This window comes from Mytilus californianus, unplaced genomic scaffold (assembly GCF_021869535.1).
Source record: "Mytilus californianus isolate M0D057914Y unplaced genomic scaffold, xbMytCali1.0.p SCAF_5, whole genome shotgun sequence".
NCBI lineage: Eukaryota > Metazoa > Mollusca > Bivalvia > Mytilida > Mytilidae > Mytilus > Mytilus californianus.
This window is the reverse complement of record NW_026262701.1, coordinates 77,465,180-77,572,359: the sequence shown is the minus strand read 5'-3', so window position 1 is coordinate 77,572,359 and position 107,180 is coordinate 77,465,180. Positions and strand designations below refer to the sequence as shown.

The 107,180-nt window shown below is 32.9% G+C and overlaps 2 protein-coding genes and 1 long non-coding RNA gene across 8 annotated transcripts; all 3 read right to left on the bottom strand.

The window, feature by feature from the left end:
* Positions 1–5,858: 5,858 nt before the first annotated feature.
* LOC127701487 (monocarboxylate transporter 12-like) lies at positions 5,859–25,138 on the bottom strand. Of its 5 annotated transcripts, none has more exons than XM_052205363.1 (9): positions 25,024–25,138; positions 20,760–20,820; positions 16,514–16,584; positions 15,445–15,757; positions 14,014–14,157; positions 12,380–13,558; positions 11,314–11,493; positions 9,436–9,561; positions 5,859–9,107 (listed from the first exon to the last, which is right to left on the bottom strand). In XM_052205363.1, the coding sequence occupies exons 4-9, from the start codon at positions 15,713–15,715 to the stop codon at positions 8,920–8,922; spliced, it is 2,088 nt and encodes a 695-aa protein (XP_052061323.1). In that variant the 5' UTR covers positions 15,716–15,757; positions 16,514–16,584; positions 20,760–20,820; positions 25,024–25,138; the 3' UTR covers positions 5,859–8,919. The 5 variants fall into 5 exon arrangements, with proteins under 5 accessions (XP_052061323.1, XP_052061325.1, XP_052061324.1 ...); XM_052205365.1 differs by lacking the exon at positions 25,024–25,138 and adding an exon at positions 22,835–22,983; XM_052205364.1 differs by lacking the exon at positions 20,760–20,820.
* A 14,232-nt stretch (positions 25,139–39,370) lies between these two features.
* On the bottom strand, positions 39,371–97,421 carry LOC127703085 (uncharacterized). Of its 2 annotated transcripts, XM_052207501.1 has the most exons (36): positions 97,254–97,421; positions 94,306–95,284; positions 93,349–93,867; positions 92,083–92,220; positions 91,459–91,746; positions 90,797–91,051; positions 89,590–89,824; positions 81,840–81,887; positions 81,119–81,473; positions 79,911–80,036; positions 78,676–78,786; positions 75,075–75,212; positions 73,544–73,636; positions 72,927–73,047; positions 70,927–71,040; positions 70,507–70,691; positions 69,154–70,164; positions 68,399–68,512; positions 67,749–67,822; positions 66,950–67,095; positions 66,425–66,534; positions 65,018–65,158; positions 63,106–63,264; positions 62,572–62,692; positions 61,920–61,998; positions 57,839–59,277; positions 50,563–55,758; positions 49,739–49,957; positions 49,319–49,393; positions 46,575–46,708; positions 45,655–45,809; positions 42,839–42,922; positions 42,215–42,344; positions 41,758–41,853; positions 41,539–41,606; positions 39,371–41,050 (listed from the first exon to the last, which is right to left on the bottom strand). In XM_052207501.1, exons 1-36 carry the CDS (start codon positions 97,419–97,421, stop codon positions 40,945–40,947), a joined length of 13,530 nt encoding a protein of 4,509 aa, XP_052063461.1. In that variant the 3' UTR covers positions 39,371–40,944. The 2 variants fall into 2 exon arrangements, with proteins under 2 accessions (XP_052063461.1, XP_052063462.1); XM_052207502.1 differs by lacking the exons at positions 89,590–89,824; positions 90,797–91,051; positions 91,459–91,746; ... (2 more) ...; positions 94,306–95,284; positions 97,254–97,421 and adding an exon at positions 84,932–85,087.
* Positions 48,239–49,166, bottom strand: LOC127703087 (uncharacterized). Its single transcript, XR_007982662.1, has 3 exons — positions 49,137–49,166; positions 48,897–48,956; positions 48,239–48,716 (listed from the first exon to the last, which is right to left on the bottom strand). It is a non-coding gene; the product is annotated as an uncharacterized LOC127703087 (long non-coding RNA).
* Positions 97,422–107,180: the final 9,759 nt, after the last annotated feature.

Genomic DNA, 107,180 nt, shown 5'->3' with positions numbered 1-107,180 from the left:
TTTAAGAGTGAAATACCCCTATAATTATTTGGGTCAAGTGGATCACCACCCTTAAATAAAGGGACTATATATGAGTGGATTTACAATCTGCGTTTAAATTAGCGGAACTTTTAAGTTCGGAATACTCATCAAAGTTACCAGGCTTATAATATGGTTTTGTCTACATAAGACTCGTCAGTGATAATCGAAACAAAACAATTGGAAGGTCAACATCAAAGACGAAGTTGAAGAGCATTAAGGATATAATTAGGAGAAATTAAGAAAATATACTTTAAGTCAAAAGAGCATTAGCTAAGGAACAAAATAAGGTAAAAATATTGATAGGTTATGGAGCTCCTTTTCGAGATATTTGAATTTTAAAAAATGGCGGGAAAAAGGCTGACTGGGACTTTTACCTTATATTTGCATTGGTATTATTTGGTTCTCAAATCGAAAGAAAAGAAATCTAGAATCTCCTTAAATTTTGGTAAATGGCCTTTTATGAACTATTGAAGTCTTATATGAAAAGAAAATTGTGTGTTATGGGGCAAAATATGTTGCCCTGTATCGTAGGAAAAAAACCAAGGAGTCCGAACATCTGACAAAAATTCCTAAACGTGACCTAAGTACATCCTTAAAAAAACCGAAAATTCCGAAAAATAGTGATACAATCGGCTATGGCAATCGTGTTTTGAATCATTTAATAGTTTATAAACTGTAAATCGACATATCTATGTATTTCGTGTCAACACGACATTGCTGAGTACAGGGTTGTTGGTACCATCGGGATAATCTAGTATGTAGTTTATTTCAAACTATGCAACAAATGACCAATTATGCTTAACGATAGTTTATGACGCACGACATCACTTTAACATCATGATTAAAGCTTTTGTATTGAAGAGGCCGTACTATATAACAATCTTCATTTCTCATAGATATGAACAATTTTTTTTTTAATTAGCATGGAATGGTTATTGTCGAGGGCAAAGTAATTAATCATCATCAAGCCTCCTCCATGAAAGTGTGTTCGATGATCCCGGTATAATTTTAGCTGTATTCACCATGTTTGGTTTTGTTTAAGAATGTTAATAAAACTTCAAAAATACAGCATCTCACTTATATTGTTGTTCTATTATTTGAAAGGTACCATGTCATGGTATATGTATTATTAAAACAAACATTAATTTTATCTCATGCATATAATATCTTGATTCTCCTACCAAATTTAGGAGAGTATTTTAATTTTCATGGATCAGTCTTGCTTGACTTATTTTTATTTTTGAATCATGCTTCGAACGCATGAAATTTATATAATGCGTTCATTTTTACAGCACTGGGTCATACAACAAACGTTTCTTTAATTTATCCGTTTATAAATTTATAAATTATTAAGAAACAACTAAGGTTTCAACTTTCTTTGTAAAAATTGACCAAAGATGAATTTATCTATTATGTTATGTCCTTTTTGGTCATATAGCTGTACAACTTATACATCATTTGGCTTTTAAATATTCATGTATGAGCGTTCCTGAACAAGGAAAATCTAGAAAAGCTCTTCTGAGGCATGACATTTATAAAGTGTTGTTTTAATTTTTAAATAATTTAATGGTATACTATAAGTCATTACAGCTAAAAACTATGCAGCCCCAATGTGTTAAAGACGAACCACTACATGATCATTAAATCAGTGACCTGTATTCATTACCTTCATTAGATTGACAAATCACCTGTGTTCCAACCTTTTTGGTTGTATAGCTCTTCAACTGATTAGGTTCTTATACATCCTTGGCTTTCAAATATTCGGCTTTGAGCGTTCCTGATGAAGGTAAATCCAGAAAAGCGCTTCGGACGCATGAAGTTTATAACGTAATGTTTTCATTTTTTTTCCAATATATTTTGTACTGCAGTCAACAACTTTGAAATTAAACTCTCTATCATTTAATTCCTAGTAAAAAAAAAGTCCGAGAAAAGCTAGCACTTATGAATTATACAAAATGAACAACAAACCATGCTCATACATTTCTTATTATCCCTTTCACAAATTCATCACACTATGTCGTTAACTTTTCACTTTCATCCTGTACATGTAACGAAAATTTATTTATTCGGTTTGATATATAAATGCAAATGAAGAAAATGTAATTTATAAAAGCTACATATTATACTGTTCAACGTTCAAAGATAATATCAGCTGTTACTTTACATTACATCCATATCATATTGTATTTTTTCACTTTATGTAACATACATACTAGTATATATGTAAAAAAAAATACTGTAAATCAATTTGCATGTTGTTGGGTTTTTTTTACATTTTCAGTCGAAATATGATATATTTGTTTAATTTGATGAAAAATTGGAATCTGTATAAAAGACTACGAAATACATTTATAGGTTATTTAAAAAACAATTAATTTTAATTTGCTAACCCTACTAATTGTATTGGCTATTGTGAATTGTTATGACGACAATTGATAAAAATGCTAAATAAATCATAGTCATCTCGCTTTTCCTTTATAAATGTTTCATCTCTGTTAAATTCACCTTTATTGTATGCAAATTCATCATTTCATTAATACATTTGCTTTCATTTGTTTGTAAGATTTTGGTGTCTATGTTTACGTAAACGATGTACACACAATTCAATCGTGTATCGATGAATGGTTTCGCAAACGATTTATTTGTGTCATAATCAGTCGTTTTATACCTTTAAATGGTAACGCTTATGTTATCGAAGATAGCTCAGTGATAAAGTTTATGCTGTCTCTTAGAAAGTGTTATGGACGACACCAGGATTTTGAAGACCAAATGGCAAATCAATAGTCGATTCCATATAATCTCGTTCGATTTTCAACTTTAAATGATTGAAACTTATCAACGAATTGTTCTTTTCCTGAGCAAAACGAAGGGTGTCATTAGTGGCGAAGGAACAGTAACTGCAAACCTGTATGGAGCACCTGGGCTTCTTTCCCTATTTTTGTAGGATTTGTGTTACTCATAGTTTCCATATGGTGTTTTGTGGACTGTTGTGTGTCTACTTGTCCTTTATTTTCCTTTGTACGTAATGTTATCTATCACTCATTTTGTTTTGGTTTTTAGGTTGTCCTCTTGATATCTTTTTACTTTTTTCGGTAATTTTGTAAAGTGTCGAAAATGATATCATACCTTTTCCTCTAGCTGTTGCACCAATTTCACATCAGTTTTATTACCAAATATTTCTCTTCGATATCACAGGATGTATCTAAAATGAGCTCCGAACGTAGCAATGTTCGTTATGATTCAACTTTTAGATGGTACCAATTCTGTCGACTTGTTATTCATCTAAGGTATCATTTCCAAACAGTGCTTTTGTAATGATCATAAAAAATAAAAACAACACGTTATCAATTTCATGCGTCCTAAGCGCTTTTCTGGATTTACTTTCATCGGTAACACTCACAGCCGAATATTTGAAAGCCAAGGATGTATAAGAACCGAAACATTTGAAGAGCTATATAACCAAAAAGGACATAAAAAATAGCAAAATCCATCTAAGGTCAACTTTGCCTGAGGGAGTTGGAACCTTTATAATTTCAAAATTTATGAACGGACTATTTTAGAAAGGTTTGTTATAAATCCTGTTGTATCGAAGTACTGACTACTGAACTGATGACACACCCAATAGTCCACCAGAAAAGCTATCGAACAAGTGCTTTAAAAATGAAAACAACACGTTAATAATTTCATGCGTCCGAAGCGCTTTCCTGGACGCTTTTCAAGAGTTATTGCATACATTTTTCAATCATTGCTTAAACGTTTTCACTTAAACCAAGCTTTTTAATTACCTCTCGAATATTTGAAAGCCAAGGATGTATAAGAACCGAAACATTTGAAGAGCTATATAACCAAAAAGGACATAAAAAATAGCAAAATCCATCTAAGGTCAACTTTGCCTGAGGGAGTTGGAACCTTTATAATTTCAAAATTTATGAACGGACTATTTTAGAAAGGTTTGTTATAAATCCTGTTGTATCGAAGTACTGACTACTGAACTGATGACACACCCAATAGTCCACCAGAAAAGCTATCGAACAAGTGCTTTAAAAATGAAAACAACACGTTAATAATTTCATGCGTCCGAAGCGCTTTCCTGGACGCTTTTCAAGAGTTATTGCATACATTTTTCAATCATTGCTTAAAACGTTTTCACTTAAACCAAGCTTTTTAATTACCTCTCGCAATCTGACCTTCGGAGATGTCAGCTATTCATTTTTAGTCTCTTAAGGTTATCAAGATTCCAATACATTTATGCATCAATGGATTTCCTTACGCCTTGTCCTCAACCGTTATGTTTTTCATAAATAAAAGCAGCTCTTCGAACAATGAAATTTCTGTTTTAGTTTAATCCGATGACTAAACAATTTTAAAATTCTCCGGCGGATTCAGCTTGATACGACAACAGAGGTCGAACCCTGAACAGTAGGGGCACGCAAGTATGGACACTATATTCAAACATGATACAGCTCTGAATTTGGATTGTAATTAGATATTTGACACATCATAGGCTTCTGAAACCGAATGAATTTGGTCAAAGAACTGAACATTTTTAAATTGGACTTTTACCTATTATGGTCCAATATCCAAAATCTTAGATTCAGCATATCAAAGAACCCCATGTATTCAATTTTTGTTGAAATCAAACAAAGTTCAATTGTGGACCCCAATTTGGACCAACTTGAAAACTGGACCCAAAATCTAAAATCTTACTGCATATTTAGATTTAGCATATCAAAGAACCCTTGAATTCAATTTTTTGTTAAAATCAAACACAGTTTAATTTTGACCCTTTGGACTGTAATGTAGACCAATTTGAAAAGTGGTCCCAAAAACAAAAATCTAAATACACAGTTAGATTCAGCATATCAAAGAACCCCAAGTATTCGGTTTTTTTTTTAAATCAAACAAAGTTTAATTTTTTTATGCTTTGGACCTTAATGTGGACCAATTTGAAGACAGGTCTCAAAAGATTAAAAATCTAAATACACAGCTAGATTCCGCATATCAAAGACAACCAATAATTCAATTTGATGAAATCAAACAAATTTTAATTTTGGACCTTTTAGACCATTATATGGACCAATTCAAAAACAGGGCCCAAAATCCAATTTCTAAATACACGGTAAGATTCAGCATATTAAAGAACCCCAAGAATTCAAGACTTTTAATTAAACCTCATTGAAATTGGTAGATATCGACCACGCGCAATTGGATTTTTTGTCTAGATCTGTTTGATTTCATATTGTAGGTTAAAAAGATGTTTATCATCGTTTTTACCTGTATAAGAATGATTGTTTGTGGATCGAATCAGTTAACCAAATAATTCATCCTTGTTTCACTTTGAATGTTAACATTCTTTTCCTTTTAAAAGCTGAATACATGTGTAACCCATCTCCAGCTAAGGGGTTTAATTGAAGGTCACACGAATACGGATTTAATGAGGTCAAATTATCCACTTGCAAGTAAATAATTCATCAGCAATGTTTCTTAGCGTATTTCGACAAAATTGAGCCAAACTGGCTGCTAAAAGCGAACTATTATTTCACTATTTCACTTTCATTAATGATTGAACAAAAAGAAAACTATGCTTTATTTTTTTCATATCTCCTAGCTAATCTTGCCCCTTTAAGAAGCAAACAATTCTATATCTTTTTCATCTGTCTCCTCATTGTAGCGAACAGGTTTTGCTCCATCAGAGGAAGGTATCAAATAGCTACTTTCATTTCAAGTCATTTTTGGAAAGAGCTATTTTTAAAATATAGAGTAATCACAGAAAGGATCTGTGCTTAACAGCAAAATTCATTATATATTGAGAAGCACTAATGCATAGATAAAGTCAGTTTAGAAAGATACATTTTATTAAAAGAACGTTTGAAAATATGCAAGATATCTTTCTCCTACATCTTTTATTACATCACTAAAATAAAATATATCGTAAAAGTCAACATTTTAAAACAAAAAAAAATGTTTTTCATATATTACAACTGACATTTAATATGATACCAAAGTTAATCTTGGTATGGTTTAATAGCTAAAACTAAATATTTCATAAATATACAAATGGTAGTCTAAATGTTCTATTATTTAATGCAAAAATTAAAAGTTTTCTTGTATAAGTCTATAAATAATGATAAATATGGATAAAAGTTCTTATGCAGTGTGTGTGTAAGCGATGCTTCCCTAAAACAGATATTTTTACGAAATCCTGTAATTGAAAACAAATACAGATAAAATCTTCAATAATATTTGAATAAAATATGAGAAATACCAACTCCTCAATATTGTGTACATCTTATGTATGTTCAGACAGCGCTATTGTTCTGTAAAACCATAATGGCAATTCCTCATTGTAGCCCAATGAATAAAATAATAATGACTAAAATGTCCTGTTGTCGAGTAAATAAAACGGGTGTAAAATCTTTCTTATTGGTCATTATAAACCCTTGAAATATTTTATGCATACCACGCAATAACACTGACCACATATATAGATGTATGCATCTATGAACTGACCAAAAATGTAAAAATGCAATAAATATAAGAATATCAAATATACACATACTAACAATAAATATATACCTTATTTGTAAATTTTACAATTCTTGATCAATTCAAAGGAAGAAACGTACTTCAAAATTGTCTCATTAAAAAGCAAGAAATGGATATCACCCGTAATGAAATGTAACAAAATTATTTTTATAAGATATTTAGTGAAAAAAGTGGTCCAACTAAAAAGTGATACATGGCAATGATGCAAGTATCTAATTCATAATATGATATACTAATGCACAGTCTAGAAAGAGTTCATAATATATTTGATAGTAACCAATATCCAGTCAATTTAATGACATGATAAACTTGAAATCAGAATTTGAAGACAGTGATTAATTTGTAGATCACAAACATACATTTTTTCAGATTATACTATCAATAAAATATACGGTACTTGTGTTTTACACAATTATCATTTATCTAAAAAAAATAACTAAAGATAGCAGGCTTATAATTAGGTATGTCTGACGCGCGTTACGCCTACACAAGACTAATCATATGCGGTCTATTCAAAATGGTTGGCAGCCCAAATCAAACAGTGGTGTTGAAGAGCCTTAAAAACCACAAATTTTGCAAAATACGGCTAACGCAGTCTATGCCTAGATAGGTAATCCTAAAAGCAGTTACACATTAATCGCTATACATACAGCTACTCACCTATTCAGTATTGGCTTTTGAATGTTTTGGTTTGAACGTTCGTGGTAAAGCCAGAAAAACACTTTGGACATACCAACATTAAAGTGTTGTTTCCGTTTTTCAGTAATGTTAACAATTTAACTTTTTACCAAACAGCAAAAAAAAGGTAGTTTTTAAATGAGTTACAATTTCCGAAACAAGCACTAGTAATTCAATGCAATGGTTATGATATTGTAGTGTTTTATGTGACTTACATTGAGATTTTAAAAGTCGAAAGAACCAAACTATGTCTATTGTACCTATTAAATAGCCTTTTATAGTTGAGGTTAAATAAATAAAGCCTTAACATGGTTGACTTAGAAAGTATAGATTTGTTTACGTTATCCATAACTATTGAATAATGCATGTTTTGTTATCAATTTTCTTCCATTATATACAGATTTTCATTTCACATTAGAATAAGCAAATGAACATGGTTTATATATAAAATTGAAAAGAAAAATTGTAATGAATTATCATTCATTATCAACTATGATGATGTAAATATATAGAAATAAACCATAATTTTTTGTCCTTATAAATAAAAAAGGAGCTTTGGAAAAGGAAACAATAAAACACATTTATACAAATGAAATCATCCTTTCAGACAAATATATATAACATATTATTCATATTCAACATTATATCTACATGCATAAAACTAATCTCACTCACATGTTATCCCTCCTATTATCATACAATATCTAAATAAAATAGATACATTCATACCTCAATTCTTGCACAAAATACAGGCATTTGTTTACAATCAAATATTTAAATTCATATTGCAGTTTTAGTTGAACGAAGGTAAACTGCTTATATGTATTCACATAAAGTGTTATTAGAATTTACAATAAACGAAGAGCATTATAAATCAAAAACTGATATATCTTGATAAGAATTCAAAATATACGATTTAAGAATATGAAATGGAATGAACTGATACAAACATTATGGTTCAAAATAATATTGGCATTACAATCATGATGTTGAAAGCTCATGTTAAATTATAAGCAACAAACATGAACATCATTTGGTATTTGTTGCATTGCACGGAAAAAAATTGCAAAATATGAAATAATGCTTACTAAAATTGCAACAAAGCATATAAATGCAGTATATTTTAGTCTGATATAATCTTTCTTATTCTGTAGTTTACAGCACCTTCTTGTATTTTGGAACATACACGTTTCTGTATTGTGAATGGAACCCCATTTATGAAACTGACTACATGTATTGCAAACGCCTTACAGATATAACGAGTTGTCTTCAATAACTATGGTGACCTACCCCCTTAATTGAACAATTGTATATAAGACAATCACTTCAATTCACAATATATAATATTCATCAGATGCCACTACTTTAATCATGCAAGAGAGGAAAAAACTTTCATGAAAAATTGAATATTGCAAATTAAGTCTTGTTGACGTAATTTGATTGAATGTATGATTGTAACACATGTAGTAAACGTGAACTTATATAAATATAGTTTTTAGAAAATAAAGCACGTATAAAAAAGACAAGCTATTCTCCATATAGACCACATTCTACTGAAAACTGGATTAATAAAGAAACAATAATAATTGAAAAATATCAGTAATAAAAACGTTCCTCGGGAGACAACTAACTAACGAATTTAGAACATGAAACTAAATGCATTGAAATTGTATTCTACACTGCCACTGGCTCATCTGCAGGATCGTCAGCTATGAAATTCATTTCTGTGTCGGTTGTGAATGCATTGTTACGTTTAACACAAGGTAAATGTAACGCTAAATGGAATAAAGTTCCTACTAAAAACATTCCACCTCCAAGAAAGAAAGATGCATCATAACTTCCACTTATTTGTTGTACATAGCCTGCAAAAATAATCATAATGATCAGGAACATTACAACCGACATGTTTTACCTTTTAAAAATGCAGTTATCATTGTTGTGGAAAAACAAGGGAATCTAAATCATAACTTTGCTTTATCGTGTTAAATATTACTCAGAGATAGGTAATAATTAAAAGACAATGTAAATATATATATATATATATATATAAATGTTTAATTTCTCATGCTGTTACAGGAAAGGGCAACGAAAGAAAACTTGCAATAATCATCGCAATTTCACGATCTACGCGAAAAACAGAGTGACGAGTGCTTTGTGATTGGACTAAGAAACTTGAAATATTCTACCAACCTGCCAAAGGAGGGCCGTATATACCAGCAATACCACGACATAATGTCAACAAACCAAAAGCATTGGTCAGCTTACTGAGCCCTAGCAGGTCACATAAGATTATTGATGTCAGTGAAATGTAGGCAGCTAAAAATAAAACATTAATATTTGTAGATTATTCATCCATCAAATAAAGATCATTTGTGTGTGTGTGTGTGTACTTTTGCACGTTGTTTATTTCAGTTTTTTATTCGTTTCATAATCTCATAGTAGAATCATCTATCTTACCCTATTGCCTCACCCCTAGGAATGATTGTATATATAAACACGAACAAGCTACCAGAAAAACACAAACGCGTTCCATACACCGACGTACTCTTAATAAAAATATATTTAAGGGTTTATCAAAAAAGAGTCTTCCAGTAGGAATCTGCATAGCAAATCTACACAACTGAATGTGGAACAACTGGTTGCATTAAAATAGGAGGTACACAATGGTACTAATATATATGGTTACATTGCTGAGAAAGTTTCAATAAATTGCTATAAAAAAGTAATATAACAAAAACAACAAACTCAAAGGAAAATTCATATCGGAAAGTCCCTTATTAAATGGCAAAAATCAAAAGCCCAAACACATCAAAACGAATGGAAAACAACTGTCATATTCCTGACTTGGTACAGGTATTTCCTTATGTAGAAAATGGTGGATTAAACCTGGTTTTATAGCTAGCTAAACCTCTCACTTTTATGATAGTCGCATACAATTCCATTATATTGACAACAATGTGTGAACAAAACAAATAGACATAATAGGTTAAAATGTCAAAAATAGAGGTACAGCAGTCCACATTGTGTTATAATCTTAATCACTATAAAAACAAACAATTATGTGAACAAAGAAAATCAAAATGGCATATAGACAAAGCACATAAGCAAAAATGAATACAAAAAAATGACCACAGCACAACACGTTGGCGGGATGCATTATAAGTACCGAGCCTCGCCAAAAGGATATTACCAAAAATGGACTTGACAGTAAAGGTTACTAATTTAAAAGAACACTATAACATATAAAATATTTTAGAAAAACGACGAGACGTTCTTTGACATAACCCTGGTTCATCAACTTTCAGCCCAGACACTTAAATTAAGACTTAAACAAAAACCGACAGGAAGAAATCAAAAAGTATTTCATCGCATAAAGACTTGCATAAGTCAAAATAGGAATAGACTAATTTAAGTCCGATTTCTGACTGATGTAAGTAAAATCCGTAAAATTAAAAGTTTTAATTTGGTGCATCCGAAGCACTTTTCTGGATTTCACACATCATCAGGAACACTCAAACCAAAGTATATGTAAGTATTTCAATAAGTGATGAACTATGTGACCAAAAGGGAAACAACAAGAATAGCCACATCCATCAATGGCAAACTTTGCATGAGGGAGTTTGAACCTTAGTATCTTAATAATTATAAAAAAGAAGATGTGGTATGACTGCCAATAAGACAACTCTCATAGCGACGGAGAATTTAAGATAAGTATGCTATAAATTATGTCAGTAGCGAAGTACCGACCCCTAAGCAGACGATACCCTCGGGGACTTGCAGTCCATCAGCAGCGGTATCGAAAAAGTGCTAGAAACAGGGAAAAACACATTTGGGTGCAACCGAGGCACTTTTCTGGATTTGTAATTTATAAGGATGTATAAGTACTTAAATACGTGAGAAGAAATATGGCAAACAGAAACTTAAAAAGAGTAGCTAGATCCATCTTTGGTCAACTTTGCCTGATGGAGTTTGATTGGAACATAAATTCTTTCAAGTGGTTCAGAAGCAGTTTTGGATACAGAAAATTCGGGTATCATCAGTTAAAGTATTAAATACAAAATAACTTACAAACACATAATCCATACACCACAGAGAATACAATTAACAGTTCATATGTTGTACATAATGGCTGCAGAAACAGACTGATTGTACTGATAACAAGGGCCACGTTGTTGATGACAAGTGCATCGACGTTCTTCATGTCAGCCAACAGCCCTGCTAAAACTCGACCAATAGTATTGGCAATACCTGAAAATAATGTTAAACCATATCTATGGAGTAAAAGGAAAAAATGTAGTTACTTGTAAAAATAAAGAATATTTACAGTAAAACATTCGTACTGTCGAAACAGAATAAATGACAAAATGGGGATAATTCAGTGGTTGTCGTTGGTCACTGTCTTATCGTATTTGTTTATCGTTTATTGTTTTGTACAAAAACAATGTCGTTAGTTTTTTAGTTTTAATTGTATTACATTTTGCCATTTCTGGCTGACCTTTTACAGCTTACTTTACGGTATAGGTTTTGCTCATTGATGAAGGTCGTGTGGTGACCTATAGTTGCTACCATCTACGTCATTTGGTCTCTGATGGATAATTGTATCATTGGCAATCAAACCCCATCTTCTTATTTTTATATTAATGTTACAAGATATTCTATAACAAAAATGTGTTAGCAAAATAAAAAAAATATCCATGTGCTATTTCTTACATATTGATAAAATGGTTGTGTTTGTCTTCAAATAATTTTAAAACTGAATGTTTGAGAGACTTTGTGTTAATGGATTTATATTTAATTTATATTGTGTGATGGTTATTATTTAATTCAATACATGTAAGTGCATGTTCATCATTCTTTTCTTTATATAACGTGACTTGAGTGGAATAAAATATATGTGCATGTCAATCTGTGCCTAAAAAAATCTATACCCGCTAACCCGAAAGCTCATTTCAAGTAAACACTCTTTATAAGTCTAACTACTATTTTAATTATTTTCGATTATGTAATTTACATACTCATCTTTTGGGCTTTGTTAGGAGTTGTCTTATTGTCATCATACCACATCTTTTTTTTATTAATTTGATAGTTACTGAGAACGGTTATAACTGGTAGCCGTTATATTCTGCATACTTACCGATAACTGAAAGTAGAAAAGCTGCGTCTGTACTGGTGACTCCTAAAAGTACAGCCCGGTCAACAAGGAATGTGAAAGGAACATAAAATCCTGACATGGCAAATAAGTTCCCTAGACACAACAAAGCAAAGTTTAAATCTAACAATAAAGAAAAGTCTAACATTTCTTTTAACGTGTCTACGACGGATTTTGGCAAACATGTACAGTTATCCCATACTGATGATTTTGGAACCTCTGACACACCTGGAATTGATGTAATACTGGTTACATAGCTATCCATATTGGGTTGAGAACGGAATTGTGGGATATGGACGATACTTCCGCTGTAAAATATGTCTTTTTTATACAATGGTCTAGCAAAGTCGTCTTTATGAGCAACAATATCTCGGTATGATCCTACCCTCATTTGTGAACCAGCAGGTGGGTGAAGTTTAGGCTTTTTCACCTCCTTTACTTTTGTATAGCCATTTTCTATCAATGGTTGAACTTCGTAAGCAGCAATTGCTATTCCATTGGATGGCCGATTTACTTTTATATCTGGTTGCGATTTATCTGTTTTATCGTCGACAGAAACTGTCACCTTCTTATCTGTATTAGAAGACTGCGATCTGATGGACGATCTGATGGACAAGTCTGTATTTGTTACAGACTCATTGGGAGTCACTATGATTTTCGGAGTGCCGGTGGGACTACCAGGATTGCTTTCTGGATTTCCCTTGACAAAATATTCACTTGGAACTGACCAAATGTCTGAATCCTCTTCGTTCAACTTATTTTCTCTCATAAGTTTTGCCTCCCTCAATTTGGCAAATGTTTTGAGGTCTTGAACACTAGACTCCGACTCCGTTGTGATTCTCCGGTTTCTTTGAGCTTTGACTTTAAAGTGATGACGCATTTCGTCCTTGTCATCTTCGGTTATCACCTTCTTCTTTTTCTTTTTTGGCTCTAACGGTCTCATTAACATTGCACAAACGAGACAATTCAGAATAATTCCAGCTTGTAAGAACAACAAGTTTCTCCAGTCAAATATTTTCAACAAGTAATCATTTAGTGGGGAGAAAATAAAAGTACCAATACCAGAGCCACAGACTGCAATACCTGTTGCCACAGCTCTCCTCTTCTCAAAATAGTAACCAACACTTACGATAGATGGTAAATATATCATACCAAAACCAAGACCTGAAAATGGCAAATCAAATAAGCATAATTAATCTTACAGACATCACATTTTGAACGACAGTTTAAGGCATTTGGCTAGTATTGAAATACAATAGCGAAAACAATTAAACAATAACCGGTACAATATAGTTGATCTGAAGGTGACAATTATAAATATGAATATAGATATCATATTCATGGTCAAAATGTGTCCATTGTCCTTTTCCAACTTTAAAACGGAGAATATAGTTCCATATTGAATAAGATCAAAACAATTTTTGAAGTATTACAATCTTTTACTTTGACAGTGAACTGCATGATATAGATTTATGTATTGAATAAAAAAATAATTGTTTCTGCATCTAAACAATCAAAAACACTTCTGTATTCAAATTAAAACAATCTTATAGTTATAATGACTGGCGGTAATCAGTATTCTGTAATGATGATAAATTAATAAAATAGCCAGTATTTACCTCCAAAAACCCCATAAAATAATATAAGTAAATCTAGGTTTGGAGCAAATGATCCCAACAGGAATCCTGCACATGCGACAATACTTCCTGTAAAAGCGACTGCTCGACATCCAAATTTATTGACAAGCCCGCTCACTATCGGTCCTGTAAAACAGAAAAGAAATTAGAGACTCCCAGAATTGTTTATCGCTCAATCTGCTTGAGCATTATTGACTATTGTATGCTACTGACATAATATTCATAGCAAATACCTCATAAGGACCTATGCGATACCATAGCTTCCTTTAATTCGGCAGTGTTTCTGCTAGAAATTAAGGACAGAAACTCGGTATTTTATAGAAAGGACTCTGATTTGCGGTTACCGAGCGTCACTGAGTGTTTTGTTGACGAAACGCGCGTCTGGTGTATAACATTTTAATCGTGGTATCAATGACGAGTTTATTTACTATTGTCACAAACTATATCTTTTCGTGTAACATGCTATCTTGGAAAATCGTTGACATCAGTTGAAAAATTACATGATATTTATTTACATTTTGCATATTGCCTTTTACTAGGCATCGAAAAGATGGATGGAGTAGGTACACTCTTAAGTACATTGTAACACCCAGTAAAGTTTTTAGATACAATGGAAAAGGCCGAAAAGCTTTCAAAAGAAAACGTAAAACCTACATTGCTTAAGTCAACTTTGTGAAAAAAAAAAGAATTTGTAATAGTTTTAAGTTAAAATATATAGTGTTTATAGAATGGACAAGATGTTGTTGTTTTTTCACGTTCACAGAAATTAATGTTCTTGGCTTCTCACGTCTGGTATTAAGACCCGTTCGTTTTCTGAGGAATTTCTAGATTCATAGTCATTTGAGTAATGTCTAGGTAAAATACGGACATACTTGAAATTAAGCTATGTCATTGGGTTCCTATTGTTTATGGCGTTGTACTAATAAACATAAGGTTTGAAAAATAATAACCAGAATGAATATATTCTGAAAGGGCGAATTACATAAAGGACAGTCAAGTGTGTGGAGATCTACATGTAATTTGCTTTTCACGTTATACATAGATATATTGCTTGCGTTGCTTACAACTAAATTATGGCCTCTGATTAATAGACACAAAAATGTTCACTACTGGATAAACTTTAATAACAAAATGTCTTCCTTTTTTTCATTAACCTCCTTGGCTTTGGTCTAAGATTTAGGCCTAAAATTAAGATTGACTCCATTTTTATATGAAAGACGACACGGTGCAACGGTGTTGTGCATTATGATTGAATTCCTTGGCATCACAAAACAAACTTTTGTGCATTTCAATTCACTATCAGACCGTGTTAAATATTCGGAACAGATGTACCATGAATGTATGGTCTTATATATTTGGAACAGATGTACCATGGATGTATGGTTTTATATCATAAGTAATAAATCCACTTACCTGCACACAGATAGACTCCACACAACAGGGACCCAACCAAAGCAACTTTACTGTTTGGTGCTCGGAAATATTCCGAAAATATTGGCAGCAGTACTCCAAAGGCATATCCAATACCGTCCACAATGATGTTACAAAACAAAGAAGCTAAGACTATCATCCAGCCCCATCCACCATCAGGGGGTGTCGGGATGAAATCTTCCAAATCCCCTTCATCGAGGGATTCCTCCGACTCCGTTCGCTTCACTTCAATAATTTTACCATTTTCCGTCATTTTTTCCTAAGGACTTATTCCTAGATTATAGATGAATGCCCACTGTAGAAACATTAGAAATATTTTCAGTAATATTTTATCTACGACATAAAACAATAAACAGTATTACACACCGAATAGTGTTGTTGTACCTATTTACTTTATTATATTACCATGCCAATGTGAAGGTTGCGAATAATTAAGTACAACCATCATTACGATCAAACGGTGCGTATATATATATATATATATATATATATATTCACTTGCAGTGCTTCTAGTTTTTAATCCGCTAGTAATTGAGGTTATAGCGTTGATAGTTTGAATTATTTCTACACCACGTTTAAGAATACCGTTTTTACATTTTCACCTGACTAAAAACTATCATTACTATAATGTACATCTTGAAATCCGTTCTCTCGGGAAAATTGAACGAGGAAAAAAATCACAACTGACTGAAAAAAATATTTTATTGATGTTGCTGCGGGAAACCAATCTATTATATTGGACATCTGTCGAAAATAGAAAATTATTTTTCAATATTGCCGTGAGAACAGTTTATGATAAGTAACTAAACGCGTTAGTTTATATGCTACCAATGATATTTTCAAATGAGGTGTACTAAGACGATATATCTGTGTTGATGGGCATAATAAAAAGCATTCCATCAGCGATAACATTTTAACACTATTAGCTTTAAACCAAATGTCCTTGAAGGACTAAAAATATATAAAATATAAATCTTATGTAAAATGCATTTACTATGTCACTGTCTTAGATACAAAACAATCTGTCACGTGATTTTATCATATCCCATACCTAAAATGAATCTTATTTTGGTTTGACGGTCTTCAAGTACCTTTCATTCTGAACGAATGACCGCAAAGCCTCTGAAATAGATAGCAAATGTTTACTGTCCGTGTTGTTTACGTAGTTCACCAGCAGTCAAGGCAAATACATTCATATTTTGACAGTTGGAAAGCATTAAAAGCTTCGTACACATATCAACAACAAGATAGAACGGTATACTGGTATATATTTGTTTATTCATTAGCAAACACTGACGTGTAAGAATCAAATACAATATCTTATCTCGGACTTTTGAGTTTTTGGCCTCTTTAGTCATTTGTCCTTGTGTACAAACGATGTAAAATAAAGAAACTACTCGGAAGATCTACTTGTATTAAACTAATACACTTGGACATTATCCTATTAATGTGAAGTGCTAGCTATCGAGTGGCACATTACTTCGTCGTTTAATATAATTTTGTAATAGTATGTGTCATTACTTTTATATAAATATTTTATATTCATAGTCACATATTTGGATAAGCTTTGGACTCCGCCTTCATAGTTAGCATAGTACTCTCAATCTAATCTACAATACAGGTGCAACCGATAAAATTCCCAATCGAAGAGATTGTTCTTTAGAAGTACTTTATCTGCAATATTTTATTTGAGGGGAAATGGAAACCCGAACATAAAAACAGCAACACCAAGTTCCCTAAAAGACAAAAACATTAAGATATTACAAAAGACAACTACTTCATTTGGGACTGACATATAAACATGTGACTGGGTCAATCTATATTTTCCCATCTCAACCCTGCATTTCAATGTCTATCAGTTGAATAGGGAAAGGTACATGGAAGAAATTATAACAAAAATAAGTTCAGAAAAAGCACTTAGCTCCATTATACCGATATAATAGACAACAGAACCAAAGCTACAAAAATAACACAAAAAAAACTAGGAGTACTGCAAGCAAAGCTCTCAAAATGATTCCACAGTAACTTGCAAAGTCCCATAATTTTCTAGGTGCACAATATAATTAATTTATATGGTTACGATGGTGAGAAAGTTTCAATAAGTTGTGATAGGGGGTTTAGGACGAGTCGTCGATACAAATTATGTAACCCCTAATAAAGCAACAGCAAAGTCCACACTAAGGTATGGTTCTAAAATGATTTTGATTAAAATAAAATAGAGGTGAACAATAGCATTATATGAATGGTTGAAATTGTGAGAAATATTTAAATAACTGTAACAAAGGTTTTAGGAGGAATGCAATACAAAAAATGGGTATGGGTAAACCCTTCCCTCCCCCCAACAAAATAAAGCAATGGCAAATTCAATGCTTTGGTAAGAGAAACCCCCAAAATGATTCAGATAAAAACAAAATAAGAGGTGCACATAAGCATTATATGGTTAAGATTGTGAGAAAATTTCAATAAATTGTAATAATGGGTTCAAGAGGAGACTCGGATTCAAATGTTTTCTATAGTGTGCAGATATGACAAAGTCCACGTCAAAGTGAACCCCAAAATTGTTCAGATGAAGAAATTAAATAAGAGGTACAAAAGTACATCATGTCAATACGATTCGGTAAATGTTTCGCAATATTCTGTCAAGCGGTTTGGGAGCAGTTCTGGATAACAAAACGGGACAGAAAGACGAACGAACGAACGAACGAACGAACGAATAGACGGACGTACTCCCCATCACTATATACAACCCGCTTTAGAAAGCGGAGGTATAGTAATATCTTATCAAAGAATGCTCACAGTTACTGAAAGCAATGTAACAGTACCATCAAGTCATCCTATACTCTAATATCGGTGGCAGAATAAAGGTATAATAAGAGTCTTTATCTGATCCCTCAAAATCTACTAATAGTATATAAATGTATGTAAGTTTTTCTGATGAATGAATAGTATGATTCTATTTTGGCACTTTAGAACAGAAATGTCAGTTATGATGTCATTATGACTTTTTTACACATGATTATTTTTGGCAAAATTAGACAAGGCCTTGCTATAAGAAAATTTGACCCACATTAACATCCTTGTCTTACCTAAAAATATATTTAACCCACAATAACGTCTTTGTATCAGATATCGTTTAGCAACAATTACAATCTTTTCGGGTACTACCTTCGCTCATGCATATCTGAATATTAATAACAAGGTCACAAAATGAGGTCATGTTGGCATTTTTTGCAGTATACAGCCCCAAAGAATGTGCAATAGTTCAAAAATATAAATACTGATATTTGAAAGATGCATTGTCTTGTGAACATCCAAAGGATGTAATTTGATAGATGTAAAATTCCTTTTGATTTTCGAAATAAAGAATTTTACATTCAACAGAATTTCGATATAGTAACAAAAGAATAAAAATTTCAATCTTGTTTCAAACCAAGAATTAGCGGGTTGGTATTAATCCCCAAAATACTATATAGACGCAATGATTGAAACTCAACTGTATAATTATGAATTTTAGCAAAGTCTTTTAAGCTCAAAAGAAAGGTGTTAGATCTATTATGATTATATGACCGTAAATGGTGAAAGGTGTAATCCCACTTTTATATATCTTATTTCTGCAGAATATTACTCCCACATTAAATCTCTATATCCATGACATGTTTGTTTCTAAACATTCAGAGGCAAATAAAATTTCAAACAATGACGCCCTGAGCAACTTGAATGGCATAATAAAGTTAAACCGCCATTAGAAGACAAGGAACGTATTAGTATAGGGTCACATTTATGTCCTACTAGGCGTCATTATTATAAGGTTGTTAGCTTTTTTAACAAATAATGCTGATTTCAGTTTAGCTGGACAGGATATGATCGCAAGGACTGATTAATTGCGAACAAACAAAAAAACCAAATGGCTATACTCCATAAGAGCCGTATTACAAGACTACAAATCTACCCTCAGTTATATATGAATACAATAAAGAGGATGTAGAGTATATCGAAACGTGATTTTTACAAAACAATCTACGGACACAAATATCGGATTTGTTAAAGAAGTTTTTCCGACCTTGCGAGACACAAATGGGTAGTAAAGGTCGTTTAACATCTCGTTATGGTAGCAATCTAAGTAGCAGTTGGAATATACTTGCAGCTGTAGCAATTATTCAGAGAACAGGTACCGGTTCATGATATATCAATATACGAACTGAAGTCCTGATTGTCTATTTAGATAATAGAAGTTTTGTTAATCAAAAAGGAATCTGCACATGATTACTCGATTAATTCGGAGGACATATTGTCGAGATCGAAGCGAAAGCAATGCCGCAATCGCATTAACAGGTGCGCATCTTCCCGATGAGGAATTAATGAGACTTTAGTTTAATCTGAAGAGGTACGTAAAATTCATATTCGTCTTAGAACATAGTGAAGCAGCCTAACACATGTATTATGAGTAATGTATAATTAAGCATGAATTGTGGGAAATGAACAATTTTTTTTATATAATTTTAAGATTGAGCTAAAAAAAAAAGTGAAAAACTCTACCTTTGAAAATAAGTAAGTACCGTCAACATTTAAACACGTAAACGGGTATATATGCATATCCTCTCAGATTAAGATTGAAGCAGACAAGCATAAAAAGATGACGTGCCATCGTCGACATTTAATAAATGCCAAGTTCGATCGAACAGGTACAAGGACTGGTATAAACAAATATTTCAGATTTGATAATCTTCGTGTTTTCTGATAATAGACAATTGATGACAATTAAATAAACTCATCATAGATACAATACAAGGATTAAAATTTTGTATGCTAGGCGCGTTTCGTCTACAAAAGTCTCTACAGTGACGCTCGAATCAATAAAAGGTAAAAGACCAAATAAGATACGAAGTAGAAGATCATTGAGGACCCAAAATTTTTGAAAGGTTTTGCCAAATACCTCTAAATTATCTATTCCTGGGGTAGAATATCATTAGGTTATCAATTCAAATAAGGTAATATTTACAAATTAAACATTACGATACAGATATGAATTAACAGACTCAATGATTGCAACGTCTGTCAAGCATAACGCTTAGTTTAATGTTTTGGGAGGTTCATCGTAGACCAGCTTAAATGTGTCCTTCACAAAAGTTGAATGCACTTTTCAGTTTGTGGACAATTACGCATAGTCATGGTTACTTTGATTTTCCACAGGTAAAAATAAGAAACCCGTGTAATTTCGAAGTCAAGAGAGATCTATGACTACAAATAAAACCTTCAACAACTTTTCACGTCGTCTGCTATATGAAAGAAAATCTTACCCTTATCTCTATGTCCTCAATTGAATGGTTCGAACAAGTGTTTCAAGTTGAATATCTATATCTGTAATAATAGTATATATATATATATATTAAATGTTCATGTAATCATGCATTTATAGATTTAATACAACTATGAGTTTTCAAATAAAGTTTGTCAGTTTATTTTCGACTTGTGAGTTTGAATGTCCCTTTGGTATCTTTCGCACTATTTGCTTCAGATTTGACGTTGAAGTATCCTTAACATAATTATTGAATCGCACGAGCATCTCATTGTATCCTTTCCTGGAAGATTTATAAGCATGAGGCATGGAAGGTCCAAAAGGTTAAGGAACTCAGTGGACCTGACATAATGGAGATGGTATAAGGTAAGATAACATTCAATAGTTGGACGACGACCATTTCGGACAAAATCCGTACAATTATTGTAAATGACAAAGTATTAACACAAAACATGCATGTTAATGAATTAACCGTTAAAAAAGGTCTTACTTATTCATTGACATGGAACTAATCTGTTGTAAAGTAACAGAAGACTAAGTTGTAACAATTCGTTGCCCAATTACGTGTCTAAATTTCATATACACTGACCCACATGTAGGTCATAATGGTCACTTGTCAAGATAGGTGTCGAAAAACGACACTGATTGACGTTAGAGTATCAGCTATCATTCCGAGGACCTAAATCTTTAATTGTACAAGCAGATAACTGTCACAATTGTCCTGAACTAAATCAAGTCTTAAGGTAAATGTGTACGTTGTAGCCAGATAAGATATGACAGTGATGTCCTTAAACCTGTAATGTATTGATGGAAGCCCCGAAGTATTTGTTTTCTTTAATCTCCTATGAGGAGCTATTCATGCCTATTATTTGAAAGCATAATAACATTATGTTATTAAAATCGAATACTTACAAATACTTAATTATGTCATTAAATGTACAGCGAAATATAAATTAATATAGTTTATCCTGTTAATATAGTACAGTGATTTATTTAACGACTTATTTCGGTAAAAATACTAGTATCTTTATGAGCATCTTCTTAGAAAGGAACTGTTTCACTAACTTGTGTGTGTCTTTTTGTACACAAGAAACGACCTTGAAAAATAAATTCTCTAAGACTCGAGCCTTGTTAATGGAATTTAGGGGTACAGTTTTTTTTTTATTTTGAATTTTTTTATTATATGCTTTTGTTGAGATATGAATTACTAATACTTCGGAATTCTATATTTCCAATTCGTTTAAAGCAAATAAGATGTGTCCAAATTTTCATGAATAAATATTGCAATCCCCCTTTTCAAATATCAAGATTTTTGAAAAGCAACACATGAATGTTAAATCTGAACAATGCATCTTTAACCAAAGACAACAGCCGGCTAATTATAATGCGTCTTTGTCTAATGATAATGCACGCTTTTCGTAAAACCCATAGGCCTATACACGTGCATTTTTACAATGTGTACGTACATGTAATTTTCGATTAATAGGACATTGACCCTAATACGAGACAATTTGTATCCTTGATGCATTATCAGCAAACCCTGAGTAAATATTTATATTATAGGTTATCTTAATATAGATAGAATACGTTTCGAACTAATCTATAGGTGTGAACGGCGTTCCGATATAGACGGAATTCACACATTTCCCAGTTTGAGATGTATCTATTCATTTCTATTTGGTTCGGAGGTCAAAGTTGTTGTCTTTCCTCGGTTAACAGTCAAATCAGAGAACCGCTCCGACCTGAGTGTCCTCCTTATCCCAAAAGGGATTAATAGATCCATGTGCCTCCCCTTGTTCTATTATGTACGCTCGTTTTTCCGTGCGTTTGCAGTGCTATATAGACGAGACCTGACCGAGTGAGTCAATGACCTAGCAGGATTAACTGTGGAGAATTTAGAATGAATCAAACTGGTCCATTTATTTTGGGAACGGCCCCATAGTGCTTTAGATTCTCAAAGGTGGCGCATTAACTCCAGAAATAGACAAGTATGCGTCTCTTAACCTTGACATATCATGAGAACATGTCAATCGATATGCTAACACTCTCTAATATAAAAAAAAAATAAGGGCCTACCTGACAACCACATGGTCATCCTAAATTAATACACATTAGTCTTATATTAAATCTTGGAATCTCATTCCAGGGCTCTGGTTAAAATCTCGTTGACTGAAAGTCAGCTGATTGCACTTACAAACGTGATGTTGTATTAGTCACATTGTAACATCATCAGGGCTATTGATTAAGTAAGTACGCGTAATAAATTGATCTAGATTAAATCATTATTGAATATTTTCATCTACCTCTTCATTATGTAATGAAACCAGGTATCACGCGATCATGGCTTGCATTCGCTTAAAAAATGAACCTACGTACATTAACTATACAAACAGGAAATATGCATCGTTACAGAAAAACAGGCGTTCAAACTATGTGGGACTACGAGGGTTGTTCCACGTTGTAATATTCAGAATCGTTGGCCATTGACAAATGAAACGTCAATCCTTTTTATAGTCAGGGCATCAATTACTCATGTTTTCTGTATTTAACGAAGTTTACTAATCATATTAATTTATTTTTTGTATTCAAACTAAATTCAAAAACTAATATTACGCACGAATTATTTAAAAGACTCCACAACGATTAAAGAGGTTTCTTAATAAGTTATTTATGATTACTTCACACTTAACTTTGATTATTCATGCTTACTCGTGTCATTCAATTATACAATAACGTAACGGTCGACACAAGATTTGCTGCATAAGGAAAATGTCTTTATGAATCTCAATAAATCATTTTTTTTCCCAACGAGAATACAACTAACTACATGTACTATAGTTTAACAACTCCGTTTCGTTTTATCCTTGAATTTCTCAAATTAAACATGTAATGAACAACAGTACTAAATTATTCAAACTTCTCTGAGAAACTAATAATAGAATGAAATTTTGCTTGACTGCATTTTTCGCAAATCTTGGCAGAACACCCATCTTATTCTGCAGTTGCCGTTTTATAAATAAAACATGATTGTCCTTTGTAAATAATCTAATTTAATTTCACGAAGAATTATCACACAAATGAGAAATGTGACAGTTTTGTAAATTTGTAAAGAAAATAACAGGTCACAAGTTCATCATCTCTCATCCGTCTCCAAATTAATTTGAATAGTAAATGCTTACCAATCAAACACAAGTTTTATCTCCTGACTGACCGCTATGGAAGTTTTAAGTCGTGTACTATTCAAGAATACTTTAAAAGTAAATAACCGATTATAACCCACGTACATAAACAAACATTTATGCTTCAAAACCGACAGACCACTGAAGATTAAAAATTCTACACACAATTACATGCTAGTGTCGCCACTAATAATACGTTTCTTCATTTAAAATCTCCCAAGACGGTGTACCCGTAAATCTGTTAAAGGATAGTTTACAATTGATGAACAGCGTTTCTATTTTATTAATTTTTGTAATTTCATACTCAGAATTTGCCATATGCGCCTTTTGGAATTGCATTAGTTGTAGTTAAATGAAATAAAATTCTCCTTGACATTATGATACAAAAGTACAGTTATATAATTACGGAAATACAGACTGGTTGCCAATCTATTAAAGTTGATGCCATATGTGGACCAAAAAATCAATATTGATAAATTAGTAAACAAAATCGAATGCAATCGATTGACGTTATGTAATCAGTACCCGGAATTTCTGCTGACAATCAATAATTGTCAGTATATTTGAAAAGGAAGTAATTTATGCATGTTTGACCAAATTGTATTGTTATAAGTGGACAACAATACATACGGTGTAATCACACAAATTCCAATATTAAAATTGTGTTTTGATATCGTAGCCAGGATACAAAATTAATAAAATATATCAAATGAATTAATGTTAATCTATACCATCGGATAAAAGATCATTGTTTATTTTAATAAATTATTTGCGAAAACCTCCATTGAAATGTCTTCCTGTTACCTTGTGATAGCACGTTAAAAATCCGTCTCAGCGTGTCAGTCTTGTAAAAAGCAGGGTTAATATTCATATTATTTTAATGCGTTCTCGTCCTAATATATATATATGCATTTAATTTGCCACTGGACGTTAAATCATCATCATCGATTGTGAATAATGGGGTTTTAGTGTAAATATGTGTTTATTTGACCTAAATTCAGCTAAGCAAAAAATATACCAAGAACACACGTTTAAATGAAATTTACAAAACATTTGCCCGGTTGAAAGAACACAATATATGCTTACCTTGACTAATTGATCTTCAATATTTAATGACAATGTGTAAAATCTCGGAATAAAGACATTCTTCGTACTCTGCATCAGCTGATCAAGATAAAAATAGAACAATTGATCTATATTCACACCGAGGCACTTCCGACGGGAAATTCCTTCTTATTCATACCGCCCTTGTTCAAAAGATCAATGCTTACTAAATGGTACGTAGGTCGTCGTTTCCTAAAAAAAAAAATGAAAAAAAAGCAAAGCTACACGTATACAAAAGAAGGATTTCGCTTTGTCAACCAATTGTAAAATGTACAAACTTAAGAGATGATCATTGACCCTTATTTGATCTTATTTCTAGCGAGGTAAATGGGTCAAGTTGGGAGTCAAGGCCTCAGTGCAGTTCAAAGATCGCGATGCAGCATAAACAAGTATAACAAAAAAACCGAACTCCAAGGTAAATTAAAAAAAGGGGGGAGGGGGGTAAGTCCTTAAAAAACTAGCAAACAGAACGAATGAAAAACAACTGACATAATCCTAACTAAGTGCAGACATTTCCGAAGAAAATGGTGGGTTAAACCTGGGTTTATAGCTAGCTTGCGAGTTGATTGTTCATGGTCGATTTAAGTGTGTCCAAAGAGTTTTCAGCGTTTTAAATAAAGATGTAAAAGTCAAATGTTAAACCCCAAAAACTTATAAGTTTTACAAAATATATTTTAGCTGATTTCTTCAAATCTACACAAACAGATTTTTAGTGATGACTCCGTCAGTTGTTTGGTTTTTTTTTTTAAATCGGGAGCTTTCTTAATTTGATTAATTGATATTTGTATACATAACGCCAAGTGGCAAATATTTTATGCACATTCAGGATGAGAACAAATTAAAAATAATGAAGTAAGTATACTGTACACAAGTTCTGCATCGGTTAGGATGAAGGGTAAATCATTCGGCTGCCACCGGAAATGCATGGAGGGCATGTTAAACAAGTTCACATAAATGTGCATACTAACCTACAGACCCTTGATTGAGTTGCTGGCACTGCTCCTACACGATGCATCGTATTTAATGTCCCCATTCCGACCGGACGTGACAGCGTATCTATACATCCCGTATAGCCAAACGGACGTCCCACTTGATCGAGGTTTTTACTTCAGAACGTGAGAAGTACAGGGATGACCAAACTTCTATATCCCAGTCAGTCCCGTGGGGGTAAATCCAGAGAGCAAATCCAGGAAGTAGGCCTGCAGAAAGGGACGATAGCAATGAAGTACGAAAAGTTCGAACTGTCACTTGGAAGAGGGGGTATTTTTGACAGGGAACGAAATGATACTGTATTGCAACGGGTCCAAGAACCTACTCATCAGGGAGTTGTTGCTACGGTTCTTGCGTGCTGAAAGCGTCACTAACCGTACAAGAATCGTCGGATTTAACCTCCCCATTCTCACTGATCAGGTCTGAGTGTAGAATACGTACATCCCGCAAAGTCAAACGAACCCTTTGGCATGGGTTTTAGAGCTGGACTGGAGAAGCTCAGCTGGTGACCATATTTCTAAATCCCAATCCACCCCGTGAGATCATTTTTACACAGGATAAAAAAAAATATGATTACAAGATATTCATTATTATGAAAGATTATTTTTTTTGCAGTCGTATAAAACTATTTACTAGTATTGCAAAGATTTTTTTTCAGACAGTTACATACATTTCTGTTGTTTATAGCTGTTACCGTGATTTCCATCTATCATGTTATGTTGTTTTTCTCTGTTTTCTTTTCTTTTTTGATTTGGTCATTTTATTGGCCACATAATGGTATAACATTCTTGTCTATGCAAAATTGGAATATGTGAATTAATACGATGAAATGATGGTACTTTTCCAAGGTACACATTACATCAATACAACTAATTGTTACTATGCTAGTTAAATGTTTCATTATCGTGATCAAATCATGACAACCATGAGGGTTGACTTAGGAATAGATCATCCAAGGACTTCTCCCGTCTGGCAGTCGCTAAAGTGGAGTGTCTGTTTGACTGTTCGGGATGCATAAATACGCAGCATTAAATCGATGCATTATGTATGGCTATTGCCACGTTCTGTGGACGCTAGACAAACTTTGAAACAACACTATGGGGGATCGTAGCCGGCCTGTTGCAAGGCATAATTTTTGGCCCTATTTCTAACATACCCTCATTTTCCAGTGGCAGTTCAAATTTCTTATCCTTCATCACGGTTTTCCTACCTTGCAGAACCTTCCATTAGAACATATTAAATACTTAATTTGTATTTTCCCTGTATATGCATTGAATGTATGTCTCTAGACGTCAATCAATCAAATAGGGAAAGCTACTGATCAAAATAAAAATAGCTGAATCATGATGGCCTCTAAAAATGTCTTGGTACAAATTTTGTGATATTCAAGTAAACATCATATGTTTTGTGACTTTATACGTTTAGGGGTTTTGTCAAGATACATGGATTGATTATAACTAGATGCAATAGTAAGTTTGTCTCATATGAGTTAAGGAACATGTCGACGAATAGATGATTCACTTTTGGTTCCCATAGGAATGCCGACAGTCTGCTGAAAAACATTTTCATCAAACGTAACAAATATGTGGCAATAAAATAATCAGTTTCAGTTTGTTTTTTTTCTCTTTATCTTTCGTTAATTTCTTTTTCTCTGTCAAAAATGTATTGAGGCAGTGGCTCACTGCCTCAATGGAGACCACGCTACCACTGATACGGCAAAAACTTCAGTAGCGAAAGTCTATCTTATACCTTTCATTCTATTGTTTCCAGTATTTTTTTTTTATTAAGAAGTGCTGTAAAAGAAAATACTGGCCGGTATGTGGTGTGGAACATGGCTTAAGCTGTCAATAGCTTAATTCAGACGAGGTCTTTGTCCTAGAGCGACACTGCAGTTGCCAATAATATTTACAAATTCAAATTCATGTCCGCATAACACTACATTCTACATGTGCATAAATCTTGCAACTATTTAATGATATATTGGATAAATATATTTGATGCATCCCTAACCAATTTTATCAACATTTATTTTTAAGAAAGGAAAAAAACATAAAGTCATGCCCGCACCTTTACAACCAAAATAATCTTAGATTATAACATCTACCTTGTTTCTAAAACCAATTGCCTTTATAAACCACCAAAAAATCATTAGAACATTTACGGGTGTAAAGCAAGTAGACTGAAATGTAGGTCATAATGATAATCTTTGGAGATGCATTTAAATCATTTAAATACCTAAATTGTACAAATGCACTCCCAGTTTCACTTTATATGAGGGTCTTGATTGGGTTTACAGAATAGAGAATAATGGATCAAAAGTACTGCGGAATAAAGGCCAAAAATTGAGGAATAGACAAAATTAGACAAAAACAAAAAAATAAAAAATAGAGAATAATGGGGTGTTGAAATATGAAGAATAAAGAATAATGAAATGAATAGAGAATAGAGAAAAATGTACACTAGAGTGATACAAAAACTGCAAGTTGTATTGGTGAAACAAAAATTCACTTTCCTAAATGGAAATAAAGTATGTAAATATTATACCAAAGGCAAGCTTGGACTTTACCTTGTTTAAGACGGTAATGTCAACACTTTTGTATTAAGTCCATAGAAGCAAATATCATGGTGTATGAGAAATCTTAAAAAGTTAACTGAACTTTTCAGACTGCTTTCCATTAGTTACAGTGCAGGTTATGACTGTAAATAAAATAAAACCTATACATCTTGAAGTTCAAGGTTATATCTATATTATAAAATATTTGAAAGAAATCCACATCATCATCTTCATAAATTTCCCAGAGCATCCGGACTTTACTTCAATCTACAAAACTAGAAATGAATGATTTGACTCTTAAAAAGGATGATGGTTGATTGCTGTTTGCTTAATGTCCAGTGTCAAATATTTCATGCATATTCTGAGCTAGAACAAATTAATAATAAATCCGAAAGACACAATTTCTGCAATTAGGGTCGAACGTGATGAGGGCGGGAAATTTAAAGTGCCACATACAAAATTAGGGTAGAAAAGGAAATTTAAACTTCCACTGTGACTTAGGATATGCACCATAGATACAGCTCACAGCTTGACACCAGTGTTAATTACTTTGGTAAATGAGTTTAGTTACTATAATGAAGAAATTCGTCCCCATTACGACCGGACGTGGCTGCGTATTTATACATACCAATACCCAGGGAATAAGCTTTAAAATTTCACTCCAGGGGCCCAAGTGACAAAATGTGAAAATTGTGTATTGACCATATGGGAATATTCTGTAAAAAGTTAGGGGCCCAGCCAAATTTCAGTAGCATTGGCTACTGGTCCCCTTTAAAGAGAGGCGAAAGATACCAAAGGGACATTCAAACTCATAATTCGAAAATAGCCTGACAACGCCATGGTAAAAAAAGAAAAAGACAAACAGACAAAAAACAGTACACAAAACATAACATAGAAAACTAAAGACTGAGCAACACGAACCCCACCAAAAACCGGGGTGATCTCAGGTGCTCCGGTAGGTTAAGCAGATCCTGCTCCACATGTGGCACCCGTCATGTTGCTCATGTTAGTACAAACCCGGTGATAAGTATAATTCGGTAGGTCACATTCGGGAAGAAGGGGACGGGATTGTAGTTTCGAACATTGGAACATATCCGTTGTCATCTGTGAAACAGATATTCCATAACGGTCAACCAACTCGTGATGGTGTCCGTGAAATTTACGAAGGGATGATTTCAACTTCAAGGAAATCATGATAGGAAATACAAGCCCTGGAATATCGTATCAACTGGGATATATGTACTCCGTATGCAGGCACTGTTGAAATGTTGCTACAGAGAAATGGAAGTTCACAATTGGGAAGCTGAAATCATCTCCTTTGTTGTAATGTTTTGTTTTCAACCGACCCTCATTGTCAATTTATAGATGTAAGTCAAGATATGCGTTCGATGGGATAAACGCGTTCAACATAGTCAAAACATTTTGATTTATTTTGTGAGAACATCATCTATATAACTGAAAGTGAAGTTAAAGCATACTACTAAATTATTTTCTTTCCTAAGAAGTTCCTGTATGATTTCAGCCTCGTATGAATAAAGAATCAAGTCGGCAAGCAGAGGAGCAAAGTTGGTTCCCATGGGAATGCCGATTGTTTTTGAAGTTTATTCCCTGCAACCATACTGACGTAGCTGTGTATTTATACATCGGATTCCGTAAAAAACCAAGCGGACGTCAATTTTTAGCTTTTAGTTTTACTGCCCGTTGGAAGAAGTCAAAGTAACCATATTTCTATACAGCACCCTGTTGATGCTCGGGTAAAATCTGTTTCCGAGTACAGTGTTTTAAGTCAGTTTAAGAAACTGGCAATATCTACATTAGATAAGTTACTGCTGTTACCTGCAACAGATTATTATTTTCCCCTCCTCAACATTTGGATTATCCCTCTTATGTTTCGGGATGTGTTCATACGACCTTTCTGAGACTACTATTATTAAAGCGGGAATTTGTATCTTTTTGTCAGAATGATTTCCAGTATAGACATGGTTATGATTTTCTAATTATGATATCAATATTACAATTAAATAAAAAATCAAGCCGTCTGGATTATTTATGCGTAATGAAATGTTATCGGTTACGGATATCCTCATTATCAGTTGCCGACAGCAGTGATTCTTTTCAATTTACTTTTAAAAGACATCATTCTGATTTCATTAACGGTTGATTTCTTCACTAAACGGTAAATTCTGTCGATATATGTTCCAGTGTTGCTCCCTTCATAGAAACACGCTTATAAAAAAAATTTAAAATCCAACGAACGAATTTCATATTACTAATTCTCAATCTAATTCTGATTCCTTAGATGTGGAGGTGTGAAAATGAAGACAATTCTCAATATTAACCATTTTTCTTTCTTCAACTTAGTCAGAAATCAGCCCCGATCAGAAAAACTCACTGAAACTATTTAGAAACCCAATAAGTTTGACTTTCAAAACATTTGTCATTCTTAACATTTTCTGGAATCTCAAGGTTCGTGATTTTTTTTTTAACTTGAAAAAAAATGGGACAGAAATTACTAAATAGATTAGCACTGGTGCATTATGATTGATTGATTGTTGTTTTCTTGGTGTCCAGTAGAATATATGTCATTCGTGTTAAGGACAATAACAAATTAACAATAGATTCGATAGGTAAGTTTGATCGGGATAAATGGCGGGAAATTTGAACTGCCACTGGAAAATGAGGGTAAAGTGAATAGGAACATAAATTTAGCTTTGCAACAGCTAGGCCACCTACGGACCCCTCAAAGAGTTTTGCAAGGATTCTTAACGTGTAGAGAGCGTGGCGAGGCATCGGAATTAACATCCTAATTCTGATCGGACGTGACTGCGAATTTATACACCCCGCACAGCCAAACGACCCCACTTTAATGAGCGTTGTACTGTCGGTCGGAAGAAGATCAAGGGATGACCATTTTTTTTAAAGCCACGTCAACCCTTTGGGTTTACATGTACATTTTGATATAAACTTAGACTTTCGTAAGCTCGTTTACACTTTTGCTCGCAGACAATTTTTTTTTTCAAATTGGAATCAATATTGTAAACTCTGGGTTACCATTTTCTTTGTCTACTTTCATTACCTTAATTATCGATAAAAAAAAATAAACGTTTTGAAAGTTCGTATTAATGACGCCCCCCCCCCCCCCCACACACACCCACCCTGGGAAATTTCAGTCCCTGCCTTTTACCAAGGTACAATACGGGCACATAGAAGAGCTAACAGAAAGAAAACATTTGAGTACAGGTTTTCTGTATCCCGATGAAGTGGGTTGGTATGTGGTTATACGTCTAATAAAACACAAGAAAAAAAAAAAGCCAAGCATGAAGCATGAAATTCATGTCATCTGAGTAATGAGTAAAGCTTTTTTGAAACTCTATTAAAAAACTTGAAAAAACTTGCAATCAAGAAAAACAAATTACATAGAAAGAAAAAAATTGATTGTTACAAACACTTTAAAAAAATCCAACATATCAGTACACGCTTACCGGAGAAATGCGAATGCCTACTAGAAATATATTGAAAACATTATATTTTACATTAAAATACAAGAACAGAAAACCAGAGATTTCATTAACAGCCAGAAAAAAATCTTTTCATTCATTAAAGCAAGAAAAAATATTAAAACGCTGGTATTCCACCTCTTTGAAGTAAAGGTATACTCCATTATACAGATCCCTTAGAAAAAGCAAATATATTAAACGAACAATTACATCTGAGACTAATACAATAATCCGCGAAACCGGTCCATCAATATATCCAACAATGGACGGCTTAAGAAATGACAGAGAAGGCATCTATGTATTATATTTTAAAAAATATAAATCTTAACTAGACTAAAGGCCCTAAAGAGCCTGTGTCGCTAACCTGAATATATGTGCATCTTCAACAATGGCCACTTTCCAACAATATATATTTATTGATTGATAGTTGGTTGCTTAATGTCCAGTGGCAAAAATTTCATGCATGTTTAGGACGAGAACAAAATTAATAATAAATACAATAGGTAGGTCATGTAATAGAGGCCGTCCGGGATGAAGGTCGGGAAAATTTGGACTGCCACTGGAAAATTAGGGTCTATTGGATAGGGACAGAAATTTTGCCTTTCAACAAGCCACCTACGGACCCCTCAAAGAGTTGTTGCAAGGATTCTTAACGTGCAAAGTACGTGGCATTCTCTGTACACGCTACTTCAGTTTTAACTTCCCCATTCGGACCAGACGTGGATGCGTACTTGTACATCCCACACAGCCAAACTGACGCCCCATTACTGCTTGGGTTTTACTGCCGGTCGGAAAAAGACCAACGTGACCATATTTCTATTCCTCAGTGTACATTGGAGGTAACACTGCATGTATATAGACTAGAGTATAAATCATGACTAAAATTCTATTTTTTTTTTTCATTGCTTCAAGTTTCTCTCTTTAGTTTTTGCCAAAAAATGAAAAATTTGGTAAAAAAATCCTCATTTAACAATAACTCTGATCTGTTTGAAGTGTCTCTTCAGCTACTATTGTTTTTGCCCAAATCGCATAAAATAGGAAAATATTAAGGACAATAACGTGTTGACTTACCATTTCGGTACATCTATATATTCTTGCTAATAACTTTTGAAATCAAACGTTTCTCTTGTTCTGTTACAGTTTTCAAAGGTTGTAGGCAAACTTAATAACAAAAAAGTTATTTAAGGGCAATAACTCATATAAAAGGAGTCGAATGACGATATCCGCTATTTGACTTACTAGTAGATCTTGACTTCCAGGTTATTTTTGCCATTTAGAGTTTCTATTATTGTCCTGAAGATAATAGGCACTCTTTAAAATAGGAAAAATCGTCATTTAAAGACTACAACTCTATAAGGAGTCGACTGACAATTTCGGTCTGAATGGATGGTAGGAAGATCTCATCATTCCGAAATTTTTGCATCTGTCAAGTTCTCTCTTGTTTGTTTTATTTGGCCCTATAGTTTCAGAAAAGATTTTTTTAAAGTTAACAGACGACAGACGCAAAGTGGTAGTAATATCTCACACTGGCCCAAACGGCCAGTTGAGCTAAAAAAGTAGCAACGGCCAGATAACATACCTGGCATAATACTGAAAGAAATCGTTAATACTAGACAAACATCACCCTGGGTGTTATAGATCAATCTCACAGGTATTTCCTGCAAATTACTGCAACACATACTTCAAACAACATCATGAAACACCTTGAATCAAACAACATACTATACGACTAACAACACGGATTCAGAGCATATAGATTCAGCAAATCACATTTCACTTATACACCAGCTGTCATCCAACAACGATAAAAACATATAAACACATTTAATCATCATGGAATTGGCAAAAACTTTTGGTACAGTTCACACAAGAGATTTGTATATAAGCACAGGTTTTATGATATATCAGAACAAGCTACAAATTGGAAACACTATTTTTTATGAAATCGAACATAGCTATACTAGAGAATCATTCCCAACAAAATACCAGCAATATCAGGTGTTCCTCAGGGCACTGTATTAGGTCCAAAACTATTTGTAATCTATATTAGCGCCTTACCCGTCTACATGAATCAGTCAAACCAAGCTCTTTGTTGACGACAGTATCATTTACCGACAGATAAAAACTCCAAGATCTAAAAGGAGCAATGAAATGAGAACAAGAGTGGTTAATGTAGTTCTTTCCGGACAAATGGAACGTACTCCGAATGACCACCAAAAAAAAACACCTATTCATTTCTGTTATAATATGTATGGTCACATTCTCGATTAACAATATCATGAAATTTAAAGTGCAACTAACACATTCCGAACATGACATCTGAAGTAAATAAAACTATTATTTATCAGAGGAAATCTTAAATAAACTCGGTGATAAAGACCAATATAAAATAAGGAGATGTGGTATGATTGCCAATGAGACAACTATCCACCAAAGTTCAAATAAAGTGTATGTAAGTAATTATAGGCAACCGTACGGCCTTCAACAATGAGAAAAAAAACATACAGTATAGTCGGCTATAAAACGCCCCGACATGAAAAATATGAAACAATTCATTTGAGAAAACTAACGGCCTAATTTATAACAAAATGATTTACGAAAAAACAAATATGACAGACATGAACCAACGACAACCACTGAACTACATGCTCCTTAATTGGGACAGGCACATGTGGCGGAGTTAAACTAGTTTGCTGGCGCCAAACCCTCCTCTAACCTGGGAGAGTGATGTAACAGTACAACATATGAACAAATTATAAAAATCAGTTGAAAAGGCCTTAACTTATCAGATCGACACAAAGCAGAATACATCTAACGAATACACAGACCGGACGTGGCAGCGTATTTATACATCACACTACAAAAAAGCCACTAAGTAAAGATCTGAGAGACTCGCAGTTACTGACAGTCTGACAGCTAGTTCAAAGCCATTAACAACTAATAAAAAAATCTTGTATCTTAGATTAAAATATCAATCAGTACACATCCAACATACACTGGATTTAGATTAAAGACGTTATTAACAGTCAAAGAAAAATATGACCTTGTGCAATGCCAAAATGTAAGTATCGACAGATTGTGCATATGTGTATAACGATAATATTTAGTATGGTTTTAATTTTACTGATATCAAAATCAATATCTATACTAATAAATACGATATTCAAAGATCTAATTACAGTGTTGAATAGGTTACCTTTTAGAATAAGTTTATTTAAAGGACTGATAAGTATCCCGTATCGTACCTAAATTTCCTGGCTCGGTAAACAGCATCCCCGTAAAAATTAGGATGTGCTATTTCGTTTGAAATACGTTTTCTACAGGTACAGCCAAACTTGCAAACTAAATCATTGTATCTATGGAAAAATTTAGAAAAGGTTTTAAGTAATTTGTGGTAACGAAATCTCTGACTTAATAATTTACCAGCAATACATAAATAACGCTCATTGAAATCCAAAACGTCACTACTGTCACGGGAATAGCGAACGAGTTGGGATATATAAACACCGTATGACGGTGCCAAAAAAAACATCACCGTCTAAAAAAGGAAAATTAACAATAGGGAAAGAAAAATCGTCTCTTTTGTCGTAAATTTTTGTGTAGAGTTTTTCGTGTAGAACCGAAATATCTAAATGTAGACAAGGACAGTTATTGCTGTTAATATTTGATTATTCAAAGTAAGTTCCTTTGGGTAACGTTCGGATGTATATTTAGAGAATACATGATTATTTAACGAAAAATCTACTATCTAAGGGGCACAATTGGTGCTCATAGGAATGCCTACAACCTGCCGAGAAACTTCATTGCCGAAACGCACTTAAATGTTGTCGAGGAGAAAATTTACAGCTTTAATCATCTCATCACCTCCAGCAAGCATACCAAGCCCTTGTTAGACTAAACTATTGCATCGTCTGGGATCCTTTTTACAACTGAAAACAGAAACTCCATATAAAAGGTCTAACAAGAATGCACATGCTGAAATGTCTCGCCTTCTTTACTAATCATTGATATTATGTTGATAGTTCTAAATATAAAGCTTTATTACAACTGTCACATAAACTTAACATTAACCAAGTAAACTAAACATTGACCAATGAACCATGAAAATGAGGTCAAGGTCAGATGAACCATGCTAGGAAGGCATGTACAGCTAACAATTCTTCCATATAACAAATATAGTTGACCTATTGCTTATAGTTTAAGAAAAACAGACCAAAACACAAAAACTTAACACTGAGCAATGAACCTTGAAAATGAGGTCAAGGTAAAAAAAAAAAACCTGCGTGACTGACAAATAGATCATAAAATATTTCCATACCCCAAATATAGTTCAACTATTGCATATAGTATTAGAAAAAAAGACCAAAACTCAAAAACTTAACTTTGACCACTGAACCATGAAAATGAGGTCAAGGTCAGATGACACCTGCCAGCTAGACATGTACACCTTACAATCATTCCATACACCAAATATAGTAGACCTATTGCATACAGTATAAGAAAAACAGACCAAAACACAAAAACTTAACTATAACCACTGAACCATGAAAATGAGGTCAAGGTCAGATGACACCTGCCAGTTGGACATGTACACCTTACAGTCCTTCCATACACTGAATATACTAGACCTATTGCTTATAGTATCTGAGATATGGACTTGACCACCAAAACTTAACCTTGTTCACTGATCCATGAAATGAGGTCGAGGTCAAGTGAAAATTGTCTGACGGACATGAGGACCTTGCAAGGTACGAACTTACCAAATATAGTTATCCTATTACTTATAATAAGAGAGAATTTAACATTACAAAAAATCTTAACTTTTTTTTCAAGTAGTCACTGAACCATGAAAATGAGGTCAAGGACATTGGACATGTGACTGACGGAAACTTCGTAACATGAGGCATCTATATACAAAGTATGAAGCATCCAGACCTTCCACCTTCTAAAATATAAAGCTTTTAAGAAGTTAGCTAACGCCGCCCCGTAGGATCACTATCCCTATGTCGAGCTTTCTGCGACAAAAGTCCCATGGACAAAAACGTGCAGCAAGATATTTTTGTTCTAAATACTCTTACACTGAAAGTGTTATAAAAGGCTTAAAACACTGCACTGCACTTCATTACAAGAAGCTGTCGTTTAAAAATGATCCAAATCACCAACCAGATGAAATTCCAGGATTTTGAAAAGGGGGAGGGGCCAAACTAGGCACCGTTAGAAGTTAGACATGTAAAAAGTCCATGCATTTAGCATATATGTAGCTCCATTAAAAGGGGGACCGGCCCCATCTGCCAACAACAGAATGGCCTTTCTCACATAACATATAATTTACGCAAACAGACACGGTCTAATCACGAACAAAACATAGACAAATCCAGTGCAGAACAGACATCTATAAGTTCTTTTTTGTACCAAACTATAAAAGATTGGAACAAATTACCTGAATTAATAGCCTGAAACACAACTACTGACTGTTTAAAGAGAAATTCACCGCGATACTTACCCATACCTACATGCATAATCCACAACTTCTTTTATCTTATACAAATAATAGGCAAAAACACAAAAAATTGGTAAAAATAGTCAAAATAATAGACAATATTTGCACTTTATTCCTATGATTGGCAGCCATGTAAGTTGACACGCGAGGTAAATTTGGACACATTTTTAAAACTAAACACCCCAAGGATGAGTGTGTCTGGGTTTTGTTTAATTTGGCCAGGTAGTTTCAGAGATTTTTTATAAAAAAAATAACAGGCTATGACAAAGACCACAAACACTAAAAGCTCACACTGGCCCAACCCCCTTTTTTAAAACTTTCAATGCAAAGAAAATCAAGTGCTACATTGTAGCAAAATGTCTCCCATGGTGCAACTAGCCTGGATCAAAAATGAATACTGTTCTATATGTAAGTTAAATTGCAAAGTAATCATGCAAATAATTTTGTGAGGATTTAGACCACTTATAACAATCAAATGCAAAAATCTATTACAAAAATATTTTAAATGGAAAATAGCCCTATGATTGGACATCATGATGAATCAACTTACATTTGACTTTGTTTGCAGACAGTATGTATGATTTCAAGGCATTTGGAGCAGGTCTGAAAATGTAACTTATCTCTAACTTTTTTCTTACTAAATGTTCAGAAAGATGAATCTAAACTTCTAGCTGTAATTATAACATGCATAGTCAACATGTTAATGAGATATGAATTTACCCTGCTTTGTACGAGACTGACACAAAGTCAGATTTTTAACATACTAGCCATTGGGTTAGTCTGCAGAAAAACTACTCCACTCCAAGTCGACCAGTCTTTGCTCTCATTTCCTAATGCAATACACAGTTAGGAGTTTGGTTTTGCATTTTGGGTCGGGTGAATTTTTCAGATATGTTTTTATGCAATAAAACTAATTTTTAGATAGCTGAAGAATAATATAGCCTTCAAAGTAGGTTTAAATGAACAGCAAGACTTGTTTTTTGCATGTTTTGTAGGCCATTTTCTGTTTTGACAGTCAGTGCGTATTTTCACATCCATACCTCCTATAGGTCCAGATATTATTGTAGTGTTTTCCAACATATAATTTACGCTTGAACTTATCATTTCAATTTTATTGAAATATGAGGTGAAATGCATATGATTTTTATTTAACCACTTGTAGATAAATATTAATGGTTTCAGAAAAGGTTATCACTCAAATGGATTGAAACTCTACTTTGGACCACATTTTGGGGACTTTTGTGGAGGAAGCCTGCCCCGTGAAATTTTGAACTCACAACCTCCGTGTTGACAGGCTATTGATACAGTAGTTGGACTACTAAGCCACCAGGCCCCTTATGAACATTGACCAATATACCATGAAAATTAGGTCCAGGTCAGACAAACCCTGCCAGACAACATGTACACCATGCAATCATTCCATACATCAAATATAGTTAACCTATTGCTTATAGAATGATATCAGAGAAACAAACATCACCATGAATACTTAACATTGACTAATGAACCATAAAAATGAGGTCAAGGTTAGATGAACCCTGCCAGACAGACATATCCTTTATTTTCTATTATGCACACTTTACAATCGTTCCTTTCACCAATTACTGTTGACCTATTGGTTATAGTATCTGACGAATAGACCAAATAAGAAAAAATAAAATCGTAGCTATAGAGAGTAAAGCCAAGTTTTTACAAAGGTTTAGGGTTAGGATTTGCTTTTTCTTGAGTGGAAGAAGAGTGTTGCCAGATCCCAACAGTAGGAGAACCATTATAAACAAATTAAGTCCATTTTTAAATACCATAATTTGTAAATTTTATTTTTAGTATTCAATTGCTAAAGGAGACCATTCATTGTTCGAAAACACAAAAAATATAAAACTATGTACAACAAATAAATATATGTGTGTATGTAAATGTATAAAATGTAAACAATGCTAACAACTGTAGATAGATAATAGCTATCAATCATGGAGGTTTATTTCACATTTAAGGACATCATTTCACAGTTTTACTTTTGAACATACAAACAAGGAAATATTCTTAAATTACCACACAATAGTTTGCATTTGAATCTCCTCAATCTTTTGCAACAAATAAGTATTGAAGACACTATATAATGACACTGAGAATTACAGATATTCTTGCATGTTTATGACATATTAGCTAAAATAACAGTAGTTTACCTTTTAATTTTTTTTATGGCACAAATATATATGTTATCAAAACAATGTGAATACTGGCCTGTTACAACACACAAAATATGTGTATGCAAACACCCTTAATGATCAACCATATGATTTATTTTTCAGTTTATAACACATGACGCTGTGAAATGATGTCCTTGTATCAATGAACAATGAAATATAGCACATCTCTGGTTGCTTTAAACGACTGTACATTTTTACACTTCATTGTAATTACATATTTACAATTAAAAATATATTCTGGTAATGATATACACGAAAATAACAATTGCTTTTTTTATTTATCAAACCTCATCCCATCAAGGTCTGTTTTTATTAGATCTTTGTAAATTCATTAATTCAAATTTAAATATAACTAAATACAGAAATGAAACCATGGTGTCTAGAACTTAAAGTAGACATAATACGCCAATTGCATCTTGTAGGTAGTTTCTATATATATATTGTCAGAATATGAATAACAAACAGTCTTTCATTTGAAATAAATCTTTGCAAATCGATTCAGGCGACTGCATAAAATAAGTGCATAGTAGTATAATATGTCATGTCACCAGTTTGGTTTGAAAACATGTTTTATATTATTTTGGAAACAATTTAAATAATCAAAGATGAAACACAATATTATTTCCCTTTTTAGAAATATCTGATCTCATTTGCATGCCTTTATTCAATCACTTTAAAATGCTCAGTCTTCAAATATCTTTCAAACCCCATGGTATCCTGAGTTCAAACATGGTGCTTTAAATAAATAGAGGCTATTTTAGCACTTGATTGGTACTGAATCTTAATTTCTAACAATTTAACATAGTTTTCAAAGAGTTGTATATCTTATGTATAGATTAAAGAAAGATTAATACCCATTTTCACAGTAAAATCAATTGAATATAGAATTTTATAATATCAATGATACAAAGAACACCTTGTGGAGATTTGTCAATAATTCTGTTCCAATACAGTATTATTAACACTCTAGATAATATCTCTGTTACAGAACAATATCACAGTAGGCTAGTATAGGATTTCCTTTTTTCATCATCATGGCACAACTTTTCTCTCACATCATCTACAAATCAAGTTTCCATTTACAGTCATTCTTGAATTTTATTTACACCGCTCTAGTCGTGGAGTTTCTTTTCCAGTGGTTGGCAAACAACTGTCTTAGTTGAGATATTTACGGCATTTCTTTGACCCACATGTACATGGAATTTTGACCTCTTCTATTGGGAATTTGTAGTCATAAGTGAGTTCCTCTCCTTTGTTTATTCTGTAAAATTAACAAAATTAACATCTCATTAAGAAGGGACAACATCTTTTTTTCCTGCTATTTGTTCATAAATAGAATGCTATCTAAAAATAAGGAGATGTGATTTGAATGCTATTAATCAGACAACTATCCACAAGAGACAAAATGACATGGATATAGGTCAAGGCAGGGCTTTTCTTTTAACATTACAGAATATATAACAGCCAAATATGAAAAGTCACTGTATCTCATGGTTTAGTTTTATTTTCATAGTTGCAACAGCTATTGAAGGGATATTCTTGTTTTCTACAAAAAAGATATTAATTCTGATATTGAAACGAATCCTGTGTTTTACAGTTTTTTATGCAATCTATGCAGTTGTCTTATGTACAGCTATATAATGATCTGAAAATAGTTGCATCCAACAATTAATATAGAAATTGACAAATTTTTATAACAGCTAAAATTACTAACAGACGATATATAAAACATAGTGCCTTTATACTTACTGTCTCATGGCAAAGATAACAATATGTTTCTTCCCTTCGACCTGGATCACTTTAGAATAACAGTTAGGCTGGAAAATAAACATAAATTATTATTTAACATATGTATTTTTAGCATAACACATTAGGACAAAATTTTATTTAGAGTAATTTTCTAATGAGCAAATTTTTTCGCTTGTCTTTATGTATTGTACTTTGAGATAACTGCGATATTTTAATTACCTCACATGAGTGATTTATGAATCTTGCTGCACTTCCATGTAACGTAGCATCAACAACATCGGCATCATCAATACGGAACATGTAACATCCAATACCCTGTAAACATAAACCAATATTATAGAACAACTTTTTCAACATGTTGAAATATTTAACAAGGAGACAACTGATTCTTTGACAGGAATTCAACATACACAATACCTCTTAGAGGTCCAAAAATTTATTTATGTATGTAGGAAATTTAAAAATTCATATCAAAACAACTATTTTTATTTTTTAATTTCTGCTGAGCTTCCCATAAATAAAATATAACTGCGTAATTCATGAAATCTCAATTTTTCCTGTTTTTGTCATTTGCCAATAACTAATAGGTAAAAGTAGAAAAACAATGCATCACCTGATTTTGGATGTTAATACTTCTTAACTAATAAATCAAGAAAAACACAATGAACAAACATACCTTCCCCTCATAATACTTTTCTCTCTTGTCCGTCAGTGAACCACGGATTACTTCCCCAGAGTATTCTATTATCATCTCACCAGCATCAATTTTTCTCTTGCAATATAAACCTCTGCCATGGATATGTGATCTAAAATTATGAAACACAAGTTAACACAGCTGAATACTCTTATTGTGATATTTGATAATATAACATAACAGTCAGAGAAGATGAATACTCTTGGAATTAAAAAAAAAACAAAACAACAAAAAACAAGAATGTGTCCATAGTACACGGATGCCCCACTTGCACTTTCATTTTTTATATTCAGTGGACCATGAAATTGGGGTCAAAACTTTAATTTGGCATTAAAATTAGAAAGATCATATCATAGGGAACATGTGTTTTAAGTTTCAAGTTGATTGGACTTCAACTTCATCAAAAACTACCTTGACCAAAAACTTTTAATGTGAAGCGGGACAGACGAACGGACACACAGACCGAAAAACATAATGCCCCTAGCTGGGGCATAAAAAGAAAATTAATAAAGATTAACCTTTTTGCAGAAACTGAATGGTACTTGAATGTAAAGATGTCCATTTATATTTGATAGAAATATTAGATTTATTTCACTTATAACTTACCTGTATACTCCAACAGCCTCTCTTGCATGTTCCTTCAGCTTACGGAACCTCATTGCCATTGGCAAGTCCATACTGGTAGCTCTCCTGAAATTACATTTTTCATTAACACCTTTTTAAAATGATTGATTGTTGTTAGACATCCAGTTGAAATATTTCTTGCATATTCAGGACAATCTTACAACTAAAAAAATGTCCTACTTCATAGTTCAAACTCACCCGTTTCTACATTTTAATATCATTAACCCAGTGTTCTCCCCAGACCGATATGACACTGGTGTCCCGCAGTGCCTTCAAAATATTTTCGTTGATCCCGCAGCGCCTTAATTGGCCGCTGTCCCTTAATACTTGATCACCCAGCGTGTTAATTTTCACATTTTAATTATAAATGTTGGTTAAAATTGTCAAGTTGCTGATCATCGCTGAGAGATCGGTCAATGTTGCACAATAACTGATAACTAGCAAAAGTCTCTGATTTACCTGTTCCAGCCTTATCAGACCATGTAATCAGGTTATAGCGTAAATGATCATCAAGAAGATAGATATTTTTAGTAGAAAATAAAAGTTTTTAAAAACTTCAGTCCAAAAATTGAAGAAATAGATCGCAAATACATTTTCATTGGCCGAGAAGAAGAATCTATTTAAACACGACCAATGAACATGATGAATACACATTACTAAAGAAATTTACGATGAAATTTATGAATGAGAGTATTTGTACGTCAAAAAAGTAAAATAAACTTTTATTAAAGATAACGAGGAGTGATTTATTTTATTAGAAAGTGAAAAATTGTTGCTTGCAAGTAAAATTCTTCTGTCAACTGTCACGTTCTAGAAATAAAATAATTTTTTAACATAGATCGTTAATTCGTCCATCGGGAAATATATTTACGGAATTGCTGCAGCATTTGTATAATGTCACTAGTAAAGAATTTCACTGGTCTTAACTTTGACGAATTTGTCAAGTTTTGTTTATATCTACCTGCAAAAGATACGTTTTGACAATTATACACACGGAAGCATAATGTCAAACTACGGACACTGGTCAGCTGGTTCATTACAATTTTTATGTTTTAAAAAGTTGTATACCAAACATCTTAAACATAATCAATTTTAATGCTGAATCAACATGTTCTTTGCAAAGAAGAAATGGGTTACAGTGGCGGATCCAAGGGGGGGTTTCAACCCCCCCCCCCCCCCCCCCCCCCCCTTTTTTTTGGACGTTCAATGCATTTGAATGGGGACATATAGTTGGAACCCCCCTTTTAAAAATGGCTGGATCCGCCCCTGGGTTAAGCGAAAGGCAGATGATGTTTTCAACCCTAAAGAGGATAAAGACTGAGGAACAGACTGTTCAACAAAATTACAAACTGTCTTGTTACTATATCTCTAGAAGGAACAGAGAGTACAGAAATAAATATTTCTGAAGCTGTTCAGCATTGGAAGGCCCAGAAGAAAATGAGGATTTTTCTTGAACTATATATATGTTTTGACTTATTTAATTGACTGTGATATAAATGCTTTTTGTGTTTAAAATGAATTTATTTCATACATATATTCTTACTCTTTATCATGTATATTAGTACTGTGCATTATTGCATATAATGATTTATGACCAATTGCTTCAGGTCACAATAGTTCACTCTAAAATAGAGTTACGCGCTCTTGAAATTTTGCGCCTTAAAAAATTTCTGGGGAGAACACTGCAACCTTATAATCAGGCTATTTTCATCTAGGTATGCCATTATCTGTATTATGCCAACAACTTCTCTCACTACGGCAAGATAATCAACAAGAATTTTCATAAAAATTCGTTAGGGTTCCGCAGAACCCAGTGTCTCGCCTACTTTTGCTGTTAATCGCAGGCTCAACAAAAATGAGACGAGGAAAAAATTTAATAAAAATATTCCTCTCGATACAATTTTTTTATTGTAAGCAGCTTCTGTCCAAGTTTGGTAAAAATCCAGGATAGTTTATGAATCTAATAAATATTTTTAAAAATTTAACTGCAGACTGTATGTAATGTTAACTGGAAGAAAAACTAAGTCCATTTATAAGTAAAATATGGATAAACAAGTACAAAATTTTAATAAAAATTTCCTTCTAGATACTAGCTTTTGATCATAAACAAGCATCTGGCCATGTTTGGTACAAATCCAGGATAGTTTGAGAAAGTTATTAAAATTTTAAAAACTTTAACCACAGAGTGAATGTAATGTTTCCTGGCAGAAAAAGTCCATTTATAAGTAAAATACGGAAAAACAGGATTTTTTTTTTTACAAAAATAACTTCTGGATACTATCTAATGATCATAAACAAGCTTCTGTCCAAGTTTGGTAGAAATCCAGGATAGTTTAAGAAAGTTATTAAAATTTCAAAAACTTTAACCACAGAGTGAATATTTGTGGACGGAATGTAGGATTGCTATGTCTCGCTTTTTCGACAAAAGTTGAAGGCTCGACAAAAATCAACTATATGTTTTCCTCTACCTTTAAAGTAATATTTGTTTAACAAAGTGGATATAATGAAGTCACATATAACATTTAACTGCTCTGGAATCAATGAATGATAAAAAGAAAATGCAACTTACTTCATGAACTAATAAATTACCCTGTCAAATTTCAATATAAACTCCTTTATCTTTAAATACATTCTTAGAACTTTATTAATTTCACAAGTTAATATTTCTTTGCAGTTTTAAATCATTTTATTCTTTTTACCATAAGTTGCAAGGTGTCAATACCCACAATATTTAAACCCATCATGTCGCCACCAAGATTTAGCGCTGCCAGTAGTTGAAAATTTAAAACTGAACAAACCTCTGTGATTTGAGATTCATTTCACTATTTGCATCTGTCAAATCCATTTCTGGTAGTCTTCTATACTGAGACATGAGGAAACTGAAGATATCAAATTCTTTACGTGATTGGTAGGCCTCTGATCTGATGGATCCTGTTGGGTTCTCTACAGGCTCCTGCAATATTAATTAGTCAAACAAGACATCAAACTCTTGTCAATAACAATGAGATATCAAAATGTTTTCTTGATCAGCAAACTATGACATACACCATGCAAGTCTTTTTAGTGTGTTATGGTTAACTGTTACTGCTGTCAATTTCCCACCATAATCGAAATACTGTGGATTCATTATTATTCTTGGGATACCAATTTTGGTGGATTTCGTGGGTAAAGGGAACCACAAATTTCAATGTTCAACAAAGTACAAATTTGCTATAGGCTTGTATGCAGTTCTGGCAAAACCATGAAATCAAATATACACAAAAATACAATTGTTCCTCAATCCAGGAAAATTGGTACCCATGAAAATAAATGAATCCACAGTATGACAAACAGATTTTCCTTTATACATCACTTGAATTTGATACTTAACCAAAACTTTGGCTCTTTAAAAGGATTATAAAAATTCTTCAAATTATCTTCAACTTCTTACAGTATCAAATTTTTCAACAACTTTGAACAATTTTTATTTGATCACTCAGACACAATACATACGTGTAACACTTATAACACAAGATTTACTCCAATAAGCTAGATTACCTCTGTTTTCTGTTTACATATTTGTATTTGTTTCTTTAGCACTGCCATAAAAAGATATGAAAAACCTGTCAGCAAGAACTTTTCATTTGTGTTCAACATAAGCAAAGAAAATCATTACATTGTATCAATGTCTACAGTCACTTACATATCTCTACTTTATTTTGCTTTAAAGAATTATTACCTCTTCATCCTCTGTGAGAGTATACTGTTGATATCTGAACTTATAGTTACGACATAACTGGGCTCCATATAACTGTTCTAACAGGTACAGTACAGCATTGTGGTTCACGCCAAACATATTTACCCCATGTACACCTGAAATAGGACATAATTGTTACAAAATTTGCCTTCTGTCAATATGTACAATATGATTGATGGATAACTTGTGGAGTTTACATCAGTTTTCTCTGCTTAATACTGTGTTTGTTAGGTGAACTCAATAATAGCACAGCAATGCAACCTGTACAGGCCATTATTCAAAACTGCTATGAGAATTCTAATGATTCACCAGCAATCTATTATCTGTAGCTCGTACTTTCTAAATTCATTTAAATATGAAGATACTCTCAGTCAATACTACCATACTATTAGATCTTAGAGTTCCCATCAATTTTTATCATATATTCCTTCAGATTGATATAACCTTTTCAGTTCATGTTAAAAATTGCTCTCCCTTTATTGTAAGGTGTTTAATTTCATCAAAATAATTGAATTATATCCGACATATCTGTGTCAGAAGTAAAGGACGTAACCAAATTAAATTTAATGCATGGTAGGCATTCTGGGTTTGGCTTATTGTATAAGGCTGTACAAGGACCTGTAGTTGTTAACATCTACATCATATGGTCTGATGGAGACTGGTGCCTTCTACAAGGACCTTTAGTTGTTAACATCTACATCATATGGTCTGATGGAGACTGGTGCCTTCTACAAGGACCTGTAGTTGTTAACATCTACATCATATGGTCTGATGGAGACTGGTGCCTTCTACAAGGACCTGTAGTTGTTAACATCTACATCATTTGGTCTGGTGGAGACTGGTGCCTTCTACAAGGACCTTTAGTTGTTTTAACATCTACATCATTTGGTCTGGTGGAGACTGGTGCCTTCTACAAGGACCTTTAGTTGTTAACATCTACATCATTTGGTCTGGTGGAGACTGGTGCCTTCTACAAGGACCTTTAGTTGTTAACATCTACATCATTTGGTCTGGTGGAGACTGGTGCCTTCTACAAGGACCTTTAGTTGTTTTAACATCTACATCATTTGGTCTGGTGGAGACTGGTGCCTTCTACAAGGACCTTTAGTTGTTAACATCTACATCATATGGTCTGATGGAGACTGGTGCCTTCTACAAGGACCGTTAGTTGTTTTAACTTCTACATCATTTGGTCTGGTGGAGACTGGTGCCTTCTACAAGGACCTGTAGTTGTTAACATCTACATCATTTGGTCTGACGGAGACTGGTGCCTTCTACAAGGACCTTTAGTTGTTAACATCTACATCATTTGGTCTGGTGGAGACTGGTGCCTTCTACAAGGACCTTTAGTTGTTAACATCTACATCATTTGGTCTGATGGAGACTGGTGCCTTCTACAAGGACCTGTAGTTGTCAACATCTACATCATTTGGTCTGGTGGAGACTGGTGCCTTCTACAAGGACCTGTAGTTGTTAACATCTACATCATTTGGTCTGATGGAGACTGGTGCCTTCTACAAGGACCTGTAGTTGTTAACATCTACATCATTTGGTCTGACGGAGACTGGTGCCTTCTACAAGGACCTTTAGTTGTTAACATCTACATCATTTGGTCTGATGGAGACTAGTGCCTTCTACAAGGACCTGTAGTTGTCAACATCTACATCATTTGGTCTGGTGGAGACTGGTGCCTTCTACAAGGACCTGTAGTTGTTAACATCTACATCATTTGGTCTGATGGAGACTGGTGCCTTCTACAAGGACCTGTAGTTGTCAACATCTACATCATTTGGTCTGGTGGAGACTGGTGCCTTCTACAAGGACCTGTAGTTGTTAACATCTACATCATTTGGTCTGACGGAGACTGGTGCCTTCTACAAGGACCTTTAGTTGTTAACATCTACATCATTTGGTCTGGTGGAGACTGGTGCCTTCTACAAGGACCTTTAGTTGTTAACATCTACATCATTTGGTCTGGTGGAGACTGGTGCCTTCTACAAGGACCTGTAGTTGTCAACATCTACATCATTTGGTCTGGTGGAGACTGGTGCCTTCTACAAGGACCTGTAGTTGTTAACATCTACATCATTTGGTCTGGTGGAGACTGGTGCCTTCTACAAGGACCTTTAGTTGTTAACATCTACATCATTTGGTCTGACGGAGACTGGTGCCTTCTACAAGGACCTTTAGTTGTTAACATCTACATCATTTGGTCTGACGGAGACTGGTGCCTTCTACAAGGACCTTTAGTTGTTAACATCTACATCATATGGTCTGACGGAGACTGGTGCCTTCTACAAGGACCTGTAGTTGTTAACATCTACATCATTTGGTCTGGTGGAGACTGGTGCCTTCTACAAGGACCTTTAGTTGTTAACATCTACATCATTTGGTCTGACGGAGACTGGTGCCTTCTACAAGGACCTTTAGTTGTTAACATCTACATCATTTGGTCTGACGGAGACTGGTGCCTTCTACAAGGACCTTTAGTTGTTAACATCTACATCATATGGTCTGATGGAGACTGGTGCCTTCTACAAGGACCTGTAGTTGTTAACATCTACATCATTTGGTCTGGTGGAGACTGGTCTCATTGGCAATCACACCACATCTTTGTATCTTTATTTTTTTATTTCTGGAAAGACCTCAATAATTTCTCAATTTAATTTAATTACTGTTATCTTGTTAAGATTCATGTACCAGAAAGCATACCAAATCTTACTTACTTGCACAAGATAAATGTTTTAACCTTGCAGTTGTTCTTGCATCCTGTACTCTTTCTGTAACTTGCTGCCAAGCTTCTGTAAAAAAGAAAACACAAATTGCTTTGAACAATTGATTTTAATACATTACTATTATGAGGGTCTTCCATGTCATTTTTCAAAACTATAAAATGAATAGCATACTTTTAATTTTTCTATTTTTAGAAATTAAATGAATTCAATGTGATAAAACAAGACAAAAGTATGCCAGTGCAAAGCTTTTAAGCATTGAATTTTGACAAAAGAACAGGACTTTTGTTGCTTTCCCAGCAGCATTATTTTTTTTTAATCCTAATTGATAATTTTTAAAGTTTTATGTGTATATTTCAAAATTGAAAGCCATAGTGATATGTATACTCTCCTACCATCTCTTTTTTTACTAACCTTCCATAGTTTCCGCTTTGCAACTGAATCCGTCATCACTAGTGATCTCGAACATCAGATGTGCACCATCCTTATCTTTCCTCTCAGCCTTTTCCAGAACTCGCTGTTGGTGTTCCATAAAGCTTGACATGGAGGATTCAGTAACTTCCTCTTCTAAGGCAGGCTGAGGCAAGGAAGTAACCTCTTTTGGACCATGAATAATAGGATGGGCTGATCTTTCTGCAAAAAATATTGAAAAGCATAATAAGTATTTGTAACATTTATGAATATATTTAGTATAGTGACAGATTATATTAAAGCGATTTGCCTGAATGTCCTGACAAGTTGATTGTTAATATTTAGCAAATAAGAGACTAAAATCACATTTTTGAAAATTCCATGATATCAGTATTATATCTATCTTCTTGGTTTATTTACCATAGAATGTTTTAATTTTAAAATTTCCATTTTCTAGATCGTGAAATAAAAGGAACCTTTTATTCAAACGATCTCTACTATTAAAGCAACCAACAGTCAATCAATCAAATGATCTCAAAATGCAATAATATTAGTTTGAATGAGCAAATGAAAAAAAAAATCTTTCTGCCTCATACAAGATTTCCATAATATTGGTCAGTAAAAAGTTTCATTCAACTTAGGGCTATTCCTAGAAAACATGTAATAATGTATGGGAATGTTCCGATACCATGTTATTTTTTGTGTGGGTAGTAGGGGTGAAAGCTGATACAAATGAAAATATGAATTTTGGGTAAAGTATAAAAAAGTGTTGTCCGATACATTTTTTCTAGGAATAGTTCTAAGTAAAAGTTCTCATTTTAACTTACCTCCAGCATGTGGTTTGCTGATATTAGATTTTCTAGGTGTCCTCTTCTTTAGACTTTTATCCTTGGGTTTTCTACCTCTACGTTTGAAGTATTCATGTCCAGTTTGTGTAGTCTGCTGCATACTGTCGGCCATCTTTGGTTTAGGTGATCCATCTTTCACCAATTTTCTCATATAAACTTTAGACAGTAGTCCTTGAACAGTGCCATTCTTCTCTTGGTAGGTTGATATCATGGGCTTTTTGAAAGAACTTCCCGATAAGTTGATTGGATTGATGGCTGGTCTTTTGCGATTTACTATCATTGGCTTGACCAATGTCTTTTTCTGAATGGTTCCATCAGGTTTTTTCACAAAAGAGGTCATGACTTTTGGTTGGACAGATATGGAAGATATTGGTCTGTCTGGTAATGGCAACCTCTTTATCAGCTCCTGCACATTTCTAGGCATTAATGAATTTTTAGAATAGCTATGATGATTGAGGTTTCTCTGCCTACTCAAGAGAGATGATAATACTTGGTTCGATTTTGAAGGAGACACCTCATTAGAAGATAGTTTTGACACTAAGTGACTATCCAACGCATCTTTAATGGCTGATGAAATTGTCATATGCTTGCCTGAATCTGGAACATTTCCAGGGGCTTTCCATGGAGAGAACTGATCATTTTGGGACATTGGAACTATTGGCTGTATTGCTGGAACTCTTGGTAGCTGGTTGTTCACACCACTCGTATTCACAGGACTTGAATTGGTCGACGGAACACGGTGAGCTGAAACTGTGACAGAATATGTTCCACTCTGAATCTGACCGCCTCCAAGTTTGTTCAATAATGCTGTATGATCCTGAAGGACAGTTGGATCTGTGGTCAAGGCAACCGGTTTGCCATCCACAAATATGCGTACAATAGTGTTGGGTTTGGCACCACCTTGTTTCTGTTGAGGTAGAGCTAAAGGCAATGTTGACTGGGGAAGACTGACTGGAGAAGTTGATGGTGGACGACTGACTGCTAGTGATGACGATGGACGGCTAAGTTGATGAAGTGGTGATGACTGCAGACTATCGGGAGATGAAGATGCTGATTGAATGGATACCTTTGGAATAATTAATTTAGACTGAAGACCTGCTTCCATTAATTGTGTCAAAGGAATAAGTTTACTATTAACTGGTGGTTTTTTCAGGTGGTCAGTTACAAGAGTTGTTGGCCTTTGGTTTTGTGGCAGGTTGTATATGGGAGTTTGCTTAATTCCACACTGACCTACACTGTGGTATGAACCAGGTGATAAATCTGGTATCCTTGATAATACAGGACTCTTATTTGGTGTAGATACTGGAGTTGTTGGACTTTGGTTCTGTGGTGGTGGCAAGTTGTATACTGGAGTATGCCGACCAGATCTGCTGTATGAACCTGATGATGCTTGTGGGGTTGTTATTGGACTTTGAACAGCTTGTGTATGTATTTGAGAAGTCTGCTGTGTTTCAGGTGCTTTGCCATTATTAGCCGACTCATTCAATATCATTTGTTGCAGAACCTGCCTTTGATGTAGTGGACCTGCTGCCATTGATGTTTCCATAATCATTCGGTTAATGTGCAGATTCATGTCAAATGGAGCTGGACCTGGTCTTTCTGCACCTACATGTGAAATGTCCATCTGTGATGACATTGCTTGTGTTAATGGTATTATAGCTGGGGTTGATCTACTATGCATCTGCTGTATTTGTTGTATGGCATGTGGCATGTTCTGTTGAAGTTGCTGGAATGCTGTCAGTGAATGTGCTGGATTACTGGCTAAATTAGGATTATGGATACCAATTAATGAGGGTGTCATCAAGGGAGGAGGTCCTCTAACAGATGGCTGCTGAGACTGGCCATACTCTGCTGCAGGTTTTATTGCATTGTAAGAGCCACCACTTCCACTATTTAATTTTGGTGGAGAACCCTTGTTTAGCAATTGGAAAATGTTCCTTTCATCGGTAGAATGCCCAGAGGAATGGCGTGATCTTGGTGAACTGGTACCAGTCCCAATATCTTGACTGTGTTTCAGCTCCTCTGATGCCCTTCTTGTCTGAGTTAATTGTTGAGGGGATGGTTTTCTACTGGAATCGAAACGAGGAGTATGAATATTAGATGGTTTATCTTTTAATAATTCCTGAAAGGAACATGCAGATCGTCCAGTTTTTAGGTTAGTCACAGGTTCATTTTTTGGTGGAGTTTTTTCTTTCTGTGCCAAGAACTGTGACAATGCTTTGACTGCTGGAGATGATTTTAAAGAGGCAACATTACTTTCATCTTCAAATGATTTTCTAGGCGTCTTCTCACGTTTCTTTATTGCTTTATATTTGGGTTTAACTTCCCTAATGGGTTGATCATCGTCATCATCATCAATAACAAGTGGTCTTGCAGCAGAGCCTAAAATTTCAGAAACAGTCTTGACAGATGAGCTTTGGTCATCTTTACTAAGGGAATTGCCATCTATTTCAGTAGATTTTACATCTTTCTGTTCTATATCTTTTGGTTCTAGTGGAATTACATCCTTATTTTCAATTACTTCTTTCTCAGGCTTTACTTCAGTTGTATCAATTAGATATTCCTCATCAAGGATTTCTTGTTTGATCTCTTTATCTAAAGCTTCCTCCATATCAGATATATCTTCATTTTTCATTTCCTGATCTGAGAGAGTTTCAGTATCTGAATTTATATCTGATTTTCCATCAACCTCTGTATCCAATGTATTTTCAACTTCAGCTTTAGTTTCAGTTTTGTTGTCAACTTTACTACAAATATCTGATTTGGTATCAGACTCATTTTGAACATCTTTCTTGCTGCAGATTTCATCAGATTTGCTGTCTGTTTCACTTTCTATTTCCTGTTTATTCTTAATTTCTTTCTCATCACTATTTTTAACTTCCATGTTATCATAGATGTCACTTTGATCATCTACTTTGTCATCTTTACTGCTAATCTTGTCATTTTTTTCATCACAAACTTCTTCTTTCACTTCAGAATGATCAGACTTGTCTGGATCAACCTCTATGTCAGATTTAAAACCCAAAGGCTTCTTCCTTGGTCTACCTCTTTTGCGGTTAATTTGTTTTTCCAGACTAGCTAATTTCTCCATGTTGTCTAACTCTTGATCATTAGCTGACTTATCTAAATCTTTAGAAGACGAAGAAGCACTGCTAACTCTTCTCTTAGAAACAGATTTCATGTTTACAGACTCTGAATCGGTAAAGTGACGTCTCCTTGTAGTCTGAGCTGATGATTTACGAGACATTAATTGCAGAGATCGTCTGGAAATTTTAGAGGAACTGAGAAGACTCTGTTTTGTATTGTAATTGAGGCTTGTTTTCTTGAACAAATATTGCCTTGCATAAGGATTGTCAGACACTTCTGAGATATCGTGCTTTTTGGTTGCTATCAGTCCATCACTTTTGGATCGCTGATGTTTCCTGTACTTATCTCTTATATTGCTTATTTTAGACTGAACTATAGATGACTTCGGGGGACGTCCTCTACCTCTTGGTGTAGATTGTTCCGACATAGAAGTACTGTCATTTGATGATTCACTTTTTGCAGTACTTTCTGAAATTTTATGTAAAGGAGGTCTGCCTCTCTTTCTCTTTTCAGTATCTTGTTCTAGACTTGACAATTCTATACTCTGCTGTGATGAATCTGACTTTATTTCAGGTGTTTTATGTAAAGGAGGTCTTCCCCTCTTTCTCTTTTCCTTTTCTGAAGCTGTGGTCAACTCTTCGCTCTCCTGCATTAAATCTGAAAGTTCTTCAGCCTGTTCATCATCTGTTGGAGTAGCAGCAATTTTTGGGGGTCTACCTCTTCCTCTTTTGATCGCTGTAGTCTTTGAAGTAGACTCTTTCAGATTAGAATTAGATGTCTTTACCGAGATACTGCATCTAGATGGCGATAAACGATCTAATACAACTTTTGGTGACATATTGTATCTTGGACCTGGCCTTCCAGGTTTTTTTGTGCTAGATTTTCTTTCTTGTTCATCAACCTGACTAACAACAGTCTGGGCGATGGTTGTTCCTCTCATGGGGTATCTTCCTTCCCTAGAAGTAGGCTCAGGTTCCTCTTCCTCGTCTGTAGTACTACTAATATCAAAATCACAGCTACTAACATGTGTGTTATAACTCTCCTTTGTTCTATAATGTCGTTTACATGTTGGACATTTAAATGGCCCTTCTTCTCCTGGAGTACTCTTAGCAAGGCTCTCAGCTTTTATCTTTTCACTTATTTTGTCATGTAGAGGTTTCTCTTCCATCTGTGCTTCTTCTTCACTGAATATTTGTCTGTGACGTAATGGATAAGATTTACGAGGCTGTTTCTCTCGCTTTGGTGAGGGTGTCCTTTCTAATCCTAAACCTTTTAGAATTTCTGTTTTCTGCTTTTCATTTTCGTCAGTTTCAACAGATGAATTTAAAACTTCAAATACATTACGATCCTTTGATGGTGCACACTGGTGTGTTTCTGTACTTTTATGCTCATCTTTCCCTGATGGTGTATTCTTGGTTGGTTTTGTTATTTCAGGCTGATCTTTTGCAGGAAGACCATGCTTAGTTTTTACATTTTCAACCTCATCTTCAGAACTTAATGAGATAATTTCTTTTATAGGTGAAACTACCTTAGGAATAAAATCACCAGTTTCTTCATGCAGTATATATGTTTCAGAGTTTCTCATAGCAAAATTTTTTGGTGGTTCAGAAATATTCTCTTTAAAATCAACATCTGGTGTACTGATTTTCAATCTTTCACTTTCCAATAGTGTTTTTGCACTATCAGTTTCCTGTCTATCATCTATCTTCAATATTCTCTTAACGTTTTCAGTATCTTCTACAGAAACATTCAACTTTTCTTTCATTGGACTTTCTATAGTGAGAACTGGCATTAATTCCACATCATCAACATTCTCTAGCGAAGACTCCTCTGAAGAACTATCAACTTTTTCTAGAACGGGACAATCTCCTTTTGCTGCTTTTTTCATCTTACCATCTTTCTCAATGACATCTTCTTCATCAGAATCAAATTCAGTATTTGTCTGACATCCTATTTCACTTGAGGCAAAAGAAATACTTCCACTTTTCTCTGATTCAGTATGATCAATGTGTTGTAACTTCTGATTTGTGACTTGTGAACCATCATCCCTATCACTGTATGTTATACCAATGACAGGTTCTCTTAGTCCTGAAAAATGAAAACAACTGCTTTAATCTAAAAATACACAAGTTTGAATATTCTGCCATTAAATATCAGATCACACTCCTCTGCGACAAGGGAAAAGAACTCACTTCCCTGTCCTTCACTTTACTTTTCCCCTATCACCAAAAGCAATATCTAGTCGCCTGGGTGTTCAAACAGTCCCTTTCGTCATCAGTTATTTTCCCTTGTCGCAGAGGAGTGTTTATTGATAATGTTTTAATGAAGTAACACATTTACATTGCTGAAAATCATAATCTTTTTATATATGCTCGTGTTTCAATTTCCAGAAATGAGAGAAAATAACTTCAATTTGCTTGCATGAAAGTTGTTCCATTGAAAAAACATATGCAGTCTGCGAAGTCAGTGCTTTCATTTTGTTCCTTCAACTTGATTAATATGGAAAGATTATGATTTTCAGCAATGTAAATGTGTTACTTCATTAAAACATTATCAATAAACTGTTGACACAGATAAATGTCTCGCCTGTCGGCATAAAATTCAGAAAAAGACAATCTGATTGACAGCAACATGGTTTATTAATTCAGTCGCTGGACAATTATCTAGTGGGCAGGGCCTCATAATAATCATCTAACTGATAAGAACTGATAGTAATGCATATTCATACAAAATATCATTGATCTATCACAAGTAGTTCTTATCAAATTGAGGAGAAAACTTAAAATTGAAAATTGCTAATTAATTCAAAGTCACTGGACCATGTCCTAGGGGGCAGGGCCTCAAAATAGTCGTCAAATTGATATGTACAGATAGTAATGTGACTCCATACAAAATATCATTGATCTATCACAAGTAGGTCCTAGCAAACTAACTTAAGCAGAAAACTTAACATTGAAAATTGCTAATTAATTCAAAGTCACTGGAGTCTGGACCATGACCTAGGGGGCAGGGCCTCGAAATAGTTGTCAAACTGATATGAAATGATAGTAATGCAACTTTATATTAAATATCAATGATCTATCACAAGTAATTCCTATCAAACTAACTTAACAATTGTTGACGCTGTTGCCGGAAAAGCAATTTCATCGCAGGCGAGACAAAAATTGCCTTTAGTTTAAAAAAATCCATTTATTGCATTAAAAGCCTCATATTCCTTTCCAAATCCCTTGTCAAGATTGTTCATTTTTCTCAGCTGGACATTGAAATTTATTCTAACCATAGATTGGAGTCTGACCAACAATCAATGAAATCCCAATTCTTACAAAAAGAACAGATGCCTGCATGGTTTGGCACCCATCAACATATTTAACACCTGAACATTCTGTATGTGCCTGTCCCAAGTCAGGAGCCTGTAATTCAGTAGTTCTCATTAGTTACTGAATATCATATTTGTTCTCATTTGAATTGTTTTACATTTGTTTTGTCAGGCCTATTTATACAGCTTGATAATTGGTATGGGTTTGACTCATTGTAGAAGGTTGTACAAGGACCTTTAGTTGCTTTGTTGGCAATTACACAACATTTCTTTTTTACATATACATGATATATGGCAGCAGAATAATAAGCCAAAAAGAGGGAAATATGCATACAACAAGCATTAATAGACATTTTGTTATACAGGTGTATATTTTAATTTTAAATTTATGTAATAGAGAAAAGGTTACTTTTCTAAGGTCTACAGGACCAAGGGAAAATAATCTTTTTAAGATTTAATAATTTTTATTAACTTTTAATGAAGGCTATCATTGTATTATCATACTAAACTAAATATGAGGTAATGCTATTTTTGTTGAATGATTTGTGTTTTAAGTCTTTTTTTGTGTAAAATACTTTCTATAACAAAAAAATCAGAACTGCAACCAAATCTTGTGGCCTCACTAATTTTTACCAGACGACTTAAATTTGCCAATCCACACAGGAAAAAGGGGTAATTTTTACTACTTCCCAAATTTCCAAACAGTTATATGCCTTCATGCAGTTTCCAGAGGGTAAAAGTGATTATTTTGTTTTTTTTTTTAAGTAGTGGTTTACATACTAAGTAAAGTATAATAATAAGGGATATTTTCACCGAAATAACTCAAAGTCACATAAAATTTCTTGTAATTACCAATATTCTGCAAAGAGGAACTTGTTGACACAATTGCTGGCACTTCTCCAGATCTTGAAGTTGATTGTTCTGGAAGATTTACAGGCACTTCATCAGATAATTCTTTTCCAGGTAGTATATTAACAGTTTTATTTTGCTCAGACTGATCATGAGTGACTGAACTATTCGACACTGGAACAACCAATGAAGGTTTTGTGTTATATTGACTATTGTTCTCTACAGGAATATCTGTGCTTGCATTTATTGTCTGTACTGATAATTCTTGGCCACTTTTCACAATCTCTGTATTAGACGACAGTTTAATTGAACTGACTGTACTGCCAGATTCAGTAGAAGGCTGACCATTTTTGAGAAGTTTACTATCGCTGCGACTGTTTTGTGTTACACTTAATTCATCAACTTGTTTATCTGGTTCATCAATGACCTGTTCCGAAGTCATTTTGCTGCCTTTATTTACTTCAATTTCAGCAGATCCTTCACTAGAACTATTCTGAATTTCACTGCTATACTCGGCGATCATGGCATAATCCTCTTCAGTTAATTCCTGACCTTCCTCAGTTATTACAATCAAAGCATTTTCTTCACCTGACAATTCATTAATAAGAGGTTCTAAACTTTTGTCTAAATCAAAAGACTTTACAAGACTGTCAGTTTCCATGGGAACCTCCTGTTTATCATTATCACAAGTGTCTACAGATTCAGGCACCTGAGGTAGATATTTAGGAGATGAACACAATCGTGGAGGTGATATGAGACGTTCAGAAGAGTTTGACCTAGATCTCGGTAATGTGGGAGCACTAGATGGACGATCAGGAATGACTATTGTTGTCTTTCCAGCAATTGTCCTTTCTTCACTCTTCTGTCTGTTTCTAGCTGCAGCACTATTTAACCTACTAGCAATCTCTGCCAGAGGATTGTCATTGACGACTGGCAGAGAAGGTGGCAAGTTCTTATTAATTGATTTATTTTGGTCTCTCGATTCATTTCTGTACTTTTCTGGATCTTTGTTTAGCAGACGCAAAGTTGTTGGAGACAGCATAGACAAATCTATAGGCACTTGGTCATTTTTACGCTTTTTATTTGGTGCTGGCCATGACGAACTTAGTGGATCTTCACGGTCTACTGACATGGATCGCGTCTTGTCAAGACTTGATTCAGATATTGTCCGTGAGGATTCATTGGAGCAAACAGAAGACTCATCATCAGTCAATTCTATAATGCTAGCCCTCTTCCTTGTTTTCTGTGGAAACAGATTTATGCCTGGGAGATTAAGTTTTGACAAGGGGACATAATCTGGATGATTCACATCGTGTATGACAGTCATATCCATGATTGTGGCTTCAGGAGTCTTTGGAGTTTCTGGTCGGAATTCTGTGATCTTACAGGTATATACACATCTTTTCCTTGAGTGCTTAGTACTCCAGTAAACTCTGGTGCAGCTGAAATGGAAAACATCCATAAATTTTTTATTATTCCAAACATCTACACTTATTAACTGGGTGGAACTGGAGAAGGAAAAAGTCAGTTTAGATATAAATGCTCTTCCAAAATTTGTAGTAATTCAAAGTAACATAATAAAAAAAAATTAAAAAAAATAAATAATAAACTGCTTCGCTGAGCGCAGCTGGATACGCCCGCAGAGGTTTAACCCTGAACAGTAAGGGGCAAAAATGGACACAATATTCAAGTTTGATACAGGTCTGAATTTGGATTGTAATTAAATATTTGACATACATCTGTTATAGGTTTCTGAATAAATGTAGTCAAAGAAATTGAAGTTGGTTATATGAATTGAATTTATATTCAATTAAAGATTTCTTGCTGTTGTGCAATACACTGTGCTGTTGCGCAATACTTAGTAAATCTGTTGTCAGACTATAAACAAATAAAATTTATAAAATTCTAAAGGGAGCTTACATCAATAGATATAAACAGTTCACCAAAGTTTCATACGAATTGCTGAAAGCATTTTTGAGTTTTTGTCTGAAAACTGGAAAATCCCCCCTTTTTTAATGAATAAAACCCATAATTCTGAAATGTAAAATCTAAAATTTATAAAATTCGAAAGGGAGCTTACATCAATAGATATCAACAATTCATCAAAGTTTCATGAGAACTGCTGTAAGCATTTTTGAGTTATTGTCTGAAAACTGGAAAATCCCCCTTTTTTTATGAATAAAACCCTATAACTCGGAAACGTAAAATCTAAAATTTATAAAAATCCAAAGGGAGCTCATGTCAATAGATATAAACAATTAACCAAAATTTCTTGCAAGTTGGTGAAAGCATTCTTGAGTTATTGTCCGAAAACTGGAAAATCCACCTTTTTTTAATGAATAAAACCCAATAACTCGGAAACGTAAAATCTAAAATTTATAAAAAACGAAAGGGAGCTCACATCAATAGATATAAACAATTCACCAAAGTTTTAATCAAATTGGTTAAAGCGTTTTTGAGTTAATGTCCGACATGTTGACGACGGACGGACGGACGTACAACGGTATACCATAATACGTCCCGTAAACGGGCGTATAAAAATAATAAATTGCTCCGCTGGGAGCAGCTTGATACGACCACAGAGGTCGAACCCTGAACAGTTGGGACAAGTATGGACACAACATTCAAGCTTGATACAGCACTGAATTTGGATTGTGATTTAATATTTGACACAGCATAGGTTTCTGACACAGAATGAATGGGGTCTAAGAACTTAAATTTTTTTAATTTACCTATTCAAACCATATCATTATTATTTGCTTTAATATATTAATCAGAAATAACCAATTTAAAATGGAAAATTTTAAAGAAAAAAAAATCCCTCCCTTAAATTTTTTGAACCCCCCTTATGATTCATCACCCTCAAACTCAATCCCAGCCTTCCCTTTGAGGTATGGTACCTTGCAGTACAATTTCAGAGAGATTCATACACTTGAAGACAAGTTATTGTCTGGAAACTAGAAAAATGCTATTTTTGGCCCCTTATTCCTAAATGTTTCGGGCAATTACCCCCAAACTCAATTCCAGCTTTCTCTTTGTGATATGGAACTTTGTACTTCAATTTCAGAAAGATCCATACACTTACACACAAGTTATTATCATGAAACTAGAAAAATGCTTGTTTTTTGCCCCTTTTTTGGCCCCTTATTCTTAAATTTTGTGGCAATTACCCCCAAAAATCAATCCCAGCATTCCCTGTGTGATATGGAACCTTGTGGTACAATGTCAGAGAGATCCATACACTAACACACAAGTTATGTCTGGAAGTTACAAAAATGCTTATTTTTGGCCCCTAATTCCTTAACTGTTGGTACCATAACCCCCGAACAATCCCAACCTTCCTTTTGTGGTATTGAACCTTATGGTAAAATTTCATGGAGATCCATTCACTTAAACTAAAGTTAGAGTGCGAAAACCAAAGTATCTTCGGACGACGACGACATACCAATATACAACCAAAATTTTTTTATTTTTTGCGTTCGTATAAAAATAGTGCCTTGAAACTAACACAAATTTCTTTTAAATTTTTAAAACACTTTTAATGTTTTCAAATTCAAAATAGATAAATTGGTAATAACAAAGACTATTTCTAGAAGTTTTTTTATATGTCTCACAGACTATTATCCATTTCATATTTCAGTGTAGCATTGGATACATATGATCTAAATAAACTGTTTGAGCTGAAACAGTACATACTTAGTTGTATATACAATTTCTGTTGAAGACCCTACATTAACCTCTACATGTCTTTTTGTTTTGTTTTATTTTGTTGTAGGATTATTGTAAATTTTGCAATGCTAATATTTTTGCTAAAATTGCAATGAGATATGTTCCCCCCCAAAAAAAAACAAATTTGCCTTTTAAATTTTGATATATTAATGTTTCCTCAAATTGCAATGATTCTCTTTATTCATTCTGTTTGTACCAGTTAATGTAAATGTTGGCACTTTTTGTACCAGTTGCTATACATGTCGAGTTAACATAAATGTTAGCACTTTTTGTACCAGTTAACATAAATATTGGCACTTTTTAAACTCAAGATGTGTTATTATGCTATTATAATACTATTTATAAGCATGCATACCTGAATCCAACAGGGAGAAGTACACCTTTACAATCAGATAAAGATGTCAAATATCCTAATGACTCTATTGTACAGGACCCTGCAAATAAACATAATAGTGTTAAGGCAACATTCAAAACTACTTTTCAACTGTTTTTCTGTATTACAAACATCATCAATTGCAGAAATTTCAAGAGTTGATATTTCGATGTGTAGATATGACAATTGCTTTTAATTTTTTCTTAGTTTTTCTTTTTAATAAAACAAAAAACTTCAAATTTTTCTTCTCATCATAACATGAATAATTCTACATAATATTTTGACTTGATTACATTTTTAAGATAGTAAACATTGCCATCATCATCAATATGTTGTACTCTATCAGTTAGTCTTGGGAAGTCAACTACTCTTGAGGATCATAAAACAGGTATCTATAATATTTGTCATCTAAAATATTGTGTTAATTCTTAAGGAGATTTTTTACACATGCATATTTACTAAAATACCATTTCGTTACTATGACCTTGGTTCTCGGTCATAAAACTATACTCAATACTTGTAGTTCAAAGTTTGTGCTTGATCCAGTATTTTGATTGGTTAAATTCTGAGTCTTGGTACAATTATCGTACTAAAAATTTTTATGACCGCAAGACATTGAAGCTACTGTATTCACCTATAAGAATGTTGATTTCAGCAGCAGTAAGACCCTTTGTCCAACTTTTCTTGGTGAATTTCATGCCTTCTCTATCAACACATACTCTTCTCATTACAGCAAACTCGTCTTTCATAACAATCTACAATTAAATAAGAATAAAAATCAATCAAAATAAAGTGTCAACATCAATTAGGAATGATACAGATTGAGTTTTCAATACTTATTATTACAGTTTTGGTTTGATACATTCCTTGAAAATTAAACGCAAGCATGCACATCAACATAAAACTATTCAAGCTTTATTTCGAATAACTGTTAGTTGGTCATTTGGCAGACCTCTGCATTAATATTCCAATCCATTTTAATACAACAACTATGAATTGTTCAAAGGAATATAAATATTTTCAATATTAAATAAAACCTACATGACTTTAAGTGGCATTGCCTTAAGAAGGAAAAGTAATCAAGTGTCTGCAAGAATATTTTAATGCCCTCAATATGGCATCTACAAAAACGGCATAAAAGCAGTTCCAAATAAACATTTGTTTTTACCTCTCCATCAACTTTTTCCTTGTGTTGTGAACAGAACACTTTTTTATCATCCTGAAATAAACACCCGTCTGTTCTAGCACACATAAAATGGTAATTGGCAGGACAACCTCTGGTACAGCACCCAACCGTAGCTCCAGCTCTCTGACAAATATCACATTTCTGAAATAAAAGTATGATTTATTTCAATTATTAATGTTTACTGTTGATAAAAAAGACTAGAAGTGGAAGCCATAGATTTGTTGGACATTTACACATGGCCTGGGCCGTGATATTTGAATTTTATCCTGAGTGTTAGCAAGGGATAAAATTAACGAATATCACGGCCCAGGCCATGTGTAAATGTCCAACAAATCTATGGCTTCCATGAATTATTTCGATTCTAATAGGACAAATACGGTAATTCAAAAACTGAAGCGAACGTAAGATTGCCGTGTGTATGGCTGTTCTATTTTACCCCTGTAAGATAAAAGCTACAAATTTCATATAAATCTAAGTCTTACATGAATTATTTCTCAAATAAGCAGTAGAAAAAATGTGTTCAATTCTCATAATTCTTAACCCAAACATTTTTCGTTGGCTACTATTTACTGTCAAATCCAGAGTTGACATGTCGTAACTAAGGAGTGAGCCGCCATGTTGACTTGCTGAAATCCACAAATGTGCGAATAATGCAATGGAATAGAAAATGAAACAACACCTACCTCAAAACTCCATTTTAATGCAATATTATCCGAACTTAGGCCGTATACATAACGGAAAACATTCAGCTTTAGATTTCATTTGTATGACATCATGTTATGACATGACGTTAATGCGCCAAGATCATTCATGAAATTTGGTGGAATTTTATTTTATTTGATTTTATACATTTTTTAAGCTCTTGTGCATTAATTATTTTTGTTATGCAATACAATAGGAAAAACGGTTCTGTAGTTTCAATATATGATGTAATGAAACTTGCTCATAACACATTATAATTCTTTGGTTGCCATTACGCACACCAATAAATATAAGACTTATAAACAGCTGCACCATGAGCTCATGATACACCCATCGTTTTTTCAAAGAATAAAGTTCAATAACTTCTCAATGTCATATCAGAAATTTATGAAAACTAAAGGGTGGTTATCTTAATAGATATAAACCCGGTCAACAAAGTTTCATGAAAACTGCACAAAGCACTTTAAAGATGTTGTTACGAAAACTAGAAAATCACCCCTTTTTTAAGAATAAAATCCCATAACTGGGAAACATAAAATCTAAAATTTATAAAAATCAAAAGGGAGCTTACGTCAATAGATATAAACAATTCACCAAAGTTTCATGAAAACTGATGAAAGCATTTTTAAGTTCTGTCTGAAAACTGGAAAACCCCCCTTTTTTTAATGAATAAAACCCCACACCTTGGAAACAAAAAATATAAAATTCATAAAAATTGAAAGGGAGCTCATTTCAATAGATATTAACAATTCACCAAAGTTTCTTGCAAATTGGTGAAAGTGTTTTTTGAGTTATTGTCCGAAAACTGGAAAATCCCCCTTTTTTAATGAATAAAACCCCACAACTCGGAAACGTAAAATCTAAAATTTATAAAACACGAAAGGGAGTTCACCAAAGTTTCATGCAAATTGGTTAAAGCGTTTTTGAGTTATTGTCCGAAATGTTGACGACGGACGGACAAAGGTATACCATAATAATTCCCATTAACGGGCTTATAAAAATACACAAGATTGGGAATATTTGAGGATAAATTCAATTTTGCACCTATCCAAATAATCTGATGTGCATTTTGTTTCATAATTTTAACTTTGGTGTAAGTAATCAGATATTTGCTGTTAGTAGATGGCTTTAACTTCACTGTTTGGACAATTTCATTTTAACTTCATGAAAATCAATAGCATATTATTATTACCATCTTTTTGCCCCTTGACACAGCTTCATGAACATTCTGTAATGAACCATCTCGACCTTGCTCATAAACCTCAGCTGACCACAAGGCACAGTTTATATGGACCCAATCATCTTGACCTGTGTACAACAACCTTCCCTCTCTCTAAAATAATAATACATATTTTTATCAAACACAAATATAAATATGTGTGTATGGAAAGCACAAGAGAAAATCTCTCAAGAGTAAAATTCTTATCTATTTTTTAATGTTATTTTTCGAAAAGAGATGGAAATCTTACAAGCAGGATTCGACACTAACGCTAGTCCGCTAGCCCGAGGCTAGTAAAAATTAGGGAGGGCTAGTAAAGTTTTCATCACAGTAGTCCGACGGGCTAGTCAAAATTTTGTTTAAAACTAGGAATTTCACAAAATTTTAATTGTCAACAAATCCCAGATTTTTTGCTGACCTTTGCTGTCTTTATTGTGTAATTTGAGGCAAACAATTAATACTGAATTACAAATGTATTGTCATAAAAACAAAATTATAGGTCTCTGGTAAAAATATACAGATTTTTAGGAATAAAATCTTGTCCTGCAAAAAAAAATAAACTGAAACAACAAGGGAAAAGAAGGAGTCCATGAAGAATTATGACAAAAAACAACAAGGGCAAACCTATCCTCTTTTGTGGGTGTATTTTTAAATCCATAATTATTCATCTTCATTTAAGACACTAGTAATAATGATAAGTAAAATGAGGATGATGATGAAGTAATGATCTAAAGGGGTCTTCAAAAAAAGTCGAACACATTCTTAATAAAGATGATTAAGATATATTTTTTTTTCTTTTTTTTGGTATTTTTTATTAGCAAACCAGTGAAATTTCATGAAACAAAACATGTTCAAAACCCTCTGGAAATGCTCCAGAACACAGGATTTAGCTTCATTTGTATCAAAATTTTCTGGGGGGGCATGCCCCAGACCCTCCTAAATAGGGTCCTGCCTGTATCACGACCGTCCAAGTGCCTTCGGCACTTGGGAGGGCTAGTGAATTGACAAGAGGACTAGTAGAATAATAATTTCACTAGCCCTGCAGGCTAGTACATACATTTAGTTAGTGTCAAACCCTGACAAGGAATGATTAGTACTCCTGAATTTTGTTGTTTCTGGTTTCTGGTTTTTAGACTTACATGTATCAAGTAATTTATGAAATTTCTGAATCGAGAAACTTATTAAAAAGTACGAACTTATCAAGGCATGACTCTACAAACAATGACAAATAACCTTTTACTCATCCTAAGGGTGAAAAATAGATACAGCTGAAGAATTTTCAGTAACCACAAGATCTTCTATGTTAAAAACAATTATTTCTCACTACACCTTGCTGTCTTAAATAATAACAAGATTTCACATCTATTTGAATGGACTTACATTAGGATCAACATCACCATAGTGCCAACAGAGAATACATCTCCTCGTGTCCTGTCCATCATCTGCCAGATCTGACGATAAAACTTTCTCTCCCTCTTCTTCTGGGTCAACTAAAAGAAAGAATTTCCAATCATATCATATTAATTTTCTCTCTTGTTTTGATTATTTTGCCTGATACATTATCACAGATGATTAAAATTTGAACAACATAGCATTTTCAGTTTAAGAAAGGAGTACTTGGATAATTTTCATACAGTGGATTTATTTATTTTCGTGGGTAACAATATTCACAGACTACAGAAAAATTATATTTTCTTGAATATTTGATTTCGTGGATTTACAAAAGTCTGCATACAAGCCTGTAGAAAATGTGTACTTCATTAAACATTTAATTTAGTTGTTCACCTGTACCCACGAAAACTGGTATCCCACGAATAATAATGAATCCACAATATTTTCAATGCAGTCTGATATTGGGAGTTTATATAGATAAAAACAGTACTTTTCCCACAGTGTAAACCTTACCTAATGGAAGGAGTTTCTTAACAGGTGTCTCTAAAACTTTCTTGAATGGTGATGGCTGTGGTGAAGATGGCATACTTTCTCTCTCTAACCACTGGGCATATGAATGGTCTTCAAATGGTGGAATTACAGCATCTGGCAACATGTTTCTGAAACGAATATGGATATCAAGTATAACACAGAGAGTGCATAAATGGGTCAAACACTTATGTGAACACCTTGTATTACATAGGAGTTTGTAACTCCAAAGGCCATGTAAAAGTAATGTCACTAATACTTTGGGAAGATTTAACAAGCCGAACTTTGAAAGCTATTAAGGAAAGGTGATACGTTCGCCAAAAAATTAACTTAAAATAACTAAGACATGTGTAAGATTTCTTTTGTGAGACAGTATCATAATACTGAAATATAAATTCAGGAACAATAAATTTCTGAACTATCACAGGTTTTTTTTTAATAAAAAAAATAAGTCTACATATATATATATATGCTGTATTAGGATTATGCAATAGTGAATGAGAAGCTTATAATAAAATTTATACAGAAGTTCACTTAAAAATAAATATTATGTTTGCTCTTTACTGCAGACTTGAATTTTTTGCAGTCTCTGAGACTACAATCTGAACAAATGAAATGATTTCTAAAATCAAAATTTTTTAAACTACTATGAATTTAAATCAAATGCTCAAAACCGTTCGTAATATATCATTCACAATAAGAAATGAATTTCGTTTCTAGTTCCAATATACATTCCATACATATATAGAAACTGTTTGATTTTACATTCATTGTAAATACATACTGAGGAAGACATCTGTTATGCTCCCACATCCTGCAGGCTTTTACATTGTACCAGGGAAAACACTTCTCCATTTGCTATAATAAGAATATAATTAATTTAGAAAAATCTTTACAATAGTCAACTATATTCACATTAAGCATTGATAAAGTTCATCACAACAAAATTTTTTAAAATCATATCAACAATATGTTTAAAGAATCTTATCTTTTGACATAAACAATGATCAACCTGTCCCAAATTCTCTGCTGCGTATAAAAATTTACTCAACTAAAAATGGCTACAAAACTGCATACTGGACAAAAATTTTTAAGAACAAGAATGTGTCCCTAGTACATGGATGCCCCACTCACACTATCATTTTCTATGTTCAGTGAACATTGAATGTGGGGTAAACACTCTAATTTGGCATTAAAATTAGAAAGATCATATCATAGGGAACATGTGTACTAAGTTTCAAGTTGATTGGACTTCAACTTCATCAAAAACTACCATGACCAAAAATTTAACCTGAAGGGGAATAGACGGACGAACAGCATACAGACCGAAAAACATAATGCCCATAGTTGGGGCATAAAAACAAAAAGTATACATACAAACAAAATTAACTAATAAGTTTTGTGTCTACCTTTTTAAAATCTTCTTTTACTTACTTTTACAAATATGGATCTAACAGAATTAATAGCTTTTTTCCTGACAACGCTATTTTCTTCTGTATCTGTTAATGCTGACTCTATGATAAATGCTATGTCCTCACTGAACTCTTCCTGTAATAAACAATAATTAACCAAGGTCACTGAATTATTAAATAATAAACCCTAATATTCTAAAATAAATATTTTTTTGGTGTTCCATATTCATACTGAAAAAGGATTTTTTTTCATTTTGTCATCTGTGTAATTTTCAATTAGAAGCTCAAAAGTAGTATGCAGCCCTCAGTATCAAATAAGAAGTTGCAGTTGTTGTCTTGCTAAGCATCCCCCACTTGTAATTGAAAATTAATTTTTAAGCATCAGAAAACATGAGTCAGCTCTCACAACTTATCACTGACCAAAGATGAAGTCATTCTGTTCAGAAGTTCCTGAGAAAAGTGTGATGAAAATATTTGTTGGGCAAACAGATGGACAAGTTTATTGCAATGTAGCCTCAAATGGGGGTAATATACACTTGTGTATTTTAGTTAATGTTTTAAACAGGGAATATATTCAATCTGTTAACATATTGAACATTACATTGCTTTTAATATCATAGTTCCCATTTTCAAGTGTTGTTCTTCTAAACAGCCACATTTTTACAAAACTAAAAAGAGTAATAGTTGAATGGACAGACTACAGGTTATGTTATTGTGGTCCAACAAGGACAATATCTTAAGCATGAAGCATCATGAACAGTATCTGACTCAACTTACCACATTTAAATATCCTCCGTCTATAATTTTCTGTCGGACTGTCATGAGATCTTTAGGATAATTCCTGGTAGGTACAACCTTTGGTAAAGTTTCTGCGAAACGTACCACAGCTCCTTTCTTGTCTGGTGTTTTATGTACAACATCGCTCTGACTACTACTAGCTAAACTTGAATTGCTATCAACACTCAGTCGTATTGACTTTTCACTATGATTGTCTGTAGGTGTTTGTGTAGATATACATTGACCAACAATTGATAAAGCCTTTGATTCGGTCAATATACTCTGACCAACACTTTGTAATGCCATTGATTCAGTAGATATACTTGGACTAGTATTAGGTAATGCTATTGATTCAGTATTCTTTAATGGTTTGTTCTCAGAAATAGTCACTAAACTAGATTGACATGATTCCTGTTCTGTAGAAGTTACTGTACTTTGAATTGAATTTTGTTCAGGAGTAGGCACTGCAGTTTGTAATGATTTTTGTTCCATAATAGATTCTGCACTTGATTGAACTAATTTTTGTTCAGTAGTCTGAACTGTACTTGTTTGATTTGATTGATGTTCTGAAGATGCTCTGTTCTTCACTAAACCTTCTAAATTCTTAATAAATAATTCTACATCAGCAGTATTCTTTAAAACATAGGATTTACTGCCATCTGGTTCATCTAACTGTTTTGTTATAGCAGTAATATCACTCTCAGAAACTTTATCACAGACATTAACAACCTCAGAATCACAGTTTAACAAAGACTCATCTCCCTTATTATCAGTTTCCATAGCAACAATTTCTATTTTACTATCACTGTTATCAGAAACTGCCACAGAATTATCTTTGTTCATATTTCCTTCACAGTTAGTTAAACAACTATTACTTTTTACACTTGCATCCAATTTTAAAGTTTTGTCAGTTTCCATGGCAACAGAATTGGTATCAGAACTGACCTCCTTACTGGACGAGGAGTCATTACTACTTTCATCTACTATTATTTTCTTTTCAGTGTCAGGTTTCTGCAAAAGTTAATAAACATATTTAAAAAGTATACATATGAAGGATACATGCACAAGCAATTGAAAAAGTCATTCATGGAAATGTAAAACTGTCTTTTTTTTAATGGCATCCTTTACAAATAAATTAAACCATATAAACTTTGTACAATGTAAAAGTTTTTCATATAAATTTTCTCAACAATATACAGTTTCAGTGATTCAGACAGAAGAATAAAACTGAATAGATCTCTTTTTTGTGGGTGTTTAAAAAAGGTATCACATAATGGATTTGGTTTTGTTCAGCTCTTTTTTTGTGCACATCAATAAATTGATTACAAATAAAACTAGATTCATATACTGCACCTTATTTTCAATTTCAAGGACTTTGGAACACTTGGCATGATAAATTGAGTAGAATATAGACTTAATCCCTGCTATAAAGTCATCTCGTAAAACTAGTTCCCAATGTCGTGTCCTGTGGCCTGCACACATCCGACAAATATAATGCACATCCTCTGGTAAGCATGATACTCGCTCATACATCTCATCTGAAAAATTCAACCAGCTCTATATTCATTAGCAGACTTTTCCCTATGTGCTTACATCTCATCTGTTTAAAAGAGAATATCCCAAAGCCTTCCAAAGAGAGGGATGAATGAACTTTTATAAAAGAAAAACACATTCTTGTGCATTTAAATTTTAATAGAATTTGGAACTTCCTCATTAATGAATGGATTTATGTATTGAATCAATAATTTTGAAGTCTTTCCATTTGACACTTACCTGAAAGCCCTTCACACTTTGCATGGACCCAACTATCACATTTAGCACACTGTACCATTTTACAATCCCAGTCGTCATCAGAATAACACTTATGACAAATTGGACAAAAATTTCCTGAAATAAAGATATACATATAAATACATATAAAATAAAATGCTCCGCTGGGGTGCAGCTTGATACGACCGCAGAGGTCAAACCCTGAACAGTTGGGGCAAGTATGGACACAACATTCAAGCTTGATACAGCACTGAATTTGGATTGTAATTAAATATTTGACACAGCATAGGTTTCTCACACAGAATGAAAGTGGTCTAAGAACTTAAAAATTTTTAATTTACCTATTCAAACCATATCATTATTATTTGCTTTTATATATAAATCAGAAATAATCAATTTAAAATGGAAAATTTTAAAGAAAAAAAAGGAAAAAATCCCCCCCCCCCCCAATTTTTTGAACCCCCTTATGATTCATCACTCCCAAACTCAATCCCAGCTTTCCCTTTGTGGTATGGTACCTTGCAGTACAATTTCAGAGAGATCCATACACTTGAACACAAGTTATTGTCTGGAAACTAGAAAAATGCTTGTTATTGGCCCCCAATTCCTTAACGTTTAGGGCAATTACCCCCAAACTCAAACCCAGCTTTCCCTTTGTGATATGGAACCTTGCAGTACAATTTCATAAAGATCCATACACTTACACACAAGTTATTGTCCAGAAACTAGAAAAATGCTTGGTTTTTTTTTGCCCTTTAATGGCCCCTAATTACTCAAATTTTGAGGGAATTACCCCCAAAATCAATCCCAGCCTTCCCTTTTTGGTATGGTACCTTGCAGAACAATTTCAGTGAGATCCATACATTTGAACACAAGTTATTGTCTGGTTACTAGAAAAATGCTTATTTTTGGCCCCAAATTCCTAAACTTTTTGGGCAATTACCCCCAAACTCAATTCCAGCTTTCCCTTTGTGATATGGAACCTTGTAGTACAATTTCATAAAGATCCATACACTTACACACAAGTTATTGTCATGAAACTAGAAAAATGCTTGTTTTTTGCCCCTAATTCCTAAAATTTGGAGGCAATTACCCCCAAAATCAATCCCAGCATTCCCTTTGTGATATGGAACCTTGTGATACAATGTCAGAGAGATCCATACACTTACACACAAGTTATTGTCATGAAACTAGAAAAATGCTTGTTTTTTGCCCCTTTTTGGCCCCTTATTCCTTAAATTTGGAGGCAATTATCCCCAAAATCAATCCCAGCATTCCCTTTGTGATATGGAACCTTGTGGTACAATGTCAGAGAGATCCATACACTTGCACACAAGTTATGTCTGGAAGTTACAAAAATGCTTATTTTTGGCCCCTAATTCCTTAACTGTGGGTACCATAACCCCCAAAATCAATCCCCACCTTCCTTTTGTGGTATTGAACCTTATGGTAAAATTTCATTGAGATCCATTCACTTAAACTAAAGTTAGAGTGCGAAAACTAATGTGTCTTCGGACGTCGAAGACGACGACGCCAACGTCATACCAATATACGACCACAAAAATTTTTTTGCGGTCGTATAAAAACATACAAAAAGTTGAAATATATCATTCAACCACAAAATTAGTCACATCACCATCTTGATATAGTTTAAATCATCCTATCTTAATATTCACTGAAGAGGTTACCTGTGAATATAACATGTACTTTGCATCAAACTACCATATATACCACATTATTAAACCTTAATCTTAACTCTCACATTAAATGATAATCAATAAATGAAGAATTAGTCCACACAACAGAATTACAATTTAATGATTCTGGTTGTTTTGGAAAGGCTTGTCAACAATGATGAGAAAATTCAACTAAAATCTTATGCAAGGTGGAGTTGCACCCTCGGACATTTATATCTGGAACGGATCTACTAAAAAAGCCTATTTCTAGTTCTTAACTATTTGTCTTGGTTTCTAAATTCCTGTCTATTTTTATGCTATTCTCACCTTTGTCCATCAGCTGACCACATACATGACACAGTTGGAAATCATATGTCCAGGTAGCATTGCTAGCAGACCCAGGAGTTGTAGCACCACAACTTTTACACTTTACACATTTTGTACAAATCTAAAACAATCATCAAATGGAAAATATAATTCATATTGTACAATAATGTAAACACAGACTTGTTTATGTTGTACAATAATGTAAACACAGACTTGTTTATGTTGTACAATAATGTAAACACAGACTTGTTTATGTTCAATGTAATGAAGCTTTTGATGTTTCTACGACTTCCGTTTTTTTTAATGATATATTTTTAGATTGTTTAACAATTATATTCCATACCACAGCAATTCATTACTAAAACTGAGTGTGAAATCCAACTGAAGTAGGATTTTTATTCTGAATACATCTTCAAATGTGCAATTTTTTAAAAATTTGTCTAGGTACAAGATTTTTTTAGTTGACAATAGCATCAGTTAACATCAACTTTGTGCCATTAGAAAATTTGAATGAACTCTATTCAGCAAAAATATTTTTAGAAACATGTTGGATTTTATCACAAGATAATACAACACCGAGATATTTCCGGACTTTTTGACTTGTATAATATTCTTACCCATATATTTTTCTTCTTTGAAGGTTTTGTAGGATAATTTGGACCTAGACATTCTGGATGGTAGGTATTCTGACACTTGTCACATTTCAATAGCTGTAAAGTATGAGAATAAACATGAAGAACTAAAGTGTTGGAATTATTTATTTGTTCCAAAAATGAAAATTTTTGCAAGAGATTTCATTAACTTGGGAGGACAGCACATACTTTTCTAACACTATTTAATGCAATATTAAATTTCTTCAAAATAAAACTACATATCTCTAAGACATTTAAGTGTAAACATGGCTTCATTCACATTTCTACATTTGAAAATTACAAAAAATATGAAATTCAAGACAAATTTTTTTTTTTCTGATCATGTTTTTGATTTGCTGTTTAATTGATATAAACAACACATCTTTTTAAACATTTTCAACTAACCATAACTTTTTCTATACTTAATTTTCTCTATCTTCCTGATTAATAGCTTAGCAAACACTGTAACAAAAAATTTACACAAAATGAAATATTTTTTGGCAGACAGATCGATGAAGATCAATAACGTAAACATAATTTCTCAATTAAGTTCTGAAATTTGTAGAGTATATTTACCAAATAACACAATACCGTAGAAAGGCTTGTATAGTTCGCAGTGGTACATAGTCCGCACCCCCTTCTCACCACGAAATTTTAGGTAAAAAAACTTTTTGTAACTGTTAGAAAAGGTCTAATGAAACTCCGGTAATTTCAAATCCTGTGCGGTCGTTTGCGGTATTTTCTTGGAAAAACCTGTTTTCCATCATCAAACAGAAGCTGAAACTGCTTGTTAATGATTCTAGAACGCTTCATGATTGTTGAAATAAGTTTAATTCACTTAAAAAACAATTTAGAAACTTGTGTATGTTTAAACAGGAAGTTTAAAAAGCACGTGTAAAAGAAGAAATTAACCGGTGAGAGTCGAAATCCGTACATAACAGATATCACTATAATACGACTTTGAAAGTAAAACAGTTCCATCCTTTTGTAAAACAGTCTTTAATATATCTATCACATTAATGTTTGAAGGGTCTTAAGCTAATACAAACCATATTAGTCAGTATGAAACACCAAAACGGAACGAACAATAACCGATTTCGTTTTGTAGTTTACAAATTCTAAGCTGGTTTACGGTTGTCTTTTTCACTATGTTTGTATCGTTTCAATCGAGCAGATACCAGTTTATTTCAACCAATGCATTGAAAAGAAACGAGAAATTTGTAATGAAAGGTTTAGTTTTTATATTTATCAGTATTAATTTGATATTGAATAGAAATAACTTATTAATATGGATGAGTTAAAATTATTAGTTTGAAAAATGATAAGAGCGCCCTCTACAATAGAAATAACAAAGATGGCGGAACGTAAACAAACCACCTCGACCGCGAAATTGAAATTTTTCTCTTATTTCTTGCTTATTGTACTCTATAGTCCGCACCCCTTGTGGAAGGTCCAATTTTGGATAATAAAACCGCGGACTATACAAGCCTTTCTACGGTAGTAACGTTCAACTTACATTTTTCTGCTGCCCACAGACAGTGCAAAACTGACATTTCCGACAAACCCAGTTCTCTAAATTATCTGATGATGGTTTTTCATTCTCATCTAAACAAAACTCATGGAAAGGTTCACAACAAACATTGCAGTAAAAAAACTGAAAGAAAAACAGTTATAAATACAGTACTGAAGCAAACCAACAAGAAATAAAATTATATCTTAAATACGATTTTTCTCTATTTTACTGAAGAAAATAATTATGAAAGATGTCCTCTTTATTTCCAATATTGTGCTATTAAATATTCATCAAACAAGTCTGAGAATCCTCTTTAATAATAAAGAAAATGTAAAAAAGATGACAAGTCCTGTTCCAAATTTGAGTATATTACATAATATAAAATAAAATGCTTCGCTGAGCGCAGCCTGATACGACGCAGTGGTCGAACCCTGAACAGTTGGGGCAAATTTGGACACAATATTCAAGCTTGATACTATCTGAATTTGGATTGTGATCAAATTTTTGACATAATATAGGTTTCTGACACAAAATAAATGTGGTCAAAGATCTTACAAATCTAATGCGCAATACTGTGCAATTGAAGATTTCTTCTAGAAACTTTTCAAAAATTTGAAATTTTGAAAATTTTGAGAAAAAAAATATGAACCCTTTTAAAAAAAAAATTGGAAACCCCCCCTTCCCCCCAAACTTTTTGAATCCCCCTTTTAGCTTTAACCATCAAACTCAATTGCAGTCTTTCCTTTGTAGTATGGAACCTTGTAGTACAATTTTAGAGAGATCCATACACTTAATCACAAGTTACTGTCTGGAAACTACAAAAATGCTTTTTTTAAATTAAAAAGCCTCCATCAGCAACATTAAATAGTAATATCTAAAAATAAAATTCCTTCACATACATAATCATGGCTATAATTAAATTACCTTTATTAAACATTTTTAAAATAGTATCTTCTAAAAATAAATTGACAGCTAATCACCTAAAGACAATACATTTCTTTATAAATAATTTACAAGCCGTGTTAGATAGGTAATTTGACAATATGTGTATGAATAACCTCCCTTACACTGCTTTAAAATTATGTTTTGTACTTAAGTAATGTTTTTCCCCCTTTTATGCCCCTAATTCCTAAACAGTTTGAGCCATAACCCCCCAAAGCAAATTCTTACCATCCCTTTGTGATATGGTAACTTGTGGTATAATTTCAGAGAGATCCATACACCATTTCACAAGTTATTGTCTGGAAACTAGAAAAACGCTTACTTGGGCCCCATTTTGGCCCCTAATTCCTGAACGGTTAGGACCATAACCCCCAAAATCAATCCCAACCTTCCTTTTGTGGTCATAAGCCTTATGGTAAAATTTCATACAAATCCATACACTTAAACCATTAGACGTGATACCAATATACGACCACAAAATTTTTGCGGTCGTATAAAAAGTCATAGGATCCTCTTAAATCATAAAAAATGTAAAAATGATGACAACAAAATTAATTTTTAAATGCATATATGTAATATGTATAGTTATAGAATTACTGTGGATTCATTATTATTCGTTGGGTACTAATTTTCCAGGATTTCGTGGGTATAGGTGCATTAGGAATTTAAGTGTTCAACAAAAAACAAATCTATCATAGGCTTGCATGCAGAATTTGTCTAAACTATAATAAAATGCTCCGCAGGGCGCAGCTTGATACGACTGCAGAGGTCGAACCCTGAACAGTTGGGGCAAGTATGGACACATCATTCAAGCTTGATACAGCTCTGAATTTGGATTGTGATTAAATATTTGACACAGCATAGGTTTCTGACACAGAATGAATGTGGTCTAAGAAATTAAAAATTTTAAATTGGACATTCACCTATTATGGTCCAATATCCAAAATCTAAATACATGGTTAGATTCAGCATATCAAAGAACCCCAAGAATTCAATTTTTGATGAAATCAAACAAAGTTTAATTTTGGACCCTTTTGACCTCAATGTGAACAAAGTTGATAATGGGGCCCAAAAATAAAAAAACTAAATACATGGTTAGATTCAGCATATCAAAGAACCCTATATATTCAATTTTTGTTGAAATCAAACAAAGTTTAATTTTGGACCCTGATTTGGACCAACTTGAAAACTGGGCCCATAATCAAAAATCTAACTACATGTTTAGATTCAGCATATCAAAGAACCCTAAGAATTCAATTTTTGTTAAAATCAAACTAAGTTTAATTTTGGACCCTTTGGACCTTAATGTAGACCAATTTGAAAACGGAACCAAAAATTAAGAATCTAAATACACGGTTAGATTCGGCATATCAAAGAACCCCAATAATTCAATTTTTGATGAAATCAAACAAAGTTTAATTTTGGACACTTTGGACCTCAATGTGGACCAATTTAAAAACGGGGCCCAAAATCCAAAAACTTAATACACAGTTAGAATCAGCATATTAAAGAACCCCAAGAATTCAAGAATAAAACCCCATTGAAATTGGTCAAGAAATAAGCAATTTATACGAAGTATCTTCTTTTGCACAATACTGTGCAATTGAATATTTCTTGCTATTGCGCAATACTGTACAATTGACAATTTCTTGCTATTGCGCAATATTGTGCTATTGGATATTTCTTGCTATTGCACAATACTGTGCAATTGAAGATTTCTTGCTATTGCGCAATACTGTGCAATTGAAGATTTCTTGCTATTGTGCAATACTGTGCAATTGAAAATTTCTTGCTATTGCACAATACTTATAATATAATAATTTACACATCCTGTTTGGTGTGTATCTCCTATCATATCATTATTATTTGCTTTTAAATATAAAACAGAAATAACCAACTTAAAATGGAAAATTTTAAAAGAAAAAAAAAAGGAAAAAAAGAAAAAAAAAGAAAAAAAAGGAAAAAAAAAAATCCCCCCCCCAAATTTTTTGAACCCTCTTATGATTCATCACCCCCAAACTCAATCCCAGCCTTCCCTTTGTGGTATGGTACCTTGCAGTACAATTTCAGAGAGATCCATACACTTGAACACAAGTTATTGTCTGGAAACTAGAAAAATGCTTATTTTTGGCCCCTTATTCCTAAACGTTTTGGGCAATTACCCCCAAACTCAAACCCAGCTTTCCCTTTGTGATATGGAACCTTGTAGTACAATTTCAGAAAGATCCATACACTTACACACAAGTTATTGTCATGAAACTAGAAAAATGCTTATTTTTTGCCCCTTTTTTGGCCCCTAATTCCTAATATTTTGAGGCAATTACCCCCCAAATCAATCCCAGCATTCCCTGTGTGATATGGAACCTTGTGGTACAATGTCAGTGAGATCCATACACTAACACACAAGTTATGTCTGGAAGTTACAAAAATGCTTATTTTTGGCCCCTTTTTGGCCCAATCTTCCTTTTGTGGTATTGAACCTTATGGTAAAATTTCATAGAGATCCATTCACTTAAACTAAAGTTAGAGTGCGAAAACCAATGTGTCTTCGGACGACAACGACATACCAATATACGACCGCAATTTTTTGCGGTCGTATAAAAATTCAATTCTTATCAATCCACTATAAATAAAGAAACACAGTATTTTCCCTTTTAAGTACCTCATGTTTTCCTGCACTTCCACAAAGAAAACAAAGAGTTCTACAGCATAATGGATTGGCCACTGTTAACGATACACCAAACTGCCAAGCTGACCACACATTGTAGATTTCCTGCAAATAATATCACTATCAGTATTAGAAAGCAAATAATATTATTAATTCGTATATTTTAACTAATTTGATTCGTTCAGGGATAGTCACATGTTAAACTATATTTTCGAAGGTAGATAGAAAACGGCAGATAGCAAAAAGCATATTGCATAGCAAAAGGCATATTGCACGGTTATTTTTAGAATATCTAAAAACCGATATACTTTGTGACGTCATGTAATGAATTTCATGATATTGTTAGAAGTTTTATGAAAAATATCTATGATCGATTATCTTTGAAGAAAAAAATCTTCAAATGCATAAGATGTATAAAAACAAACATGAAATCATTTGATAATATGTTGTTATTGTCTAGATGACAATATGATATCTATAAAATTCTAACAAAATCAAATGACGATTTTGATACAAATATGGTCGGAAATTAATAATATAACAATTATAGCCTATGTATGAGGTCAATACAGGATATATCGACCCAAAGAAGTATATCGACCTCGGACTTCGTCCTCAGTCAATATACTTCTTTCAGGTCAATATATCCTTGTATCGACCTCATACAAAGGCTATAATTGTATAATATCACATTGAGTATCAGAAAGATTTTTTTTCCAGCAATTTATGTGTCGGGTTAAAGAGACACTTAATAGCAACATTATTCCCGAATATAACGAAAATATTTTTTATTTTAGTTTGTTTACAATGTACTTGACCTGATAATACACATAAATCTCTGTAAACACCAAATTTTACTCTGATTTACACAAATTTTTATCAAACCAAAGAAATAAATTGTTAACATGTAATATCTTATCAATCATTTGTATGAAGTTTGTATGAAGTAAGTGAATCAACAATGAAGATCAAAATTAATAAGTAAACTTTGTAAACAGCACAACACCATGGAAACATTTTCTGTATAAATTTGATACATAATCAAGTTATTTGAAAAATCAAATTCGACATTTTTCACCGTATTCAGCTATAACACATAGCTGGCTAATCTAAGCAAAAAAATATATAATTTATGGCAAATGCAAAAACACTAAATAATGGACAGAGACCCTTGAGTACTAACAGTCTGCTTGCAGTGGTATGGAACCTTTTGTAATAAATCAAAGTACCTTGAAATCAGCTTTGACACGATGCTGTGCCTGGTTTTCTGGTCGAAGACTTGACCACCGGATAGAAGTATTTCTATTACGCTGTGTTAATGATAATTCATTTCTTCCTGCTGGCATAGGTGGTAACTGAAAATACACAACTTTCACATGTTACAACATTGTGTAGGTTTTAAAACCAATATTATCCTTTTACAGTCCATTATGTACATCCTTTTTCTATATACATGTATAAGCTGTCATCATATTCAAGCATTATTTTCCTTCATTGCAAATGTTCTTTATTAATGTATGTTAGGGCTTTTTCATTAAAATGTATGTGGGAGGGTAGGAAGGGTCTTTCAAAATATCCCTACAACCAAGAACCATTTTTTAGATAATTTTTCATAATGGTAATAGACACATACATGTACTGAAAAAAGACCCAAGACCCATGACCCACATTAAATAATTATACTTCCCTTCCTACCCTCCCACATACATTTTAATGAAATAGCCCTAAGTTAAGTATTGAACATCTTTATCCTACCTGTTATTTGCAATGCAAGATGTAACTTTATTTTTGAACTTTTTTTAAAGCATGCCTTAAATCGTGTGTCCTCTCATCTTTTTGAGGGTGATTGGGTAATCTCTCAATTGTTGTTTATGCTATTACTGCACACTTTCATATATTGCAAGAAGGTTAAAATCTAGTTAATCAAGTGCTTTAACACAACCATTTAATTTGCAACAGTCGTACTGCCTGGAATCCAACCAAGTGTTATTTTGAAACATATAACATTTTATCATTTCAATATCATCACATTTTTATCCAAAACAGTGAAATCTTTATATTTGTCTCATATACTATATATTTCTACCTCGTCAATTATTTTATTTCTTAAACCAAATATTGTTTCCTTATTGATTGTATTCATTAATTCAATATCATACTGTAAATTCAGAAATTATTGTGAGGTTTTTATTAATGTGAATAATGTGAATGGGTGAGTATCGACAATCAATACACATACATATTTATGCAGATGATCAATTTCACATTTTGGATGATTCTTCAAAAATCGTAATAATTTCTGAATTTACAGTGTTCAACTTCAGTTGTTAAGATATATATTAGTTCCTTTATATTTGTGCTTGGACTTGACAAAATAGAAAACAAATTGTGAACAAATTTCTGAATACAAGCAGTTTGTATGTTACAAATACCCTACCTTCGTAGAAAATCGACCAGTACTCTGTGATCTGGACGCTCGTGAAATGTTTGATAACTGATGATGACTGCCTTGTGAATTTCCACCAAACTGTAACTGACGACTAATGGCAGCTGGTGTTTTGTCGGACGACTGACCATCATTATTAGCATCTGCTTGCTGATTGGTTGATGAAGTTGTTCTAGTTTTCTGTCCAAATCTTCCTAGCACATTAAGACAGGATTTACCAGTATTACCATTGTTGTTGTTCATTTCAGAACTGTGTCCAGGATTATTATCACCTTGTGTGTCATCTTTTAACGCCACCAGTGTTGTACCAGCTTTATAGAAGTGAGGACTTAAACAATTTTTCTTCCTGTTACAATAGAAAAAGCGGACAATGTTCAAATAATTATTTTTGTTCTGGTTATTTGGTATAGTGAATATTGAGCCTTTGCTTGACTAAATACTTTGAACTACACTTTCATTGATGTGAGCCTACAGGTTGATTTCTACTAGTCTATTGTCAATGTCCAATTAACTCGGGAAGTATTTCTAATGGTTTTTTTTTTTAACAAATAAAACTACAGATGCAAAGTGATAAAATTGCTCAATGGAACCTCAGAAAAATAAAGTATTGTGAAAAATCGAAGACAATGTATATGTTAGGATTTCAAATAAAAGTGTTACAACTCAATCTAGTTTCTAGGCTTGAAAATCTGTGATTTAAAAAAATACTTACATACATGCTTGTTTCATAACACCTCTCCCACCAAACTTAGGTTTGTCTCTGAAAATTATAAAATAAGTTTGTAACAGAGCAATAAATCATTTAGAAATGAAAACTATGAACAGTCATTAGTGCATAAATACTAGATTAAGACCTGATTCGACACTTATTTACCAAAAGCATCTACCAATACAATCTAGATACAAGTTCATGCTACTGGGTCATTAGGGCAAGAAGTCTTGTTTTCTGTTAGCTTAAGGCGATATCTATTATCCCGGGTGGCTCTTGTCATTTCTAATTTTCCATTTCTATCAAATTGATGTAAACAGCAATTTTTCATTTATAGGTTCATTAAGAATTAAGAAATTCAAAGACATAGACAATAATGATTAAATGAAAGCATAGACTTATAGACTGATCATATTTTATTTCAATTGAAAAGCTTTTTATACAATCCAAGTATTTTCTTCCACTTCAAGCCATTATTACATGAGCCGACAATGTACATTAAAAGATTTTGAATTTTGGCAAATAAATTTGTAACTTCATTAAACAGGTTAAAATGTGATAAAAATGGCCTTCAGTTTATGTTTGAACAAATTGTTATACCAGTGGTCAAAATTCAATTATGATGTTGGATTTTCTTACTTTTCTCTGAATTTGCCATTATGAAGTCACAATGAAAAAAAAAATCTTTTTGCAGATCATTTTTAAAAAGAAAGATAAAGATTGCCATTTGAATTTCTTTAAAGAAACAGATTCAACCAACTTATCTTGTGCCTTACGATATTTAACCACTTCTGACAGTCAAATTAAAAATATCTAGAACACTTGGCAAGCCTTGCATTTAACATTTGAGTATTTAACTGTCTTGATTGGAGAAATATCATATCACACACTATCCTGTGGTAAACCAATATGTCTTTAACTGGTGATAATAAAGGTCAGAAAGAACCATTATTTGAAGGATTTTACCTCAATCATTGCATAACCAACTATGTGACATATAACATGATAGACCAATTAAGGTATGTTGTTTCCTTCACAAAAAATTATTAGCTAGTACTCAGCATGCTCAGTGATGACATGTAATTGATTCTGACACCTTGTGTTGCAAATAGTGAAACTCAAAAACATACATCACTCTCCTGCACCAACCTACATGTATAAATTCAATCTTTTTTGTGTTCCTTGATTTCTTTCAGTCCACTTTGACACATGATGATAGAAGTTTGTACAGATGTAGCATAATCTGAGTTGATACTTGTATCATTCAGATAATGAACACAGTGGCTGCAAGTGTTGAATGTGGAGGTAGATATTAAGAAATTATAAAAAAGAACAAAGCGAAAATTCTGAATTTACAGGTGGTAAAATAGGGTCATATCACTTTTAAAGTTTCTATAGAAAAATGCAGCATGAAAATTTCAAGGTAATTACTAATGGAAAAGTCTCCAGAGAAAACACTTGTTTTTAGTACTGGTAGTGCAAACAACTCTTGTATTGGAACTGTTAAGTATTTAAACTTTAAGGTGTAGTTATTAATTACATGTTGTTTAAATAAAAATATCAAGAATATATGTTAAAAAGTTGAACAACAGTGTGTAGTTATTAATTACATGTTGTTTAAATAAAAATATCAAGAATATATGTTAAAAAGTTGAACAACAGTTAACATTTAAAAACGTATTGGTATTCAAGCTGAGTAAACTGAAAAGACTTTCTATTTTTCATACTGATATAGCATCTAATTTAAATTATAGCCCATTATTTTCTCTTTTTTTCATAATCAAATACAAAGAAAATAGAAAAAATACAGGAAAGAGTTTAAAGATTTGTATAAATTGAAACTTCATGCGAGAATTTGTTATGAAAAGCTAAAATAACTTGAAGAATACATGCGAGGGGAACAAGGTCAATGGCTGTGAAAATTTTTGAAATGATGAATAGCTCAGCACCATCTGTTGATTGAAACTCAAAATAAAAGTTTAAGATATAATTTTATGTATACTAATTTATTAGGTTTCTATTTCAGACTTCACTGTATGGATAACAGTCATTCAGATGCGCTGCTCCAGTTCTATGGAATTCTCTACACGTTTTTATTGCATATGCTTGTGTACTTAATATTTCTGTGTGCTTTTGTATGTGCATGTTTTATATGTAAGTAAGAATTTAATAAATGTGCTTAAAAAAAAATCCATATATACCAAAAATTGGTAGAGGCAGGAAACGGACATAATTTTCTTTGGACTAAGCTAGCTAACCCATGTAATCAAAAATTATCTCCCTTGGCAATTTCAATGAAATTCCTGTTTTTGACTTGTTATTTAGAAGAGCAATTTGAAACTTTGAAGACATAATAAGGAAGTGTTGCTGAATATAATCATGGAATAATTTTTTCAAAAATGTCAAAGGAAGACAATTCATTACAGCGCAATTGTCTGAATTGAGCTAATGTAGCCTTTTATTGAGCAGTCTGCACCAAAATCCTTTCCAACTACTAGTTGGAAAACCAATATTCCGACATTTTTCTAATGTGTCTAAACAAAGTTTTGCTATACTTAATATTCTGAAACTTTTTTTTACTAGTGTGGGGCTTCAGACGGGGCTTTTGGTGTAGGCCAACCTGGCTTTAGTAAATGTATACAAGTGTTTAAATCTAGAATTGCAGAATGTTCAACCTGTTTAAAGTTAAGTGGTTTATCTCAGTTTACATCAAATAGTTGATTACACTGTATTGAAGTATAATCAACCAATTAAAAGCTATTCATGACATACATATACATGTAGCTTTGTAGGTGTTTCTAAAAAGAAAAATAAGTGATTTCCTGATACCAGGAACTAACATTTAAAACACTGTTTTGGACATCATACCATTTATGTTTTGATGTCAAAAGTTGGTATATTTAATTTCATCGAAAAATATTTTGATTTTAGTTAACGGTAATGTCACACATCAATGAATCTTGCCAAGCCAGCAAAATTTGGTCAGATATCGATCCGTAATTAGAAGTTAATTGAACCAAATTTGCAACATGACAACAGTGCAAATGCAATACGAGCTTAAAAAATATCAAAATCCCTTGAAATAAGGTACTTACGACGACCTAGTTTTCATATTTTTGTAACTTAAAGCATATATCTATACTGGAAAATTTTGGTGGCAAACATGCCATTAGTTCAATGTCGAATTTGCGCTTGAAATTCGAGCTATCGTTCAAACGCTTACGTGACCAAGAAACGATCTATTTACACTTCAAACAAAAATTTAAGCGAAACGAATTTCAATACAGTTCTAGATCACTATAACAATTATTTAAAATATCACTCAGTAAAATGCTGACCTGTGAAAATCAGGTGATGTTTATCAAAGTAATCACAAGAGTATTAAAATATAGTAGATAGTAGAATATATATTATTTTACATACATCAGAAACCATTGCTATTAACCAAGTTAAATGATTTATACAAAACCTTCAAGAATGTAGAAGATATTTGAAACAAAAATAATTCTGATTAAAAGAACATTTATAAACATGTTCAACATCTTCACATGCATGATGTGCTTGACCATCCCTCCTAGCCCCCCCCCCCCCCCCCAATTTTTTTTTAAATAGAACCTCCAATCCAGTGGATATTTTATTTCCAGCATTACTTTTGTAGTTAAGATAATAATTATTTTATTCTGTTAGTTGTCCTTGGAATGATTTGGCTATCATTTCTATGTCCTTTACTGTTATATAGCTCCTCAACTATTTTGGTTCGTTTACATCCTTGGCTTTCAAATCTTCAGCTTTGAGTATTCCTGATGCAGGTAAATCCAGAAAAGCGCTTGGGACGCATGAAAATTAAAAAAGCCATGTTTCCTTTTTTATTGTCTCAACATTTTGTTTCATGGTAGCTTTTGAAGCTTACGTTACAGTATGAGTTTTTACTTAGTCGTATGATTACGTAATGATGTTAGAAATGCAATATCTGGTCCTCTGGTAAACAAACTGCATCTCCTTTACTTAGATCTGGGAATAGACCTTTTCAACAATTGTCTACACCTACAGTTGAGAACGACTACAACAGGTGAGATATCAGGGGTCGTCTCAAAAATTAAATTGAAAAAAATATTATTGATCGCATATGATTATATTGATTGCTAATGAGACAACTATCCAACATGACGTGCAAGTGCGTATTTGCGAAATTATTGTGTACCGTACCTTGTGTTGTTTACTAAATACATGTATTTGCTAATTAAAATTAGAGTTATTTTTGATGAAAGAAAGGCTTCGAAATTTCATTTTTTTGAAGTCGAGATGGAACTTGTAAAAAAAAACCAACTGTATTTTTGTATTAGATGTTTAATTAAACAATGTTTTATGTCTGTTGACTAGGGCGGCACATATTTCTACAATGTATTTTAATTTTGGCTTCGGGTGCCCCAATGTACTCACTACTTTATTTCTTTTCAATTCACCAATTTGATGTTCAACTTGAATTCGATATTCAGCGACAATGCAATTAAATAATTAAATTTTCGACTCTTTATCTTTTAATTTTTGGCTTACGGTGCCGTCACTTGACCTGGTGCCCAGCAACCGAATGCTGATTCTGATGATCTGCATTTTGGTAAAAGACCCCCATCTTACTCGCTTATCTAAATACTCATAATCATACATTTCAAGAAGAAATAAAGCAGATCACGACGTGACAACTGCGACGTGAAATTTATAAATTTAACGTGGTGAAATATCATATAAATACATGTAATAGGAATTTTAATAACATATGAAAGAGAGAGAGATATCCATATTTGTTTGAAATATGTTCTTTAATCAAAATAGTGTATAACAGTAAATTAATACTATTCATGAATGATTTCTATTTTTGAGACGACACCTCCATTTTACCTGTAAACTGTAGGTGTCATTAGTTGGTGTCAAGAGTTGTTGAAAAGGTCTAATAGTATACCATATTATGCTCAAGGGTCCACTGATTATGTAATGAGTGCTAGGGATGAGCTGCTGGAATAGGTAACTTTTTCAAGCTTAGTCATATATAAGGTGGAGAAATTAAGATGAAAGATATAACAAGGGTTGCTGTTTGAATCATAAGTATCTGTAACTAATCAGAAGTCAATATTTCCTCTCGGATAAGATAAAAACTGCAATCGTAAATTCATCAGATATTTGTCAAAACTATTTATATCTCCAGGAAATAGCATAAGCATATTATAAGCATATAATTTTATGTCAAAAAATATATGATAGGGTATGCATTTTTGTTATTCAAAATATATGAAAAGGGAGGGGTACTCACTGTCTCAGCTGCTTATCCTTACCACAAAAAGGTTTCCCCCCTGGAGATGTTATGTCCCACCTTAAATGTGAAGCTAAACAGCTAAAATATTTGAGTGTGTAGTTAGTACAGAGTTTTGATAAATACAGAAATATTGAGAATTATCAAAGGCATTCTCTTACTAACTGATCCACGTTTTGTCATTGATAGGTTTCCATTAGACTTGATATTTCACTGTAAATGAGACATCATCTTTGATTAATCCTAAAAATAACTCTATTGCATTTGATCAAACACTATCTTGTGTTTTGGAGTTCTTAAAATAATAACAATTAGAACTTCTGTTAAAGTACTTATCAGAACAGTTTTATTACGTTCATCATATAACTGTATGTCAAAAGTGACTATTTCATCTTGTCATAACTATCAAATAAAGTCTAATATCAAAGCTGTTAATGTCTATGCCTATGTACTAAATCTGCCATAGCTGAACCAGTAGCATGTTTGAAAACCTTACATAATACAGCTTTCAATATTTGATTTATCTTATCATGGAGCATCGTAGTTAACACCATCCCTTGTTTTCTGTGAAGTGTTTTGTGGACTTCTGTTTATTTTTATCACTTTTTTTATTTGGTCATGAGTGTTTAACTTACGGTTTTTGATGCCTCAGTATTTTCTCACTTTTTTATTTTTACCTGAATTGTTTGAGTCTAACTTTGTAAAGTAGATGCTTTGACTCTGGTTCTTATATCTGGCAATGCTCACTGGCAGGGCTTTATGCTATTATCAAAATCAAGTATCTTTTTTCTGAATGACATCTCATTATGTGTATCAATTATTATCCACATACCAACTTACCGGTCCCAAATTGGATGGAAGGGAAAACATGAAACAATTCTAATTTTTTAGGGTTAATAAACCTTATATCAACCAAATAACAAGTCAACATCTGTTTTATTATTCAACCCCTTTTTCTATTTTGTTTTGAAATGATATGAATCACAGTTTTTAAATTATGGACACCTCTCTATGCTTGCTTGCAATAAAACTTCTAATTATGGGGACTACACACTGCTTGCTTGTAATAAAACGGAATTAGCTCTGCTTGCTTGCAATAAAACTTCATATCATCGTGACTTCCCTCTGCTTGCTTGCAATAAAACTTCATATCATCGTGACTTCCCTCTGCTTGCTTGCAATAAAACTTAATATTATATGGACTTTGCTCTATTTGCTTGCAATAAAATTTCATACTTTGGAGACTTCGCTCTATTTGCTGGCAATAAAACTGCATATTATGGTGACTTCGCTCAGCTTGCTTTCAATAAGACTTCATATTATGATGACTTTCCTCTGCTTGCTTGCAATAAAACTTCATATTATGGTGACTTTGCTCAGCTTGCTTTCAATAAAACTTCATATTATGGGGACTTTCCTCTACTTGCTTGCAAAATAACTTCATATGGTGACTTCAATCTGCTTGCTTCCATTAAAACTTCATATTATGGGGGCTTTGCTCTGCTTGCTTTCAATAAAACTTAATATATGGACTTTGCTCTGCTTGCTTGTAATAAAACTTAATATCATATGGACTTTGCTCTACTTGCTTGTAATAAAACTTCATATTATGGTGACTTCCATCAGCTTGCTTTCAATAAGATTTCATATTTGGTGACTTCACTATACATGCTTGCAATAAAACTTCCATGATACATTTTGTCTGTAAATTTCCAGCTCATAAAATTATGATTGTGTTAAAGCTAAGAACTAGTAAGGTTACAAGTCCCTCAGTAAAAGGCGACTATGGATGATTTAAGCTGTTCTGTTTCTGTCCTTTTGTTTTTGTGCTCTCCAATGTTTTATAACTATATCTGCTATTATATTCCAATATGTTTAAAAGAATTCAATTGTTTTTCAAACCTATGGAAATTTTCAAGGCTATAATGTAATGAAAATTAATGCTATAAAAATTTAAAAGATGCTTATATTTAGTTTTTAACATTTATATCAGTGAAGGTCAAATCCCTTGACTTATGATTATATCTTCTTTCAATATAACTGCTTCGATGAAAAATTAGAAATCTGAAACCTAGTGAGATATCATAGATCCTTCAGATTCCAATTTTGACAAAGCCTTGCATATTTTCTTCAAACTTTAACAAAAAACAATCGACAACACAAATCAACTTACCTGACCCTTAATTTCTGAAAATTAAATGACTTATTTTGTTGCCAACAACATTACAAAAATATTTTTACTGATTAATAATCCGTGTTACATTGTATTTTCCTGAGAAGTTTACTTAATTTCAATTCTTGTTCGGTCATTAATATTGGAATTTTTTTTTGTGTGCCCTTGTTAATGTTATACATTGATGTATAAAGTTCAAGAATTCTATCCAGAACTAACCATACCTACCATTCAAATATATTATCTAGTCAGGACTACAAAGAAAAGATGCTTACAAGCAATATCGACACTTTCCACAATCTGCTTTTAGACAGTTGACACAATTTCTGCATCTTAGTTTACGTTTGCTTTTTTTAAACATCGTGTCACTTGGTTGGTGTGCTTGTGGTGTTGTTTTGTGCATTTTCAGTTTTGGTATAACTTTGACAGGTGGTGACCTAATAAAAGTATCCTGTCCCTCCTCAGCATCCTGGATAATCTCTTCTATAGTTTTCTCATCATCTGAATACGCTGTAGTAAAATAAACAAGATACATGTTTAAATTAGTATTTCAAACATCTATGTTCTATAGAACTTTCACAACACTAAAATTACTTCTCATCAAATTTTGCCACTGGATGTTAAGCATCCAACAATCAATCAATCTCATAAACTTCAAGTTTCAAAACTTTAATGGAGTTTGAGAAATTTTGGCATTTACTATTATAGTTAAACTTTTTGAAATTGATTCTGGTATGGTCAGACATTATGATCTGCACATAATGGAGTTTTCTATTTTTCTATTCTGTCTTACTGAGTCTTACTTAAATATTACATAGCAGGGGCGAATCCAGCCATTTATAAAAGGGGGGGTTCCTAACCCAGGATAAAGGGGAGGGATCCAACTATATGTCCCCATTCAATTGCATTGATCGTCATAAAAAAGGGAGGTTCCAACACCCCCCCCCCCCCCCTGGATCTGCCACTGCATAGTTTTCTATAAAATATTCCAAGTCAGATATAAATGACAAGTTAACAAAACAAATACAAACTCTGCACAGACGGTTCCTGTAAATCTCAAAATTATTATATATTAGGTATTTACTCATGTTACTTTAGCATATTAATACATGTTAAAAAGTATATTTATTATATCATTAAAATATGCATTAAAAATAAAATTGTTAAAGAATTATCATTAATGCTAGACTTAAAAATAAATATGAAGTATTTAAAGCAGTCACATTTAAAAAGCCTGCATTGCCTTTTGGCCCTAATAAACATTATTTCTAAATTCTTGATTTATCAAACAAATTTGTTTCAAACTTTATATTTACTGAAAAAAGTATTTAAAGCAGTCACATTTAAAAATCCTGCATTGCCTTTTCCCGCTACTGTAATTAACATTATTTCTAAATTCTTGATTTATCAAACAAATTTGTTTAAAACTTTATATTAACTGAAAAAGGTAAAATATGTAATAAAACACCTTTTTAATCCCACCTGCTTTGTCCAGTTCATCTTGCTTTAGTAATTTCTTCTTCTCTCCCTTGGGCAAGGCACTAAGTGTCAGTTCGGTCTGTGGAAATTTAGCTACAGTTTTACCAAGCACAACAGCTGCCTTCCTACATACATGTTTGATGCGAGGACCTCTGGCATTAGATTGTGGTGAGGTATGACTTTCTGGTGATGTGGTGACATCACTTTGATCTCCTGTATCTGTTGGTTGTACAGGAGATGATGGAGAAGGGGGTTCATCTACAAGATAGAAAAATATTTGAACTACTATGAATTCCACAAAAAAGATTTGTTTTGGTCTTGTGAAATAAGTAATCATTGCGGTTTATCAAACAATATAATTCTCCAGGCAATTACAAATGGGGAGACAGAATTTTTATTGATTATTTCCTATAATTGATCAGGATATCTATCTAAAATAATCGCTGCCTATAAAATTTAAATAGAAGTATTTTCCTACCTATTTCATTTTCAAAATCATTAGTCTTGAATTGTATTTGTAAGATTAAAAAAAATAGACAAAAAAATACAGTAAAATGTTTTTGTTGACCTTATAAAACCAATCAGTATTAGATAAGTAAGGAGATTTTGTGTCTCTCCATCAGCCATGCATTAATAATTACATTCTGTAGGCACTGCAAACCTACCTAGATCCATTAGCTCTCCAACAGAGGTATGCATCATTTCTAAATATGTAGGTTGTTTCTTTTCTTCTTTCTTGAGGGTCACAATGTCATCAATTAATTTTTTTCCCTCAGTACTTCTTAGTGGAGACTTTAAAGAACTAGAGTGTTTTAGTTTAACTCCATGTTTAGATATTTTTATTCGGAATTTTGGAACTGGTTTCCCAGCTGATGTAAAATATACTGTACACGCCTTTCTGTATTTGCATGGTCTGCACAGAGATTTGTTTGGTATCGAATTGTCACAAGTTCCTACAAAGACAAACATTTTCGTAACTAGTCAGAACAAATTATACTTTTATTGAAACATATTATTATTCTTAATATAAATACATTTGTTGTATAATGAAATAAAAAGCCATATAAAGCAAATAACATCTGAATCTGGATGGTAGTAAGGATATTTTAAATATAATTGCAAAAATTTTGAAGCTTATTGAAACTTTGCAAGCATGGGTTCATAGTTGGCAGAGCCAATATGCATCTACAACTTTTGATCTGTCTGTCCCTGTTTTGTAAAGTAACTGTAGACAAATTTTGGTGTTTGTCAAATGTTTGGAGAACAGAAAATATCTCTGGAATATGCACCTTTGTTCTGACAGGGTTCTCTTCCCAAGGCTGGATCTCGTTTATGCCATTTATAACAAGGATTACATATTGCACCTCTTATCATATTGTTTCTATTATTACTTGTAGCTCCACACACTTTACAGGTATATATCTTTTCTGAAATTAAAAAAAAAAAATTATTAGATTTTCCTAGTCATTTCTTGAATGGAATCCTTCTTAACTTACTGGTACCTTTGTGACTGGACCTCATTTACAGTAGCAATATACCTATTAATACCTAATTCAGTTTGCTAAATCATAAAACTTGATATTGAATTAGTTATTAGGATTTTTATCCATGGATCCAGATAAATAATGCATTTGTTTAACATTGTTACAAGTGTCAGATGTCTTTCAAACATTTTGTACATTGTACTATTAATTATGCATGAATATCAAAATAAGAAGATGTGGTATGATTGCCAATGAGACAACTCTCCACAAGAGACCAAATGACACAGAAATTAACAACTATGGGTCACCGTATGACCTTCAACCTAGATATTTTCTGGAACTGATATGATTGAAAAAAAAATTTCTTTAAAGTTTTAATGTTTTCATACTCTCTTATTCAATGAGATACTGAATCTATAAAAATATATGCACACCATTTGTTAGTAAAACAAGGCAGATTGATACACAAATGTAAATTATATCAGAAAATAAAATAATATCATACAAATTAAACAAATTTTGCACTTTTTTCGTTTGAATAACTTGTTTTGAACATTTTGAAATTGATTCTTTTTGCTATTGTTTTCAATTAATATTAAAACACAAGTTTTTTTATTCCTTCAATATTTTTCTTAAACAAACTCAATTAAATGATTAGGCTAAACTATAAATGCTTATGTAATGCATGTGTGTTTCTTATTTTGTATGAATTTCCCATAGTTACACACGCTTACTGAAATGTGCCACACTGTCACACCACTTTGATCACCTATATCTTGGTTGTACAGGAGATGATGGAGAAGGGGGTTTTGTCATACAAGTCTGCAGTTATGGAAATGATTACAACTCACCAGTTTAAATGTCTGGTACCGTAAACAAATATGTACATGTACCCATATTTTTCAGCCTAAATCAAGTTAAAACATGCTCAGATATACTTCTTTTTTGGTCACCATCATTGCGATTACACCTCAAATATTGTAAGTAAGTACTGCTAACTTTCTCTTTTTGAAATTAAGGATTTATTAATCGCCGTTTGATCACGGTAATTTTTTTAAATACATCCCTCACCTGTGTTTTGATCAGGATCATTTTCAGGTCCTTCTTTGTCCATGTAGGTCTGAGATCCTCCAGTATATGTAGAATAACCTAAAGCAGATTCATCTAATCTCTTCTTATTTTTCTCCTCCCTCTTCATTTCTTTCTTCAATGATTTAGCTAATGCTGCCTTAGACCTATTCAGCGCTGCTCTATTTAGCTGTAATTTAGCTTTCCGTAGAATATTATGTCCACTACGTTTTGTAGCCTCTACTTCAATGTTTTGCTGTGTAAGTGATCTAAATGGTGTGCTACCAAATTTAGGTGGTGCCATTATAATTGGGGGTGACAATGTTGGAGAATGCAAACTTTGACCAAGTTTTGATGGTGTTAAATGGACCTTCCTTGCCTCATTGAAGTCATCAGATCTAAAAGGACTTTTATATTCATTTTCTGTTCCTTCAACCATTTTCACTTTTTGACTCGGTCTTCTCTCTCTTTTACCTTCAGTAATCAATGGCTGGTCAAATAGACTAGCTTTTCTGTATATACCTAGAAAAAAGTGTTATACTGTGCAATTTAAAGTTGAAAGGTTAGTTTTTATGCACATATATAAATGTGAATAGGTATCTATCTGTATCAGTATACACATTCATATGATTATCATGCTTAGATATGTTTAACAGACAAATAATCTAAACATTGTAAAGTTTAACATACATGTATCATTCAAGGTCATATTTATACATAATGCAACCTATAATATTTCAATAATAAAACCTCTGTTTTCCATATTATTTATATATAAAAACATTAAGTAAATTTGATGAAGACCTACTCTATTGCTTTGTAACTACTATTTTCTTGATTTATTTGTCACATGTTTCAAAATATATACATTCATTTATTGTCAATCGATTTTATATAAAAGTTAACACATATAATACTGTACATGTACAATTTTACATAAGTCTATGTATGTATTCTTACTTGGAGAAAATGAGCCAAATCCTGCAGTGCTTGGAAAGTCCGTCTGAATTGTAAGTTTGTCCATTTTTTTCTGTGATGATGGTGATGTAAATGGTTGTTTAAAACTTGATGTTAATGAAGTATCAAAGAGGTTTTCTTTCTTTTTCTTGGTTATAGGGCTAATTTCGTCTTCTATAAATCTTTTGGTTGGTATAATGACTCTTGATGACCTTGAACTTTGTGTTGGTAATACAAACTGCTTTTTCTTTGGCGGTAATTTGTGTTTCTTCGCTGCAGAATCGTCTTTACCTTTCTTAGCCTTGTCAAGTAAAGACTTTGCAATGTTTTTGCTACCTTTTTTAGCTATAGAACTAACAACTGTAAATTTCTTATCTCGTTCTTTCCTCTTTTTGTATGGCTTCAGATAGTACTGTTCTGGTGAATCATCTATATGGTCAATGGAACTAGATGGGGAACCTATAGAAACATATGATTTACGAGTCACAATATTTAAATATTTAGGTAGACCGACTCCAAATATCACTCTTGATCCCTTAAACCGCCCTGATAATCTGATTCTGTAACCTTGTTCATAAAATTTACGCATTTCAGGGGAGACAACCTTTGGCATTTTGTGGTAGGATGCAAGTGCATGCCTTGTTTCTGCTTGTGGAGTAACTACATCTTTACGCGACTTTACAACATAAGACTTTGTAGGTTTAGTGATTCCTTTCTTAAGTAAGTCTTTGTATGAACGGGGAATGACTGTTTTTTGCCTATTCCTAGTCCTTTCAGATGTAGGTAAATTTTCAATACTCTCCTTCTGTTTAGTAAACCTGGTTGATATGGTTGGTGTTGATGTTGGACTAAAGCTAGTGTCGGGAGAAACAGTGGAAACAGTGGTTTCTTCTTCCTCTCCATACAAGTCGGCCTCATATTTTGAGAGTTTCTTTTCAGCAGCTCTGACATCCTGAACAGTAAACCCTTGAAACTCATCATCCTGGAAACATATTAATACTTTATTGGGAATTCTAATCAATTGATCAGAATAATCAAACAGCATGCTTTGATTGATTTCTAATAGTACTATATAATAAATCAGTTTATAATTTATTTGCAACTATTGCAGACATTTAATAACAAACTTTTCCTTATATACATATATTCATGCATGTAATACTTGTGCATGTCAAATATAGTCTATAACCAATTATTCAAAATGCTTTGACCATATTCCATTAGTACAGAATAGATATCCCTCAGGGTTCTTCAATGGGCGGAGAGCATTATACTACAAGATTCATCAGATTTAACATCCCCATTAAGACTAGACAGTGCTGTAAATTTACACTTCATGCACAGTCAAATGGACACCCCAGTTGAGTAAGGGTTTTACTACCTGATGGAGCAAGTCCAGGGATTACCATATTTCTATACCTTATTCAGCTGTTAGGGTGGCACAGATGGGAGTATTTACTGTGACTATTTAGAGAGACAAACCTGGGTATAGCAGTGCTTGGTGTTTATGAATCAGTTCTCTGTGTGCATGATGTATTTAAAAAAAAAGCCTGGTTCCTCCATGTACCTCCACCCCAGCCACAAAAAAATATGGCCAGAAGCTATAGGTCATAACTATTTTTACTTTTTTATTTTTTTTATCTTATTGACAAATTTGTTTTATAGATAGTTTCATCTCACTAAATAGTTAAAGTTTGTAATTATTTTTAAGGTTTCTATCCCATCGATTTTAAATAAAGGATAGCAAAGATATAGGTAAGACCCCCCTTTGATTGGAAAATATTTAATTTTTTTAGCATTAAATCGTACACAAAATCTTAGTCGCTTGAAACTTGCATGTATTATTTCATTTTATGCAATTACACCTCCTTCCAAAAATCTGGATCTTTACTATTCATAAATAATTTCCTTTTTTTATATGGTTTAAACAAAACTAACAAAAAACTTCTCAACACATATAGAAGTAAGATACAGGAGAATATACTTTGTCTCTAATGTATGTGTTCCTTTGCAAGGATTGAAGGAATGCACATGGTGTCTAATTTACTCAAATTTTCCGAAAAAAAAAACATTGTTCTAAGTACGCCTCAGTTGAATTATTCAAAAATAATCTTATTATCTACAACATGCTATATATTATACACTTTTATCAAGTTAATAGCAATAACTGGCTCCAATAATTTTCAAATAAGATGTTTCATTCCCTCTGCATAAGCATATGTGAAAACAAATTACATTACGACAAAAGACATCACAGTGAAAGATTTTGCTTACACATTTTGAAAGTTTGTGCTTTTCAGATATTAATATAAAATTGTGCGACACTAACTAACAGGAAAACTACAATATTCACAAACTAACAGGAAAACTACAATATTCATTTACTTGAAAATCACTTTTTGAGGCAATTCAGACACACAGCAACAGACAAAACAAGACGGTACAAAGTTGTAAAACTTATGTGCGACTTCTTTGTTATTTTGAATAATAAAATATGTTTCAACTAGCACACAAACATTGCAATTGAAAAAATGGCAGTCTTTTGAAAAAATAAGACAGAAAATGTCAGAAATGAACACTTGTATTGTTGAATGATGATTATAGACTCAACTGTCAATGAACATCATCACTAAGATAATTTGTTAACTGTTACTGTCTATAAATAAGACTGATGCAAGAAATGAACATCTTTTTCAGCCATTTTGACCTGATGTGTTTGAAAATATGAATTATCACCTCTGAAAAAGTACAAATTGTTCTGCAATTCTAAATGATTGATAGCAATATTTATATGCATGTATTTGCTGTTAGTCTGAATTTTACTAGAATCTATATCTGAACGCATGGAATTGCTTGCATTATATAAAATTTGACGAAATATGTACGTTTTAACGGTAAACAGTATCGGTGGAAGCCATTTTGAATGAGTGAAATGTAACAAGTTTAGTTACCTCATCAGATTCCCCGCATAGTTCTCTGAATTGTCGCAATCCTCTGTGTATATTAGCAACCCATGCTAACACGGGATCCTGGAAATTATCAGCCTCATCGGCACCATATCGGACACCTAATCGGCCAAATCTACAGCCAGGACGACCGGGGAACCTCAGTCGCGCCATATTGTAGGGAAATCCCAAGAGGTGGCGCTGTTTGACCGACTTTTTAAACCAAAACAAACTTGAAAATTATCATTTCTCGTTATCATTTTTATATTTGGCGTGAATCAGTGTAAAACCAAGTTTGTACATTAGCAATCAAAATGTCAGAATTCCTACTGCAGATTAATAGCTTCTCAATATTAGTATTTTATTCAAGAACACTACCCGCCAAAATGTATTTAGTAAAAATGGCGCGAGATTTAAATGAGATATTTACTCCGCATCTGCTATATTATTGTTTTCTGAAAGATTTCAACGTCAAAATAACGTGGATTTGAGTACAATTTATAGGTCACCGTAAGACCTTCAACCATTTTTTTGCTTGAAATTTTTATATGTCAATTTATTGTTTATGATCACTTTTAGATATACAATTCCTTGATTAAACTTGTACTGAGTTATCAGAGACATATATTATCTCTGTTGTTCTCTTCTTTTAATCTAAAGACAGACATATTCAACTTTGATTTAAAAAAAATAGCAACAGTTTATTTTTTTTGGCATAATTTTTTATCAAATGTTGTCAACTAGAACTGTTTCCTTGGAATGCATTTTAATGGATTACCGACCTTTCTGTTATTTCTGTCGATTGTCCTACAATGTACTGGGACGGATTGAGGCGGGGGCGTAGCGGGCGTGAGCCCACCCTAAAATTTGCAAAGCATGGGTTGTCCTCAGCTTAATAAACGGCATCTGAAGAGACGACGAAAGTTAATGTCGTCGCATTCCATCCGTGTAAACATTCAAAGTATATAAAACCGCAAGTTTAACAGAATCAACGTGATTACTAATCAACTGACCTACGGGTTATTTAAGTTCTATAAAAATTTCACCTAAAAAAATTTAAGTTTGCGCCCACTCTAACCTAAAATCCTGGATCCGCCCCTGATGTATATGATTTTTGAAAAGGATCTGTGAGGGTAGGTATAGATTTGTATTGCATGTTATACAAATCAGTCTAGTATCACAGGGACTCGGTTAGCAGATTAAAAGTTTGTTAATCAATGTTCTTTTTTATTATTATTTCCTGTCTATTTGTATTACTTTATTAACGTATTTGACGTTGACATCACTATTTCTTTGTTTTCTAGCAATGTGCAGTTTACTATCCATATCCGTATACTGAAAAAAATTGTCTAGTATCACTACCACAAGCCCGACCGGCCTGTATTGTATTTCTCTCATAATGACCTCGGGGGCAGTATTTTCTATTTCTGTTTGCTTTCCTGATATTTTCTCTTTACTAATGTTTTGCTATACATTGTTATTGTTATTTTCTATTTGCTGTTTTTACTTTCTGAAACATAACTAAATGAATTCTTTCAAAGTAGCTAAACATTTGTGAAGAAAGCATTTAAAATCGACCAAAAGCATTTGAAAGGAGGTGGTTCACTAACCCATAATTTTGGCCCTTAAAATCTGATTATTTTTAACCGCGATAATAATATGAGAATTTAATGAAACCAAATGTTAAAGTGTCGAATTGATTCATTAAAAAAAGATTTCCACCAATTGCGTTATTATTGATATATTTGTGACGCCATGAATGTAGATGAATTTCGTTAAAACCTGAATTTTTGCAAAATTTGACATACTTTAAGTTAGTTTTCGGAAATTTTAACAGTAGCGTCATCCATCGCCCACATTTTTTTCTGCTGAAATATTTTCAATATTCCATATTGGTAATCAAATGGGCACCAATTGAGCCCATTTGATAATAGACTTGCATGTTCCTGCATGCATGTATTAAAATACGAATCACAGTTTCTGGGGCAACTCAGTAAAGATCCGTCTATATTCCATCAAGGATTTATATAGTCTATTACTACATAAATCCTTGATTCCATTTAATTGATAAGTTCAACAGCCATTACCTTTGAGAGGTTTAGTTGGCTATAGAACCAGGTTTAACCCACCACTTTCTACATCAGGAAAGGGCTGTTCCAAGTCAGGAATATGACGAGTTGTTTTCCATTCGTTTGATGTGGTTGAGCTTTTGATTTTGCCATTTGATAAAGGACTTTCCGTTTTGAATTTTTCTTGAAGTTCGGTATTTTTTGTTATTTTACTTCTTTATGATATTATCATGAATCTTAAACACACTGCCGAAAATTACCGACAGGAAATTACTATAACTTAATACGTAAAATAAACAACAATAACTAGATTTAGATATTAAAGGTTCACACGGGAAACTCTATACCAATAATTACAACAAAAGGGTTGATTTTTTATTCCCTATTGATAATATTCCATAATCGGCATTTTTGGACGGGTATGTTCCTTTGGCTTGGAAGTTTGGCCGTATCTAAAGAAACTAATTACAAACAGGATATCACATCCTCTTCTTACGTTGATTTCTATACTTATATTTTGGCGTTGTACAATGTGATGTTTTTTTCTCAAATTATTTATAACGTCCTTAAATTGGTACTAAATCCATTGGATGTATACTGATTGATATTTTATTCTTGGGAAACATGATTTATTCATAAGTTGTGATTGATTTTGAACTATAGCTTTCTGTATTCTTAGACTGATTCTTTGTGTCTTAAGTCTTTTTGTTACATGTTATTTTTACTCTGTGCCGGTCTGATGTGTCACTTGGCCATGTGAGCTTCTGTTTACCATCACTTTACGTCCGTCGTCTGTCGTCTTTAAACCTTCATTTTAAAATCTTCTCCTCTGAAAATGCTAAATGGATATCGAAAACGAAATTTTTGTCTGCTTCTTCTATAATACAGGATGTCAACTATAAAGTTGTGATTTTTGTCCAGGTTGATCATCCAAAAATGGCCACCGTATCTAAAAATAGAACATAGTGGCCAAACAACAGTTTTGGCTAATATCTCTAAAACTGTAGCAACTAAAGAAAAACTGACAGAATAAAAAATGTCAGCACAACAAGTTCTATATCTACCATGAAAAGGTTGGGAAAATTTTCAACTTCATTACCTTTATGGAGTTATTGCCAGCTGATATGTTGATGTGAACTTTTTAAGCATTTTCTTTTCATCATTTCAAAAACTATAGGAGCTAGGTTAAAAGTGTAAATTGCAAACATTATAAGCATGACAAGATGATTCAACCTGAAAAGTTGAGAAAAATCTTGTTTAGGAGTTACTGCCCCTGAAATATTTATTTTTCTAATTTTAGCAGTTTGTTGCCTGTTATCATGAAAACTATAGAAACTATGTTAAAAGTGTATATTGTCAAAAGACACCTGAAAGGTGCATGGAGAAAAAATAGTCAACCTGTTTTGGAGTTATTGCTAGGTTAATAGCGTAAACTGCAAAAACAATCAGCATGACAAGATTTATCTACGGGTACTCTGATATTTTTTACAACCCATTTTTGAGTTATTGTCCCTGAAATGTTGATGTTTACTTTTTTTGTAGATTTGGCTGTCATTTAAAAACCTATAGGAGCTAGCTTAAACATTTAAATTGGGAAAATGACCAGCAATAGAAAGAGTAACTATAGTATATCCATATAAGAGTCCTAATAAACAAACTTCCGATTTGTTTACCAGGTGAGAGATACATGCTCAGGTGTGCCTCTTGTTCAACTGATATTAACATTTTGTTCTAATGTTGTGCTGTACAACACTGTCCGAGGTAAGGCGGTTGAGTGGTGATCAGAAACACGTTTAACCCCGACACATAGGTGCTTGTTCCAAGTCAGACCAGAACATACAATTCAGTTGTTGTCGCCGGAATATATAGCTGCATGTCTGTCATATTTGTTTTTCGTTTATTGTTTAGTTTTAGTTTAAACATATTTTAGTTGCATAAACACAAATTGGATGAGACACAAGTCAAACAGACGTATGAAGTCTTCTCCATTTAACATATTTAACAATACAATATATAAGAGCATGCATACAGTACATATTATTTCAACATTTGTATAAATTGGACAGCAAAATTAAGTTGTACAAAAGGAGAAGAAAAGGATAAAAAAAAACACTAAAAAAAAAAAAAAAAAAAAAAAACAACATGGAAATAAATTAATAAAAAAAAGATTTAAAAAAACAAAAAAAAAACAAAACAAAATAAAAAAAAACGAAAAACAACTGAACTTAGATGATGATGTGTGTGGTCATGTTTACTATCTAAACATTAAGGAATGTATTCAACCCTCTAATAAACTCAAACACATGTTTAAAGATACATGTATTTTCATTTTGCTCCTGAGTAAGTAGACTCCTTAACGGAGGTTAATAGTTCTATATTTAATGGACAATTATTTGTAGCCAGCTAAGATTTTCTAAACATTTACTTCGTTTTTCTGAATATAATATACATTTAAAAAAGAAATAATGCGAATCTTCTCGATGTCGCAGCCGCATTATCTTGCCGCAGCGGCAAGATGGATCAGAAATAATATTAACTCTATACAAATCATAATTTAAGGAGGAAGCATAGCATCGAAGTTGGGTAAGAATAATGTTGAGTTTGCGTTTTCCATTTATTACTATTGGGATTTAAGTTTTTTAGTTTCATTTTAAGTTTTCCTATTGTATCTGCTTCACGGGTTGAAGTATCAAGGTTATTCCATAGACTTATATATAGTTGATGGAATAAATGATCGATTCTTAGTTAATGCAAGTCTGCAGAACGGAAGTACTATATCGTTACCATTGCGTAAGGTATAAACAGTCATACTTCGGATTATTGGTGGAATCATAGATGTATAAACCCAATAAATAAGCCCTTATCACCTTCACTTGATTGATAAGATACCTGTTCACAATGTAGCACAGTTATTGAGCAAATCAAATATATTTACAAAAATATCTAAACTTTGTACAATTGAGGTTACCGCATATAACACTCCTATACATCACTTCAACTGGGATAGAATCATCTTTAAAAGGACAAAAATTTCAGTAGAATCAAATAGGGTCATTGATGAACATATGGTTAAGATTTCTTGCCTTTTATGGGTTTTTTTTTAAGCATTTTTATAATTCAACAAACACAAAAAACATTGATATTATGAATGAATTGCAGAGTACATAATTACATGTATTTCAGGTAATGTGGTTCTATCAATATAAAGGACACCTGTCTATAAAAAGCATTTACATGCTTTCCCCTTGGGTGCCCTAAATAGACCGGTTTCACTTTATATTTATTATATCAACCTATTTGTCATTCAAGTGACTGCCAGGTTCATAGATGCCAACCCCTATGTGGTGCAATCAGTATAAAACAAAGTTGAAATTTATACATCTATGGTGGAATTAAACTACTCAAATATTCTGGTACATTATTTTGTTTAATATTATAAAACATTTGAATTTTTCTTCTTTCTCTTCTTTCAGCCAACGTTTCCCACCAATTAAGTTCCTTGTAAATTATCCTTGAGCTTGTGAAATAGGTAAACCCTATGGCAAGCGTTTTAATATATATTCTAACTTCAAGTTATCTAATAACCCTTATAATATATCTCATATAGTTTATAAGATATCTTATATAGAAAATATTTATAAGATATCTTATATACTTTTTAAGATATCTTATAAACTTTAGAAGATATCTTATAAAGTATATAATATATCTTATAAACTATATGAGATAGCTTATAAAATATATACGATAGCTTATATAATATATAAGCTGTCTTATGAATACTAGATTATATAAGATATCTTACATATTATATGAGATATCTTACTTATTACATAAGAAATTCTTCTATATTATAAGAGATATATCTTATATAATATATCTCATAGTTTATACGATATCATATATAGTGTATAAGATATATTATATAACATATAATATATCTTATAAACTATATAATATATCTTATAAACAATATTAGATATCTTATAAACTATATAAGATATCATATAAATATTTTTTATATAACCTATCTTATAAAATATTTTTTATATAAGATATCTTATTATATATTTTTTTATATAAGATATCTTATTATATATTTTTTTAAAGATATCTAATAAAGTATAAGATATCTCATATAATTTATAAGATATCTAATATAATTTTATGTAAAAGATATCTTATAAAGTATATGAGATATCTTATAAACTCTATGAGATATCTTATACACTATATAAGATATTTTATAAACTATATAAGATATCTTATATATAATTTTTGTTGTTGATATATCTAAATTAAAAATATTCATAAGGTATCTAGTTTATAATATAAGATATCTTATATATTTTATAAGATATCTTATATATTTTATAAGATATCTTATATATTTTATAAGATATCTTATAAACTTTAGAAGATATCTTATAAACTTTAGAAGATATCTTATAAAGTATATAAGACATCTTATAAAAACTAGATTATTTAAGATATCTTATATATAATATGAGATATCTTATATATTATATGAGATATCATGAAGTTAGAATAAACAGTAAAACGGCTTGCAATAAAACCTGTTACTATTCGAGCAGCTTGAAGCTGTAATTGCTCCAGCTTATTAATATTACCTTATCACATATTATCAAAAGCTAGCTATAGTTTTTCTATTGATTTTCTACTTAGTCTATATTTCAGTTTCCTAAGCATATTTCTCTGTTTGGATACACTTAAAATAATATTATTAATATGAACTTTCCGTTTAGCATCATTGCTAAATGTAACCACTAATGGTTTATGAATATAAGTTACTGGTATGTTTATTTCATTAAATGTAAAATTTATTTCTGGGATGTCAACATTCGAAAATAACTTAACTTCTGTTTTATCGGGATTAAAAGACATTAACCACTTTTAGACCCTTCGTTCAGCTCATCCAGGTCGTGATTTATAACAGATTCTATCGGCAATGCATCGTGGTCTGCATAGCTGAACGACGTGTCATCTGCAAAGAGTCTGCAGAGAGAATAAAGTGTTTCCGCAATGTCATTTATGTAAACTATTAAAAGCAACGGTCCGAGGACAAAACCTTGTGGAACCACAGCAGAAATATTGCAAATTTTTGAAGACGACTGTAAAATTTTTATTCTAAAAATGCATGATTAAAATTCAATTATCTTTTATTTGTTTTCTATAACTATTAGCATTTAATTTTCCTTAGTACTGGTTCCGCATGCACGATTAGAATGATACATTTTTTCTCATTTGTTTAGTGAATTTTATATTTTACCTGGCTTGTCTAGTTCAATTGGTCCCACTGGTAATTTCTACTCAATAAAGTTTTCCTTTCAAATCACTATATTCGTATGGTCATTATTCTAATAAGTTTTCTCTGAATAGGTCATAATTTTTATTAAGTTGACGCGTCGATCGACTTAAATTTATAATTCTTGAAATACCCGCCCACCCAGCCCTATTTTTAAAAAAATTATATCATTTTATTCAGATTTTTTTCTCACGTGTGTTTAGCGGGTTTTTTGAAAGATAGGTTTTTGTACCTTCTGTTTGAGTAAGTTACATGTACTTGTATTGTGACTGTCATTTGTTTTTGTGTTGTGTGTATAGTTTATGTTGTGTAGACCTGTAAGTTTTTGAGATACTGATCCAAGCCTAATAAATGTTTTTATATACTTTTCTTTTGTTTGGCAAGAGAGAGTTAATCACCAGTTTTGTACATAAATCAGGCCGTTGTTTTCTCATAACACTGAGCTTTCCCTGGGAATTCCTGTTCGTAATGATTTTTTCTTTAATTTGACACATTTGGTTAAGTGTCTTCTACTAGTTCCGTTTGGGCCTTTAACACAAGCGAGAGGAGATACTAAGAGGGGAATACAAATTTAGTCGATGAGAAAGAGAAAACACCAAGGACAAAAAAGACAAACACAAAAAAATCGACTAGAACACGATTCTTATTAAAACGAGAATATTAAAGTAAGGAGATGTGGTATGATTGCCAATGAGACAACTATCCACCAAAGTTCGAATGAAGTAGATGTAAGCAAATTATAGGCAACTGTACGGCCTTCAACAATGAGAAAAACGAAAGCCGTATAGTCGGCTATAAAAGGCCCCGGTATTGCAAGCCGTTCTATGTTTAAACCATTTTTTCGAAAAAATTACACACTGAGAAATAAAAAAATCACACTGAGTTTACGAACCTAAAATAACACAATGAGAAATCGAAATTACACACTGAGATTTTAAAATTACACACTGAGATTTAAAAAATTGAAAAACACACACTGAGAATTTAAAATTACACCTGAGATTTTAAAAAGAAACACTGAGATGAAATAAATTGAAAAACACACACTGATAATTGTTAATTACACAATGAGATTTCAAAAATACACACTGAGATTAATATGCAAATTACTAATGAATATTCATGAGATGAATAATTCAACAGACTTATATCTTGGTCTACCGAACTCTTGTCATTATAATGAAATGCGGTTCCTACAACCAACATTCGTAATAAATTTCAAGACTTAACAACTTTTTTGCTAACTCATATTCATAAGTTTGTTGCCTTTAATTCATATTATTACTAACAGTATATCGGGATTTTTGCTTAAAACTGTTTAAGCATGGTCCCTTTTCAAAGGTCTTTCAACTGTTACCCTGATTTCGCAAGGTAATCTTTTATATGTTTTTTTTTTAATTCTCAGTGTGTAAATTTTTCCGAAAACTGGGTTAAACATAGTTTTGACGAGAACGGCTTGCCACACCCCGACATGAAAAATATGAAACAATTCATGACCAGTTCCTGCTCCACTAGGACAGCCGTCATTGTACTCAATATCCGTAAAAATAAGGTCTGTCAGAGAGATAGGATTTGGTGAAGATTTTGTAAAAGTTAACACGGGTACTGAAAATACAAGCACAACAAGCAACACAGAAAACTAAAACAAAGCAACACGAAACTCAATAAAAAAACATGAGACTATATGAACCAAGCCTGAAGATCATGAAGGATAAGCAGTTCCTGTTCAACTAGTGGCACTCGTCGACTCGTATTGATCATGGCAAGTAGAAATCTGGTGACATTTGCATTCATTATAAATATGGAATTTTGCCACATAGAAATGGAATAGCAATGTGAAAAGGAAATTTTTTTTTTTGCGTAAAGTTGTATGAGTTCTCGACCGACACCTCTATAGTTCAAGTAAAGTTGGCGTATTTATAAATTATATTGATCGCAATTATGTTGGTGTATTATTTAATGTAAGAATGAGTATATTTTCACTTGAGAGCTTTAAAATTCTCATATTTACAGAATGCCACAAACGAAGCATCAACGTAACACTTAGACTGTTTAAGTCATATATGTAATTGTCTCTGTTTCTTTCTTGGATGATTCGGTTTTTCATAGTTGAAAAATAGCATGCTAAATATGGAGCCTTTTTTTCGACAATCACTTTTATTTTTGTATCAATTGTAGCGTGTTAAGCAAAGCGTTGTAACAGGATATGTTTCTCAGTCAGATTGAGATATGTCAAATCGTAATTCAATTAACCTAACATATTCAGTATACTAGTATGCAGAGTATAGTGCAAGATAGGAATATTAAGGTAAATCCATTAAACATAGAAAAGGGTTTTATTATTTGTATAATTAGTTAAAACATATAATCTATGGATAAAGATAAAATTGTACGCAATGTTTGTTCAAAATGTGAATTCGTAAAGTAGCTAGACCATAAGTGGATATATGGTGGACATGACGGGCGTGTGCAAGACTAAAATGGGACGATTATTAGTAGGCTTATTCCTTTGCTTTTTTCCGTGTGCGTGTAATGATT

Bases quoted from the DNA above. Each gene is read 5' to 3' on its own strand.
- LOC127701487 (XM_052205363.1), bottom strand. From the start codon at position 15,715: ATGACGGAAAATGGTAAAATTATTGAAGTGAAGCGAACGGAGTCGGAG. The intron at 13,559-14,013 runs GTAAATACTGGC...TGCCATTTTCAG, and splicing joins ATTTTATGGGGTTTTTGGAG to GTCTTGGTTTTGGTATGATA. The intron at 9,108-9,435 runs GTTGGTAGAATA...TTATTTTTGCAG, and splicing joins ATACGGCCCTCCTTTGGCAG to GCTATGTACAACAAATAAGT.
- LOC127703085 (XM_052207501.1), bottom strand. From the start codon at position 97,421: ATGGCGCGACTGAGGTTCCCCGGTCGTCCTGGCTGTAGATTTGGCCGA. The intron at 93,868-94,305 runs GTAAGAATACAT...ACTTTTTTCTAG, and splicing joins ATTTGGCTCATTTTCTCCAA to GTATATACAGAAAAGCTAGT. The intron at 42,923-45,654 runs GTTTGTTCAGTT...ATGTAATTTCAG, and splicing joins ATGAATCTCAAATCACAGAG to GAGAGCTACCAGTATGGACT.